Genomic DNA, 140237 nt, shown 5'->3' with positions numbered 1-140237 from the left:
TTTAAATTGGATAGCCACATTTTGAAACATATGCTTTGCACTTCCAGCTTTATTCAAACCTCTACTCCCCTTCGCGTTCTCGCTTTCATTGATCCATTCCACTATTCTCTTACAACTTGTGGCGAATTCTAGTTCCTCCTGTTTGATGTTAGCTTCCTCTAATAGGACTTGTAAAGCCTGTAGCACTCCTATTAGTATTGTTGCACTGCTTGAAATCTCGTTGACTAGAACTCCCATAAAACCCACTACGTGTTCTTCCTCCTTATCCGATAGATAACCACTCAAACTTGTTTTCATTCTGGTCTAATCCGTTGCTCTTCTTTTTGTGAACTAATCTTCTTCTCTTTATGCATTCATTTGTTCTCTTTTTTCATTAAACCACAAAAGCTTTGACTTGTTCCCAAGTGCTTTCCAATTGTACTGTTCTGTTAATGTGTTTTGATCGTAATTGAATCAAGGATTCAGAAAGGGAAAATCTTTTGGAATGGATAAGATGGAGAATGATGCAAAGTTGGCCTTTTTAATTTAGGGCAGAGATGGTGCAAAAAGATTTCCCTTTGAATGATGCAATTTTTCACCAGCTAATTGTTATCAGGTGCTGAGAGTATGATCTGGTTCTTTTCCACGTTGATCTATGTTCTGTCGTGTAATCATAATCATTCTGTTAGAAATCATTTGATTATAGGAAGTTGATCTATGTTCTGTCGTGTAATCATAATCATTCTGTTAGAAATCATTTGATTATAGGAAGGCTTGTTGTACAAAAATCTATTTGATTTGTTAGAAATCATTCATTTGTTAGTTCAGGACTTTTATTAGATATGGCACTCATTCATTTGATCATGTCCAGGACTTTTAATAGGTTACCTTCTACAATGATTCTTCTATCTCTTCTATGAATTGATGCATAAAAGCTGTCTAGATTACTCTTTCCTTCGAATTTTAGGTTAAACCATACAATGCTAATAAATTTGAACTTAAATAACAGCTTTCAGTGTTTTTAAACTATGTCCCAAGTTGGTTAAGTAACCATGCATTTTAAGACATGCCTATCATATAAAATGTAATTACATAACAAACCACAGTGAGATTAGCCTAAAGATAGAGAGGGAGGAGACATGTTTTCCGGAGAATGATGATAATCTATACATAACTTTTTAACCAAAATCAAAAGTTTAAATTATATTAACCAAGCAAACAGTTCTCCACCTAAATATGGTAACAGGATTTGGATCTAAAGACATGACATCATTTTTTTGGATTTAAATCTAATCAATCAATTGATTATCTGCATAATAGTGAATCAAAGTAGCACAGCAAGGTACTACTGTCATTTTGTTCAACAACCAATTAAACCTTGGCTGTGATTCCCTGCATGCAAAAACCTCATAAAACATCAACCTATTTTTTACCAAATCTTAAGCATTTGTTATGTCTAGATTCAGTAATACTAGGATTTTGAGTGAGTTGTTTGTTTGTCTGCTTTGTGAGTGAGAGTTTCTCCATTGCATTTAGAAACTTGCGCAAATACTTTATGTACTCTGGAAATGTCTCAAGGTTGCAATGGCCTCCACCCTTAACCCATAAGGGGTCATATTTTTCCTTGGACAGTTCCCACAACCTTTTTCCATGAGACCAATCAACAATGTCGTCATTCGTTCCCTGCACATAATCCATTACCACACAAAAAATTATTAGTGGTACAAGGTGTTGATTTATTTCGTTAAGATACTGCATATACCATGAAGACAAATATCCATGTTACTATGTCAGCTTTATGGAGTATTGAATTAATGAACAATCACACAAGGAAACACAATAGAACATATCTAATCTCCCATAGCCACATGGGAAAGGCTTCTACAACTGCATCTGCTCTACTCTCCTTATTGAGGCTTCTTCGTCACATGCTTGAATTATGTATTCTAAGGCAATATTCTACTTTCTTCCACAATAGGACAAAAGCACAAAGTGCTAGCAACTCCAATATCAGTAGGCCATACTAACTAAAGTAACAATACCCCTAAAAAGTATGATGGGAGAAGCATCCGGAAAAGGAATGTATCAAAAGCACGTGTCTAAATGTACAGAGTTTTAATCTGATGACAGATATTATCTACATAGTAAATACTTTTTACCACTCCCTTCTATGTTATGATACAATCGAAGTATGACTATCAACCTTCAAATCAAACACGCATGATACTGGATAACATATACATGTTTTATATTTGTGGTTCAACTGTATATTGCCATCGTAAATTCACTAATGAATGTAAACGTTGAGTAGTACTCATATAGTCAAACTCTTTGAAAGCATGACAATTTCAAATAATATTAATTGATATCTCAAGTTTCTGATGTTTCAATTTCACCCTAGAACCGACAGCACATTGTTTTTACTTGCAGCAGTAATTCATCTTGGGTCTTATAATTTATGAAAGTGAAGAGATTGAGTCAAAATTTTACCATCTTGGTAAAATAATCTAAAGGACATTTTGCAGACAAGTGGAACAACCAAAAGCAAAAGAGAAGTACAACTTGGATACAAGCACCAAGAAAGCGTTGGAAAAGTAGAAAAGTTAAAGTCCAACCAAATCAGCTGAAACTGGAAAGGAAAAGTCTAATATGGTTAAGGATCATTGATTTGCTTTGTGGGACATTTGCAATCAAATCAAGCCTTCAGCTTAATTAATTAACATTCTCATCTGTTTTTACAAATCAATCTAAATAATTCCCAGAATCCACCCCTCCCCACCTTTTATTATTTAGGCCTAACAAAGCCTCTATACGAAGAAACCGTTGTCAGAGCTAGCAACAAATAAAAGCATCACTAAAGAAGGTGATTGTGAAGTTTAAGCAAAGAAAAAGACATAATTGCAGAAACGTAAATAGAAAGGGATACACTATACTCACATGTATAACAAACACTGGACAATTGACATGCCGTATTTTGTCTATATTCTGAAATGATGAAAAGAGATTATTTTGTGAATACAGAAACAACACAGAGGTGAATATTATGAGAGCAATTAATTAACAATCATGAAAGAAGAAGAACAGAAACAGAGAAACTTACTTTGAAAATGTCAAACCAAAATGTCATTTTGACAGGGTAGAGGACCCTTATCCCAGATAGAATGGCACTGTGAAGGACAACACCTCTCAACTTGTGTAGCTTTGAAGCCAAGTGCAGTGTGGGTCCACTCCCCACAGATTGACCGTACAGAATCAACTCTTCTTGCTTAATCCCATACTCGTTCTTCAAACAACTATATACAGCTTCTATGTCGTAATATGTGTTGAACTCAGATGGCTGCCACAGTAATAGTTTCGAATAAAATCAAATATTTAAGAATACAAAAGGAAATGAATGAATGAATGCAGTTTGACTTTGACTTACCTTACCTGTAGATGCTCCATAACCGGAATAGTCATAACTGCAAACACGTAGAAGGCAGTTAGAAAAAGGAACGGAAACAGAGAAGAAAGGAAAAGAAAAGAAATAGAAACGTGCCTCATGATATTGACACGGAGGTGAGCTCTGAGCTCAATGAAAAGGTCGTGCATCTGGCCCAAGTCAGCGGCATTGCCATGGGAGTAGAGGAAGGTGAACCTGGCGAATGGATGTTTCCAGAAGGTAGCGACTATCTTGTTGCCGGCCTTGGTGTCGAGCAAGTGGACGTCGACGTTCTTGTCAGCGGTGAGACCGGAGAACACCACGGTGCCGTCGTCGTCCCTGTAGACGTCGTAAGTGGGGGGCTCTGGCGGGAAGAAGGCAAATTTAGCCGCCACAGTGCCCGTCACATTCCCCATTAATCACTCACATGAAAGAAAGAGAGGTGTGTAGTAAGAAAGAAGAAAGGTCTTGGAACTTGTTTATTGTGTGTGAGAGATGGATATAGATCCGACCTAAGCGCCTGAGCTGGAACTACCAACAACTACTTCTGCTTCCTACACATAACATCATCTTTCTCTCTCTCTCTCTCCCCTTCATTCATTTACGTTAATTAATTCATTCATTATTCAGATTATACTAATTAATAACCTAGTTTAAGGTTTCTTATTCTTTCATTCATGCTTGCTTTATGCTCATTCGGGATTTAATTTGGAAAAAATCAATGTATTTAATTTCGAATTCTAGATTTAACTACACGTGATTTTGATAAAAGAGAAAAGCTAGGTGGGGTGTTGAGTTTCTGCGTGTCTACCCTTTGGTTTTGTGGGGTTACTGTAATGAAAAGTCAAACTTACCCTTCTTCATTGATTATGGCTTGATATGGATTTTCTTGCCCCCAAGGTGCAGAGGGGCATATTTAATATTTATTGTCCCCTTGAGATAGCTACCAGCGGGAAAATCAATCCTTACACCAAAATAGATAAGGATAAGACTCAAGTTAACGACATTTTATTCCTAAGCCAGAAGTACAATCCAATGTATAATGCATAAATTTAAATGAAAATATATAAGCATAAAATGATATTCCATGTTATTCATTTTCACATGCTCATTTTTGTAATGATAAATTTACTAGTATGGAACAAATTCTTTTGACTATATTTGGGAATTTATTGGGGTCAAAAAATGCACATTTCTAAATACTAAAGGCTTGTGGGGGCGATTTGGACAATTGACTTAAATAAATTAGCTAATACTCCAGGGGATCATACAAAAACAAGGGACTGTGGATAAGAGGAACGGCGACAAAAGAAAGAACGAGAAAAGAGGATTTGAGACGATGGACGGCTAAGATTTGGTCAAATGGAGTAGCGGATCTTCTAAGAGAGGTCAAAGTGGCAGGGGCAGTCAAGATTGTCAGAGTCAGACATTCCTTGTTCACCTTTTCTTTTCTTTTCTTTCATCAAATCTGATGAAATTATTTGAACACTTGATTTTTTTATATGGTACATCAAAGTATGGTATATTAGCGAAGGAATCAAAACTATGAATATTTATGTACCCAAAGAAAAAAAAAGAAAACTATTAATATTTTTTAAGAGTTAATAGTTAAAATTGTCTCTAAAAGATATTTCGATCTCTATTTTCGCCCAAAAAATAAATTTAATCAAAATCGTCTTCGAAAGATTTAAAATTAATCACGTTAGTCCCTCCGTCTATTCTGTCACTAATAACGTTAATTTTGCTGACGTAGCACGTTAATTTTTTTGGCTTTTTGGTCATGGACTGTTAAGCCCAAAAAACAGAAACAGAACTCTAACTACCCAAAATCCGACCCACTCGTATCCACCCCGAAAATCCCTCCTCAACCCATCTGAGTTGCTTCGAGCCTCCATTCTCGTCCCGCTGCAACATAACCCCCGCAATAGTGGTTCTTCAAGCTTCACGTTGCGCACTGTCTCCAGTAACCACCGCCGTCGTCGTCGGATGTTGCAGAGATACCACGCCTTGCCTGAATGCCAACCTCCGCCACCTATCAAGCGTCTTAGATCCCCTACTCCACAGCTGCTGCCACCGCCGCATCAATGGTATAGTGCTCGCTTTTCACTCCCAATCCAATTCGTTGTCCTGTCGCTTTTAGTGGAAATTTTGGACTTAGAGTTTGCTTTCAAACTTACAGTTTTGTTGTCGTTTGCGTGCTTCTTCACGTTGATGTAGTTCTTTATGGTTTTATTCGCATAAAACATTTGCAGTGTAGGGTATTATTGTAGTTGATAACTTGCTGTAGTGTAGATTGTATCGTTTTTTCTTTAGTTTGTTGATTTTGAAGACTATGAGGAGGCAGAAAACTGAACCTTCCAATTCGAGGAGGTTTAGGTTGTCCCAATTTTTGTTTGCTATTAGAGTGTTATATTTGGTTTTCATTTCGTGCACGTTTCCTCAAATTCTGAAGATTGTGTCAACGATAAGTAGGGATGATATTTATGATGGATTGGATGGTGCCGCTATTGTTGGTGGCTCAAAAGGTTCAAAGTTGAGCAAGCCTTTTGTTAGTTCTGTTTATCGATTCACTTCACCGGAGGCTAGAGGATAGCACGGACAAGGATGCTCCCTTGAGACCCAACAAAGTTTCACTGGGGGCTGAAGGCTTGGGGAGAATTAGACACGGCTGATGACGTGGAGTCTGGAGAGAAATCTATCATTGAAAGAAAGCCTGAGTCTTGTCCTTCTTGGATATCAATGACTAGGGATGAATTGCAGAAGAGAGATGGCTTGATGTTTCTACCTTGCGGGCTAGCAGCAGGTTCCTCAATCACTGGGGTGGGGACACCCCATTTTGCTCATAAGGAATATATTCCTAAGCTTGGGAAGTTGAGGAAAAGTGATGGATTGGTTGTAGTTTCACGGTTCATGGTTGAGTTACAAGGACTAAAGTCAGTTGAAGGGGAAGATCGTCTGAAGATTCTTCACCTGAATTCTCGATTAAGAGGGGACTGGAGCAAACGACCAGTTATTGAGCATAATACCTGCTATCGAATGCACTGGAGAATAGCTCAAAGATGTGATGGCTTGCCAATTGAGAATGATGAAGGAATGCTTGAAGAACCACCATTGTGGGGGTTGTGTTGCAGCGGACGGGAATGGAGGCTTGAAGCTATTCAGACGGGTTGAGGAGGGATTTTCGGGATAGGTACGGGTGGGTTGGGTTCTGGGTAGTTAGGGTTCTGTTTCTATTTTTTGGGCTTAACAGCCCATGACCAAAAAGACAAAAAAAACAAACGTGCCACGTCAGAAAAATTAACGTTGTTAGTGACAAAATAGGCGGAGGAACTAACGTGATTAATTTTAAATCTTTCGAGGACAATTTTGATTAAATTTATCTTTTGAAGACGAAAATAGAGATTAGAGTATTTTTCAGGGACGATTTTGACTATTAACTCTATTTTTTAAACATATTTGAGGGGAGTTGATTCTATTTTAATAGGAAACATATTAAAATTTTGAGTTTAAATTGAATGTTTTATTCGTCAAATCAAAGTAATTATAAGTGAATGAAAAATACATTTTACTAAACATATGCTCGTAAGAATATATTTTAAAAGCATTGCAAAAAATATTTTATTAAAAAATATTAAAATAATATATTTTTAATTCTTATATATTTTAAAAATATGTCTTTAGATAAATTTAGGAAAATTTTGTCATCTTGCATAATAGTACAAAAAATACTTCTCTACCACTTTTTTATATAAAATTTATACTTTAATATTATGGATAAGTATTGTTTTGGTCTCTAACGTTGAGGGTCAAAATCGAAACCGTCCCCAACGTAATTGTCGATTTAGAATCAATCTTAACATTTTTCTCGTATTAAAATCGTCCTTTTAATTTTTTTGGACAAAAATACCCTTACCAGCACCAACACCAACACCAATACCAACACAAGCAGAAGCAGAAAGCAGAAAAAATCTAGGGGTGTCCATGGATCGGATCCGATCCGCATATCCGCGGTGTTTATCCGAATCCGATCCGAAAATTGCGGATATGGATCCGATCCGCAAGGCTTTCGGATCGGATCGGATCGGATTGCGGATTTTGTGTTGGTATCCGCATATCCGCGTATCCGCAAAAATAAATAAATAAATAAGTAAAATATTCTTTTTATGTTTTATTTTAACTAATAATTATCATATATGTTAAATTATTTTAATTTATTATTCAAGAAAAGTATGTTTAATATTATTTTAAGAGTAAACATATTTAAAAGAATAGAAAAAATAAATTTTATTGATATTTTTTTAATAAAAATAAGCTTTTAAAAATATTTTTGTCTTTTGCGGATATATCCGATATCCGATCCGATCCGATCCGCAAATGTGCGGATCGGATCGGATCGGATCCAACCTTAAAAACTGCGGATATTGGATCCGATCCGATCCGATGATTTTAGTGCGGATCGGATCAAAATTTTGGTCATATCCGATCCGATCCGATCCGCGGACACCCCTAAAAAAATCAACACAAAAGAGATGCAAAAGCTCAAGCACAAAACCAAGAAGCAGAAGCAGAAGAGGCCAAAGCAGAAGAAGCAGAAGCAGAAACTCAAGCAGAAGTTCAAGCAAAAACAGAAAGCAGAGGCAAAGCAAGGAGCAGAAGCCGAAGCAAGAAAAAGAAGCAGATGCAGAAGCCGACGACAGCTCGTGGGCGACGGAGCGACGGTGGTTGGGTAGATTGGTGGTGGCAGGAACCCAGCTCAGCCTCAGATTCCTCTCTCTCCTTCGCGCGCCACCCTCCTTGCGTCGGGCTCCCCTTCTCGGCGACGCATTCCACGGCGGCGTAAGAAGAATGCATGAGCGGCGGCTAAACGCGTTTCCTTTCTTCCCCCTCTCCCAAAACGCGTTTTTTTTTATTTTTTTTAAATTTTATAATTTTTTATTAAAATATGGGTAGTTTATGAATGAAATTTAAAATTTTATTAAAAAGAACGATTTTAATACAAAAAAAAAATGTTAAGGATGATTCTAAATCGACAATTACGTTGGGGACGGTTTCGATTCTGACCCTCAACGTTAGGGACCAAAACAATACTTATCCCCTAATATTATTAACGGTGTTTTAAAGGTAAAGTTAACAAAATTATTTTTTTTAAACATAAAAAACATTTTACCTTTTATTATTGATAACTACTTGTTTGGGTGATGACTTCTTAAAAACTGGTACTAAGTTTTTCTTTAAGATTGATTATAATTTAGGAAAGTTACCAGGTATATTGGGAATACCGGTGTTCCAGTTGTTTTAACCGTTGATTTTAATTAATATATATTATATATATTTTTTATAATTCAGATCAACGGTTGAAACAACTGGAATACCAGTATTTTCGGTATACTTAAAACTCTTTCTATAATTTATTAATATATTTTATGAATATTTTTTTTAAGTTTTACACTTATATTTGGTATACTTCACTCAATTATGCTATTTATGTATTAACGAAAGGAGGACTGAAAATAATTTAGTCAACATAAAGCTAAGTAACCTTTTTTTAAAATAAAGAACGATACAATTTAATCATCTCTTATTTTTGCGTTAACACTGTGAAAGAGCTAATAATAATAATAATAATAATAATACATCATTAAATCAATAATTCAATATATCATTATTTAATGATATACCAAATTTCACATTAAGAGGTAAAAAAAAAAAGATCAGAGGAGTAATTATTTCAAATGCTGCTAATATATACTTTAGTTTTAACAACGTTTCAATGGTAAAAACATTCAAAGCGTGGAAAAGTGCCCTGTCAACCTCAACATTTGAAAGCTCAATGGTTTACCAAACAATGGTACTTGATTAGCTGATTTTTCTGCTTTGTGAATAGATATTTGATCATATTATTGTTTATGATGGCCCTATTATCCTCAACATAATTACCAAGCTTATCCCTTTTATGGCAACCTGCTATAATGTTCATAATAAACTTGCTTTGACATAATTGGCAAGTTACTCCTTCGGTTGGATAATATAACAGTCATTTTTTATATGGCATAACACTCAAAATAATTGAGATAAAATGATTGATTTTCTGTCAATGATTATCTAACTATATTTGATAGTCTTAAATGGTCACAAATATATGCATGACCAACATTTCTCTTCCTTTTATCTCCACTCAATTCATTTAATGATTTCTATATATAAACTCATAGTTTTATAGGCCATTCCCTACATTCGATGGCACTCGATAGTGACAATGGGATAAGGGATAATCTTCCTACAATGATAAGGGAAAACGAAGCAATCAACTAATTCTGACGAAGCAAATCGAAGTATCTAGTTTAGTCGGCAATTTGTCTTGGTCGTATATATATATATAATAATGGAGATAAAAAAAAATAATGTACAACTTTTTTAAAAAAAATATTATTATAAATAATTCATAAAAAACATTATTTTTGTTATTTTTAAAACTGAAGATATCTTAATTGGATTATAAATATTTTATTTGTATTATTTTTATACATCTTCAATAAAAGAATATATAAATAGACACGTTAATATCTATTAATGTACTGTTATATATAATTGTAGATAGGCCAAAATGTTGGCTTTATGGTAGGAAAGCTAGATAGGAAGGTGACTGAGAAATTTAATTGACTAATCTTTAATAGGAGGGGCCTAGAGCATAGAAAAGTAGGAATCCTAATAAATGAAGGTATAATGTTAATGTTCTATCAAATATTTTGAATGAATGAGAGTCCTTCACTTGGAGTATGCTAATTGCTCAACACCCTCTTCTCTATCAAAGATGTAAGGACACTTGGACAGTAAAGTAAGGCCAGCAGAGTGGGGGCAATTGCTGTCACATTCACTACACAATTATAAAATGATGCTCCAAATTTATATAATAAAGTCATTAACAAATTTTTGGCAATGTCAATGGTTGCACCAAGGAAAGTGATTAGTGTTTTAAGTTTTCTTTTAACACTTTTTCCCCCCTCTCCCTGTTATACAATGCTGTAAAGGGAACTAGACGAGTCAAAAAAAGTTCCATAGACTGCTTGGAATTCGGTGCACCAAACCAGACCTTAGAAAGCAAGATAGAAACGACACTGCAAAAATAATACTAGTAGACACTTTTACAGAATGACAATGCTTTAGAATGGAATATAATGGAGATGCTATGCTATTGCTGTGTATGACAGGCTAGTGTTGACAAAAAGAAAGGAATGATTAAAATAAGGCAGTAAATGGTATTAGTTTAAATGTGTCAATCACTAATTTGCATGGTTAATTCAAGAAGTCTAGAGAATGGGACATTACTTTCAAGCTTCAAGTGAGTAACACATTTTTCTATAGAAAAATAAAAGAGAAAGATGAAATATCCCAGTATCAAATCAATAAAAAGGTTGGTCAACCTTCAGCGTCACAGCACTCTTTACCCCTTTACCTTGGGGACCTAATAAATAAAGTCATGGGAAGCATTTCATTTCATGACCAAATGGGATCCCAAACCCCTTAGCCAAAGCCACTGAAAATGTCATTGGGTCCAGAGAAAAAAGCAAACTGGAAAATGATCTATTCCAGTACCAGGCCTATCATCAACCCCAGAATCCATGTACAGTAGTACTTGTTGCAAAAGAAAGTGAAATTTGGCCAACAAAATGGCATCACATGACATGAGACAGGACCAGGTTAAAAAATAATGTGCACCATGGCGGCATATGGAACAACCTGGATAATCCAATAGACCCACATACATCATTCAACATGTAATTTAACCAAATTTGTATCACTAACCAAAACATATGGGTATCCTCTATCTGCAAGTAACACATTAAAGACAGAGAGCCTGCATATTTGGATTACCACATAAATAAAAAGGTACCAATACAAGTATAATAATTATAAAGCACCATATAGATGAGAATTATTATCAAGACATGTCAATTCTACACCGTGGTGTCAACATTAAATACCATGTGTTTGTGTATGAATCAAGTATGATATGATGTGACTTAAGCAAAGGACCTAAAATGTGGAGGATGAGGAATGATGTTCCTAACTCCCTTCGAATAATATATGCTCTTCTTCTAAAGTGGTCCTGTCTTTGACAACCGAGACCCAACTCTCTATTATCTTCACAACTCTTCCTTCTGAAATCACAACCAAAGTAAAGACTCTTGTTGTACCACCAGCCTCTGGTGGTGAGTTAAGGGAACTTTGATCATCCGAGTTCCCCTTGACTTCGTCTAGCGACGTTTTGACTCTAGGAACTATGGCCCCATTCAAATATATGGTGTTGTCAGTGCCGGCTACAACCATTTTCCTAAAGCCTTTGCCATATGCCAGCTCTTTGTGCATGTGGCCAAACACAACCAATGGAATAGAGACTTGATTGTTCTCCTTTATCATGGATATTGCTTGTGCTAGATCTGTTATACAATAAACTAAGTCAAAACAATATCTCATTTCTCGTGGCATGCATTGTGTCTCTTACATCATATTCGCAGTTTGCATTTTAATAATCAAGGCATAGTTCCACCAAAATTGAAAGGGCCTTGATAGAAACGAAAGACAATCTAGACTTGATAGCTAACTTGATTCTGACTACCCAAACACACAATAGGGGATGCCTTTAATTACAACCTAGCTCGAACTTATGTTTTTACCTGGGTCACCATGATCACCATTACCCTTAAATTCCCAATCTTTGCCGCATATATCATTCACAGCAGAACCAAGGCCTACAAAAAAGATAAAAAAAAAAATCAATCTTTATATACCCAAACTAGCAAGCACCTTTGGAGTTGATATTATTATATCAAAGTTGGCAAGCAATTGCACCTGTAGGTCCATTATGTGCTAGTAATATAAGAAAATGATCCTCTGGTGTGCCATGAGCAGCTTTATGGATTCTCCTAGCACTTCCATCCATGTCTTTAATTCCATATCTAAGAGAAAGCTTAAATTTGATGAGTTGATTTTGAGCAATAATGGGGACTTCAGTAATTATAGAACTTTTCACATAACATGATCCACTACTTGCCAAGGCACAAGAGACCATATGACTTTTGAAAATCAAATTGCTTTTGGTACAATACACACCTTGCAGCCAGGAGCTTTTTGGGGAACAAAGCTTTACCCCCACAGGAAAATGGCCGTCCACCAACAACACTCACTTTTATCATGGGAAAGTCTAAACGTTGATAGGCCACATGCTCCTCGCCAAGGCTGAGTTTTACAATAATAGATTCAGCAATCAACAAATTGATTAAGGAACACTATGGAAAATGCAAATTATTATTGTGATCTATGAAGGAAACTAGCCATGAAAGGAGGGGTTTTTTTTTTTTCGTTTTTAATAAAAAATGGAAAAGGTGCTAAGTATTCATGTTCCACCACAGTAATTGTAACTTCTAATGGGAAGTTTCATGCCCAGTGAGAAACTAGACATCAGTGTCTTAAAATATCTTTTGAACCTTCTAATGGACCAGGAAAAATGGTCCATCATGTCACTACTATTTTATCTTTTGATAACAGGATAATTCTTTAGCCACCCATGGCATTGTAAAATGCATTTCAGCAACAGATTGCATCAACAAGAATATACTTATAAGGTAAATATACACAGCGTAACACTAACAGATGGAAGGGGGAAAAGAATATCCCAGAATAAATATATTCCTTGTAGACTCTTACCATTCTAGCTGAAGCTGCACATTATCCTTCTCACTGGCATGTAAATTGAAGTGTTAGTTCAAAATAGAACTAGATTCACCACATGAACCTCTCCAGAAAGTAAATTTATCTGGACAGAAATAGATTCACAACAACTTTATGACAAACATGTCAATTTTACCTTCCAGAAAATTGCTTAGTAAACCAGGAATCATGGTTTCCCAGTATAACTGCTTTAGGAAATTCAAGATTGGCTACACTCTGAACAACTTCAACATTTTCATCACCAAAATCACCTAATAAAATTCAATACAGGAGGACAATCAAAAGAAGAAAGAAACAATAAGAAAGCGATGGCTCACATAATAAAAAAATCATAGTTAACCTTAACAGTTACATAATGAAGATAAATTAACTGGACATAAACACAACATGAAGTGACATGATGATTTATTCAAGGGTCTGACTAGTAATGTAAGTCATAGTACTAGAATACTCCTCAGTTATCTAAATGCAGATTTTTCACAGGTTACACCAGCTTTATATGTACCAATTAGTCCATGATGAAGCAGTGGCTGCATGAGACTAACACCTAGTGGGGTAAGGGGAGGGTGGATTATGTATATAGCCTTATCCTTGCAGCTTGTGCCTTTCTAGGTCTCAGTCTCTTGAACAATGGCACCAAAATGCATTTAGGAAACTCATCACAGTGCTTTAGGTTGTTGATCAGCTGAAACAAAAAAACTTGCCTGTAAACAGCACCAAATCTGGCTGCACTTCAATATAAGTCTAAATTAGATTGATAGATAGGTGGGATTTACATCTAATGCTTGTTAAATAAGTTGATATGAAAAGTTAAAAATATTTATTTATTATTTTGTTTTGCATGAAAAAAGATAGGAATTTGAGAATCCCTGTATTAGTACTTTATATATATATGCAAAAGGAAAAAGTTTTTCTGATCAACATGAACAAAATTAGAAAGAGGAAACAACAATAGTACCTGCAAAAACTCAAGTGCCTTAGAATCTTCTTCTAAGTTCCAGCAATCGTGCTTAAGAAAAACACGAAGAGCATTACTTGTAGAATTGTTGTAAAAATAGCAAGTTTTTTTGAGTAATGGAGAAAAATAGAAGCTGAGTTCGTAAATAGGAAGAGAAAGAGAGTTTACCACATCGCCGACGACGGCAATACGAACAGTGGATGCGGCCATTGAAGAGCGTGAAGAGTTGTTCCTGCAGCTCAAACTGAAGCTGGAAGAGGAAATGGTTAGCGCGTGACAAGACGCGCCAAACATAGGTGCGGCGGAAAACCTTTGCTCTATCTTCACGCGCTCACCTTACTCTTTGGACTTTGGAACCTGACACGTTATTACAACATGCAAGTTGACTTTCTTTTATTTCTTTTCTTTTTCTTTAAAAAAAATTAAAAGATAAAAAAAACACTCTTTTATTTTTAATATTGAATTAACAATGGTGTTTTTTTAAATTGTGATCTACTGTGGTATTTTTTTTAAAATGTGAGATGATTTAATGTACGGAGTATAAATCGGACCGTCCGATTTTTAAGAGATACAAAAATCGGACTGTCCGATTTTTAGGTTCACAAATTGGACCGTCCGATTTTTATACTCGGACCGTCCGATTTGTGTTTATCCGATTTGTGTACTCCAAATTTTTTTAATTTTTCACACAAATCGTTGAGTCTGATTTGTGTACTTCAAACTTTTAAAATTTTTTAAACATCAGAGGATCCGATTTATGTACCTCCCATAATTTTAATAAATACAAAATATTATCATGTTAAAGTATAATACTATTCTACTTCCGTATCCAAATTTTTTAGTCCAAAAAAACTAGTGCCAAGTGTTTGGATGTCTAGATTGTTTGAAATTTCCAATTCATTCACTTGGTATACATAACTTGAAGAGATCAATTAGCTTACGACGAATGAAAATCAAGTCAAACTCATGGAAACTAAAGATACATTGAAATATTTGATATATATACAAATTAACTCAATATCTTTCATTCATCAAAGGGAAGAAAACAATGGCATTGTTTTCCATTTTCACAATCCTTTTGTTACTGTTCTTATCAAATGCAGAAGCTGCAGTGAAAGGAGGATATTGGTATTATGACAGTGGCCTTGATCCTTCAGACATTGATTCCTCTTACTTCACACATCTCTTCTGCGCTTTTGCACAATTAGATTCCACCACCAACCACCTCACTTTACCTTCAACCGCATTCTCAACCTTCACACAAACCGTTTTGCAGAACAACCCTTCACTCAAGACCCTTCTCTCCATAGGAGGAGGTGGTGATGGCTCTGCTCCTTTTTCTACAATGGCTAACAATAGCACTTCCCGAAAAGCCTTCATAGATTCTTCAATTCAAGTAGCAAGATCAAACAAATTCCATGGCCTTGATCTTGATTGGGAGTATCCCAGTTCAGACACAGACAAGACCAACCTCGGCCTCCTCCTCAACGAGTGGCGCGCAGCCATTGCTCAAGAAGCTAGCTCCTCTGGCAATACACCATTGCTCTTATCTGCTGCGGTTGCCGGTTCTAACCAGATTACAAATTTACAATACTACCCTGCTGAAGAAATTGCAAGTAACATGGACTGGGTCAACGTGATGGTGTATGATCTTTTTGTTCCAGATGGGGCTGGTTCTACACAGCCACCAGCACCATTGTACAATCCAACAGGACTATTCAGTGGAGATCAAGGAATCAATGGTTCATGGATCAATCAGCTTGGTGTTCCACCCAACAAACTAGCAATTGGGTTACCCTTTTATGGTTATGCATGGAGTTTGGTGGATGATAATGTTCATGGATTGTTTGCTGCTGCTAATGGTGCGGGTTCAATTCCTTCTGGAGGTTCAACTCCTGTGTATAGGGATATCAGGAGTTTCATAAATAATGGGGCACAAACTGTGTATAACTCAACTTATGTGACAAATTATTGTTATTCTGGAACTACTTGGGTTGGTTATGATGATACTCAAAGTGTCTCTGCTAAGGTTAATTATGCCAAGGAAAGAGGATTGATTGGATATTTTGCATGGCAAATTGGTGGGGACGATAATAATTGGACACTTTCCAAAACTGGTGAGTTTTATATGAATTTGTTTTATTTCATGCTTTACAATATATGTTCAACGATTTTCTGTTATTTTATATTTTGAAATTCTGATAATATTGCAGCTTCGGATGCTTGGGGATCTTAAGGAGGAAGGTCCGGACACAGTTCACAGAATGATATATGATGTGCAATATACGAATAAGTGTGGTTTCTAATAAGTAATAACAAGGCCAAGGCCAGTGAAGAAATAAGTACCTTGATTTCATTGCCATGTCTTATGTATGTTAAAAGTATTTTCTTTTAGGGTTAAGTACGATTTTGGTTCTTAAGGTATAAGCCGAAAAAAGGTTAGGGACGAAAAAAATTTTCGGCTTATCCTATAAATGGTTTTTCCATTAAAGCAATGAAATTGGATCAACGCTGCAACGCATAGTTATATAATTTAAGGGAATATTTTTTTTCTATCATTCTGTAATCTGTGACATTTCTAAGTTGATTAAACCACAATAAGATGTTTATTAAGTTGTATTATTATTAATTTATTATTATAGTGGTTGGTGTGGTAAGCAAGAATGACATTGGTAGCGGTCCATTTACTTCACGAGAAAATAATAAGATAATATGACAAGAAACAAGTCAAATAATTATGGCGGTATGGTACAAGTAATTTGCTTATTTATTATGTCATTGCTAAAATATAATGACAAACATAAGACAGATATGCAATTCAGATTTCTAAATTCATTCATTCATTCCATGATTTTAGCATAAACAATGATGGGTCAAACAAACGTCATTATATATATGACGGATCAAGTTAACTCCAACATTGACACACAAAAACACAACAATGGCCATCAATACCAAAACGCTTTCACTTGCAATATTCACAATCCTTGTTCTCAATGCAGAAGCTGCAGTCAAAGGAGGGTACTGGTACTATGACAGTGGCCTTGTTCCTTCAGCCATTGATTCCTCTTACTTCACACATCTCTTCTGCGCTTTTGCCAAACTAAATCCCAACACCAACAAGATCACGTTACCTTCATCCACCTTCTCAACCTTCACACAAACTGTACAGAAAAAGAACCCTTCCGTGAAGACCCTTCTCTCCATAGGAGGAGGTGGTGAAGGCTCTGCTCCTTTTCCTACAATGGCTAACAGTAGCGCTTCCCGCAAGATATTCATAGATTCTTCAATTCAAGTAGCAAGATCAAACAACTTCCATGGCCTTGATCTTGATTGGGAGTACCCCAGTTCAGAAAAAGAAAAGACCAACTTTGGCTTACTCCTCAGTGAATGGAGAACCGCCATTACCCAAGAATCCAGAACCTCAGGGAAGATACCATTGCTGTTATCAGCTGCAGTTGCTGGCTCTGATCAGATATCACCGCTGAAATATTACAACGGTGAAGCTATCTCGAAGAACTTGGACTGGGTCAACGTTATGGTCTATGATCTCTTCATTCCAAGTGGGTCCAAAACAACGACGAGGCCACCGGCGCCGTTGTACAATCCGGGAGGACAGTTCAGCGGAGATCAAGGGATAACGGCGTGGATTAATCAAGTTGGAGTTGGCGCTAAGAAACTTGCAATAGGGTTGCCGTTTTATGGGTATGCATGGAAGTTGGTGAATGCTAATAACCATGGATTGTTTGCGGCGGCTAATGGCGGCGGTTCTACTCCTTCTGGAGATGGGACTCCTTTATATACTGATATAAGGAGTTTCATAAAGAATCAGGGGGCAAAGAGTGTGTATAATTCAACTTATGTCACAAATTATTGTTACTCTGGAACTACTTGGGTTGGTTATGATGATACTCAAAGTGTGTCTGCTAAGGTTAATTATGCCAAGGGAAGAGGATTGCTTGGCTATTTTGCTTGGCAGATTGGTGGAGATGACAGCTGGACACTTTCTAAAGCGGGTTAGTGCTCTGCATTTCTTTTAATCAGGGTGTTTAGTTATAGTCTTGTGTTGATTAAAATGTAGTTAAACTAGTTGGTTGTTATTTTTATATTTTAACACTTATTAAAAGATAACCTTTTTGGTACGGTGCAGCTTCTAATGCTTGGGGATCTTAAGGATGAAGGGCAAGGCTCAGTTCTGAGAGTGATACAATAATATGAAATAATAATGTTTTCTATCTACTTGTGTTCCACATTAAATATAGCATGTATTTTCTCTGAGTTGCACTAGAGATTGGAAGTTAAAGTTGTCCCTATATCAAACTTCATCAATAATACAAATCAGGGATATGCAATGCTAAAGGATTATTTAACGGCTAAAAAATTTTGATATGGAAGCAAAATAAATGATATACTTTAACATGGTAATTTTAGGTGTTTTTTAAAATTGTGGGAGTACGCAAATCGGACCTTCGATTCGTGTTTAATAAGTTGAAAAAAAATTCAGAGTACACAAATCGGAGGGTCCGATTTGTGTTAAAAAATTGAAAACACTCAGAGTACACAACTCGGACCATACGAATTCTTTGGTCATGAAATTTTGCTTCACAAATCGCATAGTCCAATTTGCAGCTGATGGAATTTGAAATCTGAAACGTGAAATTCGGACCCTCCGTTTTTCTTGTTTTGATTAATTTTTCTTTTACATTTTGAGAGACATAACTCGCAGGGTCCAACTTCTGCTTCCTCTGATCCCACAACAAGGTGAAGCTGTGAAGCACCCCTCCTCCCCATACACGAGTCCAACACTCCCTTTACTTCCATATTCAAATTAAAAAGTGTTATTTAACATATAGTAATAGTATAGTCAAATTGGGTGTGAAGCATTTAATAAGAAAAATACAAAAATGCAAAAATGCATACAATTAAATTAATACAGCTGCAGCATTAATGTGAAGCTATATCTAGATTGTTAAAAATTTCAAACCCATTCACTTGGTGTGGACACCTTGCATAAGTAAATAAATTAGCTTTGACAAATGATCACACATTTGCTTCACTGGTCAAAAACTTCACATCCAATTCTTCTTTATAAATAAATAAACAAATATCAGAACCTATACACCCCATACAAAAAAAAAAAAAAAAAAACTATGGCTTACTCCAATACTCTCTCACTTTCCATCTTCACAATCCTTGTGTTGATGCTGCAACTCGATTTCTTCTCATCAAATGCAGAAGCTGCAGGAGTGAAAGGAGGGTACTGGTATTATGACAGTGGTCTTGATGCTTCAGCCATTGATTCCTCTTACTTCACACATCTCTTCTGTGCTTTTGCAGATTTAGATTCAAACACCAACAAGATCACATTACCTTCATCCACCTTCTCAACCTTCACACAAACCGTTCAGAAAAAGAACCCTGCAGTGAAAACCCTTCTCTCCATAGGAGGAGGTGGAGGTCCTACTTTAGCATCAAAGTTTTCTACAATGGCTACACAGAACAGCTCCCGCAAGACCTTCATAGACTCTTCGATTCAAGTAGCAAGAGCAAATAACTTCCATGGCCTTGATCTTGATTGGGAGTACCCTAACTCAAACACAGACAAGACCAACCTTGGTTTTCTCCTCAATGAGTGGAGAGCAGCCATTAAACAAGAAGCTAGAATCTCAGGAAAAACACAACTTTTGTTGTCTGGTGCAGTTTCTGGCTCTAACCAGATATCACCATTGCAATATTACCCTGCTCAAGGTATCACCAACAACATGGATTGGATCAACGTTATGGTCTATGATCTTTTCATTCCAGATGGGTATAGAAACTCAACACAGCCACCAGCACCGTTGTACAATCCAAGTGGAATATTCAGTGGATCTGAAGGAATCAATGTTTCATGGATTAACCAGCTTAAAGTTCCACCCAACAAACTAGCAATTGGGTTACCCTTTTATGGTTATGCATGGACTTTGGTGAATGCTAATGTTCATGGATTGTTTGCGGGTGCTAATGGTGCTGGTTCAATTCCTTCTGGAGGTTCAACTCCTGTGTATAGGGATATCAGGAGTTTCATAAATAATGGGGCACAAACTGTGTATAATTCAACTTATGTGACGAATTATTGTTATTCTGGAACTACTTGGGTTGGTTATGATGATACTCAGAGTGTTTCTGCTAAGGTTAGTTATGCTAAGAGCATTGGATTGATTGGATATTTTGCATGGCAAGTTGGTGGGGACGATAATAATTGGACACTTTCCAAAACTGGTGAGTTCTGTGCTAATATTCGAATTAATTAATTCTTTGTTACAATATCAAATTTCTTTGGTTCTGTTTTCACATTCTAATTAGATGATAACTTTTCATTGTATTTGCAGCTTCTAGTATTTGGGGACCTTAAGAACGAAGGCCACGGCTCATCAGATCAGGGGACAGGGCCTAACTGATGTAAGCTATAACAAAGGCCAGGCGAGGGAAAATAAATAAGTAAATAAATGTTTCTATTTCTTAATGTTAAAGGTGGACAATGTTATATCAAACATATAAATAAAGGATTCCCCTAATGAAATATGCATACAATCCCTACAATGGGCTCTTTATTAGGCCCAAATTGAAATTAAAGCTGAAAATTAATTCTAATCCTATTATAGCTGTTTACTTTAATACACTACCAAGTTTTTGCTATTTTCACTTTTTTCCCAAATTCCCAATCCCTTTTGTTACGCTGTTTCTCCTCCCTCCTCTCACTCAAACCCTCCCAATTCGCTGCAGAGCCCCTTGACGGCGCTAGAACCCTGAGCCCCGCAACCTGCAACCGAGGAAGGTCACAGGTGAACGCAAGCGACCTGTGCGTTGCCCTCAAGCTCGGCGCCGTCGCTGAACATCTGGCCTTCACTGCAACCTAGTTGCCGGGCGAGACGCTGCCGATCAGAACTGCCGCCAGGGTATTGGATGTTTGGTGTTCATGATAGATTTTTGGTGTTCATGATATATTTTTTTTGTCCCTTTAATTGGATGAAAACTGTAGTAAGTAATCAGATTGTTAGTTTTCACATTCACATGTATCCATGCTTATTATAGTTTTTATTTTATTTAGATGTTTTTCTTTTTTGTTAATTCTTTCATGGTTTGTATTTTTTTGTAAAATAATGCATGTATGATACGAATACTGGCTTCTGATATGAGATATCAAATACCAATTTTAAGTGATATAGGTACTACTTACTAATTACCATAGACAGCATCCAATATTAAACAGTACAAGGTAGTGAGGTCAATATTAATACACCAATTTCCAAAAATGAATAAATATTGCTGAAGGAAGTGCCTAATAGATGATTACGTGAGCAATATTTTTTTAAGAATTTCAATATGTTTGGCTAAGCAAGTTTCTGCCATTTCCAGGTTTACTATATAATAACAGGTTTAAGTGTTTAACCGTATAGGGTTAGAAAAATCAGATGTTTATGGATTCAGTTTTACTTCTGGACTCAGCTATTCTTAATCCAATTATGGTAGTATATATGTCATTATATTTTGGCTTTATTTAAACATGTAAAGCTTCGAGCCCATTTTATAATTTTAGTTCAGACCATACTTGCACAAATATAACAATAACCCCACTTAACTCAGTTTTCTACCCTTAGTTATGTCACAACGCAAGCCAAAATCTAAGCCATAAAATACCAAGCCTTTTTGCTTTCCTATATTAGTCGAAGTCTAAATGCCTATAAAGCAACACAACAAAATATTGACTGAATTAGTCAAATATTGACTGGATTCTTTAAATGTTACATTGTCGTGTTATCTATCTTGTTTATTGATTATTAATTTGAAAACATATTGCAGGTATCAGCGACGTGACATTAGATTGGTTTTTATTTTTTTTCCTGTGCAATTAGAGGGACATAACCGTGGATCCTATATAACTATTGTTAAGTTGTTGTGATTGTATTTTTTTGGATTCTCTTAAGCATAATGATTGAAAGTGAAAGTTACCATCTAGAGAGTTGCTATTATGACATTTTTTTAATTATGAATGTATTCAAGGATATATGTTTTTCATTTTTCTATTTTGAATGAGTTGAATTGGTAAAACATTGCCCTCATGATATTTGATCTTGGGACTAGTTAATTTGATTCATTTTGAACAGATGCAACAGTGAGCTAATGGATGAATGTGAAAACTGACAATTCCTTGTTCTATGATAATGAACATCCAGTTATATGAAGAAAATGAACATCCAAAATCAAGCAGAAATGAACATCCAGATTGACTGAAAATACTGTAGCGTTATTTTTTTTCCTATCACGACCAGATATTCACTAAATTAACGTGTTAATGAAAAAGCTTTTGCAAACCACGATAGTTAGTTAAGTCATAAATAATATTCTTCACATAGAAATAGGGAGCCAATAATAACCATCCGCATTCACAAGTAAATTGAACATCTGATCGCCTACAGAAATGAACATCTCACGTGTCTGTTTGAAGATAACCATGTAGCCAAAATTCATCTCTTCACTTTCAACCTCAGTAACATTCAATAGTAGCATGACCTATAATCACGAAATAAACACTCAAATCAAATAATGGAAACTATTTAGATAAACAATTAATAAATGAGATGCAAAAAAATCCTCTCTAAACTCCATAGAGAAAGATACACAAATGTAACTGAACCACATCATCCTACCCATATTAACTTGGAAAAAAATGCATCAACATCACCTATTGATAGTAACTAAATTACTTATTTTATTTTACCTATTATATAAGCATTTTAACTACCCATATTCTCTGTGTTACATCACACTGTGTACCACCAATATCAAAAGGCAACACATGCAACTACCATGCACTTATTTCATTACTCAGTTGTATTGTTAATGCATAGGTTATCTATCATGTATACTCATACATATATTCATAATCTAAACATGCATGCTTCTTTTTATTCTATTTAATTTACATTTTCATCAAAACTCTTAACAATAATAATGCAGTAAGTTCTCTTTTATATTATTTAAAAATATACTACACTAATAAGATTCATGCAGGTCTCTAAGCATTAAGCATATCATGGGTGATTACTTATCAACTAGTCACTTAGAGCATATATTTTCAATTGTGAAGTGAGTTGTGACCAAATTTATTTGTTTTTGCATGGCATGGAGGCATAAGGATAGGAATTTAAAATAATCTAATGGCAACTATGTGGAATGTTTAAAACATACATGAATAGGTAGTTTTATTCAATTCACTTAACTAAACATGATATGCACTTCTTAAATTACACTAATCAAATGACCAAATTTAAAATTTTAAACCAATTTGGTGTTTAAACAAAACTAATAATCAAGTGCCATGTCAAAACGCAATCTAAACATCATTAAAAATAACCTAACATTACACAATTCTGAATTATAATGCCTAAAGATAACAAAATTTAAGACAAATGCTGGCCAAACATAAGAATTAAACAAAAAGTTTCACTCAAACATTTCATCGAGCATATGGTGTGCACAATATGTAAACAGGAATTTTAAACTCAATTTAAGCAGCAATCAATCCAGAAAAATCGGCCATTAAATATTTTGGAATTCAAAAAGTATCAATCTATTAATCTAAACCTAATCTAAACACTAAAAGCAGAATTAAAAATTAGTTAAAATAAATAAACGAAAGAACACGGATAGGAGGAAGCATGGAACCTACGTTGGTGAAAAGGGAAGAATGAAAAAAGAGGGGTAGCAGAGGCGGTGTTGCAGCGGCACAGAGCTCAACCACTGCTGGGTTGCATTGAGGTTTCTTGCTGGGATTGGGCTTTGCACAAAGACCAGGGGTAACGTACAGGGGATTGAGGAGAAATGAAGAAAAAGGGAAGAAAAAGAGAAGAGAGGGAAGAGAGAGAGGGTAGGCAACGGTGGTTGCCGGTGGCGATGGCGGTGGTGCCGGACGGAGGGCTGAAGTGACGAGATTCTCGGATTAATCGAGAGAATGGAGGTCACGCCGTTTTGAGAGAGAGAGTTTGTTGTTCTGGTTCTATAACTGACGGTAATTCTAATTTGTTTCAAATTTCAAATTAAAAAAAATCAAAATTAATTAATTACCCATAATTTAATTTTAATTTCAACTAAACCCCATTATATACGTACATTGTACAATAAAAATATTGTCTCCTTATACTTTCCCATAAATAATCTAACCACTTTTAATTTTTAGCTTTGTATACACTATACAGACGTTTCGATATGTGACCTTCAAACTTTCGTCAATAATACTACTATATATGTAAAAGCCATTTGCATATTATCCGTGTAATAACATGTAATATAAGATTCACATCAAACTATAAATGCTAAATTAAATATGAGAAAGTACAGGAAACAATACTTTTTTTTTAACAATCTAAACAATAGGTTAAAAAAAATTAATTTTAGTTTTAAAAATCAAATTTTGAATTAATTAAGTTTAATCATAATAAAAAATTAATTTTAATTTTAAAAATTAAATTTTGAATTAATTAAATTTAATTATAATTTTGAATTCTTTCTTTTTTTTTTAATTTTGCCATAACTGTTCTCTCGCAATCCTGTGTCATTGGCACTGCTGTTGTATCGCGATTCCAGTGCCGTCCGCTGCTGCTGTCTTGTTAGTTGTTTTATATTAACTAAATTGGATGTTTATTTTTATTATGTATACAAATGGTTCTTTTCATTCTAAAGTGGATGTTTATTTGAGTATACCGTTAGTATGTTACTTGATTTGCTTGATTCTACATATACATACTCCGCAGGATATTCATTTTACTATATATGCGAATGGTTCTTTTCACTAAGACGTGGATGTTCATTATTAAACACCGCTCATCAAAGAAAATTCTCAATTTCTTCTCCCTCCAATATAGTCTGGAAAAAAAAGGGTACGAACGCAATAAAAGCACATGGGACTCTTGGTGGGGAGGATGGTGGTGTAATGACGGACTGGATCGGACTTGGCCGTGAAGATGCGCGGCAAGGAGGACAACCGACACTGGTTCAAGGCTGCGACAGCGACGACGCTGAGCAGGGACACGACGTTTGGGAGGACACTGGGCAAAGGTGCGCTGGGGCAACGGCAGAACAAAAAAGAAGAAAGTGGCTTAGTTGCGGTGACAGCGGGCGAATGCGGTGAGAAGCTTCATGCCGGCGACAATGAACGGCGTCACAGGGGAGGCGACGATGAGCGTCGTCACAGGGACTGCGGCGATGAAATGGTTGTGGTGAAAATAGGATTTAGGAGAGGTAAAAGTGAAAATAAGTGAAGGTGTTATCGGGTTTGCAAGTACAATCTCTTGTTCAAGTTGTTCACAACTTTCATCGGTATGGTATTAAGTATTAAAAAAAATATTTTTTTATGCTAAAAATAATTATTAAAATTAAAGACACATGTATCTTATGTTCTAAGGACATATATTAAGTTTACAAATTAAAAAAAATTAAAAATACAAAAAAATTAATTTTTAACACATTTATTTTATATTTATTGAATAAAAAATTTTAAAATATTCCATTAATAATAAATTTATTATGTATTTTTAAGATACATATATTTTAATATATGTGTTACTAAATTTATTATATTTTTAATATGTATTTATATTTTAATATATGTTTATAATAATAATAAGTATTAATTAGTTTCGTGTGCAGAGAGTTGTGTCGCTATTTTTTAAATAATAACTGATTTTTGAAAAGTTTTGACAATACCATACAATCTTAAAATTTTCCAATTGAAGGAACGAGATTTTGGACCACCGGGGCCGACAATATTTTTATTTCTTTCAATATGTATCATTTTTTATGATGATTTTAAAGCATGGCAACTTGTTATTACTAGAACTAGAATGAAAGGAATGGAGCAAAGTGTGTGTAAAATCTCGTTGGAAATAGATCATTATACAAGTTCCTCTGTACTACATGATTAATGTAAATACAATGGCAGTATCTAGGGATGACAAAACGGGTCGAGCCCGTCGGGCCGATCCGCTAAACCCGCTAAAAAAAGCGGGTCGAGCTAGAAATGGGAGCCCGCCAAATTTAAAAAATCCGCCAAATCCGCACCGCTAAATTGGCGGATTTTGGCGAGGCGGGGCGGGCCGATCCGCCGGGCCGAAGATTTTTATTTTTCTTTTTTTTAATTAAATAAAAGAGTGATTACTATTATAAAATTAATAATTATAGAATTTTTAAACACTTTTTTTCATTTTTTGTTTTTATTCTTTTTTGAGTTATTAACTTTATTTATTTTATTTTACAATTTCGTATATATGCTCAAATTATGTGACTTATTTTTTAAAATAAAGATGATTCTATTGACAAATATTATTTTGAACAATTTTATTGAAGTTAAAAATTAAAAAAAAATAGTAAAAAAATTATATTATAATTTGACTATTTTTTATTTGTATTTGATTTTTTAATTATTATTTTTTAGTTAATTTTAATGAATTTTATTTTTCAAAAAAAAAAAAAAAGAGTCAAGCGGGCTAGCCCGCCAATCCGCCATAAAGCGGGGCGGGCTAGCATTTTGAACCCATTTTAGTTGGCGGGTGGGTCGGTCCGCTCCGTTTATGTGTCGGGCCTAGGCGGGACAGGGTGAGTTGGGGCGGGCCGGCCCGCTTTGCCATCCCTAGCGGTATCATGATAAAGATCACAATGAAGTTTGCTTATATCTTAGTCCATTCTTTAACTAGATTTAAAATAGGTAAAACTCAATTAAATAGATATTAGTTAGATCGACATCTACTCGATTTTATAGAAGTGGGACGCGATAATATTACGTTAGTCCTATTTATTTGAATAAGTAATTTATTCCTATATATTATCTTTTTCATTTAAAAAAGAGATCTCGACAACTTTTCTATTAAATGGAAGTTTGGTTATCCACCATCAAAGGTGGAACTACTCTAAAAGGTAGTTATCAACTCTACATTTACTGTTATAAATATCCTGACAACTTCAAGTATACTTCGAACCCAGTAGTCTACTAAAAATCTGCCTAAAATCCTTGCTAATTTAAGTATTGGAATCTTTTTGCAGGTAGAGGTGAGTACGGGTTGGTTTAGTTCGAGTTCAAGGTAAAATTAGAACCGAACCGGTCAAAATATAATTGGTTCGAATTTACTTTTTTTGTCATGTACCCGAACCAAACCAAACCGATTAAGAACAGATTGGTTCGGTTCGGGTAATTGGATACCCAATGAGTTTGAAATTCATAAAAAAAAAAAACAAAATTTTATCTTAAAAATTCAACAAGTACAATAAATGTATGACATCAATAGAAATAATCTAAACATGTTAAACACCAAATACATTAAAAACTAAACTCATTAAAATCCAAACATATTAATAGCGAATAATCTTTGTCTAATGGATATACAAAAGTGCAATAAAAATATTAGAAGCTAAATACAAAAGTCTAGTGAATAATCATTCAAAGAAGCTAAATCAAAATACATTAAAATCCAAACATTAGAAGCTAAATACATAATGGCAATAGAAATATTTGTCTAATTTTCAAAGTGTTAGGGTTACGAGTTGCAAAACTCACTAAAAGCCATTTTTTTATTTAATTAAGATATGATCAAGTTCATGGGTTGGTTCGAGTTTCGCACCCCTAGAACCAATACCCGAACCGATCACTAACAAAGGTAATCGGTTGCCGAAAGGGGATTGCCGAAAAGATCATTGGGCTTCAAAGAAGGTTCTTGTGGAGTAAAGAAGATGGGAAAAACGGGATACCTCTGGTGAAATGGGAGGTAGTTCAAGCTCCGAAAAAGTTAGGTAGTTTGGGGGTGGGAGATGCTCTAATTAGGAATGCGTCGCTTCTGTTCAAGTGGTGGTGACGCTTTTCAAAGGAGGACTGCCCGCTGTGGAAGAAGGTTGTTTGCTCTTGTAATCAGTTGGACCCGACGGTAATGTTATCAAACCAACCTTTGCCATCAAGAGGGGGCCGTGGAAAGATATATGCCAGCTTAATATTAAGGAGCAACAGGCAAGAGATATGATGATCAGGGGTCTGTCCATGGAGGTGGGAAATGCCAGAAACATTCGTTTTTGGGAGGATGATTGGTTACAAGGTGGTTCTTTGAAAGATTATTTTCCGAGACTCTTCTCTGTTTCAAATCAATAAGGATCCGTAATAGGGGCTGTGGGTTTTGGAACGGGTTAGAGTGGGTATGGAACTTCCAATGGAGGAGAGATCTCTTCCAGTGGGAGTTAGAGTTGCTCAATCAACTTCACGACCGGTTACAGGTTGTAAGGTTATCGGTTGATAGAGAGGATTCAGTTGTTTGGAAATATGATAAAACTGGTATTTTTTCTACTAATTCTTTAGTGCAGGTGCTTCAGAAAGAGACTCTCGCAGCCGACATCACAAGTTACAACTTCACAAGCTCCATTTGTAAAGGCTTGGTTCCTCGAAGAGTTGAACTATTTGCTTGGTTTGTGCTAGTAGGCAGGGTCAACACGAAGGAGGGACTCAGTAGACTTGGCATTATTAATCACCATGATAATATTTGTGTATTGTGTAAAAAGGACATAGAATTTGTACATCATTTATTTTTTGCTTGTGAGTTTACGTGGCAGGTGTGGTGTGCTTGGTTGATGTTTATTGATAGAGCATGGGCCATCCCAGGAACTGTTAAAGAGTTCTTTGAGAGTTGGACTGGAGTAACATGTGAAAAGTCTGAACAAAAGAAATAGCTGATAGGACTCTGTGCGGTTGTTTGGAATATCTGGTTAGAGCGGAATAGCAGAACTTTCCAGAGAGTAGAGACAAATGTTGAAGGAGTAAAGATTCTGTCCTTCTTGAGTTACAAAGAATGGTGTGGAGTTGATCCGTTTGGTTGTTGATGGCAATGCCGGAGATGACAACGGATTACAATTTTATTGATGTTTATATTTTGTTTTGTTTGTCCTTCGTTCCTGCCGCTTCACTTTATTGTGTTGAGCTATCTATGTTCAAAAAAAAAAAAAAATAAAGGTCATCGGTTTGGTTCGGTTTGAGTTCGGACGAGTAATCGGGTACCCGCTACCCGTGCTCACCCCTATTTGCAGGTACCACCCCTTCTTCTCCTCACGAGGAACTCGGACGGCGGCACCTTGATACCAGTAGACATCGGACGCTATCCCAAAAGGAGTCTGGGCCTCACGTTCAGGCAAAAAACAACCCAATTTTAGATAACACTTGGAACAAAGTTATATCATCATCAAGTAAATTTCTTTTTGAAAGGAGTTTGAGAGTAATTTTAAACGAGATTGTACCTTTGTCTAAGCAATTTCTATACTTTTAATTTTTCTTTTTTGTTAATTGTTTAATTTTTTTAAGTCACTAAAAAAATTATACAAGTTCCTATATACTTTTAATAACTAAGTGATCGACTTATCAACTTGTCATATAACTAACGAATTGTAACTAAGTGATTGACTTATCAATTTGTCATATAACTAACGAATTGTCACGGCCCAAAATGAGTCATGACTGGCGCTTAGGAAAATAGTCCCCTAGCAAACCTAACAAATTCGAATGTAAGATAAATAAGAAGGTTATAAATATTTTTGATAAATTTACAGTTTCTAGAATGAATAATTACATATTTTTAACAAAAATAAAATAAATAAATATGGATGGATTGTGCTTGTGACATATAGAGCAGATGACGTCTAAGAACTCAACAAAGAATAGATACCCATTGCAGATATTACTCTTGAATAAAAAGGCTCACATAATCAAATATTTATTCCTGAAAAATATTTTTAGAAAAACTCTTGCAACCCAGTGACTAGACAGTACATCTATAATTCACATAAGACCATATAAACATTATTATAAAAATAATTTTAATTAGAAAATAATAATTTATATGAATAAGTGAATCCATAAGGGAATTCTCATACAGAAATCAAATAAAAAAAATTCACACTTGGGCCGTTGGGCGGCTCTACCTCTATGGGTAGCCCTTTCCTCTTGTGTGTCCGTACGGGATAACAGATCCAACATGTGGCCTACACGTTAGACTAGCAACGCCCCTGCTAACTGAGGTCTGAGCCAGATGCATCTAGGTTAACGTCATAACCGCCGTTAACTACGGTTTTTTAATACGAGCCTCCCAAACCAATTCAAAACATATAAGTTTCAAATACAACCAATCTTTGATCTTTCAAATATATACAGTATCAAATCAAATCAAATAATACTTTCTCATAAAAAAATCATTTTCAATCATATGAAATTTCGAATATATTTTACAAATTCAGAGTATACAAGTGAGTATCAACAATGCTTCAATGTTCCAGAAAGTCAAAAACACATACAAATAAAATCGAATATTCTAAAGTAATACAAAACTTCATCAAACATGTATACAGTCTCATGTGAATATTGAAAATCTGAATTTTACAAAAATAAATATTTAATTCTAATAAATCCATTATTAAAATCAAATTCAAATCCTTTGCTGGTAACTTGTAAGTATAATCATAAATTCAAGTAGCATATATCAAAATAATGATAAATATAAAGCCAAATAATTATAAATGTAAAGCTTACTTATAGCGTGGTTCTAAGGACCGAAGATACTAAACCCATTAAAGGTACGAAAAAGCACATAATTTAGACTGGGACAGTAGCAATAACCTCAATTCTCACTGTAACATAAACAAGAGGATGAAGCATCGGCAGCTCTACTGATCCTTACCGGCAAGGACAGAACCGGCAGAAGCAAAACGAAGCTAGGGCAAATTTGTAGAGTTTCCGGCGGTGGCTTCTGGTGACGTCAGTGCAGTTTCCAGTGACCAGAGCCGCGGTGGTGTAGCCTGCAGCAACGGCGGAAGCGCACCCTCCTCGTAAGACTCTCTTCTCTCTCTCTCTCTCTCTCTCTCTCTCTCTCTCTCTCTCTCTCTCTCTCTCTCTCTCTCTCTCTCTCTCTCTCTCTCTCTCTCTCTCTCTCTCAAGCCCCATACCCATAGCCGCAAAATTAATTAATTATTAATATAAATTAATGTGATTTTGTTTACTTTTTGGCTGGTAACTTCTTGGTTCCATATACTTTTCTAATATTTTAAGTGAAAAGTTCAGCTACGTCAACATTATTAATTAAGAAATATTTTTATAAAATATACAAAATTTTAATTTTTTTAAACATTTATTCTATATTTATTAAAATAAATAGATTTATTTTTTTTTAAAAATAGTCTTAATATATATTTTAAAGATACATAGAAGTTAATTTTTTAAAGAAATATTCTTATAAGTAATAATGATAAAGTGATACATATTATTTGTTCAAATCAACTTGATAACAAAAAATTATACATGTAATGAAAAATTCTTAGGTAATCTAAGAATAAATTAGTGTTTTTGTTCTTATAATTAATTGGCTTTCACATTAATATTATAAGTTTACTATCATTTTTAAGTTAAATTAACAAATATTAATAAAAATAAAATTATAAATCTCAAATTTTAAATTTTGAACATTAAATTAACAAAGAGTGTTATGGGACAATAATTTTTGTAATTTGTAGATATTAATTAACCATCAATAATATTTTTAATAATATGAAATTATATTTAATAGTATAAAATTATCTACTTTTATTTTACTAATTAAATACTAACCAAATTTTAATAAAATTATTAATCTTAGACTTTCTCTTAAACTAACGAAATAATAAATAACACACAGCGAGATTATGCATTGAGTCTCCTCACACACAAAATTTTCATATCTAGCCAAGTCCCATTCACATGCATGTCCATGTGTATGTGACGATGTATTCTATTGATCTAAAGATAATGCCCTTACTTTACCACTTTTATTAAGACAAGGACCATAATTATATTTTAGGAGAGACGTAACTAATCTTATTTGATAAGTACAGAGATTCAAGCAATTAACTTACCGTGCGTATCTTAACAGGTGAGTTCTGTGATGAATTTGTATTTGGTGGCTAAGAATAACTAAGGTTGACTTTTGATTGACCATCTAATAAGTTTTAGATATCTGGGTTGTTGGATTAAGTTGGTGAAGACTTATTCCAAATAAATTATCCGTTAAGTGCAGTAACTATTTTTTGTTTATTGTTGGAACTTTTTGAAAATTTCAAAGTCATTATGGATATAAAATGGACCGTAGTAATTAGATACTAAAAATTTATAGAATTTTTGTATACAACTAAAAAAGATGGATCGTTTGTCCCGTTACTATAAAATTTTTGTATACTACGAAAAGACTCGAATAATATTATTAGTATTATTATCATCATTTTTATTAATGTTATAATTATAATTATTATTATTTTATTATGATTCTTATTATTAAAAATTAATAATTAAAATGTGTCACTTTCGTTAAAGAATGGATAATATATTTTAATTTAATAAATTCCATTGTTCTGTCGTGTTATTTACCTAAAAATTTAATATAAATTTATTTGTATGAAATAGCTCTTTTTTGTATAATTTTTTTTTACTATTTTTTGTTATCGAATGACATGAATTTAATTTAAATAATTCATATTAATTTCGTATCCTCCTGATAATTTTGAAAAAATAAAATCATTTACGTTGTAGATAATTTAAATAATGTCAGAAATTTTCAACAAAAGAATTAAAATTGCAAAGTATAATTATGTATTATTTTTTTTTGTATATTTTGAAAATTAAAAAACCAAAAGAACAATTAAAATTATGCATAAAATGAAAAGAATAAAATTTTTATGTTTTTCGAGAAGATAAAATAATTGAAATAGATGAAGGAATAAGATTTATTAGTTTAATGAATAATTTTTTTTTTTTTTTTTGAATTTGGGATAAAGTACATAAAAGCATATCCAACCCCAAGAATTTTACCCTTTCCAGCAGACCCATACCTCCGATTTGGTTCCCATCCATCCCAATGCAGACTCTCTTTCTTCCTTAGCAACATATGAGAGCTTAATGAAAGTTGAAGAAGATAATGTCCTTTGTGGACTCGCTACAGGCTGCGGTAGAAGTTTCTTTCAGCCACGTCTCGTTTTTACCTATGTGCTATCATTGTGTAAATCGAATCAATGATCGACCGGATCAGATTATTGGGTGACTGATTAAACCAATAAGTCACTGGTTGAATCAATTGATCCGGTCTTACGAGAATGAAAAATATGAAATAGTTAAAAATTTTAAAATTAAAATTTAAAATATATATTTATTCACTAATATGTTAAGAATAATCAAACTATTCTAAAACAATATGGATAATGAATAGTAAATATTATATTATTTGTACTATATGATAAGTATTTTTATTTTGTTTTTATATGTAATAACTATTATTTTGAAATTTTAATAATTTATTAATTAATTTATCTATTATAGTATTATATAGTAGAAGTGATTATTAAAAATTGTAACAGCCTAGATCACCTGTTAGCACGATATTGTTCGCTTTGGCACTCAAGGTCTCACGGTTTTGCCTTTGACGATAGGGACGATAGTCGAAACCCTCCACACTCACTCGTCAAAACGCGTCATGCTAGAAAGAGGTATCCACACCCTTATAAGGCATGCTTCGTTCTCCTCTCTAACCAATATTGGACTTTACAAAAATATATAATTAATAGTTATTATATAATTATGAAAAAAATTATAAGTGAGTTTATAATTATTGTTAAATAAAATTATAATTAAATAAAAAATGTGTGAATTTATAGATAAAATTAAAATAAGTTAAATAGAAGTAAATTTTTTAATAAAAGATATCTATAAATGTATTATGATTTGCATATATATAAGACAAGCATGACAGTTCGGTGGTTATTCATGCATTATGTCTCCTTCTTTGAGGAGAGGTGTTTAAATATGAAGCACCATTCGGTACAAATCAATTCTTTTCTACTACTAATATTCTTTTTAATCATATTCTCTCATTACATCGTATATTATTGATTTCTGTTATTATTATTCTTTGCACAGATATGAATTTTAGAAAATAGTAATATTAGATTGAATATTCTTATCTATAAGAAGATTATGACTTATTACATTATAAATTAACAATGTACCATATAATAGAATTTAGAAATATATATTTATTTTTTGTTACCTATATTATTCTTTTTTAATGATGTAAAATAATTTATATATTATTAAATTATTTGTATTATTTATGCAATATTTTTTTTATAATTATTTGTTGATAAATATTGAATTAACGATGCTATTTTTTATTATATTTTAATCTGTTTAATTTAAAAACATTTGCATAACGGATAGAAAAAAAACATAAAATCAACATTTTCATGGATCATAGAAAATATGAAGTAATCAGTATTTATTAAAAATATATTTATTGTATCATACAGTTTTTATTACAAATAAAAATATAATAATGAAAATCAGGAGTAGCTAAAATTATAGGATATGTAAAGACTTAACTATTATTTGATGGCCAGTATTTTGGACAGAAGATGATAAAAAAATAAATTTATAAAATTTAATCATCTTTTGATATTATATTAGTAGATACATAAATCGTCTCTTAGGTAGCTAAAAAGATTTACGTATATAAATATGGGAGCTTATAACTTTCATAGGACGGAACGGGTATAACAGTTATCTTTATGCTGTAGCTGTTAATGTGTCACGATTGACTCTATTATTGCTCTATGTTGAGATGAAATCTTTTGTTGAAGAAAATAACGAATTCTGTTCTCTTCTATTCTTTTTTTTGTCTCTCTCATTTGTTTACCTACCATATATGTCTTATATTTAGTTATAAATGAATACTTATAAATTTGACAATAAATTTTTGATAAAGTTAAACATGATATTGCGTAATTGCAATTATGAAAAATTTAATTTGTAATTTTAGCGCATTTAAAAGACAAAAATACTGACAAAGATATTTTTATCTTTTTATTAATTAATGTTCAAACAGATATTTAAATGGTTAAAATTAACATTTAAATGGAATAATTTAATCTATTTACAAACCAATATAATTTTTTAACGTTGATAATTCCTGATGCACTTTGAAATAGATAACCATTAGTTGATAATTGCCGTGCAAGTTATTAGAAAGAAGGACAATTAAATGGTAACGTTTTTGAAAAAACTTTAGATAAATGAATTTTTTTAGACCTCCAACATAAGATATGTGTTTAAATGTAAACAGAGCGATTATGTTTTGCTTTGTGACCAAAAAATATTTTCAGAAATTGAAATAAAATTTAAAATCAAATGTTAACCTCCAAAAAGAAAAAATAAAACCAAATTTTCAACAAACAAGTCAGATTATGATAAAAGTAGTTTCTAATTTAAATACCAAAAAAAAAGTTAAAACGGGAAGAGTACACTGATAGAGAGTGATGCTAGATATCCTAGGTAAAGAAAGGCCAGCTTCTAAGTTGGCATCAAAGCAAAATAAAAGGCATTGTTCCAAATGTCGTACGGTTCTCCTATTAACGAACATGACTTGATAGGTTGGGAGAATGATGTGGTTGTAGCCAATGGAGACATAGGGACCGTCTAATCCGAGGCAGACTCTGAGCTTGAGGACACGTAGTCAGGGTGATTCAGGTGTCGATAATTCCTGAATGATGAGGCCATGTTGCGATAACATGCACGGAGTCGTTCAAGGGTTGCGGGTCTCGTAGTGGACGACTTTCTCCTCCTCTGACAAGTCCTGGTTGAAGTCATCAACGACCATGGCATGTAACTCCAGCAATTTTCTCAGCAAGGCCGCTGCAGCATCTTCCCGAGCAAGATGTTCATCGTGCAAATATCTCCCGGTGGCACTGCAAGAAGAATACTCCGAGGCATTGGGAACGGCAACCAGAAATCTGTGAACAGTGCCCCTGGTGGCGGATTTGAACGTCTGCATGTGGTAGACAGGCGGAGGTTCATGTAGACTAGTACACACTTGATGGAGTGAGGTTTGGCGGCTCTTGTAAAGAGCCACATGACTCCAATCACGATTTGGAATGAATTCGATCCCTGCAAAGAAAGATGGGGTCAGACACGTACTGCAGGTGCGAAATGGGGCTGTTGTTGTAGGTGGATGATGACAGAGACGTATCGTTTTCGTGCCGGTCCGCTAGGGTCAACTGGCAAAGGACGTCATTCATATTAAACAACATCAAATTTAATAACAAAATCAACACACAAGAACAATAAAATCAAGACATAACAAATCAAATTTAAACTTGAAATTTGTTTAGTTACTTTAAATTAGTTTTGAAAACCGTTTTGAATCATAGTTTTTTATTAATTGTGATTGTATGGTTAGTATTGTTAGTGTTTTCCAACTTGTTCCTTCGAATCTGTTGTGATGATATTAATGTCTCCTGATTATAATAGCATTGTATACAAAATTTTTTTTCTTGTTATACTATTATTGTTATTGTATGTTTATTTTTTAATTTAGTTGAAATAAACCTGTGAGATTAATAAATCGTGAGATAAATTATTTTGTGTATCTCTATATGGAAGAAAAATGAATGACTTGAGACGTTGAAGAAAAAAATTTTCATGAACCTACTTTTAAAACATAAAGTAAAAGTGTTGGCTAAACTTTTTTAGTTGCAGAAAACTTTTTATGGGTTCTAAATATTTGACAGCGGTAAGAACATTAAACTAACCACATAATATTGTTTTGTCCCTACCTTTGTCTGTCATTTCTTTTCAGAAAACTTTAATTTATGTGATAAAAAATTGCGACAATTACTTCTATAGTTTGGAATGAGATGTATGGGAAGGACTGAACAACACCTTTTATCCGGAATAAGAGAATTGTCCAATCACAAATGGCATTACATCTTCTCTTTTGTGGCCCGAATGAAAGCAGTCTTTTACCCGGGTTGAATAATGTCCGCGCTAAATGACTGCGGACTTTCGGTCATCGATTTTTAAAATGGTTAATTTATTTGTCACATATCCCACAGTAACTCACGCAAGCTTCATACTCCATTTTTCACAACTTTCTTCGTGCTACCATGGTGGGAGACTCCCATTGAATAAAGAAGCACCGGCGTCCCAAATATTTGATTCTCCAATTCTCTGCAACGAGTATAATTTTCTTGGGTTAGGAAAGTTGTCGTCAGAGAATATATTCTTGGCTACCATTAGTAGCTGACCATTAACAGATATTCTCGAGTCTCTGACCAGTCTATCTATCATTGATACGGTTGCACACAGGCGATGGCCATGTGTCCTTTGCATGAGCCTGAAAAACTTATTCCATTACATGATTAAGCATGCGTCTACTGACACTATTAGACTTTTTATATCATTTATGCTTCAGCGAGACTAGTATCGGTGAGGATTCATTAGGGATATATGTCATAGGTTATTGTATCCCTTAGAGTCAAGTGGGATACATATCCTGAGAGTATTATATCATGTAGTATATATCAGACAAATTTTTTCATACAAACCACAAAAGCCAAATTTTCATCCTATGAATCCTACACAGGTTCCTAACTAATTTAATCTTGTGTTTTCCCATATGTACGATGAAACCATTATAATACTGAAGAATTTATTATAATTAGTATTCATTCACTTGGGTTTATATATTCCTCTTAAACAGTCGGTTAATTTTTTTCTATTTCAAAGTTAGATGAGATCCAAAAATATTAAGTACTGAGTGTAAATATAGTACAAAAAATTTTAAAATGGCTTTGTGAAATTCAAAATATGTTAATTAAGTAGGTTTTAACCCTGACAATTAATAAGTAGGTTTTTACCTTAACTAAATAATCTTTTAATTTTTTTCTTTAAAAAAAAACTAAATATTCTTTTCTGTTAGACTACGATAAAGAAATATAAAGTAATGTGAATTGGATATGTTAATATGTTAAATTATAATATATTGTAGTCCGGCCCAAATTGAATTGTTGTTGTAGTTTAATTTTTTTAATAGGGTTGCAGATAAACTTTTTGTTGGCCTAACTCCTCAGGCCTTGTCCGGTATTTTTATTTTAGGAAAGAACATAAACAAAACTACAAAAACATAGTAATGAAAAAAGGTAGCTCAGCCTAAAAAAAATAATAAAGATGGGCCGTAACACCTTCATTCGGCTTCCAAAAGAAGTAGAATATGTGCAACCCAAATAGGCAATAAAAACCAAGCCTATTCCCATCTTCTAATTTCACCTAGGGTTCATTACCAACAAATGTTGGCATTACCAGGCCAGTTAAGATGAATTTGATGCCACAACTCCTCTAGCCCCGAACACACACTATCTTCCATCCTAGTAATAGCAGCTAAAGCCGTCGACCTTGAATGATGACGACTGAGGTGGTATGCAGGTTACGTGCACAATGGAGAACGAAATCGAGATACTTGATGGGCCTGTCGTCGTTTCCTCTTCCTCCGACGAGGTTCAGGAACGGGCAGCAACGGCTTTTGTGTATAACACCAGACGCCAAAAAACTTGCTTTAGCAAGACCCCAATCCTGGGGGTTTCGCAGAAGTAATTCTTGTCTCTTTATGTCGTCTACTTGCCTATTTCCATGTGTGTCGCATATGTTGCAATGTGGTTACGTAATAATTTATTTATCTTTGCTGCGGGATTAGAATAGTGGTTTGTCCTTTTGTAGGAAGAAACACAGCAACCGTCCTCGGTATGGAGGTATCTGCTTAAATATGGCTTCACAGTTTGAGCAGATCCAGCAATAGATAGAGGATTTAAAAGCTATAGTTGTGAAGCAGGGACAATTCAACTAGGATGTCCTCGCAACGCTGCACTAGGCCATAGGTGGGCAGGACGGATCGCCGATTGTGGGTAGCAATTCTCCGCACCCAATCCGGTTCAAGAACAGGATTAATACTACAACCGAACACGCTGCTACGAGGGATCAGCCAAGGTTTAGAACATACAAACGGCATAACTCCAAGACCGAAAGCAACACGAAGTCTGGTCTTAGGGGGAGGCGAAATCTGTTCCCGGCTTCGATGGTTTCAACTGGATGCGACGAACCCCACTGCTCGTGTGTCACCAATACGATCGTGAAGATTGCTCGGGCTCGAGTCCTTCAACAGAAATTCATGCAATTGAGGCACCTAGATAGCAATTTTATGGCAGAGAATATTGGTAGCAAAATTCCCAAGGTTCGTTCGTTAAATATGGATGAGCTATTGGTATTGGTTATATTTACTGTGAACCATTGCTGCATGAGATTTGATTTTACTTATTGATGTCAATGTCCAGGGTATGCTGGTCTCATTTCAACCTACTCTGGACATGGAGATAAATGGATTGCACCTAGCTAACGCATCCTACATCTTTAATACTGCGTTGGACCCAGAGTGAGTATTGGTTGAAACGAAATTATTACTTGTCACTGTATGATTGACACAGCAGCATAAGTTATTTTCTTGACTCTCCGCTTAATCGCTAGGACTATGGTGTGGTTTTGATTGAGTTTCGGTATGCCAAAATAAAAAGAAAAAATGATAATTTTCGTTTGCTATAAGAAAGAGATGTAACCAAACGAGACTTTTTCTGTGGTAAAGAGAATAAATAAAGAAATTCAATTCTTAAAGGTAAGAGAATACAAGATAAAGTTAGCCTATCCACAGCTGCATGTTTCATTTATTTAGTTATTGAGTACACATACAAAATAAAATTAATTTTTGAATAATAAATATATGAAAAAATTCTTCTACTACATATAAGACAGGAATGGAAAAAACTAACTGATCACAACAACGAAGTATAAGTGTTTATTACAAATACCTGATGTATCAACAGAAGCCATTACTTAGTTACTAATTAAACTATGGAATATAAATAATGATTTATATTTTGCCGTATGACTTTTTTCTCATTTCCCGAACCTGATTTATTTTTCCACAATATAATAGATTAATAGTACCTTATTATTATTTTTTTAGGATCTGTTCACTGTTGTTGGCATGTTCCTATATCCTTTTGTATTTCCTTATAATTGTTATTTTCCTTACTTAGTCGTTTGTTACCATTATCTTTTTTCTGGTTTTCTTCTCTTATTTAATCATGTTCGTAAACCCTTACTAACTCTATAACCAAATTTTGACACTAATAATTGATATTTTAAGAGTCACCTGACTCTTATAAATATTGTAAGTATGGGCAGCTATTTAAAGGCCTTTCCACTTTGTTCAAGGAGATACTTGTTCCAAATTTGCACTTTCGCCATGACGCGCAAGGTCCTAAAGACTTTAGAACCGGGGAGGCAAGTAGTTGACTATGTATGTCACACATCTCTAACTATCTAAATTGAATGCCAATTATCTTTTGAAGACCCAATGCTTTCATTCTAATGTCCGTGTTTTGTTATACATACATAGGTGCTGATTCTGTTGGCAAGGATGCTTGCCTTAGACTCCATAAGGCTGCAATGATACCTGCCAACCACCTTTACGGTTAGTTTTTGAACCCTTATTTTGGTTTTTCTCGGAACTATTCGCTGTTCTTATAGCCAAAACACTTGAATCCCGGTAAGCAATGACGTTTTTAACTCCGTAACAGTAGCGGTGTTGTCACATTTTCACTCCACAGATCAAAACACCAGCAGCAGATAGGAAGAGAGACGACGACCACTGCAGGAGGCAAAGTGCCTGCACCGATTGCCAGGATTCAGGGTTTCCAGCTTGGAGAGAGATAGACACCGGAAGAGGGAAGGAGACAGAGAAGAGGCGATAATGGAGCAAAACCTGCGATTTCCGCTCTTCTCTACAAGTCGCCAATGAAAATGCCGATTCTGATGTTGCTGCCGGGTGAGGCCTCCTCCACCAACGACGCTAACGTGCTCCGAAACCTTCCTCACTGAAGCGGGCATCGAAGATGGCCTTCACCTCCACCTCCGACAACTGAGCTCCGAATTCAAGATAGAACTCTAATTTCCCTAAAGGATTTGAATGTTTGTTCAAACAGCTTATACATTTGGGAATTTTTAAATTTTACCTTTTAATTTCTGTTTTTATTATTCCCATGATTCACTGATTTAGTTAATTATTATGTTTAGCGTCGTAACCATTTACCGTGACTCAATTAGCGGCTTCATTGTGTATCACCACAGTCAACGAATATGGTCTTCTACCCCCCCTCCAGGACAGATGTCATCTATAGATTGGCTCTTTTTCCTTAACCACCTTAGCCACCGATTCTCTATATTCACCACAGACGTCACCATCTTAACATTATCCATAGATCTACAATTTTCAAATCCATCCACTTGCTTTGCTTACTTAATTAATTGATTTCATTTTCTTCTTACTAAGTGAACTTACTAGAGAGTCTATGTATATATAGTAATGACTAGCGAACAAAATATGCATAATGAACAAGAAAAATGGGCATAAAAAAGATAGCAATAGCGAGTTTCACAACCATTGTTGTGTTGTTATTCCAGCAAAGTTGGTTAGCATGGGGACAAGTTAAGGGAGGTTACTGGTACTATGACAGTGGGGTGGATGCTTCATCTATTGACTCATCCCTCTACACTCACCTCTACTGTGCTTTCGCCGCCCTTGATGCCAACACCTTCCAAGCCACCTTACCCTCCAATGTCTTCTCTACCTTCACTCAGACCGTCAAGCGCCGGAACCCTAACGTCAACACCTTTCTCTCCGTTGGCGGAGGCTTCGGCCGCAACTTGTCCCTTCGCTTCTCCGCCATGGCCAGCCAAAGCAGCACCCGCAAGGCCTTTATAGACTCCACCATCCAGCTAGCCAGATCCAACGGCTTCGGAGGCGTGGATCTCGACTGGGAGTACCCTTCCTCCGACGCCGACAGGAACAACTTAGCTCTCCTCCTCCAAGAATGGCAAGCAGCTAATCAAGAAGATTCTAGAAACACCGGGAGAGCTTCGTTGCTTTTGACAGCTGCCGTTGCTGGATCTAACCAGATATCTTCGTTGCAGTATTACCCTATCGCCGCCATTAACGACTACACGGACTGGTTGAACCTTATGGTGTACGATCTGTTCATTCCGGAACAGTATCGTTCTTCGACACAGCCACCTGCACCGTTGTACAACCCTGGAGGAGTGTTCAGTGCAGATGAAGGGGTTTCGTCGTGGATTGGACTCGGAATTGCCGCTAATAGGTTGACTTTTGGGTTGCCGTTTTATGGATATGCATGGAATTTGGTGAACCCTAATAATAATGGATTGTTTGCTCCTGCTGCTGGTCCTGCTCAAAGTTCCACCGGGAGCATGACGTATAGGCAGATTAGAGATTTCATAAACAATCAAAGGCCACAACAAGTGTATCACTCAGCTTATGTGACTAATTATTGTTATTCTGGGAATACCTGGATTGGTTATGATGATACTCAGAGTGTCTCTGCTAAGATCAGATACGCCAAGGGCAGAGGAATGGTTGGATATTTTTCATGGCAGGTTAGTGGGGATGACACCTCTTCCACCCTTGCTACAACCGGTTAGTGTTTTCTCTTTTCTCAATCAATACATACTAATATAAATATCCAAACATTCGTTAATTTAAGATAAATTTTGATTGTTTTTGGCTATTTTTTCTTTATTATCAAATATTAAATATATATGGTTTAATTAATATACGTTTTAATTTGAATATATATGCAGCTTATAATACTTGGGATAGCAGCTTACGCGGAGAGCAACAGGGTTCAGCTCAGAGGTTGACAGAAGCTAAATAATTAGTTTGATGAAGCCAATGAAAGAATAATAATGAGTTTGAAAAAGTTTAGGAATTAGTAATTTTATTAAATTTTGGTTGGTATGTAATTAATAAAAAAAAAATAAGTAATTTTATATTATTGGATGAAATTTTATACTATTAAAAATATTAATAATTATTTAATGACTACAAATCACAAAAATTATTGATCGAATAAAGCTTGGTTTGGTAAAGCTTTTCAAAGAGGTGCTTGTGTTTTTTAAAAGCTCAAGCTCCTCATTTTGTGTTTGGTAAATAAAAAAGATCATGTGCTTGTGCTTGCAGCTTTTAAAAGATTGGGGTACTTTTGAAAGCACCTAAGATAGAGCTTTTCAAAGTTGGCTTGTACTTTTCAAAATTTAAAAGTCTAATATAACCTTATATGTTAACTAATTTTCAAATTTAATGCTTGTATTTATATGTATTATAGTATTTTTAAATTTTAAAAGCTATTTTACCAAATGCAATTGTTGTTGCTTGTGATTATTAAAAGTAATTTTTAATTTGATTTACCAAACATAAATGTTACAACTTTTAAAAAGCTATCTTTTAAAAGTTAACTTTTATAAGCTACTTTTAAAAAGTAAAAGCTTTACCAAACTAAGCCTAAGTATTTGTGTTTCATGTCTTATGGTCTTGTGGGTGTTTTTCTTTTACATAATCGTAAGCAAGCCTTTTATTATTATTGGAGGCACATTTTATTCCTTTGACTTAATATTTATTAGAGAAATATTTACGTGATGATATTTTTATATAAAAATAATATTATAAATTTTTAAATGATTAGTCAAATATATTTAACTAAATATATTAAATTATTTAATAATATTTTTATGTAAAAATATCATTATAAAAATATCTACTTATTTATTATTTCGTTTCCTTAATATAATAATTAAATGAAGTCTCAAGTGTTACCACTCAACCGTAAAAGTAATTTTGCAAAGAGATTAAATCTCCTATCAAAAAGCAAATTAATAAATAATAATAGTTACGATACATATACAAATAATAAGTTTAATTATTTTTCTAATAATGTATGAGGTAGTACATATTCTATTAATAAAAACAATGATGCTCAATATTAATTTATCCAAAACTCTCCATCAATCCTTTAATAATGCATCAATTAATTACTTAATTAGTAAGAAAACAACAGAATGAACATATAATATCTTGGTAGAGCCGTTTGAAACGCTAAATCATGATCTACTCTTATCTAAAAGTCAATGAAGGACGGCCGAATGTGACAAAACTGGTCCTAACACTCTTCATTTTCGTAAGGCATATCTCTCGCTACCGAACACCGTATGTTCAACATCGTTTTTGTCAACCTCCATCTGAAAACTCTAATCCACCGAGCTAAGCGGAAAAATACCAGCGATGCTGAGAGATAGAGATCTCTGTTGCGGGCTTCACACGCTCACGAAGAGCATTAGCCTGGCGGCTTACTTCAAGGCAATTGAGGAATCACATCTCACTTCCTCGACAACGGCGGTTGCAGCTACAAAGGTCCAATCATCATTTTTTCAGGCATCTTTGTTGTCGATTGGTAACGTGACGTCGCCGGGACGTCGCTTGGGTCACCAATCTTAGTGAGGTTAACAATTCCACTATGGTAACATAGTTTAGATTTACCAATCTTGGCGAGGTTAGCAACCTGGCCATTATGGTGAAAATAGCCATAAATCCACATTGGTTAGCCAAGCCAAGGATACACCTCTTACTCTCAAAAAGTCTAGAGAAAAATAAGCACAAAACTTATTTCATATTCAAAAATAAACGTCAACTCTATTTCATAAATAAAAGGTACATAAGTTATTTATACTAGTTGGGGAAGGAAAAACCTTCATGACTCAGACGATGTGGGACTAAAATATAACACAAAGTTCACTATTCTAAACAATATGGGACTTGTATTTCCTTATTATAATTAACTAATATAATTAACCTACTAACCCTACTTGCTCATGCGTCATTCTCTCTGGGTTATTGAAAGATCTCTTACGTGAAAAGACTTGTGACAGCAGATGATCAATCCCATTGATGAACCCACACCAAAAAATTCTATTGGTGACTCCACACTAAAGGCTCGCACTCACAAATCAGATGAAATTTTACAAAATTCGTAGCAGATGATCTTATTGATGAATCCAAACCAAAAGATCCCATTAGCAAAATCCACACTAAAAACCTGCAGCCACAAATCAAATAAAATTCTACTAAAGTAAGGTGAAGGCCATAAGAACCGATCTTGCTCTGATACCAAACTAACGCCAGGACGTCGCTTGGGTCACCAATCTTGGCGAGGTTAATGATGAATGGATTTTTGGTTGGTAAAGAATTCACAAATAAATTCTCGTTGCAAGTATAGTTTCTAAACCAACTAAAATCCTTTCACGCAAAAATTTGTTTGTCACAAGTACAAACCCCTAAAATTAATAACCGAAGTATTCAAACTCCGGGTCGTTCTCCCTAAGAATTGCAATAAAGTGTTCTTGTTATTGGCTATGAAGTATGTTTTGGGGTTTTGAGATAATAGACAAGAAATATAAATGGCAAAGGAAATCAAATGACAAAAGAGGTCTTGGCAAGGTTTGGTGGTCAAGGATCTCTATCCTTATCACTAACCACAACATGATAATTACAAGGATCAATCCCATTAAGTCATCCTCTAACAAGTAAAGGAAAGTCAAATGAGCTATATCAATCCAGGTTCATAAGTCCTAGCCACTCACTAATTGAATTGATGAAAGCTAGAGTCAATGGCTACCAATTATCAATCACTTGGACATTAGTGACTCAAGAATTCCTAAGTTACCTTCCCAAGTCAAGAGCACTAAAATCTACTCTAACATCCTTCCAAGCATTTCATCAAACACTTGGAAGGCATAAAAAGAAAGCATAATAACATTGCAATAAAAGTAATTCTACACTACTCAATTACAAGGAAATTAATAACAATAATTCAATTAAGCAATAAAGAAAATCAAGACATGAAGTGCATTAGAAGGAAAATAGGAGAGACAAAAGTGCATCAACATAAAAGTAAAGAATTACAACAATTAAATGCTAAACTAGATAGAGAAGATGTAGAAGAACAAGAATTACAAAAGGAAAAGTAAATCAAAGCATGAAATTAACCTAGATCTAAGAAATTCTAATCTACCTCTAACCTAATTCTAGAGAGAAGAGAGAGCTTCTCTCTCTAAAAACTAACTTTTTCTCCAAAACTAAACTAAACAAAAACTAATGTGTTGGAAGGTGTTGACTCCCCCTTGAATTCTGCCTTAAATAGCCTCAGAAATAAGTTGGATCTGGGCTTGGGAAGCCCAGAATTCGCCCCACCGTTTTGCCTTTAAGTGAGTCACGTGCGAGCATCGACGCGTATGCGTGGGTCACGCGTACGCGTCGCTTGACATTTTGCTTCCATGCGTACGCGTCATGTGCGCGTACGCGTCGCCATGCGACTCCACAATCCACGCGTGCTCGTCTACTGCGCGTGCGTGTCGATCTCAGCATCCCAAATCCTTATTTCTTCATGAGTTCTCCACTTGCATGCTTTTTGACGAGAGGACTTTTGCTGGTAAAGAATTTCATCAGAATAATCATGTTGTAAGTATAGTTTCTAAACCAACAGAGAATCCTTTCGTACAAAAGTTTTGGTTGTCACAAGTAACAAAACCCAATAAAATTTATAACCGAAGTATTGAAACCTCGGGTCGTCTCTCAAGGAATTGCAGGGAGGTGTGTTTATTATTGGTTATGGAAAAATTATATTCTTGGGTTTTGAAATAGGGAACAGAAAAATAAACTGGCAATAAAGTAAATTAATTATCATGAAAACCATTGCAAGGTATAAGAACTGGAAATCCCATCCTAGTTATCCTTATCAGGTGTGACGAAAATTGTTTATTGCTCCCACTTAGTTAACCCTTACTAAATAAAGAAAAGTCAAGTGGACTAATCAATTTGATTCCTCAAGTCCTAGTCAACTCCTATGGAAAGACTAGCTTTAGAGGAATCCAAATCAATAAGCAAATTCCAATTTTCAATCAACAGATGAGTTTGATAACTCAAGTATCACCAATTACTCAACCAAAGTAAAGAGAGAAAAATCCAAATTATTTATATCCTAAAGAGAAGAAAGCAATCATAAATCTAAAATAGCTCAATGTGTATTAAATAAGAAAATCAAATCTAACATGAGAATTCATAAATCAAAGTAATAAAATAAATAAAAATAGAAGAAAAACCAAAGTAAAGAAACATTGAATCTGGAATGAAGAAGAAGTAAACCTAACCTAAGAGAAATCCTAAATCCTAAAAACTAAAAGAGAGGAGAGAGCTTCTCTCTCTAGAAAAACTACTTCTAAAACTAAAATTGTGAATAATGAATGTTGTGTCTCTGTTGTTCCTTGAATGGATGCATTCTCCCACGTTATAGTCTCTAATCTGTATTTTCTGGGTTTGGGTTTGGGCCGGAAAGGAGTCCAGAAATCGCTGGGGACATTTTCTGCAATTTTCTGCACGTGGCGTCCGTCACGTGCGCACGTCATTTGGAAGTTTTTCTTGTCACACGTACGCGTCAGTCACGCGTACGCGTCGCTTGTGCTTTGCGCTAGACATGCGTTCCATCGTCCACGCGTGCGCGTCGCTGCCATTTCCGTCAAAACTTCATTTTCGCGCGTTCCTTCCACTTTTGCATGTTTTCTTTCTGTTCTCTAAGCCATTTCTGCCTTATAAAGCCTGAAAATACTCAACACACGGCATCGAATGGTAATAAAGGACAATTAAAATTAATAATTTTATGGTCTAGGAAACATATTTTCACATATATTAAGGAATAAGGGAGGAATTGTAAGACCATGCAATTTATATGAATAAGTGTGAGAATAGTGGATAAAATTCACTCAATTAAGCACAAGATGTCCCACAAAATAGTGGTGCATCAAATCTCCCCACACTTAAACATTAGCATGTCCTCATGCTAAGCTCAAGAGAAGCTATAAAGAGTGAAGGGGAATGGTAGAAAGTATGAAATGCAACCTATCTATATGAATGCAATTACATGCAAAATGCTTTTACCTACTTGGTGAAAAGTAAATAAACCTTTCAAGAACAAATATGAACTGGATTTCACTAATTCAAATCATAAAAATGAAGTACAAATAGATTTGCAGAAGAAAATAGCTTATGAAAGCCGGGAACAAAGAATCGAGCATCGAACCCTCATCGAAAGTGTATACACTCTAATCACTCAAGTGTTTAAGGTTCGATTCTCTCAATTCTCTACTAATTTTGCTTTCTAAGACTTGCTCTTTTTCTACCAATCAACAAAAATTTAATTCACATATACACAAATCAAGAGGTCTTTTGAGGGTTGTAATGGAGTCAAGGTCAAGGTAGGATTGTATTTGGTCAAGTGGACTGAAATCTGAATCCTTAATTAACCTAAACTTCCCACTTAACTTAGGACAATCCATATAATCATAATATAAAATCAATAACTACCCATTAAATGTGTTTACTACATATTCATACATTCTAATTTTTTAGTACAGTACATATGCATTGCTATCACTATTTACTTTGGGGCATTTTGTCCCCTTTTTATTTATTTATTTATTTATTTATTTATTTATTTTCTCTTTTTTTTTTCTTTTTCTATTTTCTTTTCTTAATCTATTTTTTCTTTCCTTTTTCAATGCATATGATTAAGGTATTGAATGCATAAACATGTTCTTAACATTTTTCACATTTTCACACAAAGTCTAACATACTCAGTTCCCAAACCAAACGTTTCCAAACCCACTTTTTTCACACTTAATTCATGAGCACTTTCACTAGTCTAAGCTAATCAAGGATTCAAATTAAGGATCTTATTGTTTTTCGCTTAGAGTTAGTGATGAGCTAAAGTAAAGAACATAGGGATAAAATAGGCTCAACTTTGGTTTGCAAAGGATAATGAAAGGGTAAGATCATATGGGTATGTAAGCTAAGTGAAACAAGGTCTCAATCATATAAGTATATGCATACATTAAACCATGGAAATATAGAATCAAGCAAGATATAGATCACAATTTTAGAGAGAACAACAAAAAAAAAAAAAATATTGGTTGATAAAATACAATCAATCAAATAAGCTCAAAATCTCACTGGTTTTGTGTGTTCGAGCTCTAAACCATATTCCAATGTAATATTTTTTCAAACAAGTTTTTCAAAAAGTTTAATTCAAATTAGTGAAATGCTATAAAAAAGTTTCTTGAAAAAGAAAACATTACTTCAACCAAGTAGTAAAATATGCACAAAATCAAACAAACATGCAAATGCAACAACTAATTTAACAAAAAAAAAAGTTAAACATTGGTGTTGAGTCAGGAAGTACTAACCCGCGGAAGTCGATATCGACCTCCCCACACTTAAAGGTTGCACCGTCCTCAGTGCATGCTGAGACGTGCAAGTGGACAGGGGTTGTGAGTTACAACTGCTGCTCTTTCTCTAAAGAATGTGCAGATAGACTTGTTTGTCTCCCCATTAAGAAATTTTTCCTCTCCCTTCTTGGTGGCCATCCTGAAAGAAGAGGAAAAAAAAGAAAAGTAACCCAAAAACAAAGATAGAAAACAGATAAAATATGGTTGGGTTAATACCAAATAATGAGTCTCAATTACATGGTAGCTACAACATGTATGTGAGAAGATAATAGAAGCAAACGGCATATCAATAGTACAAAAATTGCAACAACAGGGGAGAGAGTGTGGGTAATACAAGATAGTATAAGTGCATATCAATGCAAAAGGAATACTAGTATTACAAAAATTAGCATTGACTTATGAATAATAATACCCGATCAGAATAAAACAAGTTATGAAGCACTAGAATAATTCAAGAAAAGGTGCAACAATTGAATAAGAAAATTTAACACCAATGAAAAAATAAGAACATGCACAAAATCAAAATACAATGAATGAAAGTATGCAAATAAGTTAAGTAAAATAGAATAAAAGAGAATAAGGATGAGAGGTTAAAGGAATGAAGAAGAAGAAAGTAAGAAAGAAGGAAGAAAGAAGAAGAAAGGAGAGAAGAAAGGAGAAGGGGATGAGAAAGGGACGCGACGCGCGCACACAGGGCTCGCGTGCGCATGAAAACTACATTAACCATGTGACGCGTACGCGTCGGGAAGTGAAAGGACGCGCACGCGTATGATGTTGTGCCTCTAGCACAGTGCCAACCCCAGACCATCACAACTCTCTGTTCAACACGGTTTTACGCCGATTTTCATGCCCACGCGTACGGGTCGCTGACGCTTACGTGTGGGTTGAACTTTTTGTAGGGGACGCGTATGCGTGGGGTATGCGTACGCGTGGGTGGCTTGTGCGCCACACACCCTTCCCACGCGTCTCTCGCGCAACTCTCTGTTTGGTTGCGCATATACAAACGATGCGTGCGCGTTGTAGACGCTTGCGTGTCGATCCCTTTTTTTATGCAGAATGTAAAATGCAGATGAATATGCAGAATTTATGAATGAACACTAATAAAAATAAAATGAAATAAGACTAAGAACAAATTCGATGTTCGATTCCTTGTTTCCGGCTTTCATGAGATATTTTCTTCTTGCAAGTTATTTATACTTCATTTTTTATAATTTGAATTAGTGAAATCCAGTTCATGTCTGTTCTTGGAAGATTTGTTTACTTTGACCAAGTAGGTAAAAGCATTTTGGATGTAGTTGCATTCATATAAATAGGTTGGATTTCAGACATCCTACCATTCCTCTTCACTTTTTTAGTTCTCTTGAACTTAGCATGAGGACATGCTAATGTTTAAGTGTGGGGAGGTTGATAAACCACTATTTTATGATTTATATTATGCTCAATTGAGTGATTTCTATCAAGTCTTTGCTCACTTATTCATATAAATTGCATGGTTTTACAATTCCTCCCTTATTCCTTAATATATGTGAAAATATGTTTCCTAGACCATAAAATTATTAATTTTAATTGTCCTTTATTATCATTCGATGTCGTGATCTGTGTGTTGAGTATTTTCAGGCTTTATAGGGCAGGAATGGCTTAGAGAATAGGAAGGAAACATGCAAAAGAGGAAGGAACACGCGAAAATGAAGTTTTGACAGAAATGGCAGTGATGCGCACGCATGGACGACGCGAACGCGTGACTCGCGCAGAACCCAAGCGACACGTACGCGTGACTGACGCGTACCTGTGACAAGGAAAACTTCCAAATGACGTGCACGCATGACCTACGCGCACGCGTGACGGACGCCACGTGCAGAAAGTTGCAGAATTCGCCCCTAGCGATTTCTGGGCTGTTTTTAATCCAGTTTTTTGTCCAAAAAACACATATTATAGGCTATAAAGTGGGGGAATGCATCAATTCATAAAACAACATTCATAATTTACAATTTTAGGGTTTAGATGTAGTTTCTAGAGAGAGAGGCTCTCTCCTCTCTCTTAGGATTTAGGATTAGGATTCCTCTTAAAGGTTAGGTTTACTTCTTCTTCATTCCAAGTTCAATGTTCCTTAATTTATGTTGTTTTCTACTTTTATTTATTCTATTACTTTATTTGTTTATTTTCTCAATATGGTTTATGAATCCCTATGTTGAATTTGATTTTCTTATTTAATACACATTGAGGTATTTCAGATTTATGATTGCTTTCTTCTCTTTAGGATATAAATAATTTGGATTTTTCTCCCTTTGCTTTGGTTGAGTAATTGGTGATACTTGAGTTATCAAACTCAGCTGTTGATTAAAAATTGGAATTTGCTGATTGATTTGGATCCCTCTAAAGTTAGTCTTTCCATAGAAGTTGACTAGGACTTGAAGAATCAAGTTGATTAGTCCACTTGACTTTCCTTTATTTAGTAAGGGTTAACTTGATCAGAATAATCACGTTGTAAGTATAGTTTCTAAACCAACAGAGAATTCTTTCGTACAAAAATTTTGGTTGTCACAAGTAACAAAACCCAATAAAATTTATAACCGAAGTATTGAAACCTTTGGTTGTCTCTCAAAGAATTGCAGGGATGTGTGTTTATTATTGGTTATGGAAAAAGTATATTCTTGGGTTTTGAAATAGGGAACAGGAAAATAAACTGGCAATAAAGTAAATTAATTATCATGAAAACCATTGCAAGGTATAAGAACTGGAATTTCCATCCTAGTTATCCTTATCAGGTGTGAAAAAAATTGTTTATTGCTCTCACTTAGTTAACCCTTACTAAATAAAGGAAAGTCAAGTGGACTAATCAATTTGATTCCTCAAGTCCTAGTCAACTCTTATAGAAAGACTAGTTTTAGAGGGATCCAAATCAATCAGCAAATTCCAATTTTTAATAACAGCTGAGTTTGATAACTCAAGTGTCACCAATTACTCAACCAAAGCAAATGTAGAAAAATCCAAATTATTTATATCCTAAAGAGAAGAAAGCAATCATAAATCTGAAATACCTCAATGTGTATTAAATAAGAAAATCAAATCTAACATGAGAATTCATAAATCAAAGTAATAAAATAAATAAAAATAGAAGAGAAACCAAAGTAAAGGAACATTGAACCTGCAATGAAGAAGAAGTAAACCTAACCTAAGAGAAATCCTAAATCCTAAAAGCTAAGAGAGATGAGAGAGCCTCTCTCTCTAGAAAAACTACATCTAAAACTAAAATTGTGAATAATGAATGTTGTGTCTCTTGTTCCTTGAATGGATGCATTCTCCCACTTTATAGTCTCTAATCTGTGTTTTCTGGGCTTGGATTTGGGCCGAAAAGGAGTCTAGAAATCGCTGGGGACGTTTTATGTAATTTTCTGCACGTGGCGTCCGTCACGCTTGCGCGTGGGTCACGCGTGCGCGTCATTGAAAAGTTTTCCTTGTCACGCGTACGCGTCAGTCACGCATACACGTTGCTTGTGCTTTGCGCTAGACATGCGTTCGCGTCGTCCACGCGTGCGCGTCGCTTGGGTTCTGCGCGAGTCACGCGTCCGCGTCGTCCATGCGTGCGCGTCGCTGCCATTTCCGTCAAAACTTCATTTTCGTGCGTTCCTTCCACTTTTGCATGTTTCCTTTCTGTTCTCTAAGTCATTCCTGCCTTATAAAGCCTGAAAATACTCAACACACAGATCACGGCATCGAATAGTAATAAAGGACAATTAAAATTAATAATTCTATGGGTCTAGGAAACATATTTTCACATATATTAAGGAATAAGGGAGGAATTGTAAAACTATGCAATTTATATGAATAAGTGTAAGAATAGTGGATAAAATCCACTCAATTAAGCACAAGATGTATCACGAAATAGTGGTGCATCACTTTTCCTCTCCATCCCTTTGATCCATTCCTATCCTTTCCAACCTGAATTCACTAACAAACACATCAAGGCATCTAGTGGAATCAAAGGTGAATTAAGATCAACCAATTAAGGGTCTAAAAAGCATGTTTTCACACTTTAGCACACTATAGGAGACAGTCATGAAACCATGCTATTTCATTGAATAAATGTGGGTAAAAGGTGATAAAATCCCCTAAGTTAAGCACAAGATGTACCACGAAATAGTGGTGCATCAGTTAACAACCCCAATATGGTGACATAGTTTAGATTCACCAATCTTGGCGAGGTTAGCAACCCCACTATGGTGAAAATAGCCATAGACCCACCTTGGTTGGCCAAGTCAAGGATGCACCTCTTACTCTCAAAAAATCTAGAGGAAAATAAGCACAAACCTTATTTCGTATTCAAAAATAAACTTCAACTCTATTTCATAAATAAAAGGTACATAAGTTATTTATACTAGTGGGAGAAGGAAAAACCTTCATGACTCGGACGATGTGGGACTAAAATATAACACAAAGTTCACTATCCTAAACAATATGGGACTTGTATTCTCTTATTACAATTAACTAATATAATTAACTTACTAACCGTACTTGCTCCTGCGTCACAATGCCTCCATATCCCTCAAATTCAAACCGTGTCTTCTCCCTATCCCTGCAAGAAATATTTTCTCCCAATTTATAGGGTCCAATTTCAGTTGTTTCATTCGTTTAAGTTGTATTTTGAAAAGTTATGTGTCTTATTATTATTATTTATTTTGTTCTTTGTTTGTTCGTCTCATGATTAAGTTCTTCTCTGCTTGGTTATTTATTTTAGAAAGACTCCTAATTTTTTTAGTTTTTATCTTCTCTACATATTTATTTTATCTTCACTGTTGATACTAAATCAGTTTTAATCTTTTTATTATGAATGTCATATTTCTTAATTTTAAAATTTATTTTCTTCAATCTTAAATGATATAATTTTATGCAATTAAATAATAAATTTTTGGTGAAAAATTTGGAAAACCCATGAAATTCTATACGTTGAGATTCTATATATTGCAATTTCTCTTTTATATCAAAAAAAGATAACCACTTGCTAATTTTTTTTTTTTTTGGTTTTATTTAACATTCTTTTAAAATAAGATGAGTAAGTATTTATTTATTTTTTAATTATCCTACAGAGCTTGAATTGTACTTCAATTTTTCATATGTCTATTTTTTTCAATTATTCCACACAATGGAATTGAAGTCAAATTTATCTATCTACCTTTTTTGTTTTTTAGTTTTTTTTTCTTGTGTGTTTTTTGTAATTAGATTTTGTTTTAAACTTAGTTATTTATTTATTTTTTTTTGTAATTTTGGTTACAATTGATTGAATTGTTTCTTCATTCCTTGAGTATTGGTAATATATTTAGAAGATAGTGATATGTGTGTCTTTTTATTTTGGTTAGTGTTGATTTTTGTTAAAAAATATTTTATACTTTATAGATGATGATGTTGACTTTATTAGAAAATCATATTTTTGGTTTGTGATTTGATGTAATTCTTTATTTTTTTTTTCTTTGTTTTACTGTTGTGCTGGTTTTTATCTTCTTGGTTATTTACTTTAGAAATACATATTTTATTTTTTTCTTTTCTAAAATAAAATTAGTAACAAGATTAGGTTGATTTGTATTATTACACCAATTGAATTGTATATCGATGTTATTTGGATTTAGTTATTTGTTTTTATGAAATTTGGGGTACAATTTTATTAATTTTATTTACAAAAATGTGATTTATAACAAAAAAGATAAGCACCTACTAATTTTATTTCTCGGTTTTGTTCGTCATTCTTTTGAAATAAGATGAGTAAGTGTTTATCTTTTTTTTTTTTTGGTTATCCTACGGTGTTTGAATTGTACTTGAGTTTATATATCCATTTTTTTTAATTGTCCCACACAAAAGAATTGAGAGCCAAATATATCTTTGTACTTTTTTTGTTTTTAGTTTTTTTCTTGTGTGTTATTGGTAACTAGATTTTGTTTGTATAATAATTAGATTGTGAAAAATAATTAGAATACTGTTCTATAAAGTGCTATTGGAAAATTTTGAAAAATGTTGATCAGTGACACATTTTTTTTGTTCAATTTTAGATGCTAGCTTTCTTAAGTTGTTTTATGTAGAGTCGTTGTGTATTTTGTTACTATTTTACATTTTGTTCTTTGTTTCATCTGCTCATTTTTAAGTTTTTATTTGCTTGGTTTTTAATTTTAGAAATACTCCTTATTTATTTAATTTTTAATCTATAAATACTTTTGGCTGGAGATTTTGTTATGGTTGTTAGAAGATTAATTCAAACTTTTTTTTTCATTCTTTTTTGTTGTCTTTGTTTCTTTTGTTTCTTTAGTAATGAACATTGTGTTATGAGAATCAAATACTACAACTTCTTATATTAGTCACATGATTTTTTTGAAGTTTTCGAGGTTGGGATTATTGGATTGATCTGTCCCTTGGGTTGGTCAGACCACTCTTCAAGTAGCTTTAAGCTTATGAATTGATGGAGCTAATGAGATTCGTAATCTTGGAGCTGTCTGGAGAGTGGCCTGAGTAGTTGGTCTATTTAACTATCAAGCTTATGTTGATTCTTTTTTTGAGAAGTTTGAGTATTTGATTCTGTTGTCATATTTTCGTAAATAAAATTAGTAAGAAATTTATCCCTATTTGTTACTCTTTTTTGTTTATATCTTCATTCTATGATTGTATTTTTTTTCTTTTGAGCACAATTTTTGAATTTTATTGATGGGGTACTTTGTTTTTTGGTATTTAACTACATAGATAATTAGTTTGTGTATATCTTCATTGGGAATATGATATTATTTTGATTGAAAATCTAATAATATAGAAAGAAAGCCTAATAAAATAATGATGTCTATACTAGAAGATGTCCTCATCTAAGTCTACCACTCTTGGATCTATGCATAAGTTTTTTTTTTTTATTTTGGTTCTCCCTTTTCTCTAAGTGTTGCTTCATGTTCTTTTTGTTATCTTTTTCTTCTCTCTCATCCTCTCTCTTGCTGTTAGCTCATAATTTATATAGATGATAACTTAAGATTAATATAATATAGCTTACTATTTATTATATACCTTATTTGTGTATCAATTGTTGTTAGCTTAGGGCCTATATATAGGATTATTTAGTGGAGTCCGCAAATATCTTTTGATTGATATCTAAGGTCAATCAATATCTTTCAAATCTCTATCTTGTTTTTTTTTCTCCAAAAATAAGGATTCTATATATTTCAAAATTCAAATTACTCAATTGATGTGTGTTTATAAATAAAGGCAAAATTTCTTGATCATGTCACATTTTTCTCACATTCATGTTGCTATTGTATGTGTTTTAGTTGCTGTTTTATTGACTGAAATCTGTTTTCTCTTTCACTCCTTTAATTACATTTTAAGATGAGAACTGTCGTGAATATGGTTAATAAGATTAATCCTGAAAAAGAAGCATGGAACTTCAAAGTTAGGGTGATTAGGCTTTGGACTGTTCCTATTTTTACTGGTCAGCTTCTCCCAAATTTTATGGAGATAATTTTGGTTGATGAATCTGTGAGTTATAGTGGTCTAAATCTATTAAATTTTTTTGGATTTTTTTTTGTATTTAGATGTGTTTCTCCTTACTTTTTTTATATCGATGTCTCAAATTTTATTTCATTTAAATTTATTTTTCTCTTTATTCCATTTGTCATTTATCAAATATTTGTTGTAATTTGTGTTGATTGGTAGGGATGCAAAATACAAACTACTGTTCGAAAGACTATGATTTATAATTTCAAAGAACTTCTCTCTAAGGGTATATAAGTAGAATTGGATTGTAAGTTATAGTTGGAAAAAATATACCCATTTACAATTTAAAAGGCACCATATAATAGGTACTAGATTGCAAGTTATAGTTGAAAAAAATATACCCATTTACTTAAAAGGCACACAATATACTTAATTGATTGTCCTGATCTTGCATATTGTGATTTGGAATGTATACCTTGTCTTTTAATATTTTTTCTACCTTTCATTCTGCACATAGAAATAGGATAGTGATCACATTACCATAGCTTCTGAATTGAAAATCTTAAAAGTTATACCCAAGTTCGCAGTGATGTTTAATGGCACTATGTTTATTGGCAATCTTAAAAAGATCTTGGAAAGTCTGAGAAAAACGACGAGGATCAAAAATTTAAAAATAAGAAAAATAAGGAGAAAAAACATGAAAACATCAAATCAGTTGCCAGATAATGACAGAAAGAGAAGTAAGCATGAATTGATCTCTAAGGCAAAGAAGGAGGTAATTTTTATATATAAATGATAAATTACATATTATGATTGTTCTGGTTATTTTTGAGATAACATTAAATTGATGCTTTCTATAGGTTGAAGCTGGGTACAAGGCTGCATCGTTTGTCCCAAATGTTACGGAGAGGAGACAAATGCAATCTGAAACACTCTCTTCTTTGTTTGAGACGTATTTTCACATTTTGAAGCACACAATGTATTCTACAACAACTAAGTTTGTATTTATATAATATGTTTGTATATTTGTATTACAGTGAGGTACTATTAATTGTTGGATTGATAGGGGGTGATAATTTTTTTTATTATTTAATATTTAAAATCGGAGAAAAGAAACCTATTTTTTTTTGAAAAAATATTAATTATTAAAAAATTTTAATTTTGAGACATCTAGATATGTTTGAGGAATGCAATATATAAAATAATTTTTTTTTTATTAAATAACTTTTTTAATCTTTGGATTACTCATGCCATATTTCTTAATTTTGACCTTTCTATTTCTTTGATTTTTAAAAGATATAATTTTATGTCTTTGGAATAATAAAATATTTTTGTTGTAAAAAGTGAGAAAATCTATAAAATTTAATGTTTCAATTCTAACTGCTGTCGTCCTTATTTTGTATCTTGAAAAGTTGTTACCTGTTATTTTACTATTTTTTATTTTCGTAATTTCTGTTTGTCTTTTTTTTTGTTACAACCAAATTGAGTTTCAAATTCACCTGTGTGCCTTTTTAAATAACAATTCATTAAAATTTTTTAACCCATTCTCATGATTTTGATTAAAAGGTAATGGTTGAGAGATTTGTAGGAACGAGTTGAAGTTGGACAAAGAAGTTTTACACTTATCATTCTTCTTCTTTCTTTGATCTTAGAAAATAACAAGTTTGATGAGATATTTTAAATATTCATTTTTTTTTTCTCTTTCTTCAATTAGTATTTAAACAGAATAAAAGGTCAAAGTAATATTTTTTTAAATCCTTAAATTTTTTGTCTTTTTATGCATTTGGCTCTCTCTTTTTAATAGACCTCTATTAGCATTCAAAAATGACGACTTATATTTTTGTAAAATAAATTATCTTAACACGATAAATCAAAAAAAAATTTAATATACATAAATTATATTGGTTATGGTTCTTATTCATGTTTACCTTCTGAATTATATTGTTTATATTTTTAAGTTGTATTCGCATAATTTATGAAGTTGAACAAGATACAATATACTTTGAAACAAGACATGTATAGTCAATTTTAAAAAGTGCTAATCAAAATGAATGTTTCAAAAAACATAAATATTTATGCAAACTGTGAGAAATTAAAAAAGGATACTTATATATTTTGAGTTGTGATAGAATAAAAAAATTTATTACATTTAATTAATAATTCAACACATTAGACTACTTATGTATTTTGGGCCAATTTTTCAACCCGTGCATTGGACGAATCTTCTGCTAGTATAATCCATGGGTGCAATTAAGTTTGGAGCCTCCTAGGTCCTACGTTGACGCGACTTCCTCGCCTATTGTTGAATATATTACTTTTCCTACTAAATAACCAAAGAAAATTATGCATTTCGTATCATACTAAATAATAATACGACACCAACAAAAAAATACTAAATAATAATAGAGAGAAAAGATCTTGAAATCTAAATTTGTTTATTTTAACTTAACTTGTTTATGGCTGTTAAGCACGTACCACGGATGTCAACTGCTACTGTATGGAGCTTCTCTCTTGTTAAGAGAACCTCAGAGATAGAGTGATCGAGTACTAGAGTGGCAAGCTGAATATTTATATTTTCTTTATATACAAATTACTTCAACCAATTTTATATGAATAATTATAAATAAAATAAATACATACATAATACGAGATACTATATAGTATATGAAAAAGTATATACATTATTGAACATTTTAACTAACCACTTCAAATACAAAAGAATAAGGAGATAGACCCGGTCATCATATTATTATGTATTGTTGTCACATTTGAATCCTTTTTGGTTTATTCCAAAGAAATAATTAACAATAAAATCAGATCAAATAAATTCAACATTCCCACACCGCCAATTATCCTCGGCTCAATTTTTTCGTTATGAAACCCATGAATGTGATGTGTCTGGATATGGAAATAGGGCGTGTTAGACAAAATTGTGGGACAGTTAGAACTCAGACCCTGCGAGTTCTGTGTTAGCAAAAATTGCTTAATAAATCGGAGGGTCCGATTTGGAAGGGGCGAAAATTTGAATTTCACAGCATGCAAATCGGATTGTGCGTTTTGTATATATATACGAATTTTTGTATGAATCCGTATTTTTAGCTACAACTCGGACCGTCCGACAAATTATGAAGAACTCGCATGGTCCGATTTGTGGTGTTCTGATACCACACACAGGTCAAGCACCTCTCTTCTCCATAACCATGTCCAACCCAACCTTTGCCTCCATATTGAAATTAAAAAACGATTATCCTTGAATAACAAAAAATTAAAAGGTAATAATAATAATAATAAAAATGAAGTAATAACTAATAACCATGCATATACCTTTATTTCTCATCTCTATTCTCTGTTCTCTTAGTACCAACGATAATTAAGTCAAAATGCTGCGGTGTTCTTGTACCACAAAAACTCCCATCTTCCTCTTCCTCTTTCTCATCTTCCACTTCCAGATTCTCTTCTACCAAGCACACTGTTGGATAAAAGCTGGTTACTGGTTTTACGGTTCTGAATTTCCCGTTTCTAACATAGAAACTTCTCTCTACACTCACCTCCTATGCGCTTTTGCTGATGTCAACGCTTCAACCTATGAACTTTCCATCCCTTCCGATGCTGCAGCATCATTTCCTTCTTTCACAGCCACTCTCAAGCACACCAATCCATCTCTCTCTACACTTCTTTCCATCGGTGGTGGTACTGCTGACTACACTGTCTTATCTTCCATGGTAAGCAATGCTTCTTCAAGAAAATCATTCATTCACTCTTCAATAACACTCGCTAGAACCTATGGCTTCCAAGGCCTTGATCTTTCATGGGTTTCTGCTAACACTACCAATGACTTGAAAAACATGGGACTGCTCTTTCAAGAGTGGAGAGAAGCTGCAAAATCTGAGGCAATAAACTCCACCAACAATAATAATCAAGAACTTATTTTAACTGCGGCTGTTCCATATCAACCAGGTTCTGATTTTGGTTCTTACCCTGTGGAGTCTATTAGTGATAACTTGAATTGGGTAAATGTTTTGGATTATGATTACTACACACCTCAATCAACAAATTTTACTGGAGCTCATTCAGCCTTGTATGATCCTTCTAGTGATGTCAACACAGACACCGGAATCAAGCGATGGATAGATAGTGGGGTATCTGCTAGTAAGTTGGTTTTGTCGTTACCATTCTATGGATATGCATGGAAGCTTAGGAACCAAAGGGAGAATGGAATAGGTGCAGCAGCAACAGGTCCAGCAATCACAAAAGGAGGAGACATGACCTACAAGGAAATCAAGGATTATGTTCAAAGATATGAAGCAACTGTGTTGTATAATGCTACTTACGTGGTCAATTATTTTTCAATTGGGTCAAATTGGATAGGATTTGATGATGCCGATGCTGTTAAAACCAAGGTGTCTTATGCTAAAGAAAAGAAACTAGGTGGTTATGTTGTATGGCAAGTTCCCTATGATGATGACAAATGGCAACTTTCTAGTGCTGCAGGTAAAGAAACCAACACTGAAAATTAATAACTAATTTGATCCCTTTCTTTTTTCTGCATAATTACTTGTGAGAAATGCTATTCCATGATCAAAATTTACTGTTTTTTACCGTCATTTTTAGCCATCAACCTAATTCCTTTAATCGAGTAACAATATATCTAACTAACTTAACGGCCTAAAACAATAAATTCCGATGACCTTCTAGTATTCCTCGTTACTTATTATTATGGATATTATTTTTTCTCAGCTCAACAGGTGGTTGGCGGCGGAGAACACCATAATTGGCGGTTACCGGTGGTGATCACTTTGACAAGTGTTGTATGTATTATTCTGTTGGGTTTCATAATTTACTACATAAGAAGGAGACTAGTAAAACCAAAGGGTAAGTTCTTGTTGACCTGAGATTACTCAACATTGGTGGTGCTCTTGGTTGAAACTAAGACACTGAATTTTGTTTATTCATTTGTTACTTAGGAATCATAATTGCGGCTAGAGATGCAGGACATTTTCCTGATTGTGTTCCTGATGTGCAAGTCTTTAGCTTATGTGATATTGAGTTAGCCACTGATAGATTTTCGATTGAAAACAAGCTTGGTCAGGGTGGCTATGGTCCTGTTTACAAGGTACAGAATCTAACTACAGCACATTAATCCTAAGATAATGATATCTAATTACTGATATTAAGTACAGTGCCTATTTGATTTCTACAGGGAATATTACCAGATGGCAGGGAAATAGCAGTGAAGAAGTTATCAAAGACTTCAACACAAGGGTTTGAAGAATTCAAGAATGAGGTAACACTCACTGCAAGACTACAGCATGTGAATCTTGTTCAGTTGTTGGGATTCTACATTGATAGAGAAGAACAGATGCTGGTGTATGAGTACATGCCAAACAAAAGCCTTGACTACTATCTATTTGGTCAGTAATCTTCACTTGTCTAAACACTAAATGAGTGAATATGTAACATATTGTTTGAAGTTTTGATGTTATAGTAGATGCTCACATATATGATCTATGATCAAAGGATAAATTATGGACAAGACAATTAACCAGTATTTTGATCCATGAATTGCTTCTATATCAGACCCTATCAGGCGGCTTCTTCTGGATTGGAGCAAGCGTGTAGCTATTATTGAGGGTGTTACTCAGGGACTACTTTATCTACAAGAATATTCGAGATTAACAATAATTCATAGAGATATAAAAGCTAGCAACATTCTGTTAGATGGTGAGATGAAACCAAAGATTTCAGATTTTGGTATGGCAAGAATATTCTCAAAAGATGAGCAAGAAGCAAACACGGCTAAGATTGTTGGAACATAGTAAGCTTTTTATTGGACCTAATTAAAACATTTCCTCTAGAAGATTTTTTCTTTCCATCTAGCTTTCTAATGCATCATATTGCTTTTCTTTCTCTAATGCAGTGGTTATGTCTCTCCTGAATACCTTAAAAAAGGCTTGTATTCAGTAAAATCCGATGTGTATAGCTTTGGAGTTCTACTTCTGCAGATTATAGGTGGCAAAGTAACAAGATATTATGGCGAGCACGAAAACTTAACCTTGATGGAATATGTAAGTAAAGATACTATCTATAGCATGTGATTAATGTTTTATATAGTTTCGTTTGATTTTAATGAAGAAGTCCATGGTTGTGACTAATGAGGAATTGGTTTCTTCAGGCTTATGAATTGTGGAAAGAAGGAAGAGGCATGGAGTTTGCGGATCCTTTTCTTGATGACACAGCTTCAGGCTGCAAAATATTGAGGTGCATACAAATAGGTCTATTATGTGTGCAAGAAGATGCCAATGACAGGCCTTCTGTGTTGGAAATTTCTTCTATGTTAAGAAGTGAAACTGTTCTTGCTACACCAAAGAAGCCAGCGTTTTCAAGAGAAAAAGACATGCAGGAGCACGGTGAATTTGTTATGAAGCAAGAACATTATTCGGTTAACGAAGCAACAATGTCTCAGATTGTAGCAAGATAGTGCTGGAAAAAACTTTTGGACGAGTAATTTTTTATTTTTTTATTTTTTATTTTCATTCTTGTACAATGTCAGTAATGTTCATGCAAAGCTTTGCTTACAATTCTCATTTTGTTGATTGATTGGACTAATATTAGAAGTTTCACAAAAATTCTGAATTAAGATTTAACCAAATATCCAAGAACAAACTTGCACAAGAAATTGTCCACATGTGTACATGATTTCAATTAGAAAAATACATTAAATTCAACCAAAAAAAAAACTAAAATGTTAGGGGACAAACATTTTTTCCTTGCGCTTAACTTGCATTTGAACCAATACTAGTTAATTTTTCCATTTTTCATTCACAAGGAAAAATGAGAAGATGAATCAAAATTTCCTGTGGCCAATCGGGACTTCATGTTTGTTTGACATGCTGCGATCTAGCACAAGCAAGAACAAAGACACATGATGCTACCAATCCCACCATGTACCCACCTATTGCTCCATAGCTCACACAAATAGGCCATTCCTAACAAATAATGGAACATTATTAAGATCATGATGGCCAAACAGATTAAAAATAGTTTTAGTTAGTATAAGAGTAATGTTACATCTAAAGTGAACTCTCTTCATGGGAATAGAAGAAATTATAGACACATGACCAGTGGTAAGTAACTTGTGAGTTGAGATGGGAGAAGAGTTTATAAAAAGGAGATTACCTGCCATGGCCTCTCCCAGTCAAGTGGCATTGGCCAAGCCCCAAACCAGCCCCCAATAACTGCTCCATGAGCTGGCAAACAAATCAAATACTCTACAGATCCATTTGGCCTAAATGTGAATACAAGGAGAGGGGGGGAAATGTAAGGAAAATACAAGGATGTCTGTGTTTGTGCAGCATGGTAAGAATGTTTTTTTTCTTTTTTTTTTTAATGAAGAAACATGGTAAGGAAACAAAAAATACATGAATCATACTGTGTTTGTGCAAAGATCCGCTTCCAATGAGCCCATGATGAACCAAGAACACATGATGCTGGAACTGTCTGTTATAGTACAAAATGTGAGTTTATACACTTAATTTATAAACAATCACGAGCCACAGGCCTAAAAGAAATCTGGTAATCATACATCTGAAAAATGTTTTCAAGAATGCAAAGTATCCCCGCAAAATCAATGGACAAAAATACATTACACCACACAAGTCAAATTTAAAACAACAATAGTGTAGTCTTCAAGAAGATGTAAAATAAGCAAATGGTAATAAAATAGACACTCACTGTGAACAATGACATCATAAGAGACCAATTTACAGTCTTTGGGAGAAACCTGAGTTACAGAGACTTGCGGAAGTTAGAATTATATAAAATACCACACATTTTGCTTCAATTAGAATATACATACATACTTTTAACCTCTTATTTCCTCCTCAACAGCGATAGCATTGCAGTCTTATGCAGACTGAAATAACATAAAACAAAAAACTGTATATACCACTTATTTCACATACTGAAAGGTGACAGGTGCCCCCAAAGCAATAGCTCCTAAACAATTTAGTAGCGCCCCTGTAATAAAAACAGTGAATCAGTTAGCTTAAAAAATTTAAAATGAGTCGGCCAAGAAAGAGCACAACACAAATAGGGATGAGGAAAATACAAAGGTGAAATAAAAATGAGAAAAGGATTGTTAATAACTTTGTTTAATTTTAACTACTCTAAAGAAAAGCAGTCCGGTTCAGAGGTATCCCGCATTAATGCAGAATCCGGAGAATGGCCGCATCCAAAGATTGTAATATATGCAGCCTAACCTGATAATCACATCGGTGGCCTTTACACGGCTTGAACCTATGACCTTGATTTAACTACTCTAATGCCAGAAAACACTTTTATGGCTCAATCTATAATACATTGACTTCCCAAAAGAAAACTATTTCAGGTTATTGAAACAGGCCAGCAGTGCAGTGGCTGTGAAGAAAAACTCAAAAAGGATAGTACAAACACAAAAAGCAGTGACATCCAAATTAATCAAGAACAAGGACAAAAGAGGAAGCATAAGTTTCAACTAACCTATTGGAACTGCTAGCAAGCCACGTCCAACGGCTCGCAGGTACTGCACATGACACACGAAAACCAAACACTAAGAAATTAGATCCTCCAGACGAGGAACCCGCATGTGTTCGAAATTGCTGTATTATTGATAAATTAAACAACATACATATATATAAAATATAAGGGAAAAAAAATTTTGAAGTCCAATGAACATGAATTTCCTACTAGATTGTTATCACTATCAGATGAAGATAAAGGCTTTTTTTCCATTTTTTTTCCTTTTTCTTTTTTCCTTATGTGCTTCCGACTAAGTTCAGACCATCATATAAGGGGGAAAATTTTGAAGAAAATGTAAGCTACCATGCATTGCCGGGGATTCTGTCGATAGCGACTGTAGAGAAGGATCACAATTGGAAGCTCCACAATCTGGGATTTAAAAAAGAAAAACGATGCAGAATAAGGCAATAAGAAAGGGTTTTTTTTCCTTCCAAAAAATGGAATAAACGGAGCATTACAAAAACAATGAAAAGTGATTAACTAGGGAGGAATAGAAGGTACCCAGATGAAGAAGATAGTGCGAGAAGGATCAGTGACAAGGTCTATTGAGAAGCCACTATTAGCAACATAGAACGCTAAACCCAACCCAAAAACAGTAGAAAGTGTGACGAGGAATGCCTCTGAAGGTGAGATTTTCGGTGGCGAGGGAGCATCTACCGTTGAGGGTTTAGTTACCGTCGTTTTCTCTCTCTTTTTCCGGCGATCCATGGAGGAGAACACTGCGACTCCGGGATCCAATGGATCAAAGCTGTAGTGTTAAAGATAGACATGAAATTAGTTAGTACTACTACAATAGTATCTTAATTAGACACAATAAGAATAACAATCCATGAACTATATCCAAGGAGTGATTTCAAAGTCGGGGAATTGTTCTTCATCTGACAAATGTGAAGCTACATCCTGATTGGTTTCATTTTGATTTGCATTTTCCACATAATTATTAGCTCCATCATCATCCAGATCATCTTCCAAATCAATTGATCTAGCATTATACAAGTACATCTTGGTCAATGATAATTAAGGTTAACTAAATCTAGATTATACCCCGATTCTAAACCAAATAAATAAATAAATAAATAAATCTATATTTTCAATTGACCAAAAACAGAATGTTTCTATAAACAACTATAAATTGTCCCCCCAGGGGGTTACATTTACATTTTTCTCATATTAATATACTGAAAACACTTGCACATCACGATTCTTTTCTTCTATATTCATTATGCATTTATCATTTTATCCTCTGACAATAGGGAAGTGACACACAGTAAATACAAAGAAAAAGATATGGTATAGTCTACACACTTTAGGTCTTTCCATTTTCTTTTTCTCATTAGCGAATCCCAACTCATAAATACTTCTTAAAACTTTACTCGAGCTTTTATATAAATTTCTTGGGTCATATCATGATTGTTGGATTGATATAAGAAACAGGAGAGAAAATAGCTTATCTAGCTTGTTCCTATCTCCCTGTTTCAAAGTGACATGTATTTCGTTGTAGTCCACGTAAATAAACAGATTCAAGAAATTATCCTAAATAGATTCATACTCAACAAACAGATTCATACTCAACAAATTCAAGAAATTATCCTAAACAGATTCATACTAAAAAATTTAACAAATTCAAAAAATTCAACCAACAGATTCATAATCAATAAATTCAGAAATTCAAGAAATTAATTCATACTAAAAAATTCAACAAATTCAAGAAATTCAATAAACAGATTTATACTCAACAAATTCAAGAAATTATCCTAAACAGATTCATACTAAAAAATTCAACAAACTCAATAAATCCAAGAAATTCAACAACCAGATTCATACTCAACAAATTCAGAATTCAGGAAATTAATTCATACTAAAAAATTCAACAAATTCAAAAAATTCAAGAAATTAAGAGACCACAACCAAACAGATTCATGCTCAAATTTAACATATTGCCACTGCATTAGAAGAAGATAAATCAGTTAGGAATATGAGGAGACCACCAACCTGTCCGAGAGAGCAGAGGACGCAGACGACGGAGAGAACGCGACGACGAAGCGGAGCAAGGAGCCGCGGAGAAACGAGAAGCGACGAAGAAGACAAAGGAGCCGCGGTGCAGGTGATGTCGTCGGAGCCGCACCGTGTCCTGCGACACGAAGAAGACGACACGGCCGGCGGTGTTGCGGTGAGGTGAGGTCGTGAAGGTTACTTGCCCCTGGGTGCTGCCGTTTGGAACTTTACGGAATTAGGATTGGGGGGAATGGGGATGGGGTACCGGTTATTCGGCGTTCGTCTGAAGGTTGCGAGAACCGGATCGGTCAATGAACCGGTGAGGCGACTGGTTCACTGGTTCAATGGTTCAATCAGGGTTCAACCGATTTAATTAAATATTAAATAAAGTTATTAAAAATTTAATATATAATTTTACATATTTAAATTCATTAATTTTTAAGTAAAAAAATTTTAATATGAAAATAATTTTAAAGTTATACTTCAACATGAGACTGGTGTTATACCTCAAGATTAAACATTGGTAGTTTTCTTAAAAACACACACTCGATACATTAAAGACATTAGAGGTTCATAATTTCACAATTTTAAATATTGTTCTTTAAATAATATATTATTATGATTATGACCATTGGGGAATAATACATGTTACTATAATATATCCATTAGTATATTAAAAATTTAAGATATAATAAAATTGAAGATGAAAAGTCCATTGATAGTATTCAGATTGAGTTAAATTTATTGATGACTTTAAAAACAACTAACTGAGGCAGAATTTCCACTCAAACTGCTAAAAATTAGTGTATACCAGAAAGAAACTTCATCTAACACCAGATCTTGTTGAAGCTCAGCCAGGACCTGAAAGAGATCAGTAAACCAACGCTTCTCCCTCTCCAGACTCAAGCCATGATCCAATTCCAAACAACAACCCTGAGGTAGGCTATTATTCCTATCGTCCTGTTCCAGGCTTTGCTCAAGAATAAATATTGGATAGATTTGGAGGAAACCTTAACTTCAGTTTGTGAAGATTAGGACTTTACTGGCTATTGCTGCATCAAAGAAGTGATCTTGCAGGCAACATTGTCAAGCCAAGGCTAATTATTCTCTTATACAATTCAATTGAATAACACATTGATGAAATCTCTTATTGTGCAACAAGCCTCTTATAACTAACCAAACCCTAACTAGGTTCAACAAATTCAATGCTTTTCAACAACAAAAACTTAGAATACAGACAACTCAATCTCCAAATCCAGAAACAGAAAAACTAAGAGAAACAATCCAAATTAAATTCAGAATCACATTAAGCAACAACCCAACTCAGAACACAATCCCAACTCAAAATCTAGTACAAAAAATCAAACTCAGAAGCCAGAATCTTAGAAATCGAAACTAAAGAAGCAGCGGCTTACTGGAGACACTGCGAGGGAGGAACGACGGTGACAGTGAGCTCAGAAGAGGATCAGTTTGCGACGGCGAGGAACCGAGCAGAGATTCCACGGCGAGGCTCCGGGCAGAGATTCACGGAGGAGAGGACGCGCTTGAAGAGGATTGAGCAACCGTTCTCGTGACGTAGAGGAGAAGAGGATCGAGGAGGATGACGACGACGGCACCCTCTGTCACTGCCGACGACGACGATCACAGAGACGGGTTTCACGACGAGCACAGAGACGGTGAGGAGGAGAAGAGTGGCGGGGCTGGTGGGGCTTCGCGACGAGCACAGAGACAATGAGGAAGAGAAGAGTGGCGGCGGCGGGGGGCTGACGGTAGCGGCGGCTGGGGGCTCTGATAGGGTTAATTGGGTTAAATTAGGGATTCATTTTGGCGAATGTGAGAGTGAGAGAGAAGAGAGAGGGGTGGGACGTAGGGTGTGCTGTTTGGGGGTGGATTTTATTTTATTTTTTTCCTTTCATCAAAACGACTGTGTTTTGCCGCCGAAGGAGGAGAATCGGGCTTTTATAAAATCCGGCCGGTTCAGCCAGTTCACCGGTTAACCGCCAATTTGACCTGTTTTTTAACCGACTTTTTGTTAAATAGGTTTGAACGTTAATTGGACCGGTCAAATGACCGATTTCCGATTAATCTGGTTGAACCAGACGGTCCGATCCGATTTTTAGAATCTTTCCCCTTTTTCTTAAAACCAAGGGAAGTCCTTTTAGAAAATTAAAAAAAAAAACAAGTTTCAAACCGGTCGGATCATAAAAACCGCCGATTCTCTGATTTTCATCAAACCGAACAGTTCAATCAGATTCTATGTTCTATTCTTTCTGATTTGATCCGATTCTTTTTTTTTTTGTCATACACACTCACACACTAAAAGTTTCATCACTACCCAGCCATAGTTGGGATTCGAACTTGGGATGTGGTTTCTACGAGGCCAACATATTGGTCAAGATCCGATTCTTATAACTATGTTAAGGAATATTGATTTTTCTTGGGCTTGGCCCATATAATTAAGTTGGGCTTTTAATGTTCACTTTACTCTCGCAAATCATATTATTTCGAGTAATTATCTAAATCAGTCTTCAAATATTTTAAAAGTAGACATTTTAGTTCCCAAACAAAATTAATACGCAAATCAATTCTTAAAGTTTTACTTCGACAGGCAAATCGGTCTCTAGTTCATTTTTCGACAGAATAATTACCCAAATTAGTCCCTAAATATTTTTAAAATGAACATTTTAGTCCCTAAAAAAACTAAAACACAGGTCAATTTCCAATGTTTTTCTCTATTAAACATAACCATCCTCTGACGAAAAAAATAAAATAATTTTTTATTATTATTAATTGTATAATAATATTGTACCATAATTTTTTGTATTTTTTTATAAAAATAATAATAAATTTATTTATTAAATTTTTATGTATATATATATATATAGTCACTAAATAATAATAATAATAATAATAATAATAATAATAATAATAATAATAATAAAATTATTAAAGATTATTCTAAAAATTTTAAAATTAAAATTATTTGATATTTTTGTATTTAATATAATTAAAAGATATCCTTTATGTTTGTATTAAAAAAATATTTTAATTTAAATTTTAAAACATTATTATTCATTTTATTTATTTCTAACAAAAAAAAGTGTTATTATTATTATTATTATTATTATTATTATTATTATTATAATAATAATAATAATAATAATAATAATAATAATACACTTTTTTAAATTACCTATTCAGAGGTGGCACAAATTATTAGAAGAGTTGTCGGTAAGTGTTGGTGATTAGTAATTGGTAATTCCATGATTAATCAGTTGGATTTTTTTTTTTTTTGAAATCTTTTATTTTTATAAATTAAATAAATATAATAATTATCGAAATAAATAATTTAAAAAATATTTGTCGAAATAAATACTCCTCTTTTATCTTATCCACAGGATAAATGTATTTTTAAAAAAATAATTTTGTTTAAAAATAATAAAAAATATTAATAATATCAATAATCTAAATTTTTAGCATGTAGTTTGTACATAAACAAGTTAGTAAAAGAGAGTAAAATGAATATGTTTGATCAATTAGTACTCAAAAAGAGTACATAAAAATTTTTAGAATAAATTATGATTCAATTTGATTGATTTAAATTTGAAAAATAAAAAATTAGTACATGTTCAAAAAAAATTCCATGATGAGAATAAATTAGGTAATTGTGTCCACTTCTAAAAATTGAAATAATGGAAGCGTGAAGTTGATGTACGATAAATAAAATACAAAAAGAAGAAATAACAGTTTGCGGAGAGATTGATGGAGATACTGTCCCCATCAACTTCTCCTAACAATTGACAAATGGTTATTTTATCTTTCTATGTTTAATTCATCGTGTATCAACTTCATGCTCCCATTTAAATAATTTTAATCTCTTCTACTAACATTTTTTATGTACTGATTACATGCTACAATTTTGAATTATTGATATTATTAATATTTGTTATTATTTTTAAATATTTAAAAAAAAAAGTAAACGAAATATATAGATATCACGTCTACCTGTCTTATCTCGTTTACACAGTAAACAAAATACATGCAAAATTATCTTATTTATATGAAAAAAATATTTATTTTGATAAATATTTTTTAAATTATTTATTTCGATAATTATTATAATTATTTTATTTATTAAAATAAAAAAACCATTATTCCACTCACTCACTCGCGTTATTTCAAATCATCTTATTACATTCATTTGGCCAATCACCTCATTCAAATAAATAAGAAAACGTTTCACTCGATTTTAATGGCATTTATAACTAATTAATTATTATGACCTAATAACCACCAAATAATAGAGTAGTGATTTTTTGGTGCGTGATCTGTTACACACTTATACTTTTACCCTCTTAACTTGTTGTATATGATAATATAATGTTAAAGAGACAAAAAATACAGATAGAACTTGTCTTATTTAATATTTATTAATTATCGCAACAATTAATAAATATTAAATAAGATAAATTATAATTTTTTTTTAGTTAATTTTTTTTTGTTATCAAACATTTTCAATTGTATTTATCTATTTCGCATTAAAATCTAAATAAGTGGAAGGATTAGTTTTGAAAATGACAAGATGGATTAAAATTAAAAATAATATTATTAAAAATAAAAATACTATACAACTAACTTTTTTAATTAAGTTAAATTTATAATTAAGTTGGGTTAGTCTAGTGATTAACTCATTAGTCACTAGTTCGCTTATGCTTGAGGTTACACTTTGTGTATACAATAACTCATTAATCAATGACTTAGTACCGTAATAAATTTAAATGTGCTTTAGAATCAAACGTTACAAATAATACCAAAATAGCTACACCTCTTATATATGAGTTCAATAATACTCAATTAGTTCAATGATAACAAAATTAGTTAAATTTTTATATATTACGGTTAAAAAATTTTAATGTCAAAATTAAAAAATTTTAATAATATATTCTTAATAAATTTAATACAATTTAAAACTTTCCTTCTTCTTTCTCTTCTTTTTTATTATCACCTTTTTTTATTTTATATTTTCATAATTCTTTTTATCTTTTAGTAAGAATTTATGTCAATTTTTTAGATAATTTTTATATAATTAAAAACTCTATCTTCCTCTTTTTCTTTGTCACAGTCTTTTTTTTTATCTACTCATAATTTGTCTTATTTCATTTTTTTAAGAAGAACAAAAATAAAAATGATACAATAATCAGAAAGAGGATGGGAGTTGAAGAAATTAGAAAGGAATTTTTGGTGTGTATATACTGGTATTTAAAATTTTTATTGGCAGCGTCCTAGAAAGTTTCACTTTTCACAGAGATAAACTCGAAGCGGTCCCTTTAAATTTATCAAATGTGTAATGATCGAACTTTTGACCTTTTGAATTTAGAGTTCTGATACCATGTTATGAAATCACTCATCCCAAGAACTTAAGCTAATAGGAAAATGTAACACTGATGGTTATATCTCTAATACTGAATCGGACATTCTTAAACCTTCATTGTACACATTGTACATATATTTTATTGGTTTCTTATACTTCCTCTTAGATATATAATCATTAGTGTTATCTTTTCCTATCAACTTAAGTTTTTGAATGAGTGGTTTCATGACATGGTATTAGAATTTTAGAGCTTTTAGTATGAGTGGTGCTACTGTTCTAAATAAATTCTGTATAATTAAAAAAAATTTATTTTTTTAATTATTTTATTTTTGTTTTATTAACTCATAAATATGTTTGCTTTATATTTTTAATAAAAATGAAAAACAAATAAAAAATATGCAATATATATAAAAGAGGAGAGGACAAAAAATAAAAACAACAACAAGAAAGAACGATAATAAAGAGGAATTACATGAAGAAAAAAAAAGTTTATGATTCACTGTACGTGAGAAATTTTTATTGGGTTCAAATCAACTTAATCGAACTTAAAATCTTTAGATGTGTAGGGAATCGTATTGAAAAAAAAAAAAAAGAGAGAGAGAGCTTAAACCTAACACAACTGGAATGGAGAATAACTTGCTTAGTATTGGAGTAAACATTTAATTCAGTTTTTATCCATTTTTACAAAGGACAAAGTTATTTTTGTCTAAAAAAAGAGACACTTCGATCCTCAATTTTTTTTTTTTGGGACAATACGATTTCTTTGTTAAAAATTTGAGAAAAGGACAATAGGTCCTTGATCTTTTGTCCCGCGGACATTTTCGTTCCTGACCATTGAAAAATACTTTTAAGTCCCTGATATTCACAAAATTTGGACGGATCAGTCTCTCCATCCAAATGCCTCCGTCAGGGACTGATCCGTCCAAATGCCTTCGTGAGGGACCGATCCGTCCAAGTTTTGTGAAAATCAGGGACTTAAAAGTATTTTTCAATTGTCAGGGACGAAAATATCCGCGGGACAAAAAGTCAGGGACCTATTTGTCCTTTTCTCAAAAATTTATTTAAATAATAATAAAAATTGGTTTTGTGACAGTTTTATTTGTATTTTGTGGGGGTTTTAAACCTCCACAAACTATTAATAAATTTATTTTTGAAAAATTCCTTTACGAATGGGGGTTAAGTGAAGAAAAACTATCAATGAAAATGATACCACAAAAAATAGTAATTGTAGTACAAATACTTTTTAAAAGAAAAAAATATCGAATAAAAAATGAAAAAAGAGAACTTTAATGTTGATAATATTGATATTAGTGATGATGATGGTAGAGGAGATATTAATGATGATAAATCAATAAAAATAATAGAAGTAAGATCCATAATAATAAGGATGAAGAAGGTAGTGGTAGTAGTGGTAGTAATTAGCTATATTATTAAAAATAATTTTGTGAAGGTTTAAAACTCCCACAAAATACAAATAAAACTCTCATAAAATCAATTTTTTATTATTATTTAAATAATTTTTTAACAAAGAGATCGTATTGTTCCAAAATAAAAAGGTTAAGGATCCAAGTGTTCTTTTTTTTAGATAAAAATTATTTTGTCATTCGTAAAATGGACAAAGACCGAATTGAGTATTTACTCCTTACTCCTTAGTATTGAATATTGATTAAAAATATGTTGACCAAAAAACCTTATAATACGTTAAAGGTCAAATGTAACAAAGACTGGGAACAGTAAATTGCACTTTTAAATTGACTTCATAACTATGAAATTGGTACATTAAAAATTAAAAAGACATATTAAAATATCAATATATATTAAAATCATGCAAATAATATATTTATATTTATATATAAATACGTAATAATTAGTTTGTGGTGTGTATACACTGTACCAGCATGTTTGATATTTTTATTGGCAGCCTCTTAGAAAATTCCACTTTCCACGGAGATAAACTCAAAGCGGTCCCTTCAAATCTATCAAATGAAGACTTGGGCGGTGAAGGAATAAGGATGCAAATTTTCCTCAACGTGGAACCTGGGTCAATTTATTATAATAAATAATATGGTACCAAATTTATTAGAATATATAAAATAAAAAATAGATACCAAAATATATTTTTTTATAATCTATGTAAATTGTGACAGGAGTTTTGCAGTTTACAAATACACCTAATTTGTTATAGGAGTGTCCATTGATAAATTTAGTTCCCATAACCTGCTTCCTTCTGGAATCTAGAAATACTTGATGTGGACTTGAATCATAACTTTTCACATACAACTTTGCCACTAGTGATGGCTTCAACATCAATGCTTAGTTGCTTCTTCTTACTCTTCTTCCTTCCTCTCACTGCTGCACACACTGCATCATCATCGACATGGGTCAAAGCTGGTTATTACAATTCTGCCAGTGAAATCTCCGCTTCAGACATCAAATCCACACTCTTCACTCACCTCTTATGCGCTTTTTCTTTCATTAACTGGACCAACTATAACATCTTCATCAACGCTTCTGAACTTCACAAGTTCTCAGCCTTCACCCAAACAGTTAAGTCCCAAAACCCAACCGTTTCAACGCTTCTATCCATCTGGGCTGGTGGCAGAGACAACACTTTTCTTTTCTCAATGCTAAACCAATCTTCTCATAGAAAATCCTTCATTCATTCTTCTATTACAACAGCAAGGTCACATGGTTTTCAAGGCATAGATCTTATTGGAGCATCCCCAGTACCGGCTTCGGAGCTTGCCGATTTCGGGAAACTTCTGGAGGAGTGGCGAGCTGCCATAACTTCTGAGGCAAGAAACTCCAGTAAACCAGAGTTACTGTTAGTGATGGCGGGTTACTACCTTAGAGCTTCAGATTCAACGAGTTACCCTTTTGATTCAATGCAGAGGAACTTGGATTGGGTGCATTTTCTGGCATATGATTACTATGTTCCTACAAAGAACAATATCACGGGTTTTCATGCAGCTTTGTATGGTCCAACGAATTGGGACAACACTGATTCTGGTATCAAAGAATGGAGAAGAAGGGGATTCTCATCTAACAAGCTTGTAATTGGGTTGCCTTATCATGGATATGCATGGACACTTGTGAATCAAGGGGAGAATTGCATCGCGGCACCAGCATCGGGACCTGCCACTACAAGGGACGGTTCTATGGGTTATAAGTTTATAAAGAGTTTTCTTAGAAGCTTCGGGAATAATGGAGTTGTTTCAAGATTTAATAACAATTTTGTGGTGGATGAGTTCACAGTTGCAGCCACCGTTTGGGTTGATTTTGATGATGTGGATTCAATCAGAGCCAAAGTTTCTTATGCCAAGGAAAAGGGACTTCTTGGCTACAATGTGTTCCAACTTGCCAACGATGACAATTGGGTCCTTTCAAAGGCAGGTGAGTTTAATTACCAAAAAACATTGCTCAAAATTGGATTATGATCATGTTTTTCAGCATAGCAAATAATTGGTTGTATATTTGTGGTGCTGTGTGTACAATGTTCTTCTTAGTTTCTACAATAACATTTTCATCCCTTCATTTTGCAACAATATCCTGCTGCTCAAGAAGTAGATGAAGATCATCATAAGAGGAGGTTGTTGATAATTGTTCTGCTATCAACAGTAACTGTCATAATTCTGTTGGGAATAGTGTTTTGCTACTGCCACAGAGGTAAGGATGAAGCAAAGTAACACCCTATTAATCATATAACAAGATTGACATATTTTGCAATTTCCCATAAGATTTATTTCTCATTCTTTTGTATTTTGCAGGAACCGCAGCCACCATTACAAAAGCATTATACAAAATAAGGAAATGTTTATCAGGAGCTGAACAAGATCATGTAGAAGGGAATGGTTCTGACTTGACTGCATTCAGTTATCTCACAATCAAAATGGCAACAAATAACTTCTCAAGAGATCATAAACTTGGAGAGGGTGGATTTGGCACGGTTTATAAGGTAAAATTTGAATACTTCAGGCTTTTCAATTCCCTTCAAATAATGCAGTTCTGCTTCTGTTTCCTGGAAATAAACTGTCTTTTTTACCCCCATTTCTTCTGCTCTTGGATAACTAGCTATTCATATACTTATATGTTAATATTTTCAGGGAAAATTACCAAAGGGGCAGGAGATAGCTGTGAAAAGGCTCTCAGAAAGCTCGAATCAAGGCCTAGAAGAGTTCAAAAATGAAATCGCGCTTACGGCAAGATTACAACATGTGAATTTGGTTAGACTTCTGGGTTACTGCACAAAAAGGGATGAGAAGATTTTGATCTATGAATACCTACCAAACAAAAGCTTAGATCATTTTCTCTTTGGTCTGTTACATTACTTGCCCCCCTATTAAATTATTACATGTATACCTCATTCTTTTAGTCTTGCTGGAAAACTCGATCAGAGTTGAAATCAGAGTTTATTCTTAGACCTAGTGTTTTTGCATCTATATTCTGTAGAGTAATAATTCAGAATTAAACTCAATGCAGATCCAAGGAAATCAATTCTTTTAGACTGGAGCAAGCGTGCCAACATCATTGAAGGGGTTACTCAAGGCCTTCTTTATCTCCAAGAGTACTCAAATTTCACCATAATCCACCGAGATCTCAAAGCCAGTAATATTTTATTAGACCATAATATGAATCCCAAGATATCAGATTTTGGCATGGCAAGAATTTTCAGGAAATATGACCTTGAAGCAAACACAAGCAGGATTGTTGGGACATAGTATGTAAATTAGAACTGATGATGACTTATCATGCTTAATCATTCATGTCTCTAATGAGTTCATACTTGTTTTTGCAGCGGTTATGTACCTCCTGAGTATGTGAGAAAAGGCATATACTCGACGAAGTACGATGTTTATAGCTTTGGAGTTCTTCTGTTGCAAATCATAAGTGGGAAGAGGACTTCATGTTACTATGGACCACATGAAAATATGAACCTGTTGGAATATGTAAGTTATTGGATTATATATTTTATTTTCTGTGACTAATATATGTTTCTTGTGTTATGATCCATAAAATGGTTTTGATTCATCATTTCAGGCATATGAGCTGTGGATGGAGGGAAGAGGTGTGGAATTTTTAGACCCTTCATTAGATGATACAACATCAGCATGTAAACTCATGAGATGCATGCAAGTAGCTCTTTTGTGTGTTCAAGAGAACTCTGCAGATAGACCTTCCATGTTGGAAGTTGATTCAATTCTCAAGAATGAAACTGCAGCTATTGGTAGTCCCAAAATGCCTGGTTTTTCAGTGAAGAAACATGAAGATGATGAGAAAGAAAGATCCATAAAATATGTTTCAATTAATGATGTTACAATTTCTCAAATGATACCAAGATGATGATTGCATGGAGCAGAACATGCAATGCAGTGCACAGAGAAATTATATTTACACCACTCTGTATATTTTCCTTTTATAATATTAAAGTGTATATATCATTCCGGTCAATTTAAACCTTTCATAATAATATAATAACTAGAGTGGCCGGTCAATGTCAACTCATCAACACACGTTGTAAACCAAACATATTGCAACCATGTTTCTTCCACTAATTGATTCATCTTCTGTTATTCTATTTCTTTATGGCTTTTACCAATCTAGAAAGGCATCCCATGGCCGACAATAACATTGAGTCACCCACTCGAGTGTTGCAAAGAGACACCTACCCCCTCCTACCTCCTTCGTTGGTTCTTCATTTGATTTGATGAATGAGGCAAGCAAAGGTACGTATATATAACTAATTAAGTTCTCCAACATGTTAATTTTATAATTATGATGATTCACCCATAAAGATTCCGATCCCTTTATGGGTCAAATGAATATAGTTGTCACGGACGGCAGTTGTGAGATCAAAACCTTAATTACTAACTAGCTTGCATGCATGGCAACTGTTTCTGACAGCCCTTAACTAACAACAACATGCATGGCAGTATATAAATGTGAGCTCCATAAATGGTTATTAAACACACCAAAACGTTAGCGTAATCATGATTCACCATATCCTCCTCACAACAGCAGTTATCATTTTCGCTACTTGTCACAAGACAACACTTTCATCACCAGTAAAAGGAATATATTGGTCCGAGAATCAAATATTCCCACCATCATCCATTAACACTTCACTCTTCACCCACGTCTACTACGCTTTCCTCTTCCCAAACAACCTCACCTATGCCCTCCACGTGTCAGACGCAACCGCCGCAACCCTCACAAACTTCACCACCACACTCCGAGCCAAAACTCCTCCGGTCAAGACCATCCTTTCCATCGGCGGTTCCAATAGCAACGCCTCTCTCTTCGCCCTCATCGCTTCCACCGCCGCCACCCGCGCATCCTTCATCCACTCCACCATCCAAGTTTCCAGAATCTTCGGCTTCGACGGTATCGACCTCGACTGGGAGTTCCCTAGGGACTCCAACGAAATGAACGACCTCGGCCAGCTTTTTCATGAATGGCGCCTGGCAATCTCCGCCGACGCCGTCGCCACCCGCCGCCCGCCGCTGCTGCTCACCGCTGCCGTGTACTTCGCGGTGGACTTCTTCCTGTCCTCCACTCCGCCGCACAAGTACCCCGTGGACTCCATCAATCAGAACGTTGACTGGGTCAACGTCATGAGCTACAGCCTTCGCGGGCCATGGGGCAACGTGACCGGAGCTCCGAGCGGCCTTTTCGACCCGGGTCGAAACATAAGCGTTAGTTTCGGGTTGCAGTCGTGGATCCAGGGCGGAGTTGTTCCCGAGAAAGTAGTTATGGGCTTGCCGCTTTATGGGATGACGTGGCAGCTTCAGGATCCGAACGTGCACGGAATTGGTTCTGATGCTGCTGGTCCGGGTCCCGGGTTGAACGGTGCAATGGCGTACTTTCAGGTGGTGGAATTTAATAACCAAAGTGGTGCGAAGGTTGCGTATGACGTTGAAACGGCGTCGGTTTATTCATATTCTGGGAGTTCTTGGGTTGGCTACGATGATCCCTTGACGGTTACAGTTAAGGTTGCTTATGCTCAAGCCCTTTGCCTTCGTGGCTATTTTTTTTGGGCTGCTGGCTTTGATACCAGTGACTGGAAAATCTCAACGCAAGGTAAACAAAGTCACATATCATCGCAAATATAAACAATTAAGGTTAATGATAACCAATCATCGAAAGATCGTAACCATGATATATAAATCATTTTGAAATACGACATTATTTAACCGATAAGAAAATTAATTTCATTTATTTTGATATTTTAAGTACTATTTTTATCATTAGTTCTAAATAACGTTTTTTGTTCGAACAAATGCAGCTTCCAGGGCTTGGATACTTGCATGAGATTGGAGATTGTGTGAAGTTATTTGTGCATTCTTTATAAAAAAAACGTGTTATTTGGACTGTTGGAGAGAATATAAAAGCTGAGCCGAAGCCAAGGAATTGAAAGCTTGAATAAGTGACAGATAAGAAAGGTCTCCAATTGCACAACAGTGATAAGACCATCGAGGCATATTATCTCCTCGTTTAGCTTTTTATTATCTATATTTAATTTACACACAAGATTAAGGCATATTATTCCACATGAATATAAAAGAAAACGGTGCTGTATGAAGCATTTTAATACCGATATTATATTATAAAATTTCTTGGAAAGAAGATTCAAAATTGCTTTGACGTTGATACTATATGAAAAGGTTACAAAGGGAGCAATCGTGACAACTTACTGCAGAAAAACTGCAGATGGATAACTCACAAGAGCCATATACAGTTGCATTCCGCTTCAAAGTATTCTGGTCTCGAGTTGGCAGATTAAAGGAGTGAAACTAATTTTTCTCTTTTTCTTTCAACCATTCAACAAAATTGTCGATGATAACTGTCCAAGCTTGACTTGAGTCATAATTTTCAAGGTCATGGAAGTCTACCTACAACCACCAAAATATCAAATGTTGTTATGCATATGAGTTATGACCTCTTGAAATGAAATTACCCTACTTCGAACATTCAATTATACAATTGAAGTGCATGATTCATGAATAACATAACACATCATAATAATTAAACACGATTCATTGTAGCATAGACCACATATGCGGATAGCAAAATGAACTCCATGAGTGTGTTTGTTGATAGCTAGTGATTTATTTGACAATGGGGAGCGGGGAAAAAAAGTAAATTCAGTTCAAGAAAGTTTAATTTTCCAAATTATATAGTTAGGACCTCATAATATGTCAAAACTTGAGAATTTATAATTTGAAGCTGCAATTAATTGCGATATTAATCCAAACAGAAGGGAGAAGAAGTAAAGCGTCACCTCTTTAAAAAACCGGTAAAAGCTTCTCCATTGATCCATGTTGAGAGCTCTGTAGTCATTCTGGACCTGTCAAAAAGTTGTTCCAAGCATCAGCAAATAGTTTGAAGTATATGGATATTAAAGATAGTTTGATACATAGCCATCAACTAAACTATACAACTCTGCATAAACACCAGGGGTCATCCGGAGAAATCTATTCCATCACTTGGTTTTGTAATAGAGACCTTCCAAGTTAAAGTAGGTAAGGGAAGTACATGAAAAATTTGAAATTTCAGATCATTAACCAAGCATGAAAGTTTAACATTTCTATAATTAAGAGTGAAATTATAAACTAATAAAAATAACATGTTGAAATTCTTCAGAGCCTAATATATTTGTCAGATAGAATATTTACATGTAACTTCACATATTAAGCAAGAAAACATAAATAAGCTTAAATAACTGCTTACCCACCTTTAGATACTCAACTAGTAAATTGACCTGATTGGGGAATTCGGATTTCAGAACAATGTTCAATAGCTCACAGATGGTCTCAATATCTACACTCCTTTGCTTCTCTTCTGAAAGTATTATTCGATGTTAACACCTTTTGGACAGATGAAAAAGAATAGGAGGAAATATTGCAACAAGGGAAAATATATAAATTATATTTCAAATAGAGGCCCAATAAATATAATACTAAGCTTACCTGTTAAACAGTATTGAAATGCGTAGGAATAGAAGTCCTCGAAGCACTCTGGCACCTTCAACTAAACAAGACACATAAAGGGAATAAATAGCACCACAAATCTTCAATCGAGGTCATCCACAGTCAATGGTTAATCTCAACAAATTATCAAGAAATTTCTTCACTGAATAAACTATAACAATACCTCTTTATCCAGTCCTTCAATTGCTTTTTTTAATTTTGGGCGTGTGTCGGCTCCTAAACACTTGAGGCCTCTTCGCCACTCATCCTATATGGAGAAAGAAAAAACTGGCGATCAAGATATATCCAGAAACTAAGTGACATATGGCAGGGAATTCAAGCTGTCTCAACCGATGATGACAAGAATGATGTATTAAGTATGAAAATATTGGTTTGGCCTTGCCATGGCATTAAGCTGCATAGTGTTGTGCTTTCACACAGAAAATCTAAACTTTGACAACCAAATATAACAGGATTGTCAAAATATATAAGTTTTTTTCCTTTTCTTTAAAAAAAAAAAAAGAAAAGAAAAAAACTCTGACTGTTAGATTCACAAACATTTTAGAATAAAACTCATGATGGCTCCAATATTGAAGGGCATCTCAAGGATTATGCATATAAATATTTCACAAAGTTAATGGTTTAAAATAAATCATTTAGCTTAATTGACAGTTAGGAATTAATAATGCATGTTGCAAATCTCAATGTTTTCTGCAGTGTAATTAAATTATCAATGTAAATCCATACTTCCCTCTACTTACCTTGGAAAAATAACCTTGTTTTTCAGCTTTCATTTTCCTGAGACAATCATATATTTATTAATGTTAAAAAGGTCAGTTAGATAGAGGTAAAGAAGAAACTTATTCATCATCAGTCACGTACCAAGCAAATATCAGCATTCTAACATCTGTATGGTTCACATTCACATCATTACAAAGTGCTTCAATTCCTTCTGGACTGACAAACCAAAGTACACAGCATTGTATTAAGAGTTGCATCAACTTGAACCAGGATGGAGGCACAAATTGTCAAACATGAACAAGCATTCATGCAAAACCATTTCCTCTAATGCTAAATGCTAATTCCCACCAATCAGTTATTTGCCGAGTATAGGACAAAATTTTGCAAACTACAATCACTAAAGGAGCACATGGCTAGTAAAACAAGAAAAGTTTTAAGTAAAAAAAAAATTGAAAATAATTCATACATAGTCATGCCAAATTCTCGGCTACGAACCAAATAACAGCAAATGCAGGTGCAGGGAAGATGGGAGCAGGGCAGCAGGCATGATTTCAACATCTAAATACTTACTCAATCAATCCCAGCGTCTTATTCACGTATGATTCAAACAGTTGATCAATCCGATTAAATTGGTTTCCCCTTGGCTTCTTTGGTTCTGAATAATAACATGAAATGAAATAATTACCACCAGAACTCAGCAAGAAGATAGCAGATATTACAAGGGGGAGAAAAAGGAAGATGAAAAGAAAGTTTTCATATTTTAGGAAAGCTATAAACAGTCATTTACAAGTTATAACCAAAGCCTAATTGTTCAGGACAACACATATTGTTACATATTGAGGCATACTTTCTGAACACCTTTATTTTATTTTATTTTATTATTATTCTTTTTTATAATGATACTCAAAATCAGCAGCGAAGCAGAACCAGTATGATTTACCTTGGATGCAGTAATGCAGTTCTTCTTCTACTCTTTGCTTTTGTTATTTTGTTTTTTTTTTTCCTCCTTAAATTACATCTAACTCGATGTACTATTAGCCACAACTATATCTACTTATTTCCCACTTAACACTATCAGCAACTTATGCATTTAACATTCATAACATGTGTCTCAATTATTACAGGATCACAACACCAAGAAAAAGCCTTTTCAATTATATATGGAAGAAAAAAGCTTATTTCTCATTAACTCTTTAAATATTGAAGGGTTTAATGCGCATAAACACAAACAGTTCGTGTTCAACAAAAACAAGATATTAAGATTTGAAATCAATCAAGGAGCAAGGAAAAACCGAAATTCCTTAACAACAGCACTTGTTCACAGACCCAGCAATTAAAAAATTGTTAATGTGAACTTCTTGTTTTCAGCTAGTGAAGTTTATGATGTTTTTTTTTTTTCGCGGGAAGCAATGAGGATAAACGGAAGCACAAATACGAACCAGGACGAGCAGAAGAATCAGCATCAGAAGATCTGGTTGGTACGGCCGCTTTTCTCTTGGGGCGAGGCATCTTCGCAAAATGTGCAATCACAAACAGTTAAAATCGGCGATTGAAATCTAATTGATTCGATTCGAAATCCTTCGAAACTGTTGCGAGTGTCTCATAAACCTCTTATTTGCAGAGTAATGGCGAGCGTGAAGACGATGGAAGAAGCATCGCAGATCAAGGTTTAACCAAGGTTTTATTGCTTCGGAAAAATGCAATCACTTTTTCTTTTAAAATTTAATTTTAAATCCGCATGATCAACACAGGTTCTGTTACATCACTTGGATGAGAGTTAAGATTAAATCTCATATCCACAAATTATTATTATTATTATTAGAATAAATAAATTATCATTTATATCCATAAATATTAACAACACTTACACATTTAAATACCAAAAAATAAAACTAATTTTAGATATTAAAAAAAAATTATTGACAAAATTATTCCAACCCTAAAATTTTGTAAAAATTTTTAAATTAACCTTTATAACCTATAACCTAATATAACCTACTCCGCGTGAATTTCCAACTATTCACCGTCACGTTTTCAATATCTAACTCTTATCATACCATTCAAATTCTTTCTCATATATTTAATTAGGATATCATTTATTTTTCTTTCTTCTTTCTTGTGTTATTTTATTTTTTCATATTGACTCTATTAAGACTATTTTTCTAAAATAATTTTTGTTTAGTTTTTTCTAAACACTCTCCTTGTTATTTATAAAAAAAAAAACTATAACTTTAATTAAATAAAATGATCATTATTTCATTATAGAAAATAAATTACCTTACCTCCTTAATGAATTTTCTCTCTGAAATGCAACTTTCAATTTAATGGAATTAAATAGGTAAATCATTATTAATTTAGTACAAAAATATGCATAACATTTGACAAAAATGTCTCAAAATAATCTTTCTATTGTTTAGACTTTGAAGTGTCATACAATAAGAGGTTATGAATATTTGTTTATTTTTGGTTTAAGTTGAGAATGTCTGCTATTCATGAAGAGGTTGTGGTAAAATAGTAAATAAATTTCAGTGTGAACATTTTTTTTCCATATTTTTTATTATAATAATACTTAATCACTAGAAAAAAAATCAGCTGCAAAAATAAGATAAATAATAATTTATTTGCATAAAATGGTAGTTTCTTATTGACCTTACTAAATAAAAATTTATCCACCTTGATTGAAAACTTCATAAATTAATCTCAGTTAGTTTTTTATTTCGCTAGAACATTTATTTATTTTGGACTGGGCTAGTACTCTACAAAGAAAAGCCTCGTACATTTAACTAAGCCCAACAATGGACTCCAGGGCCCAAACAGTAGCCAATTCAAGATGGGCCTATAACATTCTCTATACTATAAATACCTCTGCAGCTGCCACCAAATTCATTAGGGTTTCGTCGCCAGGAAGGTTCAGAGCAGCACATCGTGTTCCATAATCGGCGCTGAAAAATGGTAAAAGACAATAGTTCTTCTTTCCTGTGTTGTAGTTCTAGCAAGCTTCTGGCTCTTCTGTTTGATTCAATGTTTGATGGTTCTTAATTTACTGTGCAGCCTTCACACAAGACTTTTAGGATCAAGAAGAAGTTGGCCAAGAAGATGAGGCAGAACAGGCCTATTCCTTACTGGATCCGCATGAGGACGGATAATACAATCAGGTTCCTATTTTTCGTTTCGTTCAAATTTATTTGTTAATTTCTTCATCAGAATCTCGGAAATACTGATTGTTGTATCTGTGTGTTTTTTCAGGTATAATGCGAAGCGCAGGCACTGGCGCCGCACCAAACTAGGGTTCTAAGGTGGAACTATCTTCCTCTCCCATTCTAGTTTTGTAGTGGGTTTTAGATTTGTAGTACAATCTATGACATTCGAAGATTGTAACTCATTATCAGTTTTCAACTCGTTTAATTTTCATTTCACAATGGATCTGTTATCTTTTTGGTTTGCTATTTATGTGAAACGAACAATTGTTATGATGTTTTCAATGTGATACTTTGGTGATGATACTCAATTGTCTTGCTTCATGATTATTTAGAATTTATATTTATGATACTATGGATGTTAATTGGTGCTGAATCCGTTATTTATATTTGTTATGATGTTTCCTGAAATTGAAGATATAGTACTTGGTTTTCTAGCTAGCGGTTTGTAATTGAGGATTTCTATGTGTGCTTGTTTATAAGATGTTTGGTTTACAACGTTTGCCGGTTGTTTACTGGTTAAGCACTCGGACACTGATTTGTTTTGTTTCTACTGGTTAAGCTGTTTCGTCACAAATTTGATCTCCCTAAATATTCCATAACACTGGATATGGGATCCATCCATTCCCTAAAATTTTTTTTATCTTTTATTGACACATAAAGGGTCTGCATGCCTATGGTCAATTCGGTTTATCGATGGTATACGAACCCTAATAGAGTTCCTGTACACGTTAATTTTAATGTGGTAATATTTTTGGGGTACTATTTTTAGTTTTCTATGGTGGCTGGAATTGAACTTGGTGTATTGATTACGATGAGAGTAGTTAATATATTTGTAGGGAAGGCGGGAAAATAACAATTACTCCATAGTGTAAATTTCTTGTAAGGTTGGTCAATTATGTGGATTCAAGGGGAAAAATGTTTGATTCAACAGTTATTGCAGAAGGTAAATAGATACTTTAAACCAAACCACGCCAATTTATTCGTATTTTCAGACAATCGAACATTTACCATTTCCTCAAATGTTAAACAACCAATGCTTTTTTTATTTAGAACTATGTATAATGAAAGTTTCAAACGTTAATTTTGAATGACACTATCGGTATGGTTAACTTTACAAAGTTGGGATGAATTGATATATATCTATATCGAAAACCAAGTTAAAAAGGATCCAAATTTGGGTTAGTACACCTGACAAGATAAAAAGGAGATGGAAAAGAAGTGAAAGGGAAAATATGAGAAAGATCATAGAATTCACTTTTGATGCAAAGTGGCCAGTGGGTATGGTAAACTTTACAAAGTTGGGATGAATTGATATATATCTATATCGAAAACCAAGTTAAAAAGGACCCAAATCTGGGTTAGAACACCTAACAAGATAAAAGAGAAGGAAAACAAGTGAAAGGGAAAATATGAGAAAGATCATAGAATTCACTTTTGATGCAAAGTGGCCAGTGGGTACAACCGAAAAAATGACCATTTTTGTACAAATTATACCATTATATCGAAAGTACCTTGCTGATTATTATATAAAATTTGTACACAAATGTGGATGGAAAGTTACCACCACTTCCATTTCTAACCTCTTAAAAGTTTGTTAATTTGCAATAGTCTATGAAGCATGAACACTTTACTGGCACTTTACTGAGTTGCCGTGTACATTACACCTCAGATTACACTTAAATACTATCACGTGTCAGCGTGTCCCGTCTTATTCTTAACATATATTCTTGAAACAAATTTAGATATAATATATATTATTATTTATTAAAACATTTTAAATACTTGATATAATTAAAATAAGACATTAAAAATAATTAAAAAAATAAAATATATATTTTAATATCAATAAAATATCAAAATACCATTACAATTTATCTAAAAAATACTTTATATTTTGTATGTATGTATGTCCCGTGTCTTATAAAATTTTAAAATTCGCATATCGACGTGTCACATATCATATCGTGTCCCGCGTCCGTATCAGTGTCCGTGCATCATAGGCAATAATGATGTTAAAAAAATTTGAACACTGATTTTAGGTATTCTCCTTGTACGTTGTATAGATATATCTATACACAATTACACATTCGAATTCGATAAAGAGGATTAGAAGTTAGAACCATTAGTTTCTTATTTGTATTGAAATATTTGTTCAAATCATTAAACCCATTACCTATTTTGAATTTAATTTTGATGTTCTGTCAATGTAAATCGGTTTTATGCGTGCATTTAATCACATAACACCACATTAACAAAAATAATTATTTTTTATATTGATCGCGTGAATAATTATCTAAAAGAACGATTGTAATTACACGACTGTGTAAAACATTTTATATTGTCAGTATATCAAAATTGACCTCTTCATTGTATTTATAAAAGAAAAAGAAAAGTTGAGAATCATTTTTTTTAGTCAATAATTTTTTTACTCATCTGCTACTTAATCAATTAATGATTATTCGTTAAATAAAAGCCGATTTCCTAATAAAACCGTTTATCAAATATAATTATGTTACGTGTATACTAAAATCAATTATCAAAATCAATCATAAATATAAAATACATACTAAAATATAAATATATATTAAAAATAAATTAAAATTAAAGATATATTTATATATAAATACATTAATGATTGATTTTGATAATTTATTTTAGTGTACAAGTAACATTAATAAGCTCCATCTTGAAAAAAAGTATAATTATTCCGACTTTTCAAACAAAACAATAATATTCGTCTGTTTTAACCTATAAATAAACAACGAATATTTGCATTATCATGTTATATTTTCCATATATAATATTAGAATCCCACTATAGAATTAATGTAATAAGTATATAATATATACAATGGGTTAATTCTTTGGCTCAATAAAAAAAAGTAACCATTTGTTATTGTACATGTTTGAATATTCAGGATAAAATACTACTAATTTATTAAATACAATACACACATACTATCCGAAATAACCATCCAGATACCAAGGATAATAAACATATAATATCCTACTAAATCGCTTTAAATAAACATCCAATACTTTAATTTTAATTTAAAATTAACCTCATTATATACATTGTACAGTATAGACTCCTTATACTTCCTCCTAATATTATCTAAGAAGAATGCAGCCAATGTAGGTGGTATCGGTCATAATTATTTGCAAAGTGGAATCACCACAAATTCATCACGTGTCAGAGCAAAGAAATGTATGTGGTAACTAAGCAGCTTGTAAAAAAAAATTATTTGGGGAGAGTCAAATGCATTGTTTTGCAAGGAATAAGAAGAATGGTTCCCGCGATATATATGGAGGACCACAAAACCATGCAAAAAAAAGTGAAAGTCAAAGGTTGACGATAATAGAACTGTAAATCACAACCATGCATTCATTCCCTATCACAACTCCAAACTCCCACTATAAAAGCATCAAATCACACCTGAATAACTCGTCACCTTCTTTATCAAAAGTTATTGGCATTGGCTTCGTTTTCTCCTCTGTTTTTCTACCCTTCCAAGGCCTTCCGGGCCAGAGGTTGGGTAGAAACAAGATCATAAACAAAACTTGCAGGTGACACAGTTTCCATTTTTCTCATCATGGCTTCCGGTGACATCTCCTTCGAGGATCTTAAGAATGAGAATGTGGATCTCGTAAGTTACTATTACAATATTAATTTATATTTATATTTATATTTATATGTACTTATTGAATTTTTCTTTGAACTTGGCAATGACATGTTATGTGTACATGTATATTAATTTGCAGGAGAACATTCCCATTGAGGAAGTGTTCGTGCAACTGAAATGTAGCCGAGAGGGTTTGACATCAGCTGAAGGAGAGAAGAGGCTACAAATCTTCGGTTACAACAAACTAGAAGAGAAAAAGGATAGCAAGCTGCTTAAATTCTTGGGTTTCATGTGGAATCCATTGTCATGGGTCATGGAGGCTGCTGCTGTCATGGCCATTGCATTGGCCAATGGCGGGGTAATTACAGAATTCTTGTGTTGTTCATAAAACTATAAGGCTTTGTTATTGTTGTTGTTTCGTTCTAACATTGTATATAAATCAGGGCAAGCCACCGGATTGGCAAGATTTCGTTGGTATTGTGGTGTTGCTTTTGATCAACTCAACGATTAGTTTCATTGAGGAAAACAGTGCCGGCAATGCCGCAGCTGCTTTGATGGCCGGTCTTGCACCCAAAACCAAGGTGTTGAGAGATGGAAAATGGAGTGAGGAAGAAGCATCAATCTTGGTGCCTGGAGATTTGATCAGCATCAAGTTGGGAGATATCGTTCCTGCAGATGCTCGTCTTTTGGAAGGTGATCCTCTCAAGATTGACCAAGCTGCCCTCACCGGCGAGTCATTGCCGGTCACCAAGAACCCCGGTGATGAGGTCTTCTCTGGCTCCACATGCAAACAAGGTGAGATCGAGGCTGTTGTCATTGCCACCGGTGTCCACACCTTCTTTGGCAAGGCTGCTCATCTTGTAGACAGCACCAACAATGTTGGTCACTTCCAACAGGTACAAAACAAAACAAACTTCCATTACTTTTCTCTAACGGCATCACAACTTTGTATTAATCCTTGTTGTTGGCTTGTGTTAGGTGTTGACTGCCATTGGTAACTTCTGCATCTGCTCAATTGCTGTGGGAATGCTGATTGAGATCATTGTGGTGTATCCCATCCAACAGAGGGCATACAGAGATGGTATTGATAACTTGTTGGTTCTTCTCATTGGTGGTATTCCAATTGCCATGCCAACTGTCTTGTCTGTCACCATGGCTATTGGCTCTCACCGCCTTTCCGAGCAAGGAGCCATCACCAAGAGGATGACTGCCATTGAAGAAATGGCTGGTATGGATGTTCTCTGCAGTGACAAGACCGGAACTCTCACCCTTAACAAGCTTACCGTTGACAAGGACTTGATTGAGGTACTTCCTCTGTTCATGCTCATACAGTTCAGCCTTATATATAATATAAGCTTCTTTATTTTTAATCAAAGGGTGATTGTGATTTGTGAATGCAGGTCTTCCCCCCTAAGGTCGACAAGCAAACCCTTGTCTTGTTTGCTGCCAGGGCTTCCAGGGTTGAAAACCAGGATGCCATTGATGCTTCAATTGTTGGAATGTTGAGTGATCCCAAGGAGGTACTTAGATTTTTCAGAATTGAGGACTAAGTTTTGTGGTAACTAATTAACCTTAATACCTTATTATTATTATTATTATTGTGAAATCTCAGGCAAGAGCAGGAATCACCGAGGTGCATTTCTTGCCCTTCAATCCTGTGGAGAAGCGCACAGCCATTACCTACATTGATAGCAATGGAGACTGGCACAGAAGCAGCAAGGGTGCTCCTGAGCAAGTAACATCGAAATATATACTATTCTTTAGAAATTTATAATATAACATGAGCATGAGTTTTGATATTTGAGTACTAATTTGATGTATCAGATTATTGAACTGTGCAAACTCAAGGGAGAGACTTTGAAGAAGGCCCATAAGATCATTGATGACTTTGCCAACCGCGGTCTGCGTGCATTGGGCGTTGCACGCCAGGTGAATAAAGAGTCTAACTAAACTAATCCATGAACATGAAAAAGAAGAGGATGAAGAATTTAATTTCTGTTTACATTGATTTTAACAGACTGTTTCAGCAAAGAGCAAGGAAAGCGAAGGAGAAGCATGGGAGTTCTTGGGCTTGTTGCCACTTTTCGACCCTCCAAGGCATGATAGTGCAGAGACTATCCGTCGTGCTCTTGAACTCGGTGTGAATGTTAAGATGATCACCGGTGACCAACTGGCAATCGGAAAAGAAACCGGTCGTAGGCTCGGAATGGGAACCAACATGTACCCTTCATCCTCACTCCTTGGTGCTAGCAAAGACCCTGCCATTGCAGCCATTCCAATTGATGAACTGATTGAGAAGGCTGATGGATTCGCCGGAGTGTTCCCAGAGCACAAATACGAGATTGTGAAGAGGCTGCAGGATAAGAAACACATAGTGGGAATGACCGGAGATGGTGTGAACGATGCACCGGCATTGAAGAAGGCAGATATCGGTATCGCAGTGGCAGATGCAACTGATGCAGCAAGAAGTGCCTCAGATATTGTGTTGACTGAGCCTGGATTGAGCGTGATTGTGAGTGCTGTGCTTACAAGCAGGGCTATCTTCCAGAGGATGAAGAACTACACCATCTATGCTGTCTCCATTACCATCCGTATTGTTTTTGGATTCATGCTTGTGGCACTCATCTGGAAGTTCGACTTCTCACCTTTCATGGTGCTCGTCATTGCCATCTTGAACGATGGAACCATCATGACCATCTCCAAGGACAGGGTCAAGCCATCTCCTCTCCCTGACTCATGGAAGCTCAAGGAAATCTTCGCCACCGGCATCGTCCTTGGTTTATACATGGCTGTCACCACTGCCTTGTTCTTCTACTTGGTCCATGACACCGACTTCTTCACCGTAAGACTCCAACTCTAAACCTTTTTTTTTTTTGAGTCGTAGCTTAAACTGATAAGAAGAGACAACATGAATAATTATATCTTTTTCAGAATACCTTCCACGTGGAGGCAATTTATGATAGTGAGGAGCAACTCACCTCAGCTCTATACCTTCAAGTGAGTATCATCAGTCAAGCGCTCATCTTCGTGACAAGGTCAAGGGGCTGGTCCTACATTGAACGCCCTGGATTGTTGCTTGTTGTCGCCTTCCTAGCAGCACAACTGGTTAGTTTCTTGTGACCTTCCAACTCTAATCCAATCCAATCCGATCCGAAGAAATAGTCTAACTAACTAACTAAACTAACTAACTGTACAGGTGGCTACTGTGGTTGCTGTATACGCACACTGGGACTTCGCTAGAATCAACGGAATCGGGTGGAGATGGGCAGGAGCAATCTGGATCTTCAGCATTGTGACATACATCCCTCTTGATATCCTAAAGTTCTTGATCAGGTTGGGGCTGTCAGGAAGGGCATGGGACAACATGATTGACAAGAAGACCGCATTCACAACAAAGAAGGATTACGGCAAAAGCGAGAGGGAAGCTCAATGGGCTGTGGCTCAGCGCACATTGCACGGACTCCAGGTTCCTGAGACCCAACCCGCATTGTCCACTGAGATCTCTGAAATCGCTGAGCAGGCCAGAAGACGTGCTGAGGCTGCAAGGCTAAGAGAACTCCACACTCTCAAGGGCCATGTTGAATCCGTCGTCAAGTTGAAGGGTCTTGACATTGATACCATCCAACAACACTACACGCTTTAAATGTATTGAGTAGCTTACTTGAGAAATTCGACAGTAACTCTTGATAGGGATGGGGGTCACAACCTCTATGAACTCCATGTATTAACCTTTTTTTTGGATAATTACTTGTATTATCAATAAAATTACGAGATTTATTCATTCTTATAAAGCTTCGTTCAAATATTTTGCTTTAATTTAGAATTTCAATCACGGACTCGTAATTTTCTTGCAATCTTAACTAGCTCTCCAGTAAATCTTTTGAATTTTTTTTTTTTTTACATTTAAAATAACAAAACCAGCAATTCAATGTAGAATTGTAGATAAAGAAATCTAATGAAGTACCGTAAACCGGTTTAACTTGTGGTTTATCCGTACTAAATTAGAACTAAGCTAAATCCACTAAATTTTAATAAGAAGTTAATTTGATCAGAGAGAATATTTGACCGTATAAGTACACTATAATTGAATATTAAATTTTTTGTACGAAATAATTTTGTATGATATAAATAAAAGTATCAGGAAAAGTAAAAATATCATGCCTAAGTAATTATCATTAGAGAAAGTATATATGAAACCAATTCTTTTAATAACATTAACTAATTTTTTCAATTTTATAAATTTTTACTTTTTTGAGAATTTAAAATTCAGCATAAAAAATTTGTAAAATAAAATTTACAATATAAAATAAATAAAATAATTTTAAAAAAATCTATTGTTGAAAAAAAAAATTGATCCCCCATTATTCTATGCATTATTAGGAGAGTAATAACTAGTTAGAATGATTAAACATTTTAACATATTTTAGTCTTGGAGATAGACAAGTTACACGAATTTAGTTTTTTAATTTAAAAAAATATATCAATGTAGTCTTTTATGTATTTTCTGTCGTCGGAATTCAATGTCATTGGCCCTCCTAATTTAAAAAACTGTACCAATATAGTCCCTTATGTATTTTCTGTCATTGGAACTTAAAACGTAACTCAAACCTTGTCATATGCTGGACATATTAAAGCGACGTTCTTTGAGAGTTTAAACAATACTAAAATATTATACCATTCTTTTTTGAACAATACTAATTATTCAAATTCTTGAACGACGTCGTTTTAATATGTTCAATGTGACAAGAGTTGAGCCACGTAATTAACGGCATTGAATTAGAAAATACACAAAAAACTATATTAACACATAAATTTAATCTAAAAAATTAAATTATAACAATTAAAAAATAATTGACTAAAAACTCTCAAATCTTAGACACTAAAATGGCTCACTTTTTCGGTTATGGAAACCACGAATGTGTTATGCTTGGTTATAGATTTATGAGGTGCTAGACCAATGTGTGGGGTAACTTTTTTTGAGTTGCAGTGTGAAAAATTCGGACCATGCAAGTTGTGTGTAGGAAAAAGGTGATGATCAAGTCGAAAGGTTTGAGTTGTAAGTAAAGAAATTTTGAATTTTCGACAAGGCAAATCGGACCGTCCATGTTCTATGTATAATTATTTTTTTAAAAAAATCCGTGTTGTTGAAGCAAATCGGACCGTCCGACAAATCTCCTCCCACTTGCACCGTCCGATTTTTCTTCTACTGACACTACATGCATGTAAAGCACACCTGAACTCCACAACGGAGTCGTACCCCATCCTCACCTCCATAATAAAATTAAAAAGTGCTATCACGTATTATTATATTTAATAATCTTTATTTATCAAATTATTTATTTTTTCAGTTTTTTAATTATAATATAATATTCTATTTTAATAACAATATAATATAATATATTATTATTTTTAATAACACTATAATATAATATACTTCTTTTTTTAATTACTCATACGCACCATATATTCATATATTTTTTACAAAGTCGAACTATTTTTTTTATTCATCAACATATTCATAATAACAAAAATTATAACAAATTATACATCTTATTATTATTATTAACGTTTATTTTATAAAAACTATTGTTATATTCTTAAAATATTTATAAATTACACAATAATATTCTCATTACAAAATATATATGCATAAAAAAATAGAAACATATAAAAAATAAAATAAACTTTAAATACAAAAAAAAAAATTTATCCACTTACATAAATAGGATGATCCAAATAGTTGATAATATGTTCTTCAGGCGCCAAATAATTACGTACCAACTTTTTTTAATCCTTAGAACTAATAAATTTTTTTTAAACTCACCGCTATTCACTACTACTCACTACACTTTCTTTACTAGTACCTACAGACTAACACAAACACACACTTCCTTTTTTCCTTCTCTCTTATTTTGGTTTCAGCTAAATAGGATGAGAAGAAATACATCATGAATGGAGGAGAAGCTCACCAATGCATATATATATCAAGGTCTCAAACTAGCGTTGGTTTCCGGGGTGGGGGCTGTCCCCTGCATCCGCGTGGTGCACCAGCAGCATTGGAATTTCGCAGTCAATTCTGCTGTGCTTCACGGTCCTCCATGTACCACGCCCCCTGCGTGGTGAGTCAGCACACCCTCGACGTGTTGCAGGCGTGCTACTACCTCGCCCTCCCCTTCAGCCACCACGCCCCGGCATGTTGAGGGTGAGCTCCACCCATCTGCAATTCCCCTTCTTAGCTAATAACCCGCCAATACACCAACACGCAGCCCATAAAGAAAATAATTTCTGTAAAATAGGGCTTAACTCCTCCAAAATATTATTTGGCAAGAGTGCAAGACAAATAATAAAAACCGAAAAGAAAAAGCCTCGAGTTTCCCGCGAGTTTGAGTTGCCGCCAAAAACACACCACCGTTTTGTTTTCCCTAAAAATTAAATGCACCTCTCAGTCTCTCACTATATCGCTCGAATCCATTCATTCAATCAATCAGTCCAAAGCAAAATCCCTAACTTTCCCTCTCTTCACCCTTCTATGGCGTCTCGGAAAATGAACGAGTACGAACGCCAGCGACTCGAGAACATTCGCCGCAACGATGAGATGATGGCCGCCCTCAAGCTCCATTCCAAGGCCGCCTCCCTCCTCTCCAAGCGCCCGAGGTCTGCGCTTCTTTTTTCCTCCTTCTCACACTTCAATGCTTCATTCTTGTTTATTTTTTAACTTTCTGTTACTTATTTCTCACTGATTCACTCATGGAACTGCGCTTAGGGTTACGACCAAGTCGTACAGTGTCAAATCTGAGAAGAAGCCCAAAGCCGAAACCACAGTCGTCATCCGCCGCTCCCTCCGCACCAGGGGTATCCCGCCCGATTCCAAAGGGCTCGATGCAGAAACTCTAGATTCACTTCCCGTGCTTCACAGTTCGCCCGCCAAAATCGAACCTTCCTTCAAAACATTGGGCCCTCTTCCTATGAGTGATGCATATAAAGGGGAAGACGATTCTGATCGGTCATTCATCGAATCAATTGTCGGCATGGCAAAGAAGGAAGCCCGAGAAGGAGAGTTTGATGGTAAGGATGAACTTCGGGGTTCCTTAAAGCTGGAGTCTATGGATTTGAATTCCGATAACATAGCAAGAATTGTTCCTGGAAGGATAACTGCAGTGCGGTTTTTCCCTTCCACTAGTGTGAAGATGGTTGTGGCTGGTAACAAGTTTGGGAACCTTGGGTTCTGGGATGTTGGAGATGATAAAGGGCGGATTTATTTATACCATCCTCATCCTGCACCTATTTCTGAGATATTGGTTCAGCCATATTGCTTGTCCAAGGTATTAATTATGCCGTACATGTGAATTCTCAAAACCTCAGAACGTAATTTAAAAAGAACTAAAACTAGTATGAGTTTTACAAAATTGGATCGAACTATGAAGTATCAGTTTCTTAAGCTTGTTGAGTAATTTAATTTGGTTGATTGCCTAAATATAATATATGGTTATGGTATTCCCTCTGTCTATACCTTGACAGCTTGACTTAATTCTGGTTTGAACATTCTGTGTCTTCAACCTACTGTAGGTATGTTTTTATATTGTCAATTTTGAAATTGTCTGAGCTAAGGCCAAAAATTGTAAATGCAGATCTATACAAGTTGTTATGATGGATTTCTTCGGCTTATGGATGCCGAGAAGGAAATCTTTGATTTGGTATATAGTAGTGATGAGGCTATATTTAGTCTCCACCAACCAAAAAATGAGGCTAACTGCCTATATTTTGGCGAGGGTCGTGGCGGTTTGACTGTTTGGGATAATAGGATGGGGAAATGTTCATCTCGCTGGATTTTGCATGAAGGTAGGATTAATACAATAGATTTCAAATGTGAAAGCCCTTACGTTCTAGCTACTGGTTCTTCTGATGGGACTGCTTGCACTTGGGATTTGAGATATGCCAATGGTGACAAAATGACTGCTTTAAAGACTTTGACTCACGAAAGAGCTGTGCAGTCTGCTTACTTCTCTCCTTCTGGATGTAGCCTGGCAACAACAAGGTATGGATGTTATTTAATTCTTCATATTATTGTTCTGTAAGAATGAAGCTAGGTAGTGTAAATATGCTTACTTGCCTTGTTTAATTTGTTATCCACTAACCTTTGTTGTGCAAGTTAACTTATTTGCTAGGTTTTCTTTTCATTCTGAATCCTTTTAAACCTGCTTTAACTTGCATGTGATTTTGATTTGGTGGAATCACTATTATCTCTTATATTGCATTAGCACGGATAACACAATCGGAATATATAGTGGCGCTGACTTGGAGGATGCAGCTTCTGTATATCATGACAACCAGACTGGCAGATGGCTTTCTTCTTTCAGGTATTGTCTTTGAGGAAACATCAAAAGCTAATTTATCTTACTGCGAAATGAGTTATCACATCAAAGCATTGGGACTTACTGTTGTAATTGTGAGTTATAACGACTGTGATACTTCATATTTTTGCTGTGGAAATAATGGAAAAAAAAAAGGTTTTAGTTTCATGAGCTTGATTTTGTTGTAACAGAGCAATATGGGGGTGGGATGACTCATATTTATTCATCGGAAATATGAAAAGAGGAGTTGATGTTCTCTCAACAAGCCAAAGGAAAATAGTTACTACTTTCCAGAGTGCACATATGTCTGCCATTCCATGTAGATTCGATGCACACCCATATGAGGTTGGAATGCTTGCAGGAGCTACAAGTGGAGGGCAGGTCTATATTTGGACGTCACGCTAGGTTGTTTATTCGCTGATAACTGTGTTGTACACAACAAAATAGATCACTTTAGTGCGTTGTTTTCTATCTCTTGGTAGTGTTAATGTAAATGTTAAATGTGCTAAGTTTATGCTAGACTTAACTGTAACAGTTTCTCTATCTTTGTTCGTTCACCTTTTTAGTCTGTTACCAAGCAAACCAGGTCTTGAATCTCTTTGATTCTTGAATGATAGTTCTTTAGCCTTTTTAGTCTCTATTACCAATCAATTAGTGGTCTTGGTTTTCTTGATTCTTGAATGATGTCACCTATCATATTAGTGAGATTTAAAAATGAATCGGGACATTAATTGCTAATGTATATGACGATTTGTCTTCTTTTTAGTTGTTTTCTTTTGTTCCCCCAATCACACCTCAGTTTTATTTCTTTTCTAAGATCCTTATGATAGGTAGGACTTTTTATACAGCAAAGAGCCAAAGAACTTATACTCCCCCCTAATTCTGTAAAAAAAATGAGGGTCAGTTAAATATAGCTAATTAACTCAGAATAGAATACCAAAATATTTAAATTTCTTGTTATTTGTAACAAAAGGGATTAACTTATTAATTAGAAGAAATAAAAAGTCATTTAGATAAGCTTTTTAATACTCACATTATTCTAACTATCGTTTTAGCATAAGAATTTTGACAATAAATTATAAGTAAATAGTAAATACATTATCATTAGATCATATATTTATGTTTGGACTTTGGACAATCTTTTAAATAGTGAAAAATTGAATTAACCATTTCATTATAAGAATAACACTACTAGATACAATAATGCAAATGCATATATAATTTTCAATAACTGAAAATATCAAAATAACATTCAATTTTTTAATTTTATTTTTTTATGAATTACAACACCATGTATTTTTAACATTATTATCATAACTAAATAATATTAAAGATAAAATATTGAAATGGTAAAAAAGTGATATATATGTGATAAAGATAATATATAACCAATGAATACAATTAGATAAAAAAAATTATAAAATATATTTTACTATTTTAGAAAATTCATCTTCTAATACATAATGAGTCAATTCTTTAGCAAAATAAGAAAAAAAATTTGACTATAAAAATAATCGTGCAAAATATGAGCAAAAATGGATGAGAAAAAGAGTGAGACATAGGATTATATGAAAAAAAAAAGTATGAAGTGATTATTGATTTATATAATAAACGAGATTTAAATTTGTGCATTGTGCGGAACTAAAATAATTTAATTTTATGTAAAAAATTTAAAAATTAATGTTAAATTTAAATAAAATTGTAAGGACATTATAAATTTTAACGTTTGAAATAATTCATCACCTAATACATATATTTAGCAAACTTAAATATTATAGTGCAAGAATAAATATAATGTTTCAATAATTAACAATGTTAGAGAATCATTAGAATCAATTTAGATCAATTAGTATCGTCTATATTTATATAGTATATCTGTACATTAATTATAGGATTCTATGTCTTTATTACTTTGATTCATTTAGCATCTATAAATACCCCTTGTATATTGTATCTTTGACAACACACTCAATAATACACTTTTCAGATTACTCTCTCAGTATCTGGTTTCTAACATGGTATCAAGAGCCTAAAATTTTTTTCCATGAATTTTTTGTTCATAGCCCTTCTTGTTTTTCTCCTCCGACCGTGCCTCTTCTCTCTCGTTTTTCGATCTGTTTTCGACACTTTGGTTCGTCACCTCCGGCATCATCGTGTTCTCCTCTTCGTCAGCTTTTCAACGCCGCCAAGATCGCCGCCATCCACCACCGGACGCGCCGTCACGCACCGCCGGAAGCTCGCTGTCCACCTTCATCGTTCTCCTTCCAGAAGCTTCAGCAGCCGTTAGATCTCGGCGCTGATCGGACGCTCCTCCCTCTACCACGTGTCGCACGAAGCTCCTTGGTTGACCCACGCGCGACCCGGTCCGACTCGGCCCGACCCAACGTTGACCTGCGTCCCATCGCCACGTGTCTCTCTTGCTCCTCTCCGGTGGTGCCACGTGTCCTTGTCTCGCTGACGTGGCAGACAAGTGGGACCCTCCCTAAGGTTTTTTGGTGAGCTCTTTCCGATTCTACACTCCGATTTCTCATTTTCTGCTCCGAAATTGCCGTTTTCTCTCCTCTCTTTGATCTTTGTGACTGCTATCATGGAAAAGCCAGATGTTTTTGCTGCCACCGACAGAAAAGGTAAATTCTGTCGAAACTATAATCGTTCTGGGCACCTCTTCCCCGACTGTCCTTCTATTGAATGCCGCACATGCCACCAGAAAGGTCATCTTAGCTACCATTGTTCACAGCTGTTCTGCCGTTACTGCAAGCTCTCGGGACATTTAATTACTGCCTGTCCTACTCGCCCGCCTCGTCCTAGTCCACTCAACTCGTCTCCTGTCTCTCTTTCTGATATTACATCTCTTCTTCAGCATCTTTTCTCTGTTTCTGGTAATACCCCTGCTGCTTTTTTCACCTCTCCAGGTAATTCTAAATGGTACTTTGACTCGGGTTGTTTTAATCACATGTCTCTGTTGCGTAATATTTTCTCGTCCATGTCTACCACTACAAATGGACCTTCTGTAAATACTGCAAATGGCTCCCTCTTGCACGCAACACACAAGGGCTCTATATCCCAGTCAACTCTTAATCTTCCTGATACTTATTATATTCCCAAATTAAACTTCAATCTTATTTCTGTTGGTCAACTTGTTGATCTGGGTTTTGAAGTCACTTTTTTTGTTTCTGGTTGTCGTGTACAGGATCCTCGGACGGGACAAATCATCGGGACTGGACGTAAGGTCGGAAGGTTGTTTGAACTCGAGAATCTTCATATTCCTCCTGTACCAAAACTCTGTGCTGCTTTTTCTCCCTCTACCCTCCACTTATGGCATCAGCATCTTGCCCACACCTCCCAAGGAAAACTGCGTCCTCTTGTCTCTCAGGGTGTTTTAGGTCAGGTTCTAAATGAATCTTTTGATTACATTTCTTGTCAAACTGCCCAACAACCTGCTTTATCTTTTCACAATAATTCATCTCTTGCTTGCTCTCCTTTTGATCTCATTCACTCTGATGTTTGGGGCCCCGCTCCCACTCCCTCTATGGGGGAGCTCGATACTTTATCGTTTTCATTGATGATTATTCCCGTTTTACTTGGATTTATTTGATGACTAATCGCCATGAGTTATCTCAGATCTATATCAACTTTGCTACTATGATTAAAACTCAGTTTTCCAAGGTCATTAAGGTTTTCCGACGTGATAATGCTATGGAATACCGTGATTCCAAACTCTTAGCCTTTCTTGCAGAACAGGGTACTTTATCTGAGTTTTCTTGTCCTGGTACATCTCAACAAAATGGTAGAGCTGAACGCAAACACCGTCACATTCTTGACTCCGTCCGTGCAATGCTCCTTTCTTCTTCGTGTCCTGAGCGTACTTGGGGTGAAACTGTTCTTACTGCTGTTCATGTTATCAATAGACTCCCTTCTTCTGTTCTTGGTAATGTTACTCCCTTTGAGCGTCTTTATCATACCTCCCCAGATTATAGTTCTCTTCGAGTTTTCGGTTGTGTATGTTTTGTTCTTCTTCAGCCTCATGAACATAGTAAAATTGAACCTTGGGTTCATATGTGTTGTTTTCTTGGTTATGGCACTGAACACAAGGGTTATCGTTGTTGGGATCCTCTCTCTAAACGTATTCGTATATCTCGTCATGTTGACTTCTGGGAGCACCACATGTTTTCTCGATTCTCATCCTTTGAGTCGATTCCTACTACTCAGTCACCTTTGTTTACTAACCCCAATGTTGATCTTTTTCCTAGTGATGATTCTACAGATTCTATCTCAAGTGACCCTCCACAGCCTCCTGTTCTTCCGCCTTCTCCATCTCCCGATGATTCCAGACCGGACGATGATCCTGCTCCTACCGTCATGCCTCCTCCTCCCGCTCGTTCTTCTAGGGTAAGGAATCCACCTCCTCATCTTGATTACCATTGCTTTTCTAATATTCTTCATCAACATGAACCTAAGACATTCAGAGAAGCCTCCTCAAACCCAAATTGGCAACAAGCAATGCAAGAAGAATTACAGGCACTTGAAAAAGCACACACTTGGGATCTAGTTGATCCTCCTTCTAATCAGGAAGTTGTGGGCAGTAGATGGGTATACAAGATCAAGACTCGCTCTGATGGCTCTATTGACCGTTATAAGGCCCACTTGGTTGCTCAAGGTTGTACGCAAGAGTATGGTATTGATTATGAAGAGACTTTTGCCCCTGTCGCTCGTCTTGCGTCTGTTAGAGCTCTTCTTGCCATTGCCGCGGTTAAAAAATGGTCTCTCAGTCAGATGGATGTGAAGAATGCATTTCTTAATGGGGATTTGAAAAATAAAGTCTATATGAAACCACCTCCGAGATATCCTTGTCCTTCTAATAAGGTTTGTCTTCTTCGCAAGGCACTTTATGGACTTAAGCAAGCTCCTCGTGAATGGTTTGACAAGTTCAGCACTACCATATGCAGTCTTGGTTTTACTTCTAGCCCTCATGAGAATGCGCTCTTCATTCGTAAAAGCAACCGTGGCGTTGTTCTTCTACTTTTGTATGTTGATGACATGATCATTACTGGGGATGATGTTGATGGTATCTCTGATCTCAAGGCCTCACTTCACCGTACCTTTGAGATGAAAGATCTTGGTTCTCTCAGCTATTTTCTTGGTCTCGAGGTCATCTCCACCGATGATGGCATCTATCTCTCTCAGGCTAAGTATGTTTTAGATCTTCTTGCTCGCGCTGGGATTACAGATAGTCGCACTGAGTCTACTCCTCTTGAGCCTAATGTTCGATTTACCCCTATGGATGGCACTGTTTTGGATAATCCGACTCTCTATCGACAGTTAGTTGGCGGTCTCGTCTACTTGACTGTCACCCGACCAGACATCGCCTATCCGGTTCATGTACTTAGCCAGTTCTTGTCATCTCCTCGTACTACTCACTATGCGGCAGTTCTACGCATTCTTCGCTACATTAAAGGCACTCTATTTCATGGTCTTTATTTTTCTGCCCATTCCTCTTTGTCTCTTCAGGCTTACTCCGATGCTGATTGGGCTGGTGATCCCACTGATCGTCGTTCTACTACTAGTTACTGTTTGTTTCTTGGCGACGCTCTCATTTCTTGGCGTGCTAAGAAGCAAACGTTCACTGCTCGCTCAAGCACAGAAGTTGAGTACTGTGCCCTCGCTGACACCACTGCTGAAGTTATCTCGGTTCGTTGGCTTCTCGAAGATTTGGGTGCTCCTCAGTCATCCCCTACTGATATTTTTTGTGATAATCGCAGTGCTATTCAGATCGCCCATAATGATGTGTTTCATGAACGCACCAAACACATTGAGATTGATTGTCACTTTGTTCGACAACGTATCCTTATTGATGCTATTCTTCTCATTGCTGTTGGAACACTAGATCAGACTGCTGATATCTTCACGAAAGCTCATCACCCGACTCGTTTCCGGACTTTGTTATCCAAACTCAAGTTGGTATCCTTAGCTCCCACTTGAGTTTGAGGGGGGATGTTAGAGAATCATTAGAATCAATTTAGATCAATTAGTATCGTCTATATTTATATAGTATATCTGTACATTAATTGTAGGATTCTATGTCTTTATTACTTTGATTCATTTAGCACCTATAAATACCCCTTGTATATTGTACCTTTGACAACAAACTCAATAATACACTTTTTAGATTACTCTCTCAGTCACTGGTTTCTAACAAAAAATAACATCCATCTTTTCATGAATCATGATAATCATGTATTTTTAATATTATTATTAAAACTAATAATAGTAAATAATTAAAATTGTTGAAAAAAATGATATATATATATATATATATATATAAGTGACAAAAATAATATATAATTGATGAATCCAATTAGATAAAAAAAACTTAAAAAATATTGTAAGAACATTATACATTAAGAAATTTTTCAAGTGTACCGTTATACCAGTATTTCAGTTATTTTTAACCGTTGATCTTAATTATAAAAAATATATATAATATATATAATTAAGATCAACGATTAAAAATCACTGATACACTAATATGATGGTACACTTAAAAATCTTCCTATACATTATAATATTTTAGAAGTTCATCACCCAATATATAATGAGCAAATTATTTAGCAAATTAACTAAAATAAAAAACTGTGTTCGTCACTCAATTTTCAAATAATGGTGTAAAACATTAGCAAAGATAAAGGAGAAAGAGTGAGAGACATTGGAGTATGAGAGGGGATAAAAAAATACGTAAAATTGTTAATTTATATAATAAACATAAATAGAAGTGAGAATAAAAAAAAAAATAAATTAAGTTTTATTAAACAATTTAATTTATTAAGGAGAAATAACATTATTACTAAAGGTATAAGAGTAACCTGCATAGAAATCGAGAGTAAAAAAAGATCATTAAAAGGTAAAATTAAACACTATAAAGTAATGTGATGATAAAAAAATTATAAAATAATAATTTCATTAAAATATTTATATAGCAATATTAAAATGTATCTAATATGCCAAGAATTTATTGTGTTATTACTTAATTCTTTTATATATTATAATAAACTAATAGAGAGATAAATATATAAATAGATTTTTGCAAAGTAAAATATAATCTTCAAATAAATATTTAATATTAGAATTTAGACTATTGATATGAATTAATATTTTTTTTTTTTTTGTAAAATTGGATAGTTTAGTATGTGAAATTATGAGATTAATATTAGATTAATTATGTTATTCTTTATGATAGTATAAATATAATTCTAAAAAATATTTTTTTCTATGTTATTGCAATGGATGATATGATAATTTCATATAAAACTTAAAACATTATGTATTATTTATTCATCATAACACTAAAGCTTTAATATATTATAATAAATGAGTAGAAATGAGTATAAATTTGGTGAAAATGATTTGAGAATGAGTGAATGATAATTAATGCGTTAATGACTTAAACCTATCACCTTAAAATCACAAGAAAAAACTTCGCAATAACACGTCACAGCAATTAAAAAAAAAAGAAGCAAAAAGCTTACATGGACCCTTCTACGGAAAATATATGAATAAATATAAAGAAAAATATTACAAGAGAACTATTAGTCTAAACGATGAGTTACAACCTAGCAGTGGATCGAAAGCATATATATCATGCTTTCCTATATATAACGCGCCTTTCTCGCTTGTACTCTACTTCGTCTCTCTGGTGCATGATCACAAGAGCTCTTCTCACCTGCCAAAATGTAGTTATGTCAATGAATATTGAATACTACTTCAATTCAATGTTGATGGTCTTTTCACAATTCTAGTGTGTGTGCATATTATGAAGACAACTATTAAACTCAACTAGGTTTTATATAACATGACTGTTAGAAACATGCATCTTTTGAAGTTTTGAATTACATGGTGACCTCAAAATTTGATTTGTAAGTTATGAGACTATCTCTTAACAGTTAAGTGGTTACGTACAATGGATTCGTTCATTCCCATTCTGCTGAGGTCATCAATAAGCCTTCTTTCTGATATGTGGTTTCCAATCCCAATTCTTCTCTTTATCTGAGTTTCTGCTTGCTGCTCATTTGTGCAGACACAACCCGTCAGCATATGAAGCTAGATTAAGGGAGAGAAGATGGATACACAAGCCAAACCTTTATTTCATTTGCCATTTCTGGTGTGAGACTGATTTGTTGGTGTATTCCAGACCTAGCAGCATCCATTGTAGCCACGGTGAAAAGCCTTATTGCTTCTTGCACATGCTCCTCAGTAGCAACATGAGATCTGATGCAGGAGAAATTGAGTTAGACTATCTAAGATGCAGGTACTATATCAAAAGAATAAACTGAAGGAGAAATAAAAAGAATGATTAGATATTTAGCTAACAAATTTAGTTTCGTATACAGCATAGCATATCGAGGGGATCAGTGGAATCATGTAATTTGGACTATCTTCCAACTCAAATAGGAGGTCTCGATTGCTTTTTTGCTATTGGTCCATAACTACTACAGCGTTCAATTGATACGGACTAAAAATAGAAACTCTATAAAAGGGAAAAGCAAATGAAAATAAATCTTTTCATTGTTCTTAATACACTAAATTACTGACACAATTTGTATAACATCATGCATTATGAGCCGATCCGAGTATGAGACTGCTTGAACTAGAGTATCCTTACCCTATGTAAGAAAGTTAGGTAGTGTTTGGTTGATGTCCATGTCTCAATGAGACATGGACACGGTGACACATGTCTGCTGTTTGGTTTGCTGAGACACAAATTTTTGATGGACACGGGAGGACACAGATGGACACGGAGACACTAAATTTGTGTACCTCCAATTTGATGAGACACTGAGACACAACTTGTGAGACACTAACTTTTTACTCTTTTACCCTTATTCAATTTTTAAATTTTCAAAATTTATCCTCTTATCTCTTCAAATATTTTTTTTACTTCCTCTTTTAGATTTTACAACCAAATTTGTTCTCCCATTTTTTTCAAAAAAATTTATACATTTAACTTTTTATTTATTTAAATTTTAATTAATCTTTGATAAATTTTAGGCTTTGGTTTTCTATTTTTTTTTTTCAAAAAAACTAGATATTTAATATTTGAATGATAATTTGAGATGATATTAGAAGGAAAAAAAATACAAAAAGAAATAAAAATTTAATTGTAATGACATATGTAGCGTTTGAGGTGATGGGTGTGTAGTGGTGTTGATAAAATTGTGGTTAAATGAAGGGTAATTCAGTCTTTTTCAAATATTTGTGTCTTGTTCATTATTTTTACCAAATACAATACATAGACACAAATATTTTATGTCTATGTCTTTAATGTCTGTGTCTTTGTGTCTATGTCTCATCCTATACATCAACCAAACGGAGCCTTAAGTAACCAAGCGAAGAGAAAAGTGAGAAAAGAATCTGTTTAGTTAGTTGAAGGAGTAGTGAAGATGGAAAAATAGCACCTCTGCCTTTTATTTAGGCTTAATTATTACATCATACTTGTAGTTTTATTAAATTTTTAATTAGATTTTTACAATTTAAAAATTTGTAATTAAGTTTTAATATTATCTAAAAATTTCACTTAGATCCTTGTAAATTGTCTTATTAAAAAATTCGAAACACTTTAGAATATTTATTATTGTATTTGATATAAATTAAATTGTAGAAGATTTTAAAGATAAATATTCTAAAATCACTGTTTTGTTTTTTTTCCCCCTAAAAAATAACTAATAAAGACTTGATTAAACCTTTTTATTTAATATAAAAACTTAATCATAAATTTTATATTACAAGGATTCAATTAAAAATTTGATAAGATTATAAAAACTAATATAGTAATTAAATATTTTATTTATTGTTGGAAAATAAAAGAAAAGAGAGCTAGTAGAGAGTGCAGTGGGCCCAAGTGATGTAACAGCTACCAAGGTTAGTGGGGAGGCTGTGTGCTGGTAAGATAAAAGAGAGCAAGTTTAAGAGAGGTGAGGAGAATTAAAGAGAATCAACTGGAAATTAGGTTGCACAGGACCTAGGAGAGCGGTAGCTTCTCACCTTGTTCCCTTTCTGCAATTTCTCATTGCGCAATATACACAGACTAGAAAGAAACCGTGATTTCATTTAGCCCTCTGTTCTATCCCCCATTCTCCTCATATTTCTCCCGTTCTATCTTCTCTATTTTCCTATTTCTACTCTATTCTACTGCCACTGCTCTATATTACTATGATTCGTACCAAGTTCTTATAAAGGATTAACTAATGTTTTAATTAAACCGAAGCAGATGTTGCGAACGGGCATGTAAAGTCTATGAAAAACGATGGCAGTACGTACAGTTTCATTTTGGCAAGTGCCTCACTCAACCTAACAATAGCTTCCAGCTGCCTTACTGTAATTGGTACTGCAGAAGCTTCTCCAGTTTCGTTGGTTTGCTGCCTCATATCCTGTATTTTATTGCAAAAAGAATCAAATCAAAATTGACATAGTATGGACAAGGCAATATATAAGAATTAGTGGATTATGATTCAAGAATCTTCTCACTATGACATCCAAACAAACAAACACATCCAATTGCTTCTAACATCATCGTAACTACTGATAACTGGTAAAAACTAAAAGAGATATCAAATTTCTTTCTGCTAATTGGTCACATATTCAACCTTACCTGCCTGATTTTCACATAATTGTTCTGCAGTAATGTTGCAGCAGATTCTGATAGACGAGGGTGGCATTCAGTCCGACAATAGTGTAAATACCTATTTAAATCAAATTTAAGTTCATCTGCCTGATAATTGAACGAACTGCATGAAAACATAAGCTCAGAGATATAGCTTACCTCTTCAGCCAATTCTCTTCTTTAGAAACCCTGTTCTCACTAGCGGTTGCATCAGCTGATGCATGGACCTTTATGACATGACTAGCTATGATCTGTGCACAAAATCAGTCAATTAATGACTGTTGAATATCCAACCATTGAATATGTAAACAATATGTCTGCATGGTCTGCTGGACTTAATAATAATAATAATAATAATAATAATAATAATAATATAAGATTTAAAAGGTTTGCCAATCTTTTGTCAAATATTAAGCTGACAATTTGCAATCTTAATATCACAAGACAAATTAAAAACAAAAAATTTAAACAAATGAATAAATTCAATCTGCCGTAGCATTTCTTCACAAGACAAGCATTTAGAGGTAGCAGGGGAGGAAAAAAAAAAAAAAAGTCACGGTTACCTTGTCTTGACTGTACATTCTGATGTCTTTCACAATAAAGATTAAATCAAATCTAGAAAGAATGGTTGTCTGCAAATCAATGTTATCCTGTGCAGTCTGCAGAAATATGTGATATTTCTGTTAGTCTGTTAAAAATATTGTTCATGGAACTGAAAATGTAAACGTGAGATATATGGTAGTAGACCTTAAGATCATCATATCGTCCAGATGGAGGATTAGCAGCAGCAAGAACAGAAGTCCTAGAATTAAGAACTGTAGTTATTCCTGCTTTAGCTATAGATATAGTTTGTTGTTCCATGGCTTCATGGATGGCGACCCTACATTACAGACATCATAAATAGTTTTTTACCATAGACCGACAATAATCAATAAGATAAAAACCAAACAGCTTAGTACCTATCTTCTGGTCTCATCTTGTCGAATTCATCAATGCAGACAACGCCTCCATCTGCCAAGACCATAGCCCCTCCTTCAAGGTAAAACTCACGCTGAATTCACAGAACATGAATCAGAGACCTCTCAAACAAGTTGGGTGAACAATTAGTTTGCATTATCTCAACAATTAGTGATGATAAAAATTACCACCAAACTTAAAACTTTGATTGTCCTCAAGCAAAAAGAAAAGTAAACAGAGTTTATCTTAGCGAAAATAATTGAAGAGTTTGTAAATCTAAATTCAAATAGAAGTGGGATTTATGATAATCCTTATGATTACATTCGGGCTTCTCTTATCTTAATGAATCTTGTATATTCAGAAATTGAGAATTTTCAAAACTTAGATCCGAATTATATTATGAGAATCCTTTTGAACTTGTATGACTTGAAGGAAAAAAGGGGTTAAAAACCAAGCCAAAAACATGATTAAACATGGTGGCTGTTTCGTTTTCTTGATGAACAAGAAACCAGCAGCAGCTGAAACTATTTTGCGGATACAAATGATAGAAGTTGAAGAACTTACAGTGCTGGTATCTCTGATTACAGAAGCTGTGAGACCAGCAGCTGATGAGCCTTTCCCGGAAGTATAGACAGCAATAGGAGCTGTCTTTTCAACAAACTTCAGAAACTGTAAAATATAATTGTCATCTCATTTAAGGGAATACAACAGAAGCTATAATTGAACGAGTAAATAACTAAATTCAACTTGGCTAAAGTAATTGTCAAAGAAAGGAAAAAGGAAAATTTTTTATATTAAAAAACAAATACACTGGAAAATCGGTTCACTGTTGGATACAAAACTAAACATAATGCAAGTGGCTCTCTTGGCTTTTAATAATTCAACCACCATGGATTAACAAGAGAATATAGTATCCAGAAAAAAGGAAAATCAAGCACAAACCTGTGATTTTGCTGTAGATGGATCCCCAAGAAGCAACACATTGATATCACCTCTTAACTTCACTCCATCTGGCAAGTTCTGCTTGCAAAGCAATTGACCATGTTATCAGCTCCTGGGAATGAATTTCTTTTATCCCATAACAACATAGATGGATGCACAAAGCAACAACATACCTTTCTTGACCCACCAAAAAGAAGACAGGCCACAGCCTTCTTGACGTCATCATGCCCAAATATTGAGGGAGCAATCTTGGAGCATATATTTTTATATGCATCAGGTTCAGCTGCAAACTTTTTGAATTCTTCTATCTGCAAGTAACATCATTATTCGGACCCGCAACATCTATAAGTGAGCACCATGACATTGTGTAGGAGTGAAAAAAACTTGAAAGATTTGTAGAATGGGGGTAAGACGACCATGCTACAATCCATGGAAGAACTTAGAGATCTTAGCTGGTATGAACTTTTGTAGTGTAGAGGTAAAAACACTTTTTAAACATTGACACTTTGACAGCCCAATTAGGATACGTTGGAAAAATAAAACTCAGTCCATTAGCACTTAACATTCAGGTAAGCCGTGAAATTCATGAAGGCAATGAACAATGTATAAAGCATGTATGGTGAAGACAACAAATAATTTTTTCAACACGGACCTCTTCTGGTGTAAACGCAGAAGGACCACCAGACTTGGCTTCATTTGTGTCTTCCATTCCTACAACCCTAATATATGGTTGTCTAACTGCCACTGCTCCTTTGTTACTGCACAAAGTAAAAGGCATTTAAACATATAGACATTGATTGCTGACAATAAAGAAGAAATTCAAGGGTGCTAAAAGGATGATGAGACTCACGATGCAGCGTTGGAAGCTTGGAAAATACTGAAGATTCCAGTGACTGTCAATCTTGAGCCAGGTACCACTGTTTGAACTAGATGACGATCAACAGAGAGGAGCAGGTTTCTAGGTAGCTCACCGGTTGGAACATCCTTCAATATAAAAATGACATATAAGTGATGATGGTTTGCAACTGTTGTTAAAGCTTCCTTAATCAAGTTATTCATATTATTACCTCTGGGTTTTCTTGCAGTTTCAATGTTTGTTGATCAACATACTGGCTCTGGTCAGGAACCACAAGCCATGGGTCAATTGGGCATGGTTCTTCTCCAGCCTGCAAGAAATCCCACCTTGTTACAGATATACTTAAAAAGCAAACAGTAAATTATGTAAATATGCACATAACACAACACGGCAATAATATGAACCATACCTGAGGAATATGATCACATGATCGAGGAACAACTGCTCCCCCAAGTCCTGGCCTGCACGGAATTTGCTTCCCTTTCTTGCAGTTCTTACATACTAAGGTAACATAAGTTGCCTTTGCCTTAGTCCTTGATGCAGCTATAGTAATCCCAGCAATTTTAACAAGCTTCGATATGTTTTGGGCCTATCGAAAAATCATAACAGACCAATTCTTAGACCGAAGAAAACTTTACAATTCCCCAACCCCTAAAAGCATGGCATTCATGTATAATCAAACCCTAGATTATATCAAATCAACTTACCCCGAGCGACCTCATGGATACAGGATCCTTGTCGGAAGTAAGCAGAATCTGGACATCGCCGGCAACCTGATCTTCCAGCTCTCCGGTGTCGCCAGTGACTTTAGTCTTCAAACTCCCCAAAACCTGCGCCGCGGCGCTTTCGAACTGCCACAAAAAAAGGACGATGAAAAACAAAGCAAAAACAAAAGTAACAAAGCAGAGCGTTGAAGAGGAGAAAGGGAAGTACCAAGGGCAAGAAGTCGGCGGGGGAAGACTCGAGCTTAGGGGAGAGTTCGGGAGCAAATTCGTCGAGGTCTTCAAATCTGACAAGGAGGAACTTAGGGTTGTCGAGGAGGTTTTGTCTGTAAGGGAAGAGACCGTTCTTACTGAAGTTGCGAATGAACTCCTTGAATTTCTGTTGGATGGTGTGGTTCGATGCGGTGGCGTCGGGGTCGCCGGGGTGGTTGCCGTCGTGCCATGAGTGGGCTTGGTCGCTGTAGTAGACGGCTCCTTCGTCCCAACCTGACATTTTCTTCGATTATAGGCTTCCTCTCTCTTTCTCTCTCTCTCTCTCTCTCTGAGTGTGAGAGTTTGTGAGGGTTTTGGAATTTGGATCTGTGAAGGAGGGAACAAGAAGAAGGAGGATAGAAGAGGGTCTGCTTTTGGCGGGAGTTTATGGCGGGAAATGGCGGGTGCGAGTGCGACTCTGAGATGTGGCATGTCACGTGACCTACACCTTCAGCGGTTCAGTTCAGCCCGCCACTTCTGGAATCTGTTTTATTTTCTTCAAAAAGAATGTGTTTTAAATTATAATTAGGTGAAAACTTCCTTGTAATTTTTCATGTGAGATTGATAGTTGTTAATTGTTAGATAATTGGATAAATTTGATTAAATTATTGTCTAATTATCTTTAACTATCAACTTCACATGAAAATAATTACTTGTGAACATTCACCTTATAATAATGATGATTTTAGACATCATAGATTATGACAAAAAAAAATTTATAAAATCAAACTACTTCTACAAAAAAATGGTATAGAATAAATGTCTCTCTTAATTAAGAATGTCAGAGTCTTCGTAGATAAAAAATAAATAATAACCTTTTTAGTTATTATTTTCATGTGAAATAATTTAATTTTTTATTTATAATTATTTTTAATATTTATTATCTAAAATTAATGCGTATACTTTTATGAATTTTTTTCGAATATAAAATAAAAAAAATTAATTAATTCCTAAAATAAGATATCTGAATTTTATTCCGGAATATGATTTTTTTTTTTTTTTGTAATTAAGGCAAGTTCGTGCGCACCTTCGACGAACTCTTTATAAATTATAGAGTTTGTTGTCTCCCGGCGAACTCTATGTTACATTTCTAAAATAAAAGGATGCCTGTGGAGAGCAGATTAGAGGCCACAATTTTATTGTCCACTTTCATTTTCATTGTTGACATTTTTTCTCTACAATGTCAAGGAATCCATTGTTATCCATTCATTACGATGGTGAAATAGTGTATGATGAAGAAGGTTCTATTGTTTTTAGATCGGAACAACCGATAATTACCTATATGACACCGAAAGTTAACAGTCTAACAACGTTGAAAAATCTGATATTGCATTCTGTCGGGAAGCAAGAGGCCAAAATAGTGAAAAAATTTACTACAGATATTCGACTAAACTAGATGGGAGTTTGTTTTATAAAAAGTATATTACAGTTGTCTTCTCTCTGTTGCTAGTATATTTATTAGACCACAGTTGTGAGAAATATTTCTATTGTTTTGACGCGACGACGAGGACGTACGGCTTATAAGGTCGTGACACAACCAATGGACAAATGTTCATCTGTTGAAATTATTCGTATTTCTTGTTGAGTTGGGTGGCGGAATATCATCTGCAGATACTGTCAATGATAGTCCGTTGAGTAGAGCTGTTAGACGAACTATTAGAAGGACGACGGTGGATCTAAATATGCCACTTGAAAGTAGTCAAGAGGGGCCTAATGTTGAAGTTCGTAATGTTGACTTAATGGATGACGGTGTTGAAAGTCGTGAGAGTTCTGCTATCAGGGATCTGATGATAGATTAGTATGAAGTTAACCCCGATGACGGAGACGATGCTGATGAAGAACCACCCGAAATTCCTGACGATGGTGACGAGGAAGAAGAGATGAACTACTACGGTGATACACAAATCGCTCTGACACAGCCTGTCATTTCTCGACCATATGACCGGCCGGATCATTTCACGAGGTTGAATCTCGATGCAATGACTTTCGATTGGTCGTTTACTCAGGGAGGCCCCCAAGAGGATCCAAGCAACGAGTTCGAGGTTGGACAACAATTTAAGAACAAGAAAGAAGTCATGTTAGCAGTTAAGCAGTACAACATCAGGAGGGCTACGAAGTACAAAATAATAGAGAGTGACCAATTGAGGTATAATGCACAGTGTATCCAGTTCAGACCCAGTTGTAATTAGAGCATACTCATATCATATAGCCGAAAGCAAGAAAAGTGGGAGGTTAGGAGATACACTGGTCCTCATACTTGCATGCAAACATCGATGGGGCAAGACTATCGTAGGTTGGATTCGAAGGTGATTGCGCAACACATTTTCACGATAGTCAAAGCGGATCCAACAATCAGCATCAGGGTTCTGCAAGGAGGTGTGGAGAATCATTTTGGTTACAAGGTGTCCTACAGAAAGGTTTGACTTGCAAAATAGAGAGTCCTTACTAGAATATATGGCGATTGGGAGGAGCCATATGCATCTGGGATACTCCCTATTAACTGCATGATGTACCCTCTCGTGTACCTCAATAAGCGCTCCTCTGTGGCGTCCTGCTCCAGCTCTCCGCAAACCATGTTGTGGAACTAAGTGAGCTTCACAGTCCACTTGATCTGTGACTATCTGTCATCTGGGCCGCCATAATCTGCTCACATAACTCCTCAATGGTCTGTCCCTGATGGTGCTGCTCCCACCCACTTATGCATCCACTCACAGGATCACCGTCGATCCTGAGTCTCAGCTGATAGGCCACATCCTGCAGGATGATAGTCATCTCCCCGCATGGTAGATGAAACGTATGGGACTCAGGCCTCCACCTCTCTATCAATGCCGAGGCAAGTGGCCAGTCGTGCTCGAACTCAACCATATAGGCCACATACTCAAACTCGACTCGTCTGAGATATGACCTAATCTGCTCCGGCGACCGTGTCATCAAATTCCGCCTGGTGCGTAAGATCCGAGGCGCCTACCAAACGGAAACAAAAAATTAAAAAAACAGGGACGGTGAACACATAAAATAACAAGTTCGCTGTTTATTAATTACAATAAAATAAACAAGAGTGAAAAAATTGTACCACTCGATCAAGCCTGCTAGCAATGTGCTCAACCTCATCCAATCTGTACATCGTATCCTCATAGCCAAATAACTGCTGCTCCATCTAAATACACTCTAGTAAAATGAAATCACACTACAATGAACTCAGTTCCTTTTACGTTAACTAAATTATTAAAAAATATATTTAAATCTATAATTGCTTATAAAACTTACTAATTTAAATTTAACCCAACTACATGACGCCGTCAACTAACACCCAAAACAACCCTTTAAACTAATTGAACCCTAAATTTTACTAATCATATTTCTTTCTAATCTAACTTAACCTAATTAATTATTCCACTAATTACCTTCTATTTCACAACTTAAACTAATTATTCTGACTAAGCTAACTAACAATTTACTTTGTTATACTAATTAACATGTTATAGACAATAAACAGCAACTGTACTTAAAAACAATAACATAAAAAATTTAACTAACATGTAAACAGTTAACAGTAAGTCTAACTAATATGTAAACAATAAATTTGTAACTCTAACTAACATGCAACCTCAAACTAGTAACTTTATCTAACATGTAAACAGTAACTCTAACTAAGCTAAAAAAAAAACTCTAACTAACATATTATTTACTGACTTGAAACTGAGAATATCATTCACAACGAACTTCACGGACGTTGAAAAGATAGAAGAAAGGAACAGAGTAAATTTAGAGGAGAGATTGAAAAAGAAAGGGACAAATAAAAATGTCCCCATCAAGTTTAAATAGTGTGCCAAACTCACCCTAGCCGGGGATGCGGCGAACTTGTCTTAATTACAAAAAGAAAAATCGTATTTCGAAAAATAAAATTCAAAAGTCTTGTTTCAAGAAATAATTAATTTTTTTATTTTGTATTAGAAAAAATTCATACTTTTATATTTGATTAAGTGTTAAGTTTTTGTACAAATAAAAATATTTAAATTTCATGCTTGTTATTTAAAGATAACATTTTTCTCTCTATATATATATAAATATAATTAGATATTAGTAAAAAAATTATATTAATAGTTATAAAATTAATTCAAATTTTTTTTTTTGAAAAATTGAATGTTAAATCTGATTATTAATCACAAAATTAGTATTCTCTATATATAATAAATATTTTAAAAAATAAAATATAAATTACAATGGTAAACAGTAAAAATTTAAAATTAAATAAAAAAATTAAAAAAATATGCATATAATAATAATAATAATAATAATAATAATAATAATAATAATATATTTTTATGTCAATAATATTTTGGGATATTTTTTAATTATATTTAATTATAAATTTAATACATTTTTTATAATTTTATAAATTTATTTAAATTATATTATTTTATTAATTTTATTTTTTGTAGAATAGAAATATAGAAAGAGATAGAATGAGAGAGAAAAGAGAAAAGAAGATAAAGAAAAAGAGAAGAGAGTTTGTTAATTTGAAGGAAAAGATTTTATTTTAATTGTAATAAAAGAATATCTTATCGTATATTTTGATTTGTTAAATTAGTAATATAAAATATAAATGATGAGTTATATATTGAGTAAAAAGGATAGAGAAAAATAGAGAAAGAGAGAAAAAGATAGATAAGAAGCTAAAAGAATGGAGTTTATTAATTTTAGAAGGAAATATTTCATCTCAATTTTAATATAAGAGTTTTATGTGTCACATTTTAGTTGTTAAATTAATAATATAAATATAGCTATATTTTAATTTTAATTTATTTTTAATTGCAACTAAAAAATATCATGTTGCATATTTTGATTGTTAAAATTGTAATTGATCATTAATAATAATATATAAAAAAGATAAAATAGGTAAAAAAATGAGAAAGAGGAAAAAAGAGAAGAAAAGAGAAAACTCTTTATTATTGAATAAAAAATTTTAATTTTAATAAAAAAATATTTAATTTCAATTATAATAAAAAAATACTATGCCACACATTTTAGATGTAAATATAATAGAATATATAATAGGTTAGTAAAAGAAATTTTACGCTAATAAATTTCTATAAGAAAGTTGTCGTAAACTTAAGTCTATATTTCCATAGTATTAAACAATCACACTATATAACTTCAAACATCAAGAGCTTTTACATTAAAAAAATAAAAATAAAATAAACAAGTGAATGTCAAATTTAAGGTCTGAAAGATTTTGATATTCACACCAAATTGATTTCAAGTCGATTGAACCTCAACTTGCATCCATACAGCAACACCACACGATAGCGTCATCATTTAGGGAAAACAAATTAACACAAGATTCAAATCACAAATATTTACATTTCAAATTCATGATCCACTTAACACTGATACCATTACCAAGTACACTGCCTAGACACAGCTGCACAAGTGAAGTAATACTATACAATATCCTTAAATTTTCCTCTTGGCAACAAATCACTAAACCTCTATTAGTCTAGATACACATTATTATGAATATGCTTATGATTGATTGATCATCAAAACGATTAGGTCATTCCAAAATCCTGAATGAGACACGGCCTACTCTGTTGTTGGTCAAAAAGGAACTTATGAATCTGTTCAGTTACGCTTATTAGGCAGGTAACCTGCGCGTTCCAGGTACCAAAACACACCCTCACTCATAAGTTCCTTTCTGACCAACAACAGAGTAGGCCGTGTCTCATTCAGGATTTTGGAATGACCTAATCGTTTTGATGATCAATCATAAGCATATTCGTAATAATGTGTATCTAGACTAATAGAGGTTTAGTTACGCTTATTAGGCAGGTAACCTGCGCGTTCCAGGTACCAAAACACACCCTCAGCCGTGGACTCTGCTGCGTCTTTCTTCTTCGGTTTTGGTTCCCCAATGAATTCATAAATCACATCTGGGGATTCTTCTATGTCCAAGGTCACCTTGTATGTGAATCTACCAATTGAGACAAGGAGGTTATTATAAGCACTTAACCAATTCAGGCAGCAAAATCTGGGTAGAATAGTATATGTAACTAAAAGATTGAATAAATTAATGAGGTACTCACAACTTCATGTGATCTGGTCCCCCTTCATAGACGCACTCAAATGTCGGTGGTTTCCAGCAAGAAGCAGCACAGAATTCATACAATCGTGACCTTGCAGTTCCTTTAAATGAACAATGAAAAATTATTTGGGATTAACAGCAAATGGCACCAGCTACAATATTTGGCATCTTAAGACCTAAGTACGGTTTTTATATTACCTGTCCTTGATAAATCACCGGCACAATCACGATTATCATAAGTTCCACTACGCTGTCCCTTAGAAGAATGTTGAACCTTTTGGTCAACAGGTTTTATACCAATCACCTCACGGAGGGGGCGAATTATCGGGTTTGAGTTGCTGCTACTTAAGTTCCCATTAACCGTCGAGTGCTCAATGGAATTAATTGCTGTTACATCAATGGGAGTTTCATTATAGCCAATAAGTTTTGCTTCCCCCTTAAAGGTAGATTTTAAAACTTCTTCCAAAGGTTTTGACCTTGGTCTCCAGCCTTGAGCCTGTACATCCAAAGTTCCAAACCCAATAACACTGACCATAGTAAATATAAACAATTTATAGTTGTTGCTGAGGAAAGTAAAATGCATCTCTCTTGCTGTTTTGATACATCACAACCTATAATTATGCTTATTAAAAGTGTAACAGTTTTTTAACCCAATGCATAATGAAGAAACTCATTATGACAGAACCTGCCACCAGAAATGGAAGCCAATCAGACCCTCTATACTATTTTTACCTTTAGCTCTGAAAATAGTTTCTGTGAAGCAATTCTAGTAGCCTCTTTTTTACTTTGCCCGGTTGCCACTGCTGTTTGACATGTACCATTCACAATCACTTTTGCTTCAACTGAAAACATTTTAGTCAACTTTGATGCTTGGAGTTGCAACTCCAAATTATGAGATTGGCATAGTTCTTGCAGATCCCTCTTGGGACTAAGCTGCAGGTTAGATGAGAATTTCATGATTGGATCCAAGAATGAAGTCATTATTTCCCAAACTTTGTACAAATTGAACCCTGAATCAAGAAGAATAGCACCAACACAAGATTCCACCAAGTCACCCAAAGCCTGAAACAACCAAAAAGGTTATTTTAGACTCAAATTATAATTTATGCATAATTAAGAAGTAATACATATCTACCACATCCTTTTGAACTGTTGATTTGAACATCTAAAGGAGTTTACTCACGTTCATAAGACCATAACCCAAACCATAGAACCAAAAAATGCAGTAACAACTTGGCATAATCAATCAATATGCTGTTAGGGGTTCCAATTGAATACCCAAAAAGAATTTGAAAAATAATAGCTAACCTCTATAGACCAAAAAAAATTCCAAAAATAAGTTTCAAGTATAATGTATATTAGTAAATGTAAATGGATCTTAGTACCTTTGGACATTTCGGCCCTTCATTGACATTACTTGATGAAGGTCTTCTAATATAGGCCACATACTTTTTTACTGCCTCAGAAAGGTTGCTAGAATCACATAAAAGAAATTTATCAAAACTGCGATCCACAGCAACACAGGCAAATGCCTTATTGTTAACAGACAACGATCTCAAATCCGTCAATTGACCAGGCTTTAGCTTGGGATAAGCTGAGTACAGGTATGAAGTAATCAAAAAATCCAGCACAGCATCACCAAGAAACTCCAGTCGCTGCCAAAAAAAAAAAAATGTCAGGTTACAACAGATAAATAATCAGTGTCTTATCGGAGTTCTTAGATTTATAAAGTACAGAAATCATTCTTATCAGAACTGAGACATTGGGGGTCAACAGTAAAGTAGCCTTGCCTGGTAGCAACCTCCTCCATGCTTATTGTAAGAAGGATGCACAAAAGCCTGAAGAAGCAGACCCTTATGAATGAAGTGATATCCCAACTTATCTTCGAGGGAAAGAATGTTTACATCAGCAGAGAGAGGAACATAGCCAACACTTCCTCGGCAAACATTAATCAATTGTGAGGCTTCAAAACTAACTTGTATGCCAAGCCACGTAAGAAATGCAATTGCAGCTTTAAAGCCACTGTCAACTATAAATGCTCCGACCAAAGCTTCAACTGCATCAGCAATTGTTTTTCTATATACCCAGTGGTGATTTTTATTGCACTGGATTTCAGTTGAGCTTCCTTGCTCCTTAACAGAATTTAAACATGAGTGTATACTTTCTTCTGTTTCATTGTTGCAAACTATTGGGCAAGGACGGCCAAATGCGTAGAATTGACAGGGATCAAACGCCTGATCACGTATATAGACCTGGGATTATAAGGCAGGAAGGTAGAGATAAGTTGGTAACAAAAGTAAGAATTCTAAAGCTTCTATCAAGATAGCACATGAAAGAAAAGTTACAAGCCTTCTGTTAGTTTCTATAATTTCACCCTTTCAGACTTTCTACAATTTTTCAGGACCATATATCCTTGTTAGTACTTCCAAGTATGGTAATCTTTTCTGTGGAAGATATAAGAATTTCTTTCAGCTTTAGTATAAAACAAGTTATCAGAGTTATATGTCTTCTCTGTTAAACAAAGGTTTGATTTCATCAAAGAGAAAAATTAGGAAGATCCAAATCCCACAAAGCATGTCTTTTATCTACGAGCCAATTTTAGCATATATATTAAATTATTTGACAACACAGCTAGTAACCAAAATTAGTTGCCCTGTATATCATATAAATTCAAAAGAATGGAGAGAGCAAAATAATCAATTTTGCTATATAGGTACTGAATATGTCAGTTGAAACTTGAAAGTGTAACTTCACCTGCAAATTGCGTTTAAGAGCCAATTTATACAAATTGGAATTATTTACAACATTAGAACGCCTTGCAGTAAGGTCTCCTTCATGAAGACTGTCACATGTGAGAAAAAAATGGCGTGCAACAGCAAATTTGAGAAAAGCATCTCCAAGCACTTCTAGTCTTTCAAGCGAAAACCGTTCCTGACACTTCTCAGTTGTGAGAGCTTCAAGAATCTAGTAGTTGTCACAACTGTTAGTAACTCTAAACCACAACATTCTTCCACACAGTACAAGAACAACAACAAATGAAGGAAAGAGAATATAGTACTTATATATCTATAAAAAGTATCTCTGGCCTTACTGTATGGGAATTAATTTCAGCTGCCTCTGGGAAGAATCGAGACAGCATTTGCTTGAGTTCAATAGCAACCAGTAAGTTTCCAAGACGATGCATAACTGAGGGTAGCAAAGATATGGAACTACCCATATCCTTCGAAAAACCCACAACTTTCAATTCGCAAAGCTCAGGAGGCAAATCAACAAAGAACTCCTCCAGCTCCTGTGGCTCTGTTATTGACAGTTAAAATTACAATCATGAGAGAAGAGTCCGAAGACAAAAAAAGAGAGTTCAAAATCAAGACATAAAGTTCATAGTCAATAAGAAATTCTTAAAAATGCCCAGGTATGTCATCATGATCCTTCTCTCCCTACCATCAATGGGAAGAGACAATATGGGATATTAGAAATAGTCCTCCTATTGAGACAAGTATCGGCATTGCAAAAACACAAAGTTATCAATAATCTAAGATAACTAACTAAAGTTACTTAAGATTTAAAATGATGGAAAGTTAAAAGGAATCTCATCCTCAATGGCTTATGGTTTTTGGTCAACCAGTTCTCGAAATCACTAAATGAAGAAAAAAAGGTAGTCTATGTGCGGCAAATCAAGAATCATAGTGGAAAATGATGATAAGAAGGTTCTTAAGCATAATTCATCTAAACCTGTGAAACAACCTTGACTGTAGTTCTAGGAAGCGATGACTGCAACAATAGCATAGCTGGTGATAGATTGGAGCTGTAGATTATTAATTATCAAATTATAATATTATGTAAATACATTATGATGGCTGAAGAAATAGGATTATCAGGGTTCTCAACATTTCAGGTTATGAAGCTAAGAATTTTTTTGGTGTTTTGGGGGTGGGGGGGGGGGAGATGAGTTTAGGATTAAATTTGATTAACTCTTTGTATTTGTTATTGGATGATTTTTTTAAATAAAAAAATCAATAGACCTACTCTCTCCTAATTAAGTAAATGTGGCTAGATGCTGATGTGATATTGATGTAACAAAATTAACAAATAGAAAATTGATAAATCACACTCTGCTTCGATGCTATATAGTTATTTGCCTCACAGAGGTAAAACACCCTTCTTTCATCCAGTTATTTGTTTCGACATCCTTGTATCAGTGTATGTGACTTATTCAGACTGTTCCCAGGACAGGAGGTATTTTGATATTATGTTAGCTATATAATCTCATAAACCCAATCAAAATACTACAACAAATTTTAGCCACCAGCAGAGTAGTATCCAACAAGGTACCTGTATCCTCATACTTCCGATTATGCAGCAGGTTGTGCAGATTGAAAACTGGTTTTGCATGCAGAAGTCGCTGTTCAGGGTGTTTGAGATGAATACTAAACCTGATACAAACATTGAAAGGTTCTTGTCAAAGATATTAAGTACAATATATCAAATCCCAACTTAAATAAACATTTAGAAGTATCCATTTCTCGGGTTTCAGTCCTTTTAAAAAAAAGAGTATCCGTTTAAAAATGTATCCAACAAATATGAATGGTATTACCAGTAATCATGAATTTCAGGTGCAAAAAGAAAAAATAAAGGATGAACCAATAATAAATAGGTACCTACTTTTCAAGTAAGTCATCTGCATAGCTTGAAGTGCCTGAATCTTTACTGGGACTTAATCCATTCTTTTCACGGTTCACGTTTGTGACAAAATAGAAGAGCTTTTTGTGTTTGGCATATACCAAACTATTTTCAACATCTCTTATGCTTCTTTTACCATTGGCAAGTTGAAGTGATGAATCAGAAGGATAAGGCTTTTGGTACACAGCATCTGGTGGAGGCTTGAAAATTGGTGAACAAAGGCATCTTCTCACAGTCTTCCAATCCACAGTCATGATATTTTCATATTCTTGCAATACAACTGGAAGCATAAGGTAGAAGGTTGATGAACCATTGTGAGATTCAGCACCTTTACCCAGGGTTACAAGATCAGAAACAAATTCTGATCGGTCAAGAATAATTTTAAGGAACATCTCTTGAAAACGTTCAGCCATCTTAATCTGCAAGAGGAAGAGTCCAAGCATAAACTTAAAATTCTTTTTTTTTTCTTTTGCTTAACACAAAATAAAATGCCATTTACCTCATCTTTGTCGAATTCTACAACTCCAAATGGAACAAATGATGTCATAACAGATCTACCATGAGCAAGATGAAGATCAAGTTCCAGTTTCTCAGCCTCTGCTGGAAGACATGTCATGATGAATAGACCAAACTTTTTGTAAACCCTATCCTCTGGAGAGGGGCAAAATTTTATGTAGTATGAGTTGAGATGAACAATTTTCTCTTCATTTATCCAAGACTTTCTAAAGGGAGAAGGAACTAACATCTGATGTAATTCTCCTCTTGAATTGTCCTCTGCAAACAAGGGGGAAAAAGTGAAATACAACAGAATGATATTTAAAGATTTCTAATCATAAGTTGATAGCTAGGAAAATAAACATGGTGTATATGCATATATATGTGCATAGAAGCTTCACACCTGCCTGTGTTTTTATTCATTCATAATTTAAAATTGTTTTAGAATATTCAAAATTTCTGTATTGTATCTTTTTTCGAATTTTTCCCTCGTCCACATTATGCTTTTCCATGCTAGAATGGAGAGAAAGAAAAGAAAGATCAACTTTAGTTGACTCTCTATAAATGCATGTTGTCAGCATACGACACTTAAGATCTGACACAAACACACCCAAAACATGGACAAGCAGCAAAATGGTGTCAAACAAAGCTTATATAAGACTAAGACAGATGTAATTTTGATCCACTATCAATTTAAATTTCTTACTATATTCCAAGTTCCAATTACTTGTTGCAACATACCCAAAAAAAAGATTGACCATGCTAACAATGGCTGAAGTGGTCAAAATATTTTAAAAGATTGAATAATAATAAATAGGTTTCCAAATTGACAATGGATTGAAGCTAAAATGTTTAAGCAATAGGAATACAACATACAACAATAATTACCAAAGAGGGACAATGAAGAATTGAAATAGCCTGAAAATGACTAGCATGTCAAAATTGTCAATCTAGTTAATAGCTTCATTGACAGGTAATCTATGAAGTATATTTTTGGCAACACAAAAACAGACAATTAAACAAAATGATTTATAGAGCACAGCAAAAGTTTGACCTTCACAACCATCTGTATTAGATGGGCTTGAATCCTTCTCCTCTGGCTCTGTGGTCTCTTGCTTTGGCAAAAGACAATCACTTAATGAACCTATTTCATACAGTTCTTGAATTGCTTTCAGGCAAGCATCCTTTTTGGAAGCTTCCATAGACAACTGTGGTGAACTGACAATTAAGTGTATTGGTGCATTGGATGGAAATATTATGTGGCAGACTATCCCATCTTTTTCATCAAAGTAATAAAAGCTTGGCTTGGGGTCAAAGTACCTGAAAAGATAGATAATGTCTTAAAATATCAGAGAGTTGTTCCATGAATGTCCTGGCTATATCATACAAAGGCCCAACTTAAAATAGGTACATACTCATCATGTGGAAGCTTTGAACAATACTGGTGAAGTAATGAAATACTATATCCAGAACTGACAGAAGCACCGGATGAATCTACTCTGAATATTCTTTCCTCAGGGATTATGTATGTCTCAGTTGATGTACGGTCAGCAATTTCCATATTCATGCGGCATTCATCTTTCTCAAAACCATCAATTAAATCGAGATCCTTCTTATTGTCACTGTAATAATGAGATACAAAATTAGTTAAACCAATGGATTTACATTTAAATTTAAAATGTATTGCTGGCAAGCTACCTGTCCACCAAAAATGCATATTCTGACTGAGGCATACGTGCACGGCCTCTTGACTGTATAAAGCTGGCAACAGTTTCAGGAAGATCAAACCGTATCACAAGGCAGCAAGTTTGAATGTCAAGTCCTTCTTCACCCACTTTTGTTGCAACCAATAGATTCAACTGTTAACAGCATAAGCCACATATGCATATTACTAACTATCACTAAACTCTTTGACAAGCTATACAATGTTAACATATTTAAGCCATCATCATAATTATTTTGTTACCATTTGAGCACCACTCACCACAAGGCAGCTTCAACAACAAAATTCTTGATCCCACATGCAGCAGCATTTTAGTTTAAGTGAAATATTTTTCATAGAAATCACAGCAGCTTCAAGCTCTCTCATAGTTTCAAATATAAAAGGCATTGCCATTTTTCTCAATGTGCTTATTGTCAAATGAGTGTTGGTAACAGTAAAATCAAAGAGCCTTTACTTTATAAAAACAAATGATTACACAGTTTTGCCACACCATTACATTACTGAGAACTCAGAACTTCTAACTAAGTATACAAAATCCTGCAGACTTTTTCAGAGCTCACATAACATTTAAAACTAACGAGTGAATCCCAATATCAAAGCTTACCTCACCAGAGCGAAACTTCTCAACAATGATGTTCATGGTCTTGCGTGACATACTCTTCAATCCAGCATGGACTCCTACTAGAAAATCACTCCTCCATTGTGTTAGAAGTTTCAGCTTCTTAAGTATGTATGACAGGGATCTTGCAGTCACGATTCTATTAACAAAAATGATACATTTTGGGTTCTGTTGCATCCTGAAATCAAAACATCACAGCAAAATTGACCATATAAATAAGATCATAACCAAGCGATGAGAATTCATATATAAATGACATGGATCCTGCAATCAACTATATGTTTCTGGTTCTGTTGCATCAAGAAATCAAAATATCATAGCAAATTTTGTCCACATATATAAGATTCATAACCGATCCATGAGAAGTCGCATATAAATGTGACACATGCTATATGACACACATCTGAAAGGAATACTTTGAACACAATTTTATCAAAACTTGAGATTTGAGAGAGAGACTTGATTGCCAACCTAAAGGAGGACAGTATCTGAACGAGGCACAAAAGTTTTGATGAGAAAAAGGGCTCTCTCATTATTTCCATAGAAGATAAATCAGATACACCGTCACCTACAGATATACACAACAAATAACAGCATTTTCACAAGGAACATATTTTAAAATGCAGGAATACTGTTTTAAACATATCTTTAAAAAAATTATAACGAGATCGTTCATTGGCAGATAAACAATAACCTAATATATCGTAAAATGGAAAAAGCACGTGTAACAGTGTAAGGATTTAGTAGTGGAAGTCAGAAGACCTCGGTAACAGCAGTGATACTATTGAAAAAATATCAAGCAATGTTTAAATACCTTTCAGATGTGAGTTAAAGAGTTCAGCTGCCTGAGATAGATATTTATCACACACAGAGTCATCACTTGAATTTCCTTCTGCCTCCACTAATTCATGCCTCTCGGAACGATCGCCCCTCAAAAGAATATGACTAGCCTTAGAAGGTTAACAGGAATATTAGAGAAGAGAAAAAGTATACATAAATAATAATTGAACAAAATATCAACAATGATAAGCTAAGATAGATTATAAATGAGATTAAAACCAAAGAACTTCCCCTTATCGTTGAAAAGCATATCTAACTTCACTCGCAATAATCAGTGCTAGGCCATCGTCTTCAAGGAACAAAATTCAGAAGAGCAGGCATAGTTTTTATTTGGTTATTTGACAGATATTTCTTCATGAATCTATTTAGAGTTGAGAATTTTGCTAAAATTATGTAACCTTAACTCTACAAGAAGAATCCCACAGCATATTGCAGGCATACTTTTTATTAATTATTTGTCAGGTGGTAAGGCATACCATCAAATGGGAACAAATGGTGACAATACATTTTTTCCCTATGGTACATTATATACTATTATTTAAAGATAATATTGAATAATCATTTTCCATTCAAATGATTACATGAGAGCTTAAGATATAATACAAGAGTCTTACTTGCAGTCCTCCCCAAATGCCAAGATTCCTCAGACAGAAAACAACATTCTCATGTATCCTGTTTAGAAGTTTTTTTGTGTTCATCCGTTTCTGGTGATCTTCTACATTCCTACCGAGGCTTGCTATGCACTGCTCGCACAAAATAAAGCAGTGTTGATAAAGCTTGTTTATCTAATTGTCTTAAGACCCATGTCAAAAGTGTACCTGATATTTGATCAGATCAAGATCTGCATGGTAAGTTGTATACAAGCTATCTGTTCCATTTGCAACTGAGCTATAATGATATACAGAAATTGTTGCATTGGTCACAAAAGATTGCAATTCCCTGTCTTCAACTGTGTATACCTATAAATGAGGTCCAAATAACTAGATATTAGCAACAGCACCCAGCATCTGAGACCAGCACAAGTAGGCAATTCAAGACTATATTTAAAAGTGATAACCAAAAATTTGAAGTAATTTGACATATTGTACTGTATATAGCCCACCTTAGCATCAAGTATTTGTTCAAGACTATTGATGCTTTTTGATAGATTTGCTTCACTGGAAGCCCCTGAAAAAGAATACACATATTCAGAAAATGGGAAAAAGTGCACTGATGGTATCTAGCAAAGTTGCAATGTCTAAGAAACATGCATACATACCCTTAATAATGGACAAGGACGGGAAATAAGCATGAATAAATAATCTTATGATATGACAGCATATTGATATCACAGAAGGAAAAACAGTGAAAGCAAATTAGAAAGCATGAACACCAATTTGATAGTGTGTCCATGTGTTATACATGGGACACAGCATGCACACTTCATAGAAATATATGTAAAGATCAAGATATTGACAATAACAATTTCATGTTAAAAAATAATCATCAAATTGGTCCACTGACCTAAACAAGATTAGGGATGTTTACCTTTTCCTACGACTGGGGAAGCAGTCATGCCAAAAATACGGGGAACACTTTTGGAATTATTTTTGTAGAAGACCTACCAAAATATCAAATTCTGAACTGTCAAAAAGCTAAAGAAAAAAAAGATGTAGAAACAGAAAGATTTTATACAAAAATTAATGTTGAGTTCAGCGAACTTGAGCACAAGCATAACATACTTTCATGATTTCTGCATAAGGATGGTTGCTTTTGACTTGAGCATGATGACATTCATCAAATATCAAAAGTGAAATCATGTCCATCCTAATGAAACAATGAGATAAGTTGTGCAATAATATCTGCGGGGTCATGACAAGAACCTGAAGAGTGGGAAGGAAAAAAAGCATATAATTTCAGAAGAAAACCCATCAGATTAAAAATGGGATTAAATTTATTCAACTTTTCCATGTATCAAGTTTAATTTTTTTTTTTTTTTAATCTCCACATTTCTTTCAACACCCCTTGGTCAAAGTTGCTGCAACATGCCTGCATATACAATAGTGCAATAATACAATAGGAAAATTTTACTTGTACGTGATTTAATTTTAACTAGCATTGCCATTTGTCTACTGTCACCTCATGCTGTCCAATTTCCTGCTCCCAATCATGATGACGTTTCAAGCGCTTGGAGCTCCCACAGAAAATCCCAACCTTAAAATCAGTAGAGTCTTCTATAACCTTCCCTTGCTATAGATTATTGAAAAAAAATGACTTCAGAAGAAATCAATGAATAATTGGTAATGATAAACAAAAACATGATCAGATTAGAATAAATGGCAATGATGAACCAAAGCATGCTTCGATTAGTTAAAGGTTGATTTGGAAATAAAAATAATTTTCTGGATCTCCATAAACAAATAAAAAGATAATGTTGAATTGAGCAACAGGTAAAGAAAGATCACCTGATGAACAAGCGCCACAGTAGGGGCAAGAAAAATACATATATTTTTCTGGGGCTTCCTTATCAAATGACCCATCGCATGCATAAGCAGCACAGCAATGTGGGTCTTCCCACAACCTGTCCCCAAATATACAATTATATTTTCTTCTAATGCTTTTTTGCACAGCTCCAACTGGTACCTTCCGAAAGAGCAAAACAAAAAAGAGTAAGATTCCAAGGGTTCCAGAAGGCACATGGAATCAGAAAGATGAGCAAACTCCCCATACTTGCAATAAAATTTATAAATCAGCAACATTCTTTAAGCTTAATCATTGTTCCGCAACATCAAAGAAACACAAATGCTGAGTTGAAAATTTTGATAGATCGAAAAATTTGCAAGCTTTGTCAAAAATAATACTAGCTGGCATAGCCCCAATGCAAAGAATCTAGAAACGCCCAATAAGTTTCTTTACTCTGTATACTCCATTTCTCACTAACCAAACACATAATAAACCACTTGCACAGCTAACATCACTATGAAATACCGTAAGATTCCACCATGGCTTAACCTTGGTCCTTGGAATAACAATGATGATGATGACGATAATGATATCTCCAAAACAACAACAAACCAAGGACACTTACCTTCTGGCAATTTTTTTGGGGTCTTTCTTAACAGCTTGGTCGTCATGATCTTTGACTTCAGAGAGACTAAGGTTCTGCAGCAAGTATTCAGCGACGCTTAAATGGGGCTCCAGCTCCGCCGATGACGTGGCGGAAGAGGATTCTCCGTCCGGCATTGCGTGACGAATAGAAGCAGAAAAGCTTACACCTTTGGGGTTACCCTTCTACTCAGAGAGTAAAAGGGTTGATCAAAAAATGTACGGGAATTCGAGGGTTCCAAGTCTTTGTCGTATTATCTAGCAGCTGCAGCGAGAGAGAGAGAGAGAGAGAGAGAGAGAGAGAATGAAGATTGAAAGTTAGTTAACCTGTGAATGAATGTGGAGACTATGGAGTGAGTCAGCTATATGCAGAGAGAAGCGAGAGGTTCCTTAGTGCACACGCTCGTTACAGAGAGAGAGAGAGAGACAGAGAGAGACCGAAACGTTTACCTACGCAAAATTGATTCGTTTTCTTTTACGGTGGAATTCTCTATCAATATTCATTCTTTTACGGTCTTCGGTGTTGGGTCTTCGCTTCTATCTTTTTAGCATCACTCTACGTCATCATTTCTTATGAGGGAAAAACCAGAGATTGATTATCAGTATGATCATATGATCATATGATGACAACAAGTACAATAAGTATTATGTTTGGTGAAAATTCAGGTGAAATTGACTTCACTTAGAGTGGATATTCCATAGTCGTTAAATAAAAATTTAGTCAAATTATTTAACGATTTTTAAGTATCAATTTTATGTGAGGTCGACTGCATCTGAATTTCTATCATTATATTATGTTATTTTTATGAGATAAAATACGTAGATTATATAATTCTTAGCCAATTAAGAAATTTATTTATAAATTTTAGTTATTAAAATTTTGTTTTACTATAAAATAAAATCTCAAATATTTTGTTAGAATTTTTCGGTGGCCATCTTGATCTGAATTGTTATCTTAATGTTGTATTTTATATAAGGTAAATATTCACATACAATTATCTTTACATTAAATTAATAATAAAAAATTATTAAATAATAATTTAATTAAATATATTACATTATTTAATAATTTTTAATTTAACAATTTTATTTAAAAACAGTAACATGTGAGTTTTCATTTTTTTCATAACGTATTCATTTTTTTTCTTTCAACAAGAAAAATTAATATTAGTTTGCCATATATAAAATAAATAAAATATTAATTAAAAAATATGTATTTATGTGTTATGACTTATAATTTATTAATAGAATGATAATAGAAAATATGTATAATATTTTATTAACTTTTTAATTAATCTAAAACAAAAAATTTTAAAAATAAAAATAAAAATATACACTAATTTTTTAAAATTAAGTCATTGACTAACTCCTTTTTTTTTTTTACTTTTATTTTGGCTAGAAGTAAACAAAGTGATGTATCAGAGTTCAGAATAAGTAATAGCTTCTTATAAACAAAGTTAAAGTTTAGAATAAACAATAATTTTTTATTTTTATCTTTTGATTGGATCTATATATTTCTAATAAACAATAATTATTTTATACAGCGAGTGCTTCCTTCTAAAAAATTAGCTAGCAGATTCATCCAAGACCCCATCTATTGGGGTACAGACTAGGGCTGGAAGTGAGCCGAGCTTAGTTGAGCTAGACTAAGCTCAAGTTTGGCTCACAAAAATTGAGCTTGGCTCACGGCTCGACTCATTAACAATCGAGCCTATTTCTTAAGCTCAAGTTTGACTCACCGAAAGCTCACAAGCTAGCTCGAGCTCACAAGTTGGTTCAAATAATAGAAACATAAATACATAATCTATAATTCTATATCAATAAATGATAACTTACATATTTTAAAAAATATTTAAAAAGATCAATTTTAAATATTGTTATCTATCAATAAATTATAAATTTTTTATTTATGTCCTACATCAAAATTATATATAAAAATTTTTAAATAATTCAGATCATATATATATATACGAGTCAACTCACGAGCTAATGAGCCGAGCTTATCCAATCTCAAACTCGACTCATTTAATTTATGAGCTCAATTTTAAGCTCAAGCTTGGCTCACTAGCTCACAAACTTAGCTTATCGAACTATTAACGAGTCGAGCTCGAGCTAACTCATGAGCTGGCTTGACTCACTTCCAACCCTAGGTACAGTCACCTAAATTGACTTTGATTTATAGACAACAGACAGCCATTGATCAGTAGGTGGAATGAAGATCAGAGTTTAAAATAGTTATTTTGTAAATAAAGTAACGGCTGGGTGCTTCTTTCTAAGAAGCTAGTTAGGGGATTCATTCAAGACTCCCACCTATTGGGGCACAATCACCTAAACTAACCATAACTCAGACTTGAATTTATGGACAGTAGACAGCCATTAATCAACATAATCAACAGGTGAAATGAGGATCAGAATTTAAAATAGTTATTTTATAAATAAAAGGGTACTTCTTTCTATAAAACTAGATAGTGAATTCTCATTCAGGACCTCCATCTATTGGGGCACACTTACACAAACTGACCAGAACTTAGACTGGAATTTATGGACAGCAGACAGCCATTGATTAGCAGGTGAAATGAGGATCAAAGTTTAGAATAAACAATCACTTTTTATTTTTGTCCTCTAGTTAGATTTATAGACTTCTGAGTTTAGAGTAGGTAAAAATAAACAATAACTTTTTGTAAACAAAGTAACCGTATCAGAGTTCAAAATAAATAATAGCTTTTCATTTTTGTCCTTTGATTATATCTATACACTTTTGAGTTCAGAGTACGTATCAGGTATCAGGTATCAAGTTAAGAATAACCAATAACTTTTTTATTTGCCTTCCCGCAGACATGGAGTTTTACGGTCACTATTGGGTGCCATCCCGGACTTCTGTTTTCACGTACTGAAAGGTGTATTATGGTTAGTTTTTTTTCTATGATAAGGGGAAGGAGGAGAGATGAGGAGAAACTCTGCTAACTTCGCTTGTCTGCTTGGCAAATCTAACCTCGAAACTAGAATTATACTTTTTTTTTTCAGGTGATATTAGAGTGGATAAAACCTGAAAGAAGTCATATTGAATACTACTGATTAAAGAAATTCTCCACGGATAGGTTGAGATGAAATGTAAGCCTCAAGTACTATAAACCAATAACTTTTGAAAACAAAGTAACCATATTAGAGTTTAGAATAAATAATAATTTGTTAGTTTTTGTCCTTTGATTGAATCTACAAACTTTTATCAGATCGGTTTACAACAAAAAAAAAAATATAAAATGTCTGAAGCCATGCGTAATGGGATGACAGATTTGTGAGGGAACATAAACATTATATGTATTTTTGATAAAAAAAAAATTGATACAAAGAAAGAAAATAAAAATGATTTTTAATACATAAAAAAAATATAAAAAAACAATTAAATATCACAAGTCAAAACTATAATGGTTTATTAGTCTCTCACAAGTTCACAAGAATGTCACGTGATTAAAGTGTCGAGAATTAAGATGCATGTTCTGTTAAAAGAGGAGGGAGAACGTACAACACTAACCTCCTTTCCTGCCAAAAGAATGGAATGTCATTTTTCTTCCAGCAAGAAGATTCACATTATGCCTGTCACATTATGAGTAACTTACTAAAAAAAGTAAATATATTATTTAACAAATTTTAAATATTTTATTTTTTATTTTTAAAAATAAATTAGACAATTTAGACGCTATAATAAAAGGCATCATAACAAAAGGCACCATAGAACTCGCATTCAAAATAAACAATAGTTGTTTTATAAATAAACATATCAGAATTTAGAATAATCAATAAATTTTTATTTTTATCTTTTTATTGGATCTATAGATTTCTAAGTTTAGAGTACGCATTAGTATCAGATTTAAAATAAACAATAACTTTTTATAAACAAAATTGATTGGATCTATAGACTTCTATCAAGTTCAAAATAAACAAGAGTTGTTTTATAAATAAAATAACGTATCAGAATTTAGAATAAACAATAACTTTTTATTTTTATTTAATAAAGTTTAAATATTTTATTTTTTATTTTTAAAAATAAGTTAGGCAATTTATGTACCACAATAAAAAATACTATAGAATTCAACATATTGTGGTTACATTAAGAACCAAATACATACTCACTGCGTTCATAAGCTAACTGCATTTTTAACCAAAACTAACAATAGTTTCCTTGAGATTGGAATTTTGCTGCTATAAATGTTTCAAGGAAGGGAAGAATTAAATATTTGTAAGATGTACTCCAAGTCAAACACGGGGTCAATTAATTTTTAATATAATTTTTTTAACGAGGATAATGCTAAATTTTATTCCATTTTTAAAGTTAATTATGTTTTCAATGTTGTACTGATATCTTAATTTTTTACAGAATAACACGGCTTAAGAATTTCTAAACAATTGCCTTACCGCGGCGTTGTTGACCACGAATATCAACATGGATCTTTTCTATTGATGAGCTTAAAACAAACATCTCAGGCTTGTAATTTACTAGCTCGAGCAAAAAGATTCCAACCAGCAGAGATAAAGGCATCACATGATGATGGCCTACAGATCAACTTAGCAGGGAACAACTTCTTTCCAAACCTTATATTTGCATTCTGGGGGATTATTTTCAAAATACTTTCTGAAGAATTTAGTTGAAAAGTACTGCAGCACATCATATTTATGTCATCATGGTTAGAAATAAGACACAAAATTTGGAAGAATGATAGCACATGGAAGTTCACATGATACATAATTTTCAACATGGATATATGTATTAACCCATACTTACACATGGTGCTCTCGTTTGAGACCGTTGAGTTATCTTGATGATGAAAGAGGGCTTTTCCCACTTAAACTTCTTAGCTTCTTTCAGAGATTCAGGTCTTATAGGACAGGGCCTAACAGGAGATTCAGAATCTTTTCTTCTTCTATTCCTTTTGCCTTATACATATAGGAAACAAAGAATCAGAAACTACCACTATAATGTACAAAAAACAGTTGCAAGTTGTAACTCAAAATCAACATTTGAATCCACAAAAGGAAAGGATGATCTAATTATGAGACACATACCATTAGAATCTTGATTGACAGACACTGGCATCTCATGGTTTTTTTCTTTAGATTTAATACCGTGCGAATTGAAGCTTCTTTCCACATCCCCTGATTTGTGTGTCATTTTCCAACTGTCTACCTTTAGAATACTGGTGCTCTCAGCTTTTTCCTCTGTTGGCCCGGACTTCTCTTGGCAATGGTTCATTCAATCTTTTCTTCTGCCGTCCCTTGTTAAGTCTCATGTTTTGGGTGTTGGGACTACTATCCACATCTCTAGTTTTTTGTTCTTCTGGCCTTTTCATCGGCTGCTGACCACTGACTCAAACCATAACAAATGGCCATGATCAAGAGAGTAATATGCAACAAACTCTTTCCAACCCTTTTTAAACAAAGTTCTACCATCATGATTAGTCGAATCTACTCTCCATTCAGTACTATTCAGAGGCTTAAATACAATGAGTTTGATAGGCCAGAACCATATTTTTCCGTGATTAATCTTTCACCTATTTTAAAAGAGAGACTAATTTCAAATTTCGAATGGCTATTTTGCAGCATTATTTGCATAGTTAAAGACTAGGAGTGAAATAAAAAAAATGATAAAGGACGGGATAGTCCAACATGAAAATTGGTAGAGACAAAATCAGTAATAACAAAATCAGAACTCATGCATAACGAAAAATGATGATGAATATGATAATTTTTCAAATCAAATATGCCCTATGATATTTCCTAATCTTGATTAGTGAAAGTGTTACCTAAATCATTTTTCATTAACAATAATGTAGATTTAATCATAATTAATTTTGTAGCAAGAATACATACAGAGTACATAAAATGTAACCACCTAATATGTTTTTAGGTTGTCATTCATTTTATTTATTTTTTATTTTTTTATGTACTTCTGCTAAAAGATTAATTATAATTAAGCCTACATTATTGTAAATAGAAAATGATTTAAATAACAGGAAGGAGCTTACTATTACTATATTTGTAGCTAAGAAGCCATGCATGTGTGTTCTATGAAGAAAATGTTTATAAACGAGAAAAATTATATATATAGGAATAAAGAGAGAAACTTTTTGTTAACTAAACAATATCTCAAAAGATAAACAGATTAAAAGAAAAAGAGGGAATGGAGAAGACGAGAAAATGCTTACAAAGTCTTCATTTTGAAGAGTTTGTCTGAGAATAATCTTAAAGAAACAAATCACAGTAGAAGTAGAAGGAGACTGCTTGTTTTGTTGACGGCTAGAAGAAGCCATAGCAAACGGATGATGATGGATTTGACTATTGTTGAGGCTGAGAGTCTCTCTCACCCAGTATTCCTTAAATAACTTTTTTTTAAGATAACAATTAAATTAAAAAATAACAAGTGAGTACTAAAATAAGTTATATATATTTTAATTTATTTTTAATATAAATTTTATATTTTCATATGTATTATATATGTATAAATAATTTTAATATATATTTAATATAATTTAATAAATTAAAAAAAAAATTAGGACTGATTCCTTTATAATTGATTGCGGAGTTAATGGTATTATTAGAGAGACGATAAAAAAATAGCCAAAATTTATTTTATAATTATTTTTGTCTAATTTTTTCTTTTTGCTATCAAACATTTTTTAAATGATAATATGAAATGCCATTAGACAAGCTAAATAAAAGGAGAAGGTGCACATGGAAAAAAAACAAAATAGAGGCATAATGAAATGGCACGATGAATGTTATTAGTACATGGAATAAAAGGTGAATACTAATGATCAATTGACTTAAGTTAGGCTTGATTTGATAAAATTTTAATTTCTTAAAAGTAATAGTATTTATATTTAGTAAATTAAAAATAATTGAGTAAAGTATTGTTTTTGTCCCCGACGTTTGGGGTAAGTTCTATTTGTGTTCCTAACGTTTAAATCGTCATATTTGTATCCTTAACGTTTATAAAAGTGATTCAATGTTATCCTACTATCAATTATACTAACAAATCAGATTATATTTTTCAATTATTCTTATTTGGATGTATTCATTCTCAATTAGGTCTCACTTAGGTCTCACTTGGATGTGTTCGATTTTAATATTATACCCATTGTTTGTGTTTAGATTCAATTATATCCCTAAAAAAGTGAATTATATAAATGTTGTAGGAATTAGTTTCAACATTTGATGAGCTATTTTTCGGAAGAGGAGTGCTACACATACAAGTCATTTGGTTTACAAGTCATCATACAAGTTGGGAGAAACTTAACAAAAAAACATGCTGACCCATATACGATTTCTATGGCGTGCTCCTCCTTCTCCTCCTCCTCTTCCTTCTTCTTCTCCTTCTTCTTCTCCTCCTCTTCCTTCTTCTTCTCCTCCTTCTTCTCCTACTCTTCTTCTTCTTCTTCCATAAAAACGAGTTTCTTGTCAAATTTGATCTCCTTTGTGCGTTCTCTCTTTGCCTTTTCATTCGTTGTTTTATCTGTGTTTATCACTGGTATTCTTGCTTCGTTTTTTTTTTTCGATTTTCATGGTTTCTGAAATCAAGTTTTGAAATCGTTTTGAAGATAATGGAACTTTAGAAATACACCCAAACAATTACATAAATACACCCAAACGGTTACGGGAATTCACCCAAACGATTATAAAAATACACCCAAAGGATTACAGAAATACACCCAAAGGATTACGAAAATACACCCAAATGATTTAAGAAATACACCCAAAATTTGTTGAAGTACACCTTATGCAGAACTCTTTCTCTTTCTCCTCTTCATCTTCTGCTGCTTCTTCTTCTTCAAAAACGATTTCAGAGTTTGATGTCAAAAAACAATGGAAATCGAAAATAACGAAGAAAGAAAATAGAGAAAAAAGCACATAAATGAAGAAGGAGAAACAGAAGGCAAGAAAAGAAAAGAAAGAAAAGAAGAAGAAGAAGAGGAAGAAGAACGTGCAGAAACGAAGAAGAAGAAGAAGAAGAAGAAGAAGAAGAAGAAGAAGAAAAAGAGGAGGAGGCACGGAAAAAGAAGAAGAAAGAGAAGAAAAAGAGGAGGCATGGAGAAAGAAAAAGAAGAAGAAATAAATGACTTGTATGACTTGTATGTGAAAAGACTTGTATGTGGAGAATTTCTCTTTTCGGAATAGATCATCGATTCTATCCCAGACATTTGTATTCTAACTTCAAGAAGGGATTTTTAAAACTCAAACTAAGTAGGATAACATTGAATCACTTTTATAAACGTTAAGGATACAAATATAACGATTTAAACGTTAGGGGACACAAATAGGACTTACCCCAAACGTCGAGGACAAAAACGATACTTTACTCAAAATAATTTTTAATAAACATAAGTAATAACAAGTGCGGTAAAATAGTTTTTAAAATTTAAAAATATTATAATAAATATTAATATACGAATTAAATTTAAATATTAATTAATGTATGAAATTATACTAAATTTTTTAATTTTGATAAATATAAATAAATTTTAAATTTTTTTTTCTTAAATGCTTTCAAAAGTACTTTAAACTTTTAAAATTTGCAAATACACTCACATACTTTTTTTTTATTTACTAAATATAAAATAAAGTGTTTATACTTTTATACCTTTTTAAAAAATTTTACTAAATCAAATCTTAGTGCGTTTGATAATAGATTATTACTTACCAAGATATCCAAAAAGACAGACAAAGGTGTTAGATAATTAAATCAAGAATATTTAAGAAAAGTACAAATACAGCATCTTAGAACATTAAAAAAAATTCAAAATCAAATTGAATTGGAATTGAAAACCAAGTTGTATCTTAAATTAGAAGGTGGTAGAAACGGACAAGAATCCAAGTTGTTTTTCTAGCGCAAGACAACACAATATTTATGAAGAACGAAGAATCATGATTGAAAGCTTCAAGTTGATGACTAAATTTGAAGGATTTGAAGCAAATTTGAATAAATAACTTGACTAGTAAAAATTTTTACTAACTTCATGAAATATTACAACGGTACTTAGTTGTTATAAAAATTATTATTTTATTATGAAACTTTGCCCATATAAAGGCTTGAACACATGTACTTTAATCATATCTCCATACGAATGAAAATGCATTGAGTTGTTAGAAATTCTCTTTTCTTCTATGAGTGTGTTGGTGAGTTTGAGAGATGAAAAATAATAGTGTTATTTAAGTGATTGAATGACCAATAAAGTGTTGGTATTATACTTATATTTGGTATCGGTTCAATCCAGAGCCAAGTGTTTGAGAGTTTGTGAAGTGTAGGAGAGTTCTCACATAATTGTTTGTTCATAGAGTCAGTATAGCAAACACTTTTAATGTTGTGTGGTTTGGTTCCAAATTAAATGAAAAACTTGATTACTAAGAAACTTTAATGTCTACCCATTTGAAGGCTTAGATTCTGTAGAACTTTATTGAACTGGGTTTGCAAGAAGGAGTTGATGCTACCTAATAGAAAAAAAATCAATTGGCATTGTCTCAAATTCACCAAAGTGTATATTATACCGTGTTTGGCAAAATAGTAAATGCCAAAAGTACAAAAGAAATATAAAACACGTTGAAACTGTCATACAAAGGCATAGATAAAGCCCAAAAAGCAAAGTTACAATCTTTGAGAAGAGAATATAAAAAGTACGAGATGTTTAATTCACAAACTGTTAAGCAATATCTTTCTTGTGTTAAAAATGGATAAGAGTATGAAAAAATATTCCGAGTAGCAAAGTGGTGGAAATTTTTTTTGCACTATGCTAATGAAGTATGGTCATGTGGCGACTACAATATTAGAGTCCCCACAATATGGACACTATGACGATTGTAGAGTTGTAAGGAACCATGAAAAGCCATATTAGCATAATATTAGAGAAGTTAGAAAAATCAATTGAAGAAGCCCTGAAAAGCCAAGTGAATTTAAACAATGGTGCAGAATCAAGTCGTACACAAAAAGGACGAGACCGTACTTTCAATTTTTAAAGTAGAAGTAGAGGAAGTTCCAGAGGCGTAGGTCGTGGTAATTACAGCCATGGAAGTTATAGTAATTTTACTTTGTCAACCAAAGAAGAAGTCGAGGCAATTTTTATCAAGAACGAACTAATTTCAACTGCTTTTATTGTGAAAAGTATAGACACAAAGTGGTAGACTGCAAAATCAAAATAATGAATAATAATCAAGCACGCGTTGCAAAAAATTAACATCAAAATACTGATGTCCGGATATTCAAACTTTATTTTTTACATGTGACTCATATGTTGAAGATAAAAATATATGATACTTGAATAATAGTTGTAGTAATCATATGTCTGATAAAAAAATTCCTATTAAAGTTTGGTAATAATACAAAGATCCATATTTAAGGAAAAGAACAAATACCAATTAGATTGAATGGTTGTTCTCTGAGTTATATTTTTGATGTTTTCTATACTCCTGAACTTGATTACAATTTATTGAGTACGGGACAGTTATTTGAGAACGGATATAAAATAATTACATATAGTGGATATTTGCATTATATTTGACAACAACAAAAGGTTCATAGATAAAGTAAAGATGACTTCAAACAAAATGTTTCCATTGAAAATTCAACATGTTAATCCTTCTTGCATAAGTTCTGTAACACTTTATGATAGCTGACTGTGGCATATGCAGTTTGTGCATTTTTATTTTTCTGCACAAATCTGAATGCATGTTTTTGTTTTGTTGAGATTCCAAACAATATATAGTAGTAGCAGGTACTTTATCACTTTTATTAATGATTTTAGTAGATATACATGGATATACTTTCTATTGTTATAAAACATGCTCATAATTTAGTATAT

The 140237-nt window shown here is 34.0% G+C and overlaps 16 protein-coding genes across 41 annotated transcripts; 10 read left to right on the top strand and 6 right to left on the bottom strand.

Moving 5' to 3' along the window:
* Positions 1-1154: 1154 nt before the first annotated feature.
* LOC112723405 (uncharacterized) lies at positions 1155-4405 on the bottom strand. Its single transcript, XM_025774785.3, has 5 exons — positions 3518-4405; positions 3404-3440; positions 3080-3316; positions 2917-2964; positions 1155-1662 (listed from the first exon to the last, which is right to left on the bottom strand). Exons 1-5 carry the CDS (start codon positions 3814-3816, stop codon positions 1402-1404), a joined length of 882 nt encoding a protein of 293 aa, XP_025630570.1. The 5' UTR covers positions 3817-4405; the 3' UTR covers positions 1155-1401.
* A 6835-nt stretch (positions 4406-11240) lies between these two features.
* Positions 11241-14462, bottom strand: LOC112723403 (uncharacterized). 3 transcript variants are annotated; one of them, XM_025774778.3, is made up of 9 exons: positions 14256-14462; positions 14088-14138; positions 13834-13855; positions 13266-13380; positions 13106-13138; positions 12512-12637; positions 12251-12357; positions 12076-12150; positions 11241-11838 (listed from the first exon to the last, which is right to left on the bottom strand). In XM_025774778.3, exons 1-9 carry the CDS (start codon positions 14379-14381, stop codon positions 11465-11467), a joined length of 1029 nt encoding a protein of 342 aa, XP_025630563.1. In that variant the 5' UTR covers positions 14382-14462; the 3' UTR covers positions 11241-11464. The 3 variants fall into 3 exon arrangements, with proteins under 3 accessions (XP_025630563.1, XP_025630566.1, XP_025630567.1); XM_025774781.3 differs by having other exon boundaries at positions 13635-13855; positions 14256-14454; XM_025774782.3 differs by lacking the exon at positions 13834-13855 and adding an exon at positions 13635-13814 and having other exon boundaries at positions 14256-14451.
* Positions 14463-14901: 439 nt separating this feature from the next.
* On the top strand, positions 14902-16716 carry LOC112723402 (class V chitinase). The gene is made up of 2 exons (XM_025774777.3): positions 14902-16204; positions 16301-16716. The coding sequence occupies exons 1-2, from the start codon at positions 15136-15138 to the stop codon at positions 16321-16323; spliced, it is 1092 nt and encodes a 363-aa protein (XP_025630562.1). The 5' UTR covers positions 14902-15135; the 3' UTR covers positions 16324-16716.
* Positions 16717-16783: 67 nt separating this feature from the next.
* Positions 16784-18446, top strand: LOC112723401 (class V chitinase). Its single transcript, XM_025774776.2, has 2 exons — positions 16784-18103; positions 18238-18446. The coding sequence occupies exons 1-2, from the start codon at positions 17029-17031 to the stop codon at positions 18258-18260; spliced, it is 1098 nt and encodes a 365-aa protein (XP_025630561.1). The 5' UTR covers positions 16784-17028; the 3' UTR covers positions 18261-18446.
* A 759-nt stretch (positions 18447-19205) lies between these two features.
* On the top strand, positions 19206-21290 carry LOC112723400 (class V chitinase). 3 transcript variants are annotated; one of them, XM_025774775.3, is made up of 3 exons: positions 19206-20348; positions 20459-20528; positions 20853-21290. In XM_025774775.3, the coding sequence occupies exons 1-2, from the start codon at positions 19238-19240 to the stop codon at positions 20479-20481; spliced, it is 1134 nt and encodes a 377-aa protein (XP_025630560.1). In that variant the 5' UTR covers positions 19206-19237; the 3' UTR covers positions 20482-20528; positions 20853-21290. The 3 variants fall into 3 exon arrangements, 2 of the variants coding, with proteins under 2 accessions (XP_025630560.1, XP_025630559.1); XR_003163077.3 differs by having other exon boundaries at positions 19208-20348; positions 20459-20567; XM_025774774.3 differs by lacking the exon at positions 20853-21290 and having other exon boundaries at positions 19209-20348; positions 20459-20744.
* Positions 21291-38260: 16970 nt separating this feature from the next.
* LOC112723399 (class V chitinase) lies at positions 38261-42930 on the top strand. Of its 4 annotated transcripts, none has more exons than XM_025774772.3 (7): positions 38261-38582; positions 38710-39220; positions 39321-39418; positions 40258-40342; positions 40442-40516; positions 40653-42535; positions 42700-42930. In XM_025774772.3, the coding sequence occupies exons 6-7, from the start codon at positions 41446-41448 to the stop codon at positions 42771-42773; spliced, it is 1164 nt and encodes a 387-aa protein (XP_025630557.2). In that variant the 5' UTR covers positions 38261-38582; positions 38710-39220; positions 39321-39418; positions 40258-40342; positions 40442-40516; positions 40653-41445; the 3' UTR covers positions 42774-42930. The 4 variants fall into 4 exon arrangements, with proteins under 4 accessions (XP_025630557.2, XP_072064076.1, XP_072064077.1 ...); XM_072207975.1 differs by having other exon boundaries at positions 40190-40342; XM_072207976.1 differs by having other exon boundaries at positions 38297-38582; positions 40261-40342.
* Positions 42931-59943: 17013 nt separating this feature from the next.
* On the top strand, positions 59944-63308 carry LOC112723393 (uncharacterized). The gene is made up of 7 exons (XM_025774758.2): positions 59944-61173; positions 61420-61554; positions 61647-61795; positions 61883-62093; positions 62260-62497; positions 62600-62747; positions 62855-63308. Exons 1-7 carry the CDS (start codon positions 60063-60065, stop codon positions 63158-63160), a joined length of 2298 nt encoding a protein of 765 aa, XP_025630543.1. The 5' UTR covers positions 59944-60062; the 3' UTR covers positions 63161-63308.
* On the bottom strand, positions 63298-69115 carry LOC112723395 (uncharacterized). 14 transcript variants are annotated; one of them, XM_072207962.1, is made up of 11 exons: positions 68649-69103; positions 68045-68303; positions 67231-67569; positions 65740-66220; positions 65542-65607; positions 65200-65242; positions 64644-64698; positions 64414-64462; positions 64112-64179; positions 63859-63967; positions 63298-63668 (listed from the first exon to the last, which is right to left on the bottom strand). In XM_072207962.1, the coding sequence occupies exons 4-11, from the start codon at positions 65944-65946 to the stop codon at positions 63555-63557; spliced, it is 711 nt and encodes a 236-aa protein (XP_072064063.1). In that variant the 5' UTR covers positions 65947-66220; positions 67231-67569; positions 68045-68303; positions 68649-69103; the 3' UTR covers positions 63298-63554. The 14 variants fall into 14 exon arrangements, with proteins under 14 accessions (XP_072064063.1, XP_072064065.1, XP_072064066.1 ...); XM_072207964.1 differs by having other exon boundaries at positions 65740-65986; XM_072207965.1 differs by having other exon boundaries at positions 68045-68285; positions 68649-69101.
* A 5572-nt stretch (positions 69116-74687) lies between these two features.
* Positions 74688-78174, top strand: LOC112723392 (uncharacterized). Of its 3 annotated transcripts, none has more exons than XM_025774755.3 (7): positions 74688-75997; positions 76169-76270; positions 76372-76559; positions 76708-76918; positions 77084-77321; positions 77400-77550; positions 77642-78174. In XM_025774755.3, the coding sequence occupies exons 1-7, from the start codon at positions 74899-74901 to the stop codon at positions 77942-77944; spliced, it is 2292 nt and encodes a 763-aa protein (XP_025630540.1). In that variant the 5' UTR covers positions 74688-74898; the 3' UTR covers positions 77945-78174. The 3 variants fall into 3 exon arrangements, with proteins under 3 accessions (XP_025630540.1, XP_025630541.1, XP_025630539.1); XM_025774756.3 differs by having other exon boundaries at positions 74720-75997; positions 76172-76270; XM_025774754.3 differs by having other exon boundaries at positions 74729-75997; positions 76166-76270.
* Positions 78159-80254, top strand: LOC112723394 (nod factor hydrolase protein 1-like). Its single transcript, XM_025774759.3, has 2 exons — positions 78159-79681; positions 79887-80254. The coding sequence occupies exons 1-2, from the start codon at positions 78592-78594 to the stop codon at positions 79910-79912; spliced, it is 1116 nt and encodes a 371-aa protein (XP_025630544.1). The 5' UTR covers positions 78159-78591; the 3' UTR covers positions 79913-80254.
* On the bottom strand, positions 80180-84096 carry LOC112723397 (uncharacterized). The gene is made up of 9 exons (XM_025774768.3): positions 83751-84096; positions 82882-82966; positions 82453-82527; positions 82332-82368; positions 81755-81838; positions 81571-81631; positions 81336-81442; positions 80883-80948; positions 80180-80493 (listed from the first exon to the last, which is right to left on the bottom strand). The coding sequence occupies exons 1-9, from the start codon at positions 83818-83820 to the stop codon at positions 80395-80397; spliced, it is 684 nt and encodes a 227-aa protein (XP_025630553.1). The 5' UTR covers positions 83821-84096; the 3' UTR covers positions 80180-80394.
* Positions 84097-85188: 1092 nt separating this feature from the next.
* On the top strand, positions 85189-85819 carry LOC112723390 (large ribosomal subunit protein eL39). Its single transcript, XM_025774752.3, has 3 exons — positions 85189-85263; positions 85363-85466; positions 85558-85819. The coding sequence occupies exons 1-3, from the start codon at positions 85261-85263 to the stop codon at positions 85604-85606; spliced, it is 156 nt and encodes a 51-aa protein (XP_025630537.1). The 5' UTR covers positions 85189-85260; the 3' UTR covers positions 85607-85819.
* Positions 85820-88957: 3138 nt separating this feature from the next.
* Positions 88958-92924, top strand: LOC112723389 (ATPase 8, plasma membrane-type). The gene is made up of 10 exons (XM_025774751.3): positions 88958-89157; positions 89273-89491; positions 89577-90029; positions 90112-90438; positions 90534-90653; positions 90746-90868; positions 90958-91062; positions 91151-91975; positions 92065-92238; positions 92330-92924. Exons 1-10 carry the CDS (start codon positions 89104-89106, stop codon positions 92774-92776), a joined length of 2847 nt encoding a protein of 948 aa, XP_025630536.1. The 5' UTR covers positions 88958-89103; the 3' UTR covers positions 92777-92924.
* Positions 92925-95455: 2531 nt separating this feature from the next.
* LOC112723388 (uncharacterized) lies at positions 95456-98249 on the top strand. Of its 2 annotated transcripts, none has more exons than XM_025774750.3 (5): positions 95456-95787; positions 95897-96455; positions 96762-97168; positions 97392-97490; positions 97676-98249. In XM_025774750.3, exons 1-5 carry the CDS (start codon positions 95567-95569, stop codon positions 97887-97889), a joined length of 1500 nt encoding a protein of 499 aa, XP_025630535.1. In that variant the 5' UTR covers positions 95456-95566; the 3' UTR covers positions 97890-98249. The 2 variants fall into 2 exon arrangements, with proteins under 2 accessions (XP_025630535.1, XP_072063852.1); XM_072207751.1 differs by having other exon boundaries at positions 95461-95787; positions 96762-97164; positions 97391-97490.
* Positions 98250-104918: 6669 nt separating this feature from the next.
* LOC112723386 (DNA replication licensing factor MCM5) lies at positions 104919-112327 on the bottom strand. Its single transcript, XM_025774749.3, has 18 exons — positions 111827-112327; positions 111601-111744; positions 111303-111482; positions 111105-111203; positions 110888-111021; positions 110690-110795; positions 110211-110345; positions 110038-110115; positions 109660-109764; positions 109098-109189; positions 108886-109018; positions 108702-108797; positions 108298-108389; positions 108127-108217; positions 107796-107905; positions 105617-105746; positions 105438-105539; positions 104919-105201 (listed from the first exon to the last, which is right to left on the bottom strand). Exons 1-18 carry the CDS (start codon positions 112106-112108, stop codon positions 105118-105120), a joined length of 2193 nt encoding a protein of 730 aa, XP_025630534.1. The 5' UTR covers positions 112109-112327; the 3' UTR covers positions 104919-105117.
* Positions 112328-117537: 5210 nt separating this feature from the next.
* LOC112723385 (dicer-like protein 4) lies at positions 117538-135737 on the bottom strand. 3 transcript variants are annotated; one of them, XM_025774746.3, is made up of 31 exons: positions 135594-135737; positions 134455-134939; positions 134174-134325; positions 133807-134046; positions 132926-132987; positions 129844-129963; positions 129377-129658; positions 128754-128931; positions 128428-128538; positions 128031-128171; positions 127837-127909; positions 127412-127476; positions 127128-127268; positions 126924-127052; positions 126284-126419; positions 125941-126037; positions 125455-125647; positions 124826-124986; positions 124543-124749; positions 124182-124447; positions 123132-123406; positions 122615-123051; positions 122285-122385; positions 121044-121249; positions 120707-120916; positions 119743-120204; positions 119338-119607; positions 118685-119014; positions 118151-118448; positions 117954-118053; positions 117538-117841 (listed from the first exon to the last, which is right to left on the bottom strand). In XM_025774746.3, exons 7-31 carry the CDS (start codon positions 129529-129531, stop codon positions 117679-117681), a joined length of 4905 nt encoding a protein of 1634 aa, XP_025630531.1. In that variant the 5' UTR covers positions 129532-129658; positions 129844-129963; positions 132926-132987; positions 133807-134046; positions 134174-134325; positions 134455-134939; positions 135594-135737; the 3' UTR covers positions 117538-117678. The 3 variants fall into 3 exon arrangements, with proteins under 3 accessions (XP_025630531.1, XP_025630530.1, XP_025630533.1); XM_025774745.3 differs by lacking the exon at positions 129844-129963; XM_025774748.3 differs by lacking the exons at positions 129377-129658; positions 129844-129963.
* Between the last annotated feature and the right edge of the window lie 4500 nt (positions 135738-140237).

This window comes from Arachis hypogaea, chromosome 11 (genome assembly GCF_003086295.3).
Source record: "Arachis hypogaea cultivar Tifrunner chromosome 11, arahy.Tifrunner.gnm2.J5K5, whole genome shotgun sequence".
Taxonomy (NCBI): Eukaryota; Viridiplantae; Streptophyta; class Magnoliopsida; order Fabales; family Fabaceae; genus Arachis; species Arachis hypogaea.
The sequence above is the reverse complement of the archived record's forward strand: the minus strand, read 5'-3'. Positions and strand labels throughout refer to the sequence as shown.

What these genes read in the sequence shown, in the direction of transcription:
- LOC112723405 (XM_025774785.3), bottom strand. Translation starts at nt 3,816, where the DNA reads ATGGGGAATGTGACGGGCACTGTGGCGGCTAAATTTGCCTTCTTCCCG. An exon ending in TTTGGTTTGACATTTTCAAA is followed by an intron (nt 2,965 to 3,079) that starts GTAAGTTTCTCT and finishes TCATCATTTCAG; the next exon opens with AATATAGACAAAATACGGCA. An exon ending in GTCCAGTGTTTGTTATACAT is followed by an intron (nt 1,663 to 2,916) that starts GTGAGTATAGTG and finishes GATTATGTGCAG; the next exon opens with GGAACGAATGACGACATTGT.
- LOC112723403 (XM_025774778.3), bottom strand. Translation starts at nt 14,381, where the DNA reads ATGTTTGGCGCGTCTTGTCACGCGCTAACCATTTCCTCTTCCAGCTTC. An exon ending in AGATTTGGTGCTGTTTACAG is followed by an intron (nt 13,381 to 13,833) that starts GCAAGTTTTTTT and finishes GAATTTTATTAG; the next exon opens with GTGATTTTGGTGATGAAAAT. An exon ending in ACTAAGCAATTTTCTGGAAG is followed by an intron (nt 13,139 to 13,265) that starts GTAAAATTGACA and finishes TTTACATGCCAG; the next exon opens with TGAGAAGGATAATGTGCAGC.
- LOC112723402 (XM_025774777.3), top strand. Translation starts at nt 15,136, where the DNA reads ATGGCATTGTTTTCCATTTTCACAATCCTTTTGTTACTGTTCTTATCA. An exon ending in TTGGACACTTTCCAAAACTG is followed by an intron (nt 16,205 to 16,300) that starts GTGAGTTTTATA and finishes ATAATATTGCAG; the next exon opens with CTTCGGATGCTTGGGGATCT.
- LOC112723401 (XM_025774776.2), top strand. Translation starts at nt 17,029, where the DNA reads ATGGCCATCAATACCAAAACGCTTTCACTTGCAATATTCACAATCCTT. An exon ending in CTGGACACTTTCTAAAGCGG is followed by an intron (nt 18,104 to 18,237) that starts GTTAGTGCTCTG and finishes GGTACGGTGCAG; the next exon opens with CTTCTAATGCTTGGGGATCT.
- LOC112723400 (XM_025774775.3), top strand. Translation starts at nt 19,238, where the DNA reads ATGGCTTACTCCAATACTCTCTCACTTTCCATCTTCACAATCCTTGTG. An exon ending in TTGGACACTTTCCAAAACTG is followed by an intron (nt 20,349 to 20,458) that starts GTGAGTTCTGTG and finishes TTGTATTTGCAG; the next exon opens with CTTCTAGTATTTGGGGACCT.
- LOC112723399 (XM_025774772.3), top strand. Translation starts at nt 41,446, where the DNA reads ATGGGCATAAAAAAGATAGCAATAGCGAGTTTCACAACCATTGTTGTG. An exon ending in TTCCACCCTTGCTACAACCG is followed by an intron (nt 42,536 to 42,699) that starts GTTAGTGTTTTC and finishes ATATATATGCAG; the next exon opens with CTTATAATACTTGGGATAGC.
- LOC112723393 (XM_025774758.2), top strand. Translation starts at nt 60,063, where the DNA reads ATGCTGCGGTGTTCTTGTACCACAAAAACTCCCATCTTCCTCTTCCTC. An exon ending in GCTATGGTCCTGTTTACAAG is followed by an intron (nt 61,796 to 61,882) that starts GTACAGAATCTA and finishes TGATTTCTACAG; the next exon opens with GGAATATTACCAGATGGCAG. An exon ending in ACTTAACCTTGATGGAATAT is followed by an intron (nt 62,748 to 62,854) that starts GTAAGTAAAGAT and finishes TGGTTTCTTCAG; the next exon opens with GCTTATGAATTGTGGAAAGA.
- LOC112723395 (XM_072207970.1), bottom strand. Translation starts at nt 65,946, where the DNA reads ATGGATCGCCGGAAAAAGAGAGAGAAAACGACGGTAACTAAACCCTCA. An exon ending in CTTGCTAGCAGTTCCAATAG is followed by an intron (nt 64,699 to 65,199) that starts GTTAGTTGAAAC and finishes TTTTTATTACAG; the next exon opens with GGGCGCTACTAAATTGTTTA. An exon ending in GGGGCACCTGTCACCTTTCA is followed by an intron (nt 64,463 to 64,643) that starts GTATGTGAAATA and finishes TCTGTAACTCAG; the next exon opens with GTTTCTCCCAAAGACTGTAA.
- LOC112723392 (XM_025774754.3), top strand. Translation starts at nt 74,899, where the DNA reads ATGGCTTCAACATCAATGCTTAGTTGCTTCTTCTTACTCTTCTTCCTT. An exon ending in TTGGGTCCTTTCAAAGGCAG is followed by an intron (nt 75,998 to 76,165) that starts GTGAGTTTAATT and finishes CTGCTGCTCAAG; the next exon opens with AAGTAGATGAAGATCATCAT. An exon ending in ATATGAACCTGTTGGAATAT is followed by an intron (nt 77,551 to 77,641) that starts GTAAGTTATTGG and finishes TCATCATTTCAG; the next exon opens with GCATATGAGCTGTGGATGGA.
- LOC112723394 (XM_025774759.3), top strand. Translation starts at nt 78,592, where the DNA reads ATGATTCACCATATCCTCCTCACAACAGCAGTTATCATTTTCGCTACT. An exon ending in CTGGAAAATCTCAACGCAAG is followed by an intron (nt 79,682 to 79,886) that starts GTAAACAAAGTC and finishes GAACAAATGCAG; the next exon opens with CTTCCAGGGCTTGGATACTT.
- LOC112723397 (XM_025774768.3), bottom strand. Translation starts at nt 83,820, where the DNA reads ATGCCTCGCCCCAAGAGAAAAGCGGCCGTACCAACCAGATCTTCTGAT. An exon ending in AGAATGCTGATATTTGCTTG is followed by an intron (nt 82,369 to 82,452) that starts GTACGTGACTGA and finishes TGATTGTCTCAG; the next exon opens with GAAAATGAAAGCTGAAAAAC. An exon ending in TTGAAGGACTGGATAAAGAG is followed by an intron (nt 81,632 to 81,754) that starts GTATTGTTATAG and finishes TGTCTTGTTTAG; the next exon opens with TTGAAGGTGCCAGAGTGCTT.
- LOC112723390 (XM_025774752.3), top strand. An exon ending in AGGACGGATAATACAATCAG is followed by an intron (nt 85,467 to 85,557) that starts GTTCCTATTTTT and finishes GTGTTTTTTCAG; the next exon opens with GTATAATGCGAAGCGCAGGC.
- LOC112723389 (XM_025774751.3), top strand. Translation starts at nt 89,104, where the DNA reads ATGGCTTCCGGTGACATCTCCTTCGAGGATCTTAAGAATGAGAATGTG. An exon ending in TTGCATTGGCCAATGGCGGG is followed by an intron (nt 89,492 to 89,576) that starts GTAATTACAGAA and finishes TATATAAATCAG; the next exon opens with GGCAAGCCACCGGATTGGCA. An exon ending in TGTTGAGTGATCCCAAGGAG is followed by an intron (nt 90,654 to 90,745) that starts GTACTTAGATTT and finishes GTGAAATCTCAG; the next exon opens with GCAAGAGCAGGAATCACCGA.
- LOC112723388 (XM_025774750.3), top strand. Translation starts at nt 95,567, where the DNA reads ATGCACCTCTCAGTCTCTCACTATATCGCTCGAATCCATTCATTCAAT. An exon ending in AGCCATATTGCTTGTCCAAG is followed by an intron (nt 96,456 to 96,761) that starts GTATTAATTATG and finishes TTGTAAATGCAG; the next exon opens with ATCTATACAAGTTGTTATGA. An exon ending in AGATGGCTTTCTTCTTTCAG is followed by an intron (nt 97,491 to 97,675) that starts GTATTGTCTTTG and finishes TTGTTGTAACAG; the next exon opens with AGCAATATGGGGGTGGGATG.
- LOC112723386 (XM_025774749.3), bottom strand. Translation starts at nt 112,108, where the DNA reads ATGTCAGGTTGGGACGAAGGAGCCGTCTACTACAGCGACCAAGCCCAC. An exon ending in CAAGCTTCCAACGCTGCATC is followed by an intron (nt 110,796 to 110,887) that starts GTGAGTCTCATC and finishes TACTTTGTGCAG; the next exon opens with TAACAAAGGAGCAGTGGCAG. An exon ending in ATTATGTGAAAATCAGGCAG is followed by an intron (nt 107,906 to 108,126) that starts GTAAGGTTGAAT and finishes AATAAAATACAG; the next exon opens with GATATGAGGCAGCAAACCAA.
- LOC112723385 (XM_025774746.3), bottom strand. Translation starts at nt 129,531, where the DNA reads ATGCCGGACGGAGAATCCTCTTCCGCCACGTCATCGGCGGAGCTGGAG. An exon ending in AGGAAATTGGACAGCATGAG is followed by an intron (nt 128,172 to 128,427) that starts GTGACAGTAGAC and finishes CCCACTCTTCAG; the next exon opens with GTTCTTGTCATGACCCCGCA. An exon ending in TAGAATTCGACAAAGATGAG is followed by an intron (nt 123,052 to 123,131) that starts GTAAATGGCATT and finishes TTCCTCTTGCAG; the next exon opens with ATTAAGATGGCTGAACGTTT.